Source organism: Microtus oregoni, unplaced genomic scaffold (assembly GCF_018167655.1).
Source record: "Microtus oregoni isolate MIOR12 unplaced genomic scaffold, Mior012 000036F_ref0000092, whole genome shotgun sequence".
NCBI lineage: Eukaryota > Metazoa > Chordata > Mammalia > Rodentia > Cricetidae > Microtus > Microtus oregoni.
In genome coordinates this window covers 4,245,745-4,389,923 of record NW_024543095.1, presented here as the reverse complement: position 1 = coordinate 4,389,923, position 144,179 = coordinate 4,245,745, and the positions used below count along the sequence as shown (strand labels likewise).

Sequence of the window (144,179 nt, the reverse complement as noted above, 5' to 3'; positions counted from 1 at the left end):
CTCTGGTTGTTACAAGAGATGCCCTCACAGATACACTCATCTCTCAACCCAGGGAAGTTGACCGTGAAGATGACCCCTCATACAGATCTTCTACATCCCAGGAGGCAAAATGGGGCAACCTCTCCTAACTCTGTGCTCAGATTCTAATTCTGACTCAGCAAATGAGACGTTATGCCAAGGCACTCAGTAGAACTCTCTATGGCGGTGGAACCTTTAACCCCACTGCCCATTATGGCAGCCATTGGTGGAACGGGCAGCTGGAATCTTGGGGTGAACTGGTGCAACCAATGAGCTGGATTTTCTGCCATATTACCCAGGACAAGTGTGATATATTTCTCCCTGAAACACAGCACCACAAGCTCTGCCCAGCATCAGTGGAGTGCCAGTTTGCAGTCAGCCATGATACCCGGAGACTCTTTCCTCTAACCCCTAGCAAAACACAACAGATCGCCAAACGTGCACTCACTCCTGAGGACCCGCACTTTCTGGGGATGAAAGGAAAATGGAAAGAGTTGAAGCAGAAGGACTATTGATTCTTAATCCTTTTTTATCATCTAAGGATTTCAAGGTGTATTCTTCATGTCATTTCATTCTTCCCCTGGGAACTGGGAGAAACTGACCTGCAAGGCCTGGATAGCACAGAGTGAAGGGAACGAAATACACTTTAAAGAAAACCTTTCTTTAAAGAAAACCTTTCTAGACAACATCATTCCCCTCCCCAGTGAAATGTTTGGATCTTTAATAACCATTATTTCCCTCTGAGTTCTTGCCAAGAGAAGATTTTTGAAAGTAGATTAAACCATTAATCCATTAAACAGTGATTTAATTTCTAGGCCTTCATTCTTTCAAACTTTCCTCCTCTCATGACAAAAGCAGGGCACAGAAGGGCTGGAAGGAAGTTTCCGTTATTGCTAGGCAAAACTGATGAAGATGAAATAGCTACCATTTATTCAAGCTGTGCACTTGTGTGTATCCCTTAGCTCAGTAAGTGCAGCCATCACCATTATCCTGACATTCGGATTCTCCCCCATTTTACAGATGGCAATAACATCTGCAGATAGGGTACCAAAGACAGACCAAATACAATTCCATTAAAAAACCCACTTGGTGAGCCAATGAACTTCTTGGGCATATGGGAATGCTTACAGAACCATGTGTGACAGTTACTTATAGGACGTGGGTGACCCCCAAGTGGCTGTATCACCACAAAGTTCCCCACCGTCATGGGTGATGCCCTCATCAAGGGCATATCACGGAGTCTCCCTCTCAGTTAACACCCTGTATCTGCTAGCATTTTCCCAAATCACTTGCAGTTTGGCGGAGGGTGGGAAGGAGGACCGTTGCCATAGACACAGCTACATCTGCACTATTTTGCCACTCAATGGCCACAGTTATGGTAACATATTAAAAAATACTATATCCAGAGGGTAAAGCTATACTACAACAGATAGATACGTGGCTGAACTGGAATTTGCACGCATGTCTCTCCAGGTCTGCTGGTGGAACTTTTTCTCTTTGTCCAGGCATTTCATAGACAAGAACAGAGGCCCAGAGAGAGCAATCAACCAGAGAACTAGATCCTGACCGTGCTGTGCCTCTTGTCTCTGGTCCACTCAAGGCTGCTCTTTGACCTCAGATTTATAGCCCCAATACCCAGCTTGCAGATATCACCTTCTTATCAACATTACCCCACTTCTTAAGAAAAGAGCAACGCCCCATTTCTCAAGAAAAAACATCTTAATTTATCTTTCAACAGTCATCCTTCCTTAATTTAGTTCTGACCTCCCCTGAACTTCTCTACTCCAAGAGAACTCCTAAGTCTGTACAAGTCTAGTGTTTACATTCTTCCTACATTTTCGGTATAGAATATGCCCCTTGTCTCAGTAATTTATGTAACAATTATATAAATATATATAATGTAATATAGAAATATAATATATAATGTAAATTATATTCATGTATACCATCAAAGATACCTTGGCATTAAACACAGAGATGTATATTACAGCAATATACTTTACAATGAATGTGCAAACAACTTACATGATCACCCAAAACAAAAACATTAAGAATAAAGCCACTTTCATTTTTATTGACGTTTTAGTATAACGTCAATAAAACAGAAGTAGGGGCCCTGTTGTAGGATCACTGGGGCCCCATGATGGGACTAGATGAAGGGGTAAGAGAACCTGACTGCCCTAGAGCTCTTAAGCAAAAGCAAGTTTTGCACTAATTTATAAAATAAAGTGTGTATCACTTGCCTGCTCCCTGTTTAAAGTATTCCTAATAAACGATAGTAGAAAAAAATTCACAGTAAATTTAAGGTCAGTGGATATTTGATAAAAGTCTGGCTGGGTCCCTAGGACTTCAGTATTCCTATCAATAAAATGGGAAGATTCTGCCTGTTGTGGGGTACCATGTACCATGTTAAACTGATTCCGCCTGTCATGGGGTACCATGTTAAGCTGATTCTGCCTGTCATGGGTCATCATGCTAAGTTGATTCACCTTTCATGAAATACCATGTTAAATGATTCTGCCTATCATGGAGTACCAGGAGTACCATGTTCAACTGCTGTCTGCCATCCTCTGTTTTGCCTCCCTGATACTCCATGGATATAGGAGCGACAGACATGAGGTTCTCTCGCAAGCACAGAGAGTAAGGGCAGCTTGATGGGGCATCCTGGCTGGAGGGGAGATGGAGTGATGCTCTCTTTAGGGTCACTTTTCTAGCAGACCAGTCCTGAACTTGCATCAGCTCAGTTTGCAGCGATCCATCCACACAGAGGCAGGGGTGGCGGGGCAGGGCTGCTGTGGGCTTTCTCTAGAACCTCCCTAAATGTGTGGCTTCTGTTAAATCAGAAATACTAGACAATATCAATGTCACTCTCAGCCACAGAAGCCTGTGGTGAGGGGCAGGGACTTCTGACCGTTAACCAACCATTCAGGGGCCGTTTCAAGACCTGGCTAATGGACAAGGCAGTTACTAATTACAAAATAGATGGTTGTCACCAAATGAACTACGGCAGACCACTAAGGAATGAGGAATAGCTTCCTCTCTGCATTTGTCCGCCAGGGCCATATGAGTTGGACCAGAGTCTATATATTGGCATTGCCTCTGTAAGCCCTTAATTCACAATCACGTGAATTAAAGCTAACAACATAGGTGGTAAGCAACAGAACATGTTTTCTCAGGTGAAACCTTACGTGGAAACCAGTACATATTAAAAAAAAAATCTTGATGGTAGTTGCCTCTTGTGTAACTTTAAAAATTAATTTTAATGAATAGAAAAATTCAATCAGTGGCAATAATTAAATTTTAATAAGTGAGATTAAATTGGGAAGGGTGTGTGGGAGGGAATGGTGGAAGGCTGGAAAATCATCACCAAGCCCCAATTAGATACGACCAACTCAAACATTCCTTATTGCAGCAGGTGACTGCAGCTCACAGCAACTTAGTTCATATTTGATGATGAACTAGAGGAGAGGAGCCCAAAGGGTCCAAAATAAAGAAATGCAAAGGAGGTGGACATACTAATTGCATGATGTGATCCATATTCTCCACATGTTTTGAAATATCATGATCACCCTATACAAATGTTAATAAAACGGCTGTCAGGAATCAGCTATGGATGGCAGTTATTTTTGTATCGATATCAGTATCTGATATATTGCACTTTATCTTGCTGCACTGTATTAATATTGACAGTAATATTTCATCACTGCTCTGAGTACTTAGAACATGAGAATTTATCTTAGCCTCAGAACTCTGATTTTCTATTCCCAGGTGAGGAACTAGAAGCCCAGAGTCCAGATAAGTAGTTCAAAGTCACACAGCGAGCTATCAAGTGGCAGAGACAGTTGTCTGTGACTGGAGAAGGTACTTTCTTTTGCTATTCCTGCTTAAAGCCTATGTATGTATGTACATATGTATGTATGTATACATGTATGTATTATATATAGACATAAATACATGCAAACACACACATGCATCTATATAGTTGCAAATGGCAACTTTGGAATTGCTTGCTTGACAAGCTAGGGCTATTTAATTAAGTTAGAAAAGTAGAAAAATGTATTTCAAGTTCTACATTTTAAAAAATATCATTAAAAATACCGTGACTCTAGAAGCGTCGTGCTAGGATTCAGGGAGCAGTTTGAATATCCTAACCTAGAGTCCCAGTGACATCTCGAAGAGCCAGTCAGACTGTCAAAACCCACGTGTAGGCAACCCACGGGAGTGCAGGAGACAAAAGACATTGGCTGGCATTTTACCAAATGGAAATCTCTAGTCTCTGGCACTACCAATATTCCCCATTACAAATCTTCCAGCTGGTAAACAGAATGATGCCACTGACATTTAATTGAAATGTCAGCACATTTAGAGAGAGCCCTGATGGAATTGCCAAGTGAAAGTTATCGCTGATGACTTGAGCTAAATGAAAACAGAAAATCACCACAAACACCCCCACATACACACACACACACACACACACACACACACACACACATTAGAATCTCAGACGGAAGGAAGGAAGACAGATTCAGCTGTCCAAGAAAAATTTATGGATAGTTTTGAAATGGATTTTTACTTTTGCTGTGGAAAAACTATGGGCTGATTGGAAAACCACTTGTGAAAGCAATCAGGTCTGAGACAGGCCAATGCCCATGTAAATCAATTCAACAAGTATGCATTGATTAAATTGCCTTTGGATAGTAATGTTAACTTACGTTTATTTGCATATCTTATAGTTTATAGAGGCTGTGGTGGACTGCAAAAATGGCCTGATTCTTTTGTCATTTCCCATGTCCCTGCCTTATGTCATTGCAACTTAGCCAGGCCATTCCTCTTTGACAAGAGTCAATGCGACCATGTGATTTGTTTCGGCCACTGGGTTGTTAAGAGACATGACATATGCAGAGGCCAGCAAAGGGTTTAGGATGTCTATTTTCATCCTTGTCCTGTGCCATCCATCGATGCTCATAGAAAGAGTTCATGGAAACCCGGGAATGTGCCCACGGAACTGAGCCAAAGCCATCTGTTGTTGCAACAAAGGTCATCCTATATCAGCAATAGAGAGCTCACCTTTGGGCATGTCAGCAGAACTGTTTGGGTGACCTGTAGCTGAGCTGTGACATGGACAAGCAAGAGTTCATTGCAAGCACCTGCATCGCTTCATGTCAGCTGGACCTAGAAGCTGGACCGATTCAATACAGGTTCCCACAGACCACTGTGCTTCTAGGGAGCACAGTGTGACAACAGCTATCTGAGGAGCTGTGCCCCTGTGGTGCAGGGGCTAATTCTCTGGCTTCACAGTGTTCCCCAGAGGTTAAGGGGGAGAGGGGGGTTGTATCCCCACCGCTGCATCTGTGTGCCTGTGATGTTCGTCCTTGCATCGTGCGGCCTCTCGGAAACACTCAGCAAATAGCATTAACCTGGAGGCTGAATCCATTTTTCTCTTTTAGATCAAAGAGGCAGCTTTTATAGGTTGAAAGCACAGAGGGAGGGAAGTCTCTGAAGTCCCAAGGGCCTAAAGGCAGGAGCTTCACAGCGCTTGCCTCTGCAGCCCCCCTCACAGTCTCCCACCCCGGGAGCCCTCCTCCCGTTCTGGGTTCTCTTCTGCTTTAAAGAGACTGGAGATCCAGGCTGGGTCAGGCGTGAGCATCTCTCACCATCTCTCTGTGGTTTATTGTGCCAACACACTCCAAATGCTTCGAGAAATTCAGCCAGGTGAGAAAATCTGAGGAAGCTGTGACAGCAATGATCAGAAATCAGGTTTTTAACCCCATAGCCTTCCACCCAGTTTCCTTCAGTGGTATCTACTCTTGTGGCCTGATGGCCATCTGGAGCAATTTAGTGCCCACTTTCTCACGGCTTCACAAGCAGAAGAGATTTCCCCTGGGCCACACCTGGAACATTCTAGTCCTACACCCCTCTGTCTCTTTGGAATTTTCTCTTTCCTCAGCCAGAATATCTTTTCTGTAAGATTTTCTGACAAAGCAGTTGGGATGGTGGAGTCAAGCAGAGTAGATGCATTTACTCTAAGTAGGTCTTAAACACCTGTTCCCCAAGCCTGGAAAGGCCCCATCACGTTGATTGCAATGGCCTCTCTAAACTGATCTCCTACTCCCTCTTGCTATGAGCTCATCTGGAGCTCATGCCCTGTTTGGCTCTATTTTTTTTTTTTTTTTTTTTTACATTTCTCCACCAACCTCCTCGTCCCCAGCTCCAGGTGCTCAGAAGAGAGCTTTGCGTATATCAGGAGCTTGGTGTTTGCAGGTAATCCAGGCCTGCAACGGCTAGGCAGAAGTAAAAAAGATCATAGGTTGGGTCGCTTTGCTGTCCATAAAGACCAAGAACAAACTCTAAGAAAAGAGATGATGAGTAACTTAATGGCCTTGTCTATTTCTTTGGGGTTCCCTGTTCCAATTTGTGAGACGCATTGGCTAGATGCAAAAGCATGTAACACGATGACGAGGGAACAGGTAAGAAAACACGTAGGTGCCCTTGTTCTCACAAACTTGTAGGAAGAGAGCATCCAAGATGTAGTGATGCGTGGTGGCAACAGAACAGGACACTGATGGACCTGTCACCCCTTCTTGTGGCAAAATAATCAGCTTAGCTCTCACACAGGGGAGAAAGCCCTGTAGAAGATATTCTAGTAGATTTTCATGGAAACAGCTTCAACTTCAGCATAGATTTAGCCAAGTTCTTCAGCATGTCTTTCTCTGGTGTGGATTTTCTTAGAGGACCAACACACACACACACACACACACACACACACACACACACACACACCTACTCAGCCCAGATAGGGAACCTAGGACAGATTAAGATAATGATTACACTAGAGTCCAACTTGGTGACCCAAGGTGTTTTTACTGGGGTCACTTACAGAGTGTGGATGAGGAGTTATTCACGTGAGCAGAGATGACTCAAAAGCAGCTACATTGCTTAAAAACTCACCCCGGGTACAAGTGACAACTCAGGAGAGCTGCACCCCCGGAAGTGTTTGTGTGACTTACTGGCTGCTGAAGAGTCTCTTCTGGGCAACCTGACTGATTAGAAGTGTGTCGTCATCCCCCCCATACCGTGCCCCACATCCCGCGCCCCACATCCCGCTCCACACTTGGTTATTGCTTCTATAACCTTGTGGGTGTGAAGCCTCCAAGTTTTTATCTTTGTTAGACATGGGCTGTTTGTTTACTTCCTGGGCCTCGTGAGCCTTCTGCGTCTTTCCCAAAGGGAATGTTTCAAAACAGAGAAACTTGTTACATTTTCCTGGTTACTTGTATAGCTCCCAACAGTGTCTAATGCTAAAATAGCAAAACCATTCCCTTTCTGTTCTTATGAGTATATCAAAAGTATAATCACAGACAGACTTTCATGTAGCTAAGTAGTATGTTAATATATAAGTAAACACATACATTGCTTTTATGTTATTAAAAGAATATTTTGTGTGTACATTTGTGTGTGTGTGTGTGTGTGTGTGTGTGTGTGTGTGTGTATACATGTATCTCTATGCATTCCTTTTCTGTCCCAATAAAAGCCATGGGATTCTCTTCAAATTTTCTGGTAGTTTCCTAATGCATCCTTGTTTTTATGCACACATACATGTAATGTATGTAAATGTACAACGATGTATTCAGGTTGGTGGCACTATAAACACCAATAACAAATTCAGCAACAATATGCATATTATGCTTCCTGCTCTATCTTTAGAAGCTGCTATCTAACTTCCCTGGGATGGAGTCACGGAAGGAGGGTTGCTAGATTACAGTTCCTCTGTACTTTGGATACTAATAGGTCTTGCTTGTTTACTACCAGAATTCTGTTCCATCCCTATCCCAGGCAGCAACGTGTGAGGCCCCACTTCTTCTTCATAGTCTCTGTTCACAGCAGATATGATAGTTCTTTTTGATGTTTGCCAGTCTGGTGAGTGCAAAAAAGATCCCTCATTGTTATTTTAATTTGGGTTTCTAAGGCTTTCAGTGAAGTGAACATATTTTGAGCCATTTGCATATGCCTTTCTATGAATCATATTCTGGTGTAATTTGCTCTATTGATTGTGATTTGGTCTATTTGTCAATTTCTAATTTCTCTGCGCAGTAGAGAAATTAACAATTTAAATGCTGTTTGAATCGCATTTTATAAGTATATTGTTATCTCTGTTATATCTTTTCTAAGATGCACAACCTGAGGTTCTTTATTTCTCAGATATGAAGTTTCCATACTACACACCATGCACACGTCACTCATTGATTTTAGTAGTCACAAGGCTCGGCAGCCTTCACCACTATCTCATTCTGGAATGCGTTAATCACCTGCACAAACATCTGTCTTCCCTGGAAACCATAAAGATGCTGTCTGTCTCTGTGTCTGTCTCTGTGGATTTACCTCGTCTTCCTGTCTCACAGAGACAAAGCCTATAACGCCTCTTCTGCTCCGCTCATTTAGCGTGTTTTTAAAGGTCGCCATGTTGGAACATGAACCAAAACTCTGTTCTTATTTCTGGACTAATGATTTCCCATTGATTTTGCATCTTCTCATCTTCCTCAATGGCTATTTGACTGTTTCCACCTTTGGCCTGGGTGGATTACGGCTATGAGCATTTGGATGAGTCTTCTTGCAAATAGGCTCTTAATTCCCTTGGACATACCACAAGAGATTGCGTAATGGCTGCATGCTTAGCTTCTCCAGAACTGTTTTATCAGGGCAGTCATTTGGTTTCACATTCCTCCAACAGGGTAGGAAGGCTACTCCAGTTTCCATTTGATTGTCTTTGTTAATTATAGTTCCCCATGAGAGCTGCCTTCCTTATTGGATGTGAAATTGTATCTTATTGCGGCATGGTTTGTATTTTATTTACTTGCCTAATGGTACTAAGTATAATTATTGGCGATTTGTGTATCTTCAATGGAGAAATAGTTGCTCAAGACTTTTCTCATTTTGACATTTTAGTGATTGGATTGAAGTAAGCACGTGCTCTACCACTGAGTTACAGCCCTAGCCACAATTCATTTTAAAATTAGATTGCCAAATGGAGCAGTGGTGGCACATGCCTTTAATCCCAGAACTTGGGAGGCAGAGGCAGGCAGATCTCTGTGAGTTCGAGGTCGGCCTGGTCTACAAGAACTAGTTCCAGGACAGGCTCCAAAGCTACAGAGAAACCCTGTCTCAAAAAAATAAAAATGAAAAAATAAAAGATAAAATAAAATAAAATTGGATTGCCTTTACCAGTGGATTGTAAAATAGTTCTTTATATATTATAGATATGACTGGATACTATATACTACTGCAAATATTTTTTCTCATTCTCTATGTTGGCTATAATGGCTTCATAATGCCTTTTAAGGAACCAAGGTTTAGAATTTTGGTAAAGTCTAATATAGCTATCCTTCTTTGGTTGATTGTACTTCTGATGTCATAGATATTTTTAAAAATCTATTTTTATTTTTTTTTCTTTTAAACACTGCCTGGCCCATTAGTTTCAGTTTCTTATTGGCTGGCTCTTACATATCGATCTAACCCATTTCTAATAATCTGTATAGCTCCACGAGCTAGCTTACCAGGAAAGATCTTAACCTGCATCTGTCTGGAGTGGGAGAATCATGGTGACTCCTTAACTCAGCTTCTTTCTCCCAGCATTTTGTTCTGTTTACCCTGCCTACCTAATTTTATGTCCTATTAAAGGGCCATTTAATCCAGGGCCTGAATACCTGTATTTTCTTTTATGTCATTTATGATTTTAGCTTTTGAATACAGGCCTTTGTGATTTAATTCTCATGTTTATGGAGTGAAATGGGCTACCACTTCATCTGCATGTGGATGTCCAGCTGTCCCAGTATCATGTGTTAAAAACATAATTCTTTCCATACCTTATCATCTTGGTGCCCTTGAGGGAAGCAGATGACCAAAGGCTTGTTTCTGGACTCTCCGTTCTGTGTTGGGACAGCATCTTCATCTTGTTGCTGATCCCACAGGAAGACTGGTAGATGTTATTCCTCAGAAAGTCTCCTTCCATTTTCAATTTGCTATTCACTTTTAATCACAGAGAGTGTTGGTTTTTTTTTCAAGTATTTTTTTCTGCATCTCCAGAGAAGGGCTTTTTCTTCTTATTCTATTAATATGAAATCTTACCATGCTGATTTTTATATGTAACCTTGTACCTGGGACAAATACAGCTTAGTCAGGTCCTACCATCCTTTTCCTGAGATGCCTGACCCAGTTCGCTACTATTTTGCTTGGAATTTTCATGGTGCTCTGGTATATTGGGCTGCAGTTTTATCTCATTTGAACTTGGCACTTGCAGGTTCAAATTCCTTCCTTACCAATAAAGGTCAAGTTTGAGGCAATCTGGTGGCTCTCGTTAGTCTGTTTCTCTACTACGACCTAATTAGAATCAAGGATGAGTTTCAGTTTGTCCCAGGAGTGCTCCAACAAGAAAAAAGGAGGAAGCTGGCTGGTAGCATCAACCGTGTATAGTTAGAGCTCAGATGGACTGGCTGGGAGGATCTCCATGCAGGGATCACTCTGTGTTTGGGAGATGTATCCCCTTTCTTATACAGTGTGCAGTTTGTACCAGTTACCAATTATTTCTCTCATGACAAGTATTTAAGCTATTCTTAAGAAAAAAAGGTTGGTTTCCAGGTTCCTGAGAATTGTGTTTATGCTGAAAACTCTTGTTCCCTGAACTCTGGGTTGGAAATCCCTGAAAGGTTATACTGGAGTGGTGAATGATATGTGACGTTGGGTCCACGAGACCTTGAGGGGACCATATGACTATAGTTTATATAAAGTTGTTGCGGGATATTAGTTTAAGATTGTTACATTTGCTTACGGCGTGAAATATTTGTTTAATGATGCAAAGATGTGTTGAATTCTTATGTGTTGCTTTTGTTTAACTCTGTAATACAAACTGTGGTACTTGGCCTGCCTAAAACACCTGATTGATCTCTTAAAGAGCTTAATGGCCAATAGCTAAGCAGGAGAAAGAAATAGGTGGGACAGGCAGGCTGAAATAATAAATCAGGAGAGAAATCTAAGAAGAAAAAGGGAGGATCGAGGAGCAAAGAGCAAGAAAAGGAGGAGAGGAGGACACGAGAGGCCAGTCACCCAGCTACACAGCTAGCCATCGAGTAAGAAGGAAAGATGCAAAGAGTAAAGAAAGGTAAAAAGCCCACAGGCAAAACATAAAGAGGGATATGATAATTTAAGTTAGTAAAGCTGACTGGGAACAAAGCAAGCTAAGGCCTGGCATTCATGAGTAAAAGTAAGTCTCCATGTAGTTATTTTGGAGCTTGAGGTAGGCCCCCTAAGAGGAAAAAAGAAACCAACAACATAAAGCAATGGTATATCTCTGTTAACATGCTACACCAGGTCATGCAGGCTTCAGAATGATTTGGTAGGCTTTCTGTCCTCTATTTTGGGGAAGACATTACAAAGGATGATAGATAGAATTCATTAGCAAAGTCAATTAAACTTGGGTTTTTCTGTGTGTGAGACTTTTGATTATTAATTTAATCTTTTAGCTTTTTAATCAGATTTAATTTTTTCCCATATCGATTTTCTCATTTCTGTGACCAAACACCTCACAAGAAACAAAGCATTTAAGTGAAGGTTGGATTCTGGCTCATAGCTCAAGAGATAAACTCCATCCTGGCAGAGATGTGGCAGGAAGAGGTGCCCTGCTCCTGTCTCAGTACATCATGGAGCAGAAAAAAGGGGGGGCGGGTATTCTACCCTTTACCCTTTCTGCTCAGTCTGAGATTCCGGGTCATGAGTTGATACATCTCATATTCAAAAAGGGTCTCTTCTCTGCAGCTAAACCTCTCTGAAGTTCTCTCACAGACACCCTCAAAAGTGTGTTCTAGGTGTTTCTTTATCCAGTCAAGTTGGTAGTCAAAATTAACTCTTGCACCCCCTGAATCAGTTCATTCACTGTCATTTTAGAAATATATCCTTTCATTTAGTTATCTTTCTGTTGATCCACAATTTTTCTTGATATATATTGATATTATAACCCTCTTTATTATCAGAGGTCAAAAGTAATGCCCCATATTTTTTTAAATTGCGTTTTATTGTGTGTATGTTCATGTGTGTGTGTTTGCGTGGGTATGTCTGTCTATGGGCACCGTGTGTGTGTGCATGAGTATATGTGTGTTTGTGACCATGCCCATACCACAGCTTGCCTATAGAGATCAGAGGACAATTTGTGGGGGTTCTCTCCTTCTGGGATGTGGGTTCCAGGCATCAAACTCAGGTCACTAAGCTTGGCAGCAACTGCCTTTTCCCAATAAGCCATCTCACCAGTCCCAATGTCCATTTTGAACTTGTCATTTTGATTACTTAAAGGGATTTTTGCCCATTGATCAGCCTAACTAAAGGTTAACAGATTTTGAGTCCCTTTTAAAAACATCACTTTTAATTTTATTGTTTCCATTGTTTTCCTAATCTCTGTATCCAATATGTCCACTCCATTTTTATTTACCTTCTTTTGTCTAATTTTTTGTTTTGTTTATATTTTGTTTTCTCATTTCTTAAGTAAGTATTTAGGCTATTGTTTTTAACATCTTCTTATAGTACATATACATTTTCTCTATTATTTTTGCTATATTCTGTAAGTTTTTAAAATGTACATTTTCTGGCTGGGCAGTAGTGGTGCACGCCTTTAATCCCAGCACTTGGGAGGCAGAGGCAGGTGGATCTCTGTGAGTTCGAGACCAGCCTGGTCTATAAGATCTAGTTCCGGGATGGCTCCAAAGCTACAGAGAAACCCTGTCTCGAAAAACAAAACAACAACAGCAACAACAAAACTGCTTAGTGACGGATGGTGGTGGCACAGGCCTTTAATCCCAGTGTTAGGGTCTGAAAAAAAAAGTCCCCAGAGAAGACCAACAATCACATATGCAATAACAAGAGCGTTTTTATTGATTCCAGCATTGGGGTAGCTAAAGAGCCACCCCTAAAGAAGGTCACAAACTTCTTTTAAGCAGAGTTAAGGGAATTCCAGAGAAGAAGGTTAATCCGTGGCTGATTGGTGGAGGAAACATTAGTATGGGGACTGCTTGGTGGAAAGTCCTAGTGGTTAGGGACCTTCCAGCAGCAGGGTAGGGAAAGCTATCTTTAGCCTGCAGAAGTCTGGGGGGCATCTGCTGAGCTAAGCAGAAGGGCTTTGAGGGCCTGCTGATAGAGCAGAAGGATTTGTTGGGGTGCTTGATGACAGTCAACCATAAATTGTGGTTTTCATGAGACCTGCTTGCTCAGCTCTGTCCCTTTCTAGTGAAACTAAGATCTGGTCTCTGTTAGGGCTCTGGTCTGCTGTCCCGTCTCCTTTCTACCTTTTCACCCAGCATTCAGGAGGCAGAGGCAGGTGGATCTCTGAGTTCGAGTCCAGCCTGCTCTACAAAAGCTAGTTCCCAGGACAGGTTCCAAAGTCACAGAGAAACCCTGTCTCAAAGAAACAAAAGAAAAGAAAAGATGTTCATTTTCTGGCTGGGTGGTGGTGGCGCAAGTCTTTAATCCCAGAACTTGGGAGGCAGGGGCAGGTGGATCTCTGTGAGTTTGAGGTCAGTCTGGTCTACAAGAGCTAGTTCCAGGACAGCTCAGATGGTAACACAGAGAAACCCTGTCTTGAAAACCCAATAATAATAATAATAATAATAGTAATAAATAAAATGTACATTTTCTTTTTCCTTTTGTGACTTCTTCTTTGATCTAAATGACTATTAAATATATGAATGATTTTTAAATTTCTATAATTTGTGAATTTCCCACATTTTTCCTGCTTATTTTTAAATTCCTTCAGTTGTAGATAGAGAACATGATGTCCATGGTGTCGGCCTTTTAAGTGAAGGTTAATTGAGGCTTGTCTTATGGTCTTACCTATCATCAACCCTGAGGAATGTTCCATACATATTCAAGAACAAAGTGTATTTTAGGCTTATTGGGCAAGATGTTCTGCGGGTATCTATTAGGGATGTCTAGCTGATTCTATTTCCTTGTGTTGCTATCCATGGCTGAAAGCAGGATATAAAAGACTCCAGGTTCTATTGTCAGCGGTCAGTTTCCCCTTTAATTCATTTTGTATTTTTCTTCATATACTTGGGGATTCAGTTGTAAAGTACAAGTGTATTTATTTTTATTTCCTTCTAAGTTCCAGTAATAATTTTTGAGTAATAATTTTTGTCTTAAAGTCCGTTTTTTTTGATACCTGTAATCCATTCAAATTCTGTTTGCATAACGCAGCTTCTCTATACATGAATTTAAGCTTACTTGTCTTCTGAATTTAAAATACATGTCTTATAGGCAGCATATGAGAAGACTATTTTTAAAAACCCACTCTGTCAATCTCCTCCTTTTGTTCAGAGTATAATAATTTACTTTTAATGTTTAATGTGTTTGCATTTAATATAGCTAATGAGGTGTGATTTATAGCCACCATTATGTGCTCTGCTCTGTATATATCGTATGTCTTCTCTGTTACTCTTCTCCTCCGTCACTGTCCTATTTTGTGCTAAATGGCTGTTTTCTAGTGGCTATTTTCTAGGATACTATCTTAATTTCCTTGGTGTGTCCTTATTTCTATTTTCAGTGATTTCAAAACAGTTGCCCTGCCGGCTGCTAGACAGCTGGCTTTCCGTGTGAATGCGGAATCTTTATTTCTGTGTCTACTGCAGGGCTGAGAGAGTAAACAGCCTGTAATGTCACTGTTCTTATATAACTTCACCCACTCTCTTGGCTAAGTGCACTCTGGATTTTTATAAAGATTTGGTTAAGTTTGAGAGTTCTATAAAAGTTTATTCTGGGGCTGGAGAGATGGGAAGGCTGAAGAGATGGCTCAGAGGCTAAAAGCACTGACTGTTGGTCTTCCAGAGGACCCGGGTTCAATTCCCAGCACCCACATGGCAGCTACAACCATCTGTGACTCTAGTTCCAGTGGACCTGACACCATCGCACAGACAGTCATGCATGCAAAACACCAATTCACAGAAAACAAAAATAGATAAGTCATTAAAAAGTTTATTCTGACCATTTTTATTAGTGTTACCATCATGTTTATGGAGAAGGAATTTTTTGGAGCCTTTTAGTGTGACATTTTCTCTGACATTTTTCTTGTATCCTTTTCTTTAATGGAAAACATTTAATTTGTATTTTCACTTTGTAATTTATTTTAATTTATATATGCATAGTCAAATATACATGTATTTTGTTTCTATTCTAGATATCTTTTATTAGTAAATCCTTTCCAACCTCAAACCATAGTCCCCTAGATTTGTATAGATATATTATTCGCATTAATATCATGTTGTAGAAATCATATATCAACATTCAATCTGTATTATAATATACTTAAAATATGTGTATACACATATGTATATTTATGTTACATTTATTGATCTAATTGGTGCATATTGATATAATGGTTTTTATGGCATAGTGATGATTTGGATAGATTTTCTTGTATTCAGCAGCACCCAGCATAAAATTTGCTTAAGCAGGCTGGTGAGATGGCTCAGTGTGTAAAGGCGCTTGCTGAACAAGCCTGGGCACTTGAGTTCAAACCCTGGAGCCCATACAGGTAGAAGGAGAGAAGCAACTCCACTGAGTTGTCCTATAGCCTCCATGTGCATACATATATGCGTTCCCAGGTGCAGTAATACATGTAATTTAGTTAAAAACTGGTTACTTATAATAAAGTGTTCTTCAGATCTTTGTCATGTTTTCTTTGCCAATTATTTCATTTTGTACCAACCCTAGTTGCTTTCTCATTGCTTTGATAAAACACCATAGTAAAATCAATGGAAGAGAGAAAGGGTTTATTTTAGCCAGTGGTTCCAGAGGCTACAGTTGATCACTGTAAGACGGTCATGCAGCAGGCAGGGAAAACATGGTGGCAGAACCAGGAGGCAGGCTTAGTCACCTTGCACCCACACCCAGGAAGCAGAGGGTGACAAGAAAATGAGGCCTGACTACAGAGTCCCAAAGCCCACACCTAGTGACCCACTTCCTCTAGGGAAGTTACTAAAAGCCCCACAAACCTCCCAAGCAGTGACATCAGCGAGGGACCCAGTGTTCAAAGCCCCGAGTCTACAGACGGGAGTGGTCACATTCATGAGTAATGTTGGCATATATAATTCTCCTTTGTAGTTCTTGTTGAACTCTGTTATTAATATTACTCAGGAGGTTTCTGTTTCCTCTTATTGTCTAGGATGATTAGATTGCATTGGATCCCCCTGTCGAGTTATCTAAAACTCAGCTTGGAAGACTGGTGATTTCCCAATAGCAGCCCACTAAATGAGTATCAGCTTCTCTAATAACTGATGGAGTTGGGGTATCCATTTCTTCATTCCTTCATAAGTAGATTTTAGTGGCTATTTCCTTAAGTGGAATTCATTCATTTCCTCTCTGGTTTCAGATTCAGCTATTATTGACTCAAGCATGTAAATATGATATGATTCCTTTTCCATTTTTAATATTGTGCACATTATACTCTCTTTCTTTTATATTTATTAGCCTTGCAAGAGGGTGTGTATATTTTATTATTCTTTCTCAAAAAATAAAATTTTGGATTTCTTTATGCTTTCTATTTTTTTTTAAATTTCCATTTCACTGATTTCAGAGGAAATTAAAAAGAGACAATTTGTCAGCTAGATGCCAATGGAAAAAAATAACAACTCATGCAAATACAAGAGCACTAGAAAGGCCATGTTTAATTATTAAAGAAAGATAATGAAAAGCAAAAGAACTTGGTGTTCATCTTAAGCTGGAAAAATAACAATGACATAAAACAATTGCGTGAAGGAATTAGCAAACAGGACGGTTGAAACCCAAGATTTATTTAAAGCGCCATGATGTGCCTCTTGTCTCTCCTGTGAGACCAAGGCCAAGTTCTCAGCCTAAGCATGATATCTGAAGCCATCTGTGCTTTCATCCCTGTCTTTCTGCCCTGCCAGGAGACACTCCGTACATGCTTCAAGACACATGGATGCCAGTCTGCTCATCATTCCCTAATACATCCTTTCTGACACCTTCACTGTATCACACCCTACTTTATTCTGTGCCAAATGATTCTCACCCACTTCCCCCCCAGCAATCTTTTAAATCCAAGACTGAGTGGTGATTTGTCAGAAGTTTCTGCCACTTCCCTACCAGGGAGAACAAATTTTCTTCCCCCGTGCTACACGTGAACCAAATATCCCCCCTATTGCCTGCGTCTCTGTGATGACTGCCTCAAAAACAAGACATCTCTATTACCAGCCTCTACAAGGACGCTCTAGCTAAGTGCCTAGAATATACAAGGAAGTTAGAAAAAGTATTTATTACATTAGTAAATAATAAATGGGTATAATGACCATAATATTGAGTGATCTCTAGGCTTTCTCTTTTTTAAATTTTTTATTGATTTTTATTGAGCTCTACATTTTTCTCTGCTTCCCTCCCTTCCTCTCCCCTTCCACCCTCTCCCACAAGGTCTCATTAGCTCAGGTCAGCTGTTTCTGTGAGTATCTCCATCATGGTCTTGAGCCCTTTTCTTATATTATCGCTCCTCCATGTCTTTGACTAGACTGCAGGAGTTCGGCTCAGTGTTTAGCTGTGGATCTCTGCATCTGCTTCCATCAGTTATAGATGAAGGTTCTATGCTCACAACTAAGGGGGTCCTCAATCTGATTACAGGAATTGTAACGATCATCTTAACTGCCAGTCACAGCTGGCTCAGATTATTGCCTTTTCTTTCAAGCCCACCCACTGGCTTCTTCATCTTTGAGAGTGGTATAGATGTTCCCCAAGTCACCAGTCGGAATTATCTGTGCCTCTGTATCGCTCAATGCTCATCTCACGAAGTCACCAGCTGAAAAGCCTGTGAGCCACAATGATGGCCAGTCACAGCAAGATAGCTCGAGGAGTGTAACCGTAGAATTTAAATCTTAGGGACCATCTAATTAGACTTACACCCCACTCAGTAGGAGGGAATTCATGCCTCTTGCTATAAACCTAACCAACTACTCACAGCAAGTGAGGTCACACCCTAGAAGAGACCCTGCTACTTCCTGCCCCTTTCCTAAACCGTTGTAATTTTGACTGTGTCCTGAATGCATGTCCTTTTACTCACAGGTAAGTGTGGCTCTCAGCCTTCATGGAGGAAGCTTCCTTTAGGGCTTGTATCTTTTCAAGTTCGTTTCCCATTTCTCCCCAGACTGTACTTTGTGCTTCAGGCTGTTATTTCCTAATCCCAGTAGGATAGCATCAGGGGCTCGGTCTGCTGTAGCCCTAATGCTCCTGTGCCTCTAGCATGCAGTGAGTGAGAGCACCTGTGTCCTTTTTTCTAAGCTGGACACTGCTCTGGGCTGCCCTAACCCCCATCTCTCAGGTGTGAATGTCAAATCATCATGCTTTAAAGTCAAACTCACATAGGAATTCTCCATGAAGGAAGATATAAATACATCCTAACCAACTCCAAAAATGGGTGACTTTCTTCAAAATGTCAATTGAGCATTTTCCTTCTGGTTATTTGAATATGTACCTTTGTGATAGATTTGAACTCTTTAAGGGGTTCCCTGTGACTTGCTTATGTCAAGTTTTGAACATTGAACTTCATAGAAAGTAAATTCTTATAAATATTTGAGCTGGAAGAAGGTGGAGTTGGCTTTTTACCTTTTGGTGATGTGGAGTCAGTCCTCCCATGGACTGGTGATGTGGAGAGGGTCGGTCCTCCAGTGCAAACCAGGGACTGGTGATGTGGGGATGATCTTCTATTTTAGACAGGGACCCTCTTCTACTAATCTACTTTCCCCCCGCCTTCATCTACATTCTGTTCCTCTTTGTTGAGTTTTAGAATGGTGCAAAGGGAAAACTGAGGCACAGCAGTTGAAATGACTTATCAGAGGCCACATATTAAGGATGAGGCAAGGCTGGGAAGAGAGCCACTGTCCTGTTCAGCCCAGAGCCTTTCCACTTCATTCTCCTCTCAGAAGCTATTCACGCTGGCAGCATTTTCAACCAATTGTCTCTCAGGAAGGCAAAGTGTCAGGGAGTGGAAGGAGCAATGTTCTAAGGAGCGATCACATTGAGAGAGGGAGAATAGGGGAGGGGGAGAGATGAAAGGTGAAGGAAGAGAGAAATGGAGAAAGGGAGGAGATAGCATTAGTGGAGAAGGTGCCTGAACTGGCCTTCCCCTGTAATCAGGCTAGTGACTACCTTAATTGTCGTCATAGAACCATTATCCAGTAACTGACAGAAGCAGATGCAGAGATCCACAGCCAAACCCTGGGCTGAGCTCCTGGAGTCCAGTCAAGAGAGGGAGGAGGGATTATATGAGGAAGGGTGGGAGGTTGAGGCCATGATAGGGAAATCCAACAGGCACAGCTGACCCAGACTAGTGGGAGCTCATGGGCTCTGGACTGACAGCTGGGGAGCCTACATGGGAGTGAACTAGGCCCTCTGAATGTGGATGACAGTTGTGTGGCTTGGTCTGTTTGTTGGGGTGCCTGGCAATGGGACCAGGATTTATCCCTGGTGCATGAACTGGCTTTTTGGAGCCCATTCCCTATGGTGGGATACCTTGGTCAGCCTTGATGCCGGTGGGAGGCGGTTGGTCCTGCCTCAACTTGATGTGTCAAGCTTTATTGACTCCCCTTGGGAGGTCTTACCCTCTCTGGGGAGTGGATGGGGACAAGAAAGTGGGATGAAGGGAGGGAGGTGAACCTGTAGTTGGTATGTAAAATGAATAAAAATTTTTAAAATAAAAAAGGGAGGAGAGAAAGGGGTTCACACATGATTTTCTACTTCTACTACTATCTGCAGTGGCATTGGACTCCTGACATCGAGCAAAGAAATTTATGACTTTGAAAGAAGCTGTAAAAACTCAACTGAACTGCTTCTTGGTTCTTCCCAAGTCATTCAATTTACTGTTTAGAACAAGGCCAGTGCAAGCCGAGCCATGGCTTCAACCTCACTGTACCCACTCAGAGTCTTGAGATACCACTGTCTCCAGACTCTTAAATCCCTAGACAGAATGGAAATAATAAGTTGTGTTCCCTTCATCTTCTGGACAGACAGCAACCAAAAGACAGCCTCTGGCCCCGGGGGCCTAGACAAGAAACAATCTTATATCAGATGGGGGGCACTTTACCCTCGATAGACACGATTTTATTATAATTGCTTAAAATTTGAATAGCATTGCCATAGCCATCCCCCTAGATTGGACTTCTTTAGATTTATTAAGCTATTTACTGAATGGTGGATAATAAACACCCAGAATAAACAGCTCTGCAACCGCTCTGCAATACTTTCACAGACAGTTGCTAAACTCCCATAAAATAGCTATGAATCAGTAACCATACTGATGAACCATAATTGTCAAAGTTCAATGCCGACTCCGGGCCTTGTTTAAATGTCTGTTTTTGTCTGCAGCTTTGATTCTTGTCGGGCTGGCTGCCTCCCATTTCTCTCTACTTTGTCCTCAGTCCCTGTGATGTCTTGTCCTCTCTTGCCTTGTCATTTATGATATATAAGGTTGACATCTTGTGAAAGAAAGTACGGTTATCTGGGGATCTGGGTCATCTAGGTCCTCCCTGGTACGCTGGGCAAGTCACTTCTCTTAGTTGCCATCTCCTTAGCCATTGTCTTATTATCTTTTCTGGGGGTAGATAAGATACTCTGACAAGATCGACTCACTGAAGAAGGGGTTCATTTGGCTCACGGTTCACAGGTTCAGTCCATCATGATGGTGAAGTCAACCAAGTAGACCAGAGCTTAAGCTGCTCTTGCATTTATTTCCTCACCAATCAGGAAGCAGAGAATGACGAATACATGCCATATCTCAGATCCCCTTCCCTGTGCAATCAGTGATGCCCAATAGGGAATGGTGCTACCCACAGTGGGTGGACCATCCCAACTCAGGATTGAGGTTAGCAGGATATCTGGCATGTTTAGATGTACATTTTCCATGTGAGACTAGAGGCTGCCTAGCTAACTACCCTGACCATCACGGCCATCCAAGTGGAAGCCTAGGGCACTGTTGTCAGCTTTGACTTTCTTCCCCTCGGTGGCTCCTGCATCCCCAGCTTCACTGCCCCATTGGCCCTGCAGCTCGGCTGTCCCCAGGGCTCCTCCTCAACATCCCATCCAACTGTCAAGCCTCTCACTGGCTGGCACACTCTCGCTAGCAACTCATCTGTACCCCCAGTGTTATCTGGACTTCAACTCCTATTAAGTGAAAGTATTTTGTTAATTGTGATAAAATATTCATGACCTTAAACTTGCAGTGTTAACCACAATCAAGTGCGCAGTTCAGTGGGCATTTTGAGAACACTCTCGCTGAGCCAACATCACCTTCACTCATCTCCAGAATTCATTTCATTTAGCAAAACTGTCCAGGAAGCGTTAACTCTTCCTTCCTCCCTCCCTACTCTTGTCAACCTCCATTCCATTTTCTGTCTTTGACTTCAACTGCAGTCAATGAAATTATCCAGGATTTTTCTTGGAACGGCTTGCTTAGTTTGGTTAATAGAATGTCTTCGGGGTTCCTCCAGGTGTCAGAACCTTATTCCTTCTTGAGGCTGAACAAGACAGCAAACAGTTTCTTTTCCATCTGCCCACAGGTAGACATTTGTGTCACGTGCTTCATTGGCTGTTGTGAGTGGCACTACTACAAACACGTGGAAAGACATCTGTTTGAGTCACTGCTTCTGGCATTTCCGGATATACGCTCAGAAGGGAAATCACATTATCTGATAATTCACTACTCAATTTTGTGAAATCACCTTCTATTTTCTATTGAAAAATTTAAAAACCTCAATTTGGTTAGAATTTAAGATTAAGGTAAATTTGTTTCATTTAAAAATTTAAGGATATTTTGAATTTTCAATTTTACGGATAATTTGAAAAACATAGAAAAATCTGTAGAATAAATAAAGTTCTCTTAACGACACCATGCAGAGTCTAGATTTTACTTTCTACAAGATCCTCAGCTCAACTTTCTTCTCTATATAAAACTGCATTCATGGATTTCCCTGGATTTATTTTTATTTTTCAAACAGAATTATTTCGCTTGCACTATCTGTACAGAGTTTTTCTTTTTCCCACATACACTATAAACATTTCCCATTGTTATCTGCTGTATAGGTATGTAGGGAAATGTGTGTGTGCACTGTGTGTGTGTGTGTGTGTATGCATGTGTGAGTGAATAGCTGTACAATGTTTCAATGAAGCACGATTAATAAAAACTCAGAGACAGATATTAGGGTTCAACCTGAAGACCAGAAAAGCAAAGCAGCCAGTCGCTGGCTCTTACCTCAGCCTCGGTTCGAAAATGGTGATCCTGCCTCCAGGAATCTCAGAAAGAGATTGAGACAAAGAGCTGTCTCCTCCCGTCTTCTCTAGTTCTGGAATTAAGGGCATGCATCACTGCCATCTGGTTTCAATGACAAGCTATGTGGCTCCTGGGATTAAAGGTGTGTGTCATTGTGGCTCCTGGGATTAAAGGTGTGTGTCATTGTGGCTCCTGGGATTAAAGGTGTGTGTCATTGTGGCTCCTGGGATTAAAGGTGTGGGTCATTGTCGCCTGGTCTGTAAGGCTGGCCAGTGTGGCTGTTTTACTTTTCTGATCTTCAGGCCAGCTTTGTTTATTAAAATACAAATGAAATGCCACTGCATTTCAATATTTAAATATACAATTATTTATAAGGTACAACTGAAGTAAGCTAATAAAAATGCCCATTGAAATTCATTCCTGGTGCTGGAGACTACTTGCTGCTTTTCTAGACGACTCGGGTTTGGTTCCCAGCACCCACCTTAGGTGCTTGTAATTTTGCCTTCTGAGACTCTTGACTCCCTCTTCCGGCCTCCCTGGATGCACACTTGTGGCAGACTCACAAATATAGAAATAAAATAATAAAAACAACCTTTAAAAAACTATTCTCATACAAAATTATCTTTCATGTATAGAATAGTTGAGCAATAGCGGCAAAATTATAAAAGCCATCAGCTCTCTCTTTGAATGTTTTCAAGTGTTCTGAAAGTCAAAATAACTTAACTGTTCAGTGCCCACATGGCTGGTCCCAGTGGTTGAAAAATGAAATAGTGACAGTGTCTTGAAGCAGTATACGATGAGGATTTACAAACAAAGAGAAAATGACCTACCATCCTGGCTCTAGCAGAAGCTGCGGACTTTGTTTTGGGAGCCCTGGGTGGCAGTGGCCTTTCTTTTTCTCTTTTCACTTGATTGTCTAAATACACACAGGCATTGTCTGATGGCATATGCCCTTGCCATAACTGACTCCTAATAAAATTAAATGTAATGGTTTTATACTATCCCCCTGAGGGCACATATTATAATTTACCTACCTCCTTGCCCTGAGAACTAATTTAGGAGAACTAATTTCCTACCCATTATCCATGGACTTCCCCATTTTCTCAAAGTCCTCCCCTCCCTGGGCAACCATGGCTTTTTTTTCCCCTGGCACCATTGCTCCCCTGCTCCTGAAAACTCACACATCTGAGGTGACTTGTTGCCACACTCTTTAACCCTGTTAGTGTGTAAATACACACGCCAAAGGAGAAAGGATGGGTAAGAAACAGGAACAAATTTCAGGTAAATCCCACAAACAGACTAGGACCCATTCCCAAAATGTGCCTCTTTAAATCAATTCCCTCCAAACCAAGTCCTCATGGGTCATTCACGCCACCTAATGGACCTTACCCATGGATGCCCCACCCCTGAGTGCCCAGCATCCTCACAAAAGAAGTTAATAGACCGTTTCAAAAGGAATATCCCTGCATGCTAACTAAGGCTAGATCTTATTATCTGCATATTATTCTCCTTAGACCCCCCCAACTAGATTCTTAAAACACATTTTTTGAAGAAGTTTCAGAAATGGAACACTGTCCACTGGGAAATCAGAACATTATGTCCCCATTGTTCCATAATGGACCCGTTTGCAAACTGCATCCAAATTCAGTCAGCCAAAATCCTACTGAATCTTTGTAAATAAAATTAAATTGTCTCTTAAAAAATATCACAGGTAACTTTGGGTCATCTATTTAGACTAATTCCTTCAAAAAAAAAACTTTTGTGACATGAAACTTCCTAGAATTCTCGTTTTCTCAAAGTTTGGATACTAATAGATGATGTCCTCCACCCAATAGTCCAGAGCCAATTTTATTTCAAGAACCATCAGGGAAAGGAGCTTTTGAGCACTGCCAGTCCCGAGGGAGAAGGATCAATCTGTGTGTAGGCCCTGCGGCAATCGACCTGGTGTTCCAAGCTGGGCACATTCGCCTCAATGCTGAGAGACTCAAGCAGAACCTGTCTCTATTGAAGCTGTGAGTGGTTTTCAGTAGGATGGTGCACTTGTATTTGAGATTTGGTTATTTCAATCCGAAGGTGAGTCTTCTGATACACTTTAGAGAATTAGTCCTCAACCTGTGTGTCTCGATCCCTTTGGGGGTCAAACAGCCCTTTCACCAAGGTCACCTAAGACCATTGGAAAATAGATACTTAAATTTTGATTCAGAACAGTAGCAAAATTGCAGTTATGAAGTTGCAACACAAATAATTTTATGGTTGGAGGTCAGCACAGCATAAAGAACTGTATTAAAGGGTCGCAGAGCTAGGAAGGTTGGGAACCACTACTCTAGACTCACGTTCAATAATTAATTCGTCTTTTGTTTAAGGATTATTTCTATTTCTGTGTGTGAGTGTTTTGCCACCTGAATGTCTGTGCACCACATATGTATCGTACCCACTTCAGATACCCTTGAACTAGAGTTATAAATCATTGTTAGCTGCTCTATAAGGCTTGGGGATCAAACCCACACCTTCTGAAAGAATAACAAATGTTCTTAATCACTGAGCCAACTCCTAGTTCCTACAGAGTGAATTCCTAAGAATGGGGTTTTGCTTCCTTATGGTTGTTTATATTGTTTTATAACTTGGAAAAGCAAAATATTGCCTAGGCAGTCTGGATGCTCACCTTACTAGACCTGGATGGAGGTGGGTGGTCCTTGGACTTCCCACAGGACAGGGAACCCTGATAGCTCTTTGGGCTGACGAGGGAGGGGGACTTGATTGGGGAAGGGGGAGGGAAATGGGAGGCAGTGGCGGGGAAGAGACAGAAATCTTCAATAAATAAATAAACGGAAAAAAAATAAAAAATAAAAAATTTTTTAAAAAATATTGCATTTAGTAACTGACAAAGGAGAGAGGACAGGGTAGGGACCAGGAACTCCTGACTTGGTTTAATGGCACCTCACAGACAGGTACTTGCCTCAGGCAAGAGAGCTCTGCTGGGGATCTTGGCTGTCTAAGGTTAGTGTAGGATGAATCCCAGGATCTTAAGGTCAGACATCTGTCATCCATAGTCCTGATTTCTTTCAGATTTCTCTGAGGTTCTTGAAAGACTGTGTCTAGGAGAGAGGTGTAGCAGGGAAAACCTTTTTGGAAGCCCCAGTGCAGAAAAACAGATTTTTGTAGAAATCCAAACAAAGGGTCCGGAGAAATGGTTCATTGAGCATTTGCTGAATTTGATCCTTGGGATTCACATAGTGGAAGGAGAAGACAGCTCCTTAAGTTGTCCTGCACATACAACCAATGGAACACACACACTCCTATCCACATGCATAAACACCACACACATGCATGTACACCACACACATGCATACACACCACACATGCATACACACCACACACATGCATACACACCACACACATGTATACACACCACACACATGCATACACACCACACATGCATGTACACCACACACATGCATACACACCACACATGCATACACACCACACACATGCATACACACCACACACATGCATACACACCACACACATGCATACAAAATAAGTAAACAAAAAATTCAGAGAAGCTCTTTATCATTATTACTATTGTTCTACGTGTATAATATACATGCATGTTATTGTATCCACATGACAGGAGTCTGGCCATCTTTGTAGAGTCCTACACTGTTTGTTCTTTTCATGACTGGCTTATCCACTTAGCATATGCCTCCAAGACTCATCCACGTGCTAACACACGTCAGCATAAGCATTCAAGTGTGTATATAGAGCACATTTTAGCCACCAATGGACACCACGATTGCTTTCATATTTGAGTGATGGAAATACTACTATTATCAGCAGTGGCTACTCAAATATCTGTTTGAGTTCCAGCTCTCACTTCTTCTGTGTATCTATCCAAAAGTGGAACTGCAAGGTTATATATACAATTATATATATGCACAAGGTGTTTCTGGTTTTGTTATACCGAGCCACTCGCGACATCCTTCATGCTGTCCAGCAGAGCACAACATTCTAATTTCCTGAAATCATTGTCTGAGTTATCACAGAGGGATATTTCATTACAGTTTGGGTTTCCATGTCTCTGATGCCTTTTGATGGTAATGATCTTTTCGTGTGCTGATTGGTCATTTCTACACTTTCTAGGGGAAAATGTTTGAGTTATTTGTGCATTTTGAAACTGGAGCAACTCATTTTTAAAAAAATATTTTAAATTTTTGCTTCCAATTAAGATGTGAAGAAACAACTCCACTGATTGAGAAAAGATGAAAAATCATATTTTAAAATGATTAATCTATGCCATCTGCCATTGTACATTCCAGAACCCTCCATCTGGGCTTAGGAGTAGGCTATGAGAATTCTCCCCTGCCTTTTCCACAGGTACCTCTCTGTGGGGGATAAACGTTTAAGTTCCACGTTGCTTTTCAATCTTCAGAACTAATTTTTTCCCACATTCATGTTACGGCGTTTTGCCAGCTAAATCACTATGTTTGGCATCATATCAACGGCTTAGAATTTCAGGATATTTTCCTGGAAAGAGAGACGTCTGGGGAAAGGCAATTTCTTTTCCAAGTTTCCCTCACTGCTTTGTGAACCACGGTCTGTACAGATGTACTATGCACACCGAAGAAGGAAGAGAATGCAAAATGAGGCCTGAAGACTCTTGTACAAGATTTGTCCTGGCCAGGAAGTAACTCTGACAGCAACTTGTCTCTGTCTTTCACTTCCTGCTAATAAGAAAAACTTAACAGGTTAAAGAGAAAAATTTATGAGACACGCGGTTGAAATGGAGATAGAAATTATATTGCTTCTGTTTGACAGTCTACCCTCCTTCCTTGCCCTCCTCTGCTCTTTCACAGTCTCTACCTGTCATTGAGCACAGCATGCCTGCTTTGATTCCTTGGTTAATGATACTTGAGGGCTTATTCTGGTCTCAGAATAACATGTGTCTTTGAAATTCAAGAAGCAATAGAAGAAAATGGCGAAAACTGTTTTGCGGTCATATCCTGGACTGAGTTGTTCTCTGTACCCGGAGGCAGCCATCTGGTCTTGTCTGCTGGTCCATGATGGTCTGCTCTTCTCTAGTTCTGTCAAACCACAGTCTTCTTGGTACTACCGATAGCTGTTTATATTGTTTTATGACTTGAGAAAATGAAACACTGTGTTTACTTACTGTCAAGTAAGAGAGAACAAGGTAGAGAAGAAAAGACCCTGACCTCTTTAAGGACACATCCTGGGCAGGCACTTGTCCTGGGCAGGGAAACTGTAGATTGTGATAATCAAGGCCAGGGTGTGGTGAACCCTGAGGTCTTGAAGATATCTCAGTTTCTGAATGGCCTAGTTCATCTGTGTCTTTTCCAGCCCCAGTTATTGATGATTATGTAGAACAACCTGGAAGGGATTACTGGAATCTAGAAACTTCCTTCCCAGGGGAACCAAAAGTAGACATTCCCTCCTCTGAAAACCTGTGTTAATCTCCCAACTGCCTGGAAGAAAGTTCCAGAGTGAGGGGGTTAAGCAACAAAAATTTATTGCCTCAAACTTTTGGAGGCCAGAAATCTGAGGTGAAATTTTGACAGCCCCTGCTCCCTCTGAAGTCTCTAGAATGGGGGTTCTGGGCTCCACGCCTAGCTTTTTAATAGGGATTTGCAACAGCACTACATTATCCATTACAGGACATTTTGTCAACTTGTCCCTGCATCTATGATAGCCATCTCCTGACATGCCAATCATGTTGGACTGTCTGGTGACCTCATTTTGATTTGGTTACCTCGGCAAGGTGTCCCCTGCTACCCTGTTGTGGTTAAGACTACAGTGGGTGGTTTTAGTTGTTTAAGTGGGGGAAGAGGTGGACTGTTGAATTCAACCCAAAACTTGCCTCAACAACCTGGAGCTTAGAATTTGGTCTGAATTCGGACAGCCAGATCCAGGCTTTCCATGAGTCTCTCTGGATTTTTTAAGTCTCTCGCTGTAAAGTGTAGGACAGGCAAAGCTCAGAATGCCCTTGACTCCTCAAGTTACCCAAGCTGAAAATGATTGCTATTATTATGAGAATGGCCCAACTTTCTACCAAGGGTTCCGCCAACAGTGGATTAAACACAGGAATGACACTTGAGAGCCGGCATGATAAAGCAGCCAGAGAAGTGCTTGCCGAAAAGGAATAAAGACAAGAGTTCGATACCCAGAATGCACGTAAGAAGTTGTGTGTGGTGGTAGTATGTGACTCTAGTTATAATCCTGGGAAGGCAGAAAGAGGTATATTCTTGGGGTTCACTCATCAGCTTCCCTACCTGACCTAATGAACCACAAAGTCAACAAGAACCCCTCCCCTCGAAAGGTGGACAATTCTTGAAGAATACCACCTGAGGTCACCCCCTGGTTTCTATACACATGTGCAAATACACCACATGAATGTGCACAAGAAAGATACATGGAATCAGGAACATAGATAGCACTCGCCCCCAAAGTCCCAAGACAAGGACCAAGAAACTTTTAGGAGTGGGACAGCTACCACAGCAGCCGTTGTAAAGACAGACAGCACCCATTAAACCTCCTTCTGTGACACCCTGTCTCTCCGTGCCTCCCTATGCTAAACACAGCTTCGACTCCCCCGTGACATCTTTGCCAGCCTTCTCAGCCCTTGTCCCCGAGCAGTTGCCTCCTCTCTTTATCACACCAGGAGAGCCACTCATGCAGAACTGCAAATGTTGTCCTTGGTGATAAAATTATCCTCCGCGGCTGGGAAATCCACCCCACGCAGCGGGCAGCCCTCGACTGACAGTGCGGCCCCCAGAAAACACCCAGCATCCTGGCTCAGAACGGTGATTAGCACAAGTGTGTATTTTGCTTCTGTCTCTGCACACAGACACTTTAACTCTGGTGAGCAGTAAGAATGCTCAGCTTTATATTCTTCACCACATGACAATGTCATCTAGGGAGAAGCTTGTGGGAAGGATGGCTCGAGAGTTCCCCCGCTGAGAACAGCCTTTCTTCTTTTGTACCCAACTCCCTGCTTATTGTGAGGAAATGCACAATGGTAGAGACGGGTATAGAAGGCAGGGAGGAAAAAAAAATCAGTCACAATCTTACTATAAAGAGGCAATTATGGTGACATATTGACACTTGGTGCTTCTAGAATTTTTCTAAGCCATTATATGGCAGAGTTGGAGTCGTCTTGAATGTGTTATATTGAGTCCCACTTTTACTTTGTACTCGATAAACTCTCAGCATCCCTCCAAGGCCAATTACTAATCACCCTTTTAAGGATCAGACTTGGGAGACTTATGCCCCTCCCTCTCAGAGTTAGTCCTCCACACTGACTTGGAAACCCCAACAGGCTTCCTCAGACCCAGGAGGATAAGGGTGGTTGGCATTCTCGTGCGACGCTGTAACCCTTCTCTCTTGTCACACGTCTCCCTGCTTTTTAAAGGAAAATGGGCCAAGGGACTTCTTTATGTCGCAGTAAGAAATGTGGACATCGGAGATTCCCGTTCAGGACTGAATGTGAACAATGCTCCCAGCAGAGGCATTGTTACCAATGCTCTGAGATGCTCAGCTACCAGGACATTGTGTGAACTGAAGAGAAATGGCTCAGTGCTGTCCAAGGGTCCTGTAGTCATATGGAAAACTAGAGACCAGGGCAGGAATGCCCACTCAGGGCAGAGACTGAGGGTATACACCCTGTGTCCCAGATATTGCCCGTACCAGAAACGTCAGACCTGAGCAACTTGGTGTGGAACTAACTCATTTATGGCCCCATATTAAAGATCAGGCAACTGAGACTAAGAGGTTTAACTGATTTGACTAAAACCTTAAATCTAGGAAGTGGCTATGCTAGCATTTCAATCCAGGCCCAAGGTATTTTACATTCCTAGGTTCCCTCTCAAGGGCACTCACTTCCCTAAGAAGCTAGTTAGTCTCATATTGCAAGCTCCTCTCTCTCTCTCTCTCTCTCTCTCTCTCTCTCTCTCTCTCTCTTTCACACACACACACACACACACACACACACATACACACCCCACCTGGAGGGCATGGCTGGTGTCATGGATGATGGGGTGGGTGGCAGGTAAATTGGGATTAAAGATTTAGGCACCTAGTCCTCCACCTGCTCAGCATGTTTACTTGAGTTTCCAGGGACTCTTTCTCTGGGCATTGCCTCAGTTTCCACTAACTGAAGAGAGCTGCCTCATCCATCAAAGGCCAAGGCCCCTCCCAAAGCCAGCCAGCACTAAATTACCAATCCCTGTAGGAGACTCAACAAAGCTGCTTTTGGCCTCTGAGTAGGCATGCTCCTAGGAGCTGCATGAATTGCCCGTGCAGAAGGCTTTGCTCCAAGAACTGGTGACTTCTGCTCTCATCTATCCATGCCACCCTATATTCCTGCCTGCAGTCTCTCACAGGCACCGATGCTGCCCAGCAGTGCTTCCCCATAAACCTGTGCATGAACTCCCTCATGGTTTGGTTCACAGGCCTTGATTAAGACCATTGCATCACCAAACACCAACCATCATTGGATGGATGGAAGGGCTGTAGACATGCGTAGCTTCCCTTGGGGACTCCTCCAACCAGCAACTTCCTTTAGGGGCTCAGTGTTGGAGAAGAACATTTTGTCTATGAAAGAGGAGAAGTGGAGGGCTTAGGAGCCCTGAGAAAGAACAATAGGGTTCAGGGGTATGGTTAGCAGGGTGGGCAGTCAGGCCGTGTGGTTCCAACGCTGAATTCTCAGAGAAATCTCTGCCAGTTCAGAACCAGGGAGAATGAACCTGGAAGGTTAAAGAAAGGAAAAAGCCTGCGGTTCTTAGTCCTCTCTGCATATCCCTTGTGGAGAGGGGTGTCCTCCTTCTGCTGCTGTGATCCTGTTGACTGCTCCAGGGCACAGCTCAGGCATAAACATCTTTCAAAATTCCCTCAGAGATCTAAGGTCCAGCCCCGACTGAGAAATTTGTCTCTGGAGAACAACAGACAATGAAAACCAACAATCCACTGGTATCTCCACAGATTTGCTCTGACCTCTGGGTGATCAGATGTTGAACTTACCAGCAAGATCACTTTCTGGGCAGTACTCACTGGGGCGGTCCTGTCTCATAGTCTATTGAAGGCCAGATGACCCTTCAGGGCAGTGGTTCTAAACCTTCCTAATGCTGCGAACCCTTTAATACAGTTCCTCATGTCATGGTGACCCCCAACCATAAAATTATTTTCATTGCTACTTCATAACCATACTTTTGCTAATATTATGAATTGTAGTATAAATATCTGTGTTTTCTGATGGTCTTAGGTGACCCCAGTGGAAGGATCATTTGACCCTCCAAAGGGGTCGCAACCCACAGGTTGAGAACCACTTCTCTAGAGGAACCTGTGTCCCTCTCAAAGGGTGTACATATGCATGTGGTAATCTAAGCAGCTAACTAGTCAGAAGTGAGGGGAGCACAGGGATTCTTAAGGCAAGAGCTTCTGAGACGCTAATTAAACCTGTCTTTTCTCTGACCTCAACCCAAACATAAACTAAATCTGTAGGGTAAGGTCTGGGGATCTACATTCCTTATCAAACTCCCCAAGTGAATCTTCCCCTCAGGATTTTGAGAATCAGAGTTCACTGCCAGGCACCCTTCCCCCATGTGCGGTTTACCAACATGCAAACATTTGCCTCCTGTGTCAATAATAATAATAATAATAATAATAATAATAATAACAATAATAACTTCCTGCTACTGCATTGCCTAGAGTACACTGCGTTTTCCAAAGCACACTCAAGAGCCAGGAGCTTCTCATTCCTAAGCAGATATATGAACCCGTCAGTGAACACCTAAGGCTGAGAATATTCTTCAGCAAACTCCTTTTAGCTCATTTTTTTCCTGCTAGCCGGTGTGGTAAACATATCTCATGAATTGTTCCAAATATTTTTCTGTCACTGTGCCATGGAATTGACAGTTTTGTATAATAAAGGCTAACATAATGAGCTGAGAAGGAGTTGAATGAAGCCTGATTGCTCTGTTCGGAGGCAGCGTCTGCAGCCGAGCTCTCTGTCCTTACCTTCAGGCTCGGCCCATTGTCTCATGATTGTCTTCTTGGGATCGAAGACGGCACTAACAAGGACAAAAACAGATATTAAGACACTTGTGTACACTTACCCAATTGTGTCCCCTTATCAAGGTGATGCAAATATTCATCCGACCCCTGTGTGGAAACAACAAGCCTATGCGAGCGTGGCTAAGGCTCTCTCGTGGGACATGTCTGTGTCTCCCTCACACCTAGCTACATGTGTTCCCTCGAACCTCTTTATTTACCTAGTGAGGACATGAGCACTCATATTAATGAAGGATTTTCTATATCTTTCCCAGCAAATGTCAGCAGGAAGCAGACCCAGAAAGAGTCCCAAGTGGATCCTGCACTAACCCTCAGGCATCAGCGCTTCCCCTCTTCTTCCTTTGAAATCCGTTTAACTTTTGGGGATTCGGTTACCTATTAGTAGGCCTTCTGCCATCCTTGACCTAGAGACTGAGATAGCTTCATTCCAACAGCCCTTTCTTCTGTCCCCCACCCCCAAATCAGCACAGGTATTCCTTTTGCTACTTTCCTTGTTTAACACCTTTGGAACACAGAGACAGGCCCAAGAGTCTACAAGAAGTTACACCAGCCCACTCTGACTGCCGTTTCCTTAAAGGGTCCTGTGATGGTTAATGCTAATTATCATTTCAACACAACCTAGGATCACCAGGGAAGGGCATCTCAATGAGAGATTGTCTAGATTAGGTTGGTTTGGGGACACGTATATGGAGGTTATCACGACTGTGTTCATACCTACCCGTTACGGGTGGCACCATTACCTAGGCCAAGGATTCTGTATAGAGCAGAAAATGTGAGCTTAGCACAGGTGCACTGATCGCTCTCCGTTCCTGGTTCTGACTGTGACGTGACCAGCTCTTCTCTAACATGATGGGTTGAACCCAGGAGCTAAGAGCTAACTCAACTCCCTTCTATTGTTTCTGTCGGATTGTTTTATCAGAGCAACGGGACCAGAAACTAAGACAAGTCCTGAAGGGCTTTCCCATGGGGAGTGGGGAATCTCTCTCCAGAGGACGAGCTAAAACGATGCAGCTGTCATACCGTAGCCCAATGTGTTCCATAAATTTCAAGTGGGAGGAGCAATTCTCGGTGTGGCAGTGTGGAGGTGGCAATCTAATAAGTGGAGTAGTGGTATCACGGCAGCTGTTGTAAGAGCAGATTAGTTACAAAAATGACTTCGCTTTACAGAAGCTTCTCAGTCTCAGGAGGTCCCATTTATTCAATGATGCCCTTAGTGTCTGTGCTGCTGGGGTTATACGTAGGAAGTGGTCTTCTGTGCCCATGTGTTGTAGAGTACTTCCCACTTTCTCTTCTATCAGGTTCAGTGTGTTCGGACTGATATTGAGGTCTTTAATCCATTTGGACTTGAGTTTTGTGCATGGTGATAGATACAGATCTATTTTCATTCCTGAGAGAGAGCATGAGCAAAAAACTGAGGACTGCGAGGAGTGCACCCACACACTGAAACAATGGAGATGTTCTATCGGGAACTCACCAAGGCCAGCTGGCCTGGGTCTGAAAAAGCATGAAATAAAACCGGACTCGCTGAATATAGCAGACAATGAGGACTACTGAGAACTCAAGAACAATGGCAATGGGTTTTTGATCCTACTGCATGTACTGGTTTTGTACAGCTACCAGGACAAAATATGGAGCTAACCTCTTTAGACCATGTTTTTGTGGATTTGGCTGGCAACTACAGGAACACAATCTGATGGGTGCTAAAACATGCCAAGCTCCCAGTCACCCTGCCCTGGTGGAGATCCACGCCTTCCAGGTACCCACTCCCGACTCCTTCAGCATAGACAGGACTTATGTGCCTCTGGGGCCCTTGCACCATGGCTGCTCTACCAAAAATAGAGATTTATTCCAGCTGATTCACTGCTAGAGCTTCTGTGTCAGCAACTGGGCTCATTTCTCTCTGACTAGATTCTTCTGTCTTTGTATGTATAGCAACACATGGTAACACCGGAGATAAATACATGACCAGTCTCTCAATTTCTTCAGAAAATCTTAGAACATCCTGACTAATTCTCATAACAGCTGATAATGTGCTCCCTCTTCCACTCAGGACCTTCCCGCTCTGGCCATTGCCATAGCCTACTTACCTGTCCTGGGCCATCACTTGTACCCTTCCCAGGTGTGATCTTGGTTTACACACCCGGGGTCATAACTTCTGGACTAACTTGGTTCTCCCAACTTCCACCCTCCCGATACTAAATCTCTACTAAAGAGTAGTTATCATCCATAGGATGAACTAGACTCCACTTTCCCCACCTTTGGCTTCGGTAGTCCCATCGGACCTGACGAGGACCCAGGCTGAGTTGAAAAACTTGCCCCGCCTCTCACAGATATGTCAAGACTTGAAAACTTGGATACTTATAACTTCCTATTAAATATAATATCAGATCTACCTTCTACGTCTCTCAGTCTAAGAACACGGCAACACCTCTACTCCATGGAGAATATGAGGATCCCCGGGACCCATCATTCTGGAGGTCAGCTAACCTCTCCCTCTGCCCTCGGGGAGTACTTCCGGGGCGTCCTTGTCACTTCCAGACTCTACTCTGAGAAGTGCAACTTGCACTACGTTTGCCTGGGTGAAATAATTGTTACAGCCCAAGATAAATGGATGGTCTACCTCACCAACCCTCGAATGAGCCCCTTGATTTAGTGACTGCACTTCATGCTGCGCAGATTTACTATGTGCCTACTGTAGACCATGGATCTGCTAGGAATTTGAGATATGGAAGTTATATTATCCATGCCTTGTAAGAATCTCATAGACTCATTGCAAAATGAGCAAGTGCCTAATAGCCTACGTGAAAGAGAAAATGGTGGCGTGGTACAGAGAGGTGAGAGGAGCCTGGGGAAAATTCCACAGAGCGTAGGTTCCCGCAGGCTTTGAAGTAAGAGTGGGAAGAGCTTAAATCATGATTGACTATTTACAGCTGGGATCTTGAGGAAGTGATTTTACCTTTAAAATATACACTGGTGCATGTGTGTGTGTGTATGTGTGCGTGTGTGTGTGTAAAATGAGGGCAACAGTACCTCTCTCTAGAGTCAGGAGGATTAAATAAAATGATATATGCCATAGGAAATATGTTTAACCAGGACTCCGACACAGAATGCCATAAAGAAATAATAACAGTAGTGGAGATTGCTAAGATGCACTGAAGATTTGCTCCTGTTCGAGGGTAAGAAGAGACAGAATGCTTGAACAATGTTTTGGAAGGTGGTTTAGGCTAGACTGGGCAGGGGAGGTGTGGTGACGAATTTTCTACAGAGGAGCAACATAATAAAAGCCATGTGGCGTGGAAACACAAGAACCTCCCAGGGATAGCCAGGGCAGCCCGTAGCCAGGAACTGGCCGTGGAGCATGGAGGAGACTGCGGAAGTGGTACTGGCTGTGTGAGCACTTGCAGCTTCCCTCACATCTCCACTGTCCAGTTTACAGTGACACACATACAACATGAACATATTCACATGAACACACTCCCAAATGGGGGTGGAGGAATGTTTCAGTGGGTAGAGCAGGTACCCTACAAACATGAGGACAGGAGTTAAGACTCTCCAGTTAAGATTACCTACATAAATGTAAATAGCAGATGAGTATCTACAGGGATTCCTGGAGCAAGCTAGGGGGTTACAATAGCCATATTGGCAAAGTCTGGGTTCAACTTAGAGGCCCTGCCTCAATGGACAAGGTGGAGATTACTGATGAAGAGCCCTGCTATTAACTTCAGGATGATACTCACAAACGTGAACACACACGTGCACACATGTATGTGGACCTGCACACTGACCACACACATACAACATGAACATATACATGTGCATACATCACCCATACAGAGCTATATCAGAAAAATCCTAAAGACAAAAGAATGTCCCTTGTGCAGTGCTAGGAGGGTATAGTCTTTCAGAAGACTATAGAAACCAAAATCTTGGGACAGTGAGATGGCTCAGTGGGTTAAAGGACTTGCTGCCTTGGACTATTGTGGTGAAAAGGGAGAAAAAACCTCCTAAAGGATTACTCTGACCTCCACACGTGCATGATACTATACATGCACACGCACGTGCTCACACACATACATGTTAATTTTACAAAGAAATCAAAATCATTCATTGTGTTCATAACTCTTAAGCCAGAGCCTTCACTCTGAGGAGCGAAATAAGAAATCCATCAACACCATTTAGGAAGAGTTACGCCATCGGGATTTGTAGTGGATAAAATTCAGAGGTGATTTAAATGCTCAGAAATGCAAGATGAGTTAGTGTCACCAAACGTGAGGCAGGAAGCTTGAAGCGTGGAAAAATCAATGCCCAAAGATGAGTTTTGGGGAGAGAGGAGATAGGTTTTATGGAGGATGCTATCAGGGAGGCAGATATTTTAATACCTTAAGTGTCACCTTGCCCATCAGTAGGGGCATTTATTTATATGAGGACTGATGAAGGGTCACGTGCAGAAATCAACATTTTCCAGGAATAGAGTCAGTGTGGCAAGAACCAGAATTGAGGCCAGGACATTCCTATTTTTTAATTAATGTTTTAAAATTAAGTGTGATCAGAGTATAATAAAATATAATTATATAACATAATTATAATACAGTGTAATTTATAATGTAATTGTAATAAATTAAAATATATCATCTTCTCCCTTCCCTTTGCCTCCTTTTTATGTGACTCTCTCTTGTTTTCTCAAATTCACATCCTCGGGGCTGGAGAAATGGCTCAGTGGTTAAGAGCATTGCCTGCTCTTCCAAAGGTTCTGAGTTCAATTCCTGGCAACCACATGGTGGCTCACAACCATCTGTAATGAGGTCTGGTGCCCTCTTCTGGCCTGCAGACATACACACAAGACAGAGTGTTGTATACATAATAAATAAATAAATATTTAAAAATTTCACATCCTCATATATGTATATATATACACATAAATATGTATATATTATGTATACATACACACTCTCCCTTGCACTTTCTCTCAAATTAACATCCTATTTTTGTGGTATTTTGCTGAACACTGCGTGAATATATATCACTGTGAATGATTTAATAAAGAAGCCGACAGGCCAATAGCTGAACAAAATGAGGTTTAGGTGGAAGAACCAAACTGAGAATGCTGGGAAAGAGAAGGGCAGAGTCTGGAGCTGCCCGCAAAAGCAGAGAGAAGCAAGGTGGCATGCCATATTGAGAAAAGACGCCAAGCCATGTGGCTAAGCACAGATAAGAAATACAGGTTAATTTAAATGTAAGAGTTAGGTAGTAATAAGCCTGCACTATTAGCCAAGCGTTTGTGATTAATATTAAGCCTCTGTGTGGTTACTTGGGAGCAGCTTGCAGGACAGAAACTTACACCTACATCTTTTAGTTTCTAACTTTTAAAGCCATCTGAAAGTAGATGGAGCTTGACTGTTTATCTATATTGTCCTTTCTATCACAAAACAATATTCAAACATTGAAGTACTACTTGGTTGTTAGGAGTTGTTAGGACTATGGTGGGTCCCCAGCTATAGGATATATTGTCATCTCCCCTTGCTTGTGGGGAAAGAGTATATATATATATATATATATATATATATATATATATATATACACACACATAGCAAAGGAGGAGATGTAGGTGGAAGTTTCTGTCCTGCAAGCCACCCCCAAGTAACCACACAGAGGCTTAATATTAATTACAAATGCTCGGCTAAAAGATTAGACTGTGGTATAGAAGTATGCTTGCATTTGGGTTTTATGTGACAAGGGTGAGACATAGAACCTTATTATAATCTGAAGTTGGTTTAAAAATATCAAGGGAAGGATGTATGTGAGAGATGCATAAAAAGAGTGGTAATACTGAGAGCAAGCTTCAATTGGAAGCTTTAGGGTCTTAATAGGGTCCCCCATCCCACCCCTCAGAGGCGTATCCGTGCAGGAGTGTTTGTGGGGAAGAAGGTTCCAGAAGCCATTTGAAAGAGGAAGAACTAGCATGAGAGACAATAAGTGAGTCACAGACCTTCACCTGGGCAAGCTAGGCCTTTTCTAGCACCCCAGAGGTCAGAGAACATGTTCTGTGGATACCTAGAAGATAACCAGGGACTCACCAGAATCATGGAGACGGTCTTTCCAGAGAGAAGGCTCTGAGGCAGAGCAATCCACTGTGAATCCTGAGTTGGCATGTCCCAAGTGTAGCTACAGACTGCAATGCTGAGAAATCCTGAAGTCTCTGCGGATTGTGAGTAGGAAGACACAAGGGAAGTAAGAGCTGCCACACTATCTGAAAACCCTCTCTGGGCCCTTCTATGCCTGACGCTTCCACTCTCCACACGTTGGTACACGCTATCACTCCTGCTCCACGGGGCATGCAAATGGGACTCGGGTGGCAGGGGTCATGCCCTGCAGGGCACAGTAAGAAATCAGAGTGGAACAGACCCGGGCGTGGGTTGGGTCTTCTGTAAGTCTAGCGGGCTGATCTCTGTCTCTTCATACATTTCTGCACTAACAATAATCAGCTCACTGGTTTTGACTTGGTTGTTTCCTCCCACGTGAAATTTGTTAGATGATCCTGTTAGCTGTGTGGCAAGTGTTCTGTAGAGCTGTTTACCCTGTCGAATGGTGCCCTTTGTCATGGTTTTACATAGACATTTTTAATTCTCTAAATCAACATTGTTGTTTTCTTATAAAGGAAAACAGAATAGGGTTTATCAGAACCAACCAGTCGAAGGGCATTTTCCCTTGGGGCTTGGGGTGCCCTGAAGAAACAGTTTGCCCAGCAGACTTCTGGGTATTCTATCTCTCTTTCCTTTTCCTTTTGTTCTTTATTTCTCTTTTCTTTCTTTCTTTCTTCCTTCCTTCCTTCTTTCCATTTTTTTAAAACAGGGTTTCTCTATTATATAGCTTGGCTGTCCAGGTATGTAGACCAGGCTGGTCTTGAACTCACAAAGATCCACCCACCTCTGCACGTGCACATACTGGGATTAAAGGAGTCCATCAACATGCCCATCCCCCATATTACTGTTTCTTAACCTGAGAGTGGGTATCCTGGGTTTCATATGGAGAAAAGTCGCCAAGTGGGCACAGGATTTTTGCTTTCTTACCTCCCTGCTTTGTTGGCACAAACCTCACTATGCCCATCCCTCCACCAGCTCTCCTGCATCCTCAACACAGGACAGAGAGGCCTCCCATGACTCCTAGCTCAAGGAATCTTCCCTGTTTGGGAACCTCACTGAAGGTGTTAGTGTCTACACAACACTCATATCAAGTCACACTATGCGGCTGCCCCACAACTGTCAGTTACGTATATCTCTCTTATTAAAGCACTCAATAGTACCAAAGTCCACAGCTGTGTCTTAAGTCTGAGCCTGACAAAGAGAATGAAGAAGAGGCAGAAAGAGAAAGCCCAGCACAGGGCTCAAGGAAAAAGATAAGAAGCCAGGAGAGGAAGCTAGGAAAGGCTTTGCCTCATAAACTCAAGAGTAGGCATGTTGAGACCTGGGTAAGCTAAGAATCTTTCGGGAAAGCAGTCTTTCCTTGGGAAGGAAGGCTAACCCAAGGTTCGTAGCCTGGGCAAAGTACAGAGTATAGCTCCTACTCCCAGTCTATGTCTGGTTTTCTTCTGGTTCCAAACACTAGAAGAAAATAACCCTGCCCTCTATGGCTTCTACAGGACATCGAGCAAGAGATGTCGCAAGCATGACCGTGGGAGCAGCCATGGCAGAGACAGCCAAGCCACTGTAGAGAGAAAGTAGGAGTTGTCACAGGCTCTGGAAAACACAGCTTCTTCGTCCAGGATCAGCACTGGGGAAGGAACTCCAGAAGTGCAGGCTTAGGCCACCACAGGATCTGTGCGGCCATTACACACAAACTGTGATGGGGTGGAAGGTACTTTAGGAGGCCTCCGTGACACAGTGCCACCACACATGGGAAATGGGTGGCTATTGTGCCTCCCATTTGGGGGACCAATGGACTCCATTTTGCACAGCGAAAAGTCTGCCGCATTCTTCCGGAGCAGGAAGTCCTGTTAAGATTTTATAGTGAAGTGTCATGCACTTTATAGTTTCAGGGTAGAATTCTCTAGAAACACAGATCCCTGGGAGCTGGCTGCTAGGGAGCATACAGGAAAGGAAAGGAGAAGACTAAGAAACCAGCAATCAGCCCTTCCCTCGCTATCACTGTCTATTCCTACAGCCCAAACCATCAGCAAAAGGGACTTTCCTCCTGATATCAAACACTCCGTTGGGAGACAGTTCCCTTTGAACTCAGTCGTCCGGGGAATACCATAAGGACAAGGACTCTTGCTTTAGAAGGAAAAATATTTCATGAGATGAGAGAAGACAAAACCATCATCAGTAAGCCAGCAAAAAACGCTCAATTATTTTCATAGAGGCATGATCTTAATATAGGATCGTGTGGGTGGGGCTTTGTGAAATGTTTTCTCACTATTTTTTTCTGCTGTGATGGCTTTCAAATGTTTTTGACCACATATTTAATTAGTAAAATCATTTGGGGAATGTACCACAGACATGCATGTTTATGCACATTTATTCATAGTTATAGAAAGTGTTCTGTTTGTTGTATTTGTAGTGAAAGTTCTAATAGTTCATCCCAAGAAACAAGCAAGACTCATTTCACAGATAGGTAAGCGAAGACTTAAAAAGAAAGGGTCTTCCCCAGGTCTGGTAGAACTTGTAGGGATGGATTAAAACCCACTTTAAGTCAAGCCAGTGACCTCCCCTTCCCGCTCACCCACTCACTACCCTGTCCCCATGGGTGGTCTAAGCCACATCTCCCAAGTGGTCAGATTCTTCCTTCCGTGTCCTAAATCTCTTTCTTCCCACCCCTCTCAGTTTGGGTACAGACTGTTCATGTTAGCTTCTAGTGGTTTCCCCATTTGTCCTGCTCTGCCCGTTTTTCCAGGCTGAACCGCAGTATCAGGAATCTGCCACCCGGAGGCATGGGCTTCACGGGCCCCATCCATTTCCCCACACTCCATTAGGCAGAGATGATGCGGAGTCCAATTTGTGGGTCTCGCCAGGCCCAGGGGTTAATGTATTCTGAAATTTATTTGTGAAAAGAAAATGTGCCCTTCAGCGGAAGGAACATACGATGTGACTCGCTCCGAGGGACCACACCTGGCAGGGAAGACAAGGTACTTGAGCTTCCTGGATGAGGATGAGGCCCGATGCTTTCCTAACTTGGTAAAAATCACCCAGGCCCAGAAACCATGTAAAGATGAAGCCACGGAAGCACCTGAAAACAAGGAAAATCCAAATAAGGCAGATAAGAAATTAGGAGCTAGTGTGTTAGAAGTGAAGTAGAGTCCGGTAGGGATGGAGAGGATCAGGAGATCTCACTGTTGAAAGCATAGTCACCTCTGTGTGTGTGTCTGTCTCTGTCTCTCCCATGCCAAGGTTGGAATTACTGTTTAACTAAGGTGGGGCTGCGGTGCCTGCTGTACTCATATAAGGAAGCACCCGAGGGGAAGAAGTAAGCCTAACCTGCCGGCACTGCCGGTTCCCTTGTATTTCCTCCAAAGCGACAACGCTCTCCTCCATCATCCCCTCTGCCACTCTCCAACCCTCAAGACTGCTGCTGCCCAGCCTGTGCGACTGACCCATCCCTGAGGGCTTTTTGCGGGAATACTGCCCACAGTACCACTCTACTGAATGCCCACGCAGAGGACACAGGTGAGGTGCAAGCAGTAGCCTCTCTGACTACACCTAGATAACCCTCCTGCAATCAGTGAGCCTGTGTGTTTCCCCGGAAACCTTCCTACTGATGCCAGTTCTGGGTCCTGTACAGGGCTGTGATGCGGGATGCAGGGGCTCTGAAAACCGTGCCTTTCCTATGCACCTGGTCCAAGGACATAGATGCTTTCAGAGGGAAGAGGTGAAGAGAGGGGAAATCGTGACAAGAATATACTGTATTTAAAAACACCTATTTGTAATTTTAAAAAACTTATCAGAGACTAACACAAATTGAGTTTTGTAGAAAAGCTTATCACAGTTTTGCCCCAGTTCACAACAAGTGAGGGTCTCTGTCATTTAGTCACCTTTGCTTTCTATTCATTCAAGGCCACAACTTTGACGTCACTGTTGACCATAGAAACACTTTGATGACTGGAATCATGATTTCCTTTTTCTCTATCTTTGTGTGTGTGTGTGTGTGTGTGTGTGTGTGTGTGTGTGCGCGCACGCGCATGCATGTGCTTAGGTGTGTGAAGTTAAAAGGTTAACTTTGGTGTCATTTCTCCGATGTTGTTCACCTTATTTATTTACTTATTTATTATGTATATAAATGTGTGTGTGTGCGTACACACACCCACATACAGAAGCCAGAGACGAACCTTGGGTGCTGCTCCAGAAGTTGCCTACTTTGTTTTGTGAATCAGGGTCACTGGGACCCAAGGCCCAGTACTCCTGCTAGAATGACTGGCCAGTGAGCTCTGAAGACCTGCCCATCTCTAATCTCTGCTGGGTTAAGTGTGTGCCACCATACCCAACTTTCTACATAGGTACTGAGAATAAAAGTTGGGTCCTCCAGCTTGTATGGCAAGCACTTTACCAACTGAGCCACATACTTAGCCCAGTAATAATGACTTCTGTGTCTACTGACCCATTGCTCTGGTAGAGCAGGTATTTAATATATATTCACAAAAGGCAGCATGGAGCCCGGACACTGTTTTCTGACAATCTGGTATAATAGCTACAAGAATGAAGTTGGAAAAAAAAATCTGAGCTCAACACAGAAGACGGGTCACTGCCACTGTAGAGGTTAAGTGGCTTCCATGACCTCCTACAATGGCGTAGGCACATGAGTGCCTCTGTGGTTGCTAAGTTATCCTGTCTGTGAGAGGTGATGCTGTGGTCAGGCTGACATTTCCAGTTAGGTAGGTCAACCCAACACTTCCCAGATTAGAACAAAGGCTTATTTCCCTTTGGGCTTACAGTGGGGTCACAAATGACAGGCAAGACCTCTGTCTACCGCCAGAGGCACTGAGTGGTTCTTCAGTCCGAATACTTGCTTGAACTTCCCTACCGTGTACTCGGCTCGACTCCACTGTTTTCTACAGGGAGGGAGGCCTGGTAACGATACGAGAGCTTGTTTATTACTCTGCCAAGTGATGGGATACAGTAATGAGCTGCTTATGTAACAGGCAGATGTGATGGTAGCATAAGTTCATTATCCCCAATGTACAGATGGAGAAGGTGACTGTGAAGCTCTGCTAAATGCAACGACAGAGCTAGAGGTCTGTCAGGTCTTGTTTTGCTCCCTGAATCCTTGGCTGTGTTTAGTGACCCTCTTAGGCAAATGCCTTAGAAGAGACGGTGCAGGGAGGCAATGCACAGTGGAATGACCACCTCACTGGCACTGAGGGAAAACTTTGCGTCCTTAACTACCTCATCTGTTGGAAGCGTCCCAGTTTCCTCCTCGCTGAGATGGGGTAGCCACAGTACGTTCCTCCTAAGACTGAAGAGTTCACTGAGATGGGAAGTACAAGGGCTTAGCGGTATATGGAATATGGTTATTGCTCAAGAAAGTTGTGTCCTTATTGGTGATGATACTTTATCATGGGCTCCCTGTTAGATGGCTACCAGCAAAGACAAAACGCTTCTGTACTAACATATTAGGAGCTTCCAGGGAAGCAAGAGTGAAGGAAATGGGAAGTCATCAGAGAATGATGGGAAACAATAGAGAGTCACCCATCTGGCCTCTCTTTACTCAGAGATATGGCTTAGCTCCGAACTGGCTGTACATCTTGCCGCGGCATAGAGACAAGAGGAATAGTGACGCACATTCTGGCTCCCTGGCTTTCCTTGTTCGAATGATCTTACTCTCCTGCACTCCCGGCTGTGCTCTCTGGTTTATTGCCCCCACACTGAGAAACCTTATTTAGCCTTTGAGGGTCGGTACCTCATCCAAGTCCTGGAGCGGTTAGCAAAGGTGCTTCCTTGTCCGGGGTAGAAAAGGACACTGAGAGGCTGAGTAATATCTTTTGTTTTGTTTTTTTGGTTTTTGCCGTTGTGAGAAAATACTCTGGGAAGAGCAACTACAGTGGCAAAGGATCTATTTCAGATCGCAGTTCAAGGTTCCAGGCCGTCGCCATAGAAGAAGCCACAACAGAAGAACTTGAGGCAGTGACTCATATTATATGTACAGCCAAAAGACAGCAGCAATGAATACAGGCATGTTAATATCTAGCTTGCTTTCTCGACTCTTGTGCAGTCTAGATCCTCTGCCTGGGGAAGAGTTTCACCCACAGCGGGTGGGTCTTCTTACCTCAATTAAGGTAGTCTGCTGGGTGGCTAAACCCTCTGCCAACATTGTAGTTGATGCCAACTACTCACAGTAGGCATAGAGGTGCAGACTGGAGATGTGCCATCTCCATTGAGATAGTGACTGTGAGACCAGCCTGGGCTACACGAGAGGGTCTCCAAAACCAAACCAAACAAAAAAGTAAGTAGGAAAGAAAGAGGAAGGTGGGGGAGACTAGGAGCCCCAAAAGATAGGGGAGGCTAAAAGAACCTGAGACCAAATAAACATTTTAGCATTTACTAATTAATATTTTACTAATTAGCAATTTTCTTGGCCCAATGTAATTTTCTAGGGGTCACCTCTTTCACCCCTGAGAGAACCATGAGGGTTTCAGATGGGCTGGCCCAACCTGTGTCTTGAGTGTTTGTAAGAAGGCAGCTGGTGTGCATACCAAAGTTCTGAAACTTCACATGGTAGAACAGGCCGAAGACAGCCTGGGGTCATAAGAAGCCCAGAGTAGAGTGTGGTTTCTCTGCCATGCTCAGGACTCTGCCTCCCACCTTGAGAAAGTTTTTTTGGGCAGCTCAGAGTCTTGTTATGTACTTGAAGGTGGCCTTGAATTTCTGATCCTTCTACACGTCCTGAGTGCTGGAATTACAGGAAACACCGCCACACTAAGTTCACCTAGGACATTGCGCGTGGTGAGTAAGCACGCTGTCAGCTGAGCAAATGCTCAACTCCATCTCCTTCTTGAACAGTCTTGCCTAAAACACAGAATGTAGAGTAAAAAACAGCAAGTAAATAACAACAAAGAAGAAAGAAAGAAAATGGAAGGGAAGAAAAAAGACAGGGAGCAATGAAGGAAGGGAGGAAAAGAGAGAGGAAGGTAGGGAGGAAGGAAGGAAGGAAGGAAGGAAGGAAGGAAGGAAGGAAGGAAAAAGAAAGAAAAGGAGACTAAGACACCTAAAAGACAGATGAAGCTGAAAGAGCTGGAGACAAAACAGTATAGGACTTCTGAGAGCTGTAGTGGGGGTTCCCTGGTATCTGCCTTTCCTTTACTCCGAGGGTCATGATTAAAATCTGCATATAAAGGCTATGAAAGGCCAGAAGAAAGGCATTGAACCCACCACCCCCTCCTCTACTGAATGCCCAATGGGAAACACTGCTTTTGACCATGGCAGTTGTGAGCGGGCCTTGATCTCCTTCTGCCTTGATCCCTGGATTCTCAAGAGACTTTACTATGTTCTGTGTTTTTCTTTTCTGTAGATTTTTTTTTTGCAGAAAATTTCTTTGATATAATGAGACGTCAAGGAGTATGTAGAAAGTTTATCAGCCTGCAAAATTGAATCTCCCAATAAATAGCTGAGAAAATTCAGTGGGGTCTGGTTTCTCATCTTAATGCTGAAGACAGTTGCATGTGAGGTGTGTGAGAGCCTTCTAGCCTATTCTGATCATGATATGTTCAAAAGCAGCTGTGAACCAATTCTTCCAGCTCATGCATTGCCTCAGAGACAATCTCATTGTCTTCTTTTGTTTAAACCTATATTTATTGCTTATATCCATCAATGTAGCCAACTTTTTAAAGAGCTGGAGTAGGGTACAAAGTCAGTTTGTCCCACTAGCTGCCCATCTGGTGGATTCATACATGAGAAAAATACTGTATAATATCCCAGATGTCCGGGCTATCTGTTGTGCTGTTGGGCACATGGATAATTTCAGGGATCACCCTGTTCTAGTAGCAGTGTCTCTCTCGGGCCTGTGCATGAACCCTATCTGCCCACTCAGTGTGGTTGCTTTCCCCACATGGGCACAGGGCCCCCATCTGTCAACCTCAGGTACTCTGAAAGTTGGTTCAAGCAAGAGGAGAAGTCTTAACAGCATCCCCACCTCTTCTCAGAGAAAGGCTTCCATGCCTGTCTGTATCCGTGGGACTTGGTCTGTCCCTTACCAGCCCTCCAGCTTTTTACCTGCAGCCTTTTAAGCGGTTCCTTTCTTTCTGTTATTGGCTTTCCTTTGTAGACACAGTTCTCTCACAAGCTATCTGGCCCCACTTGGAAATCTAAAGTCTGGGGAATGTGAGTGAATGAAGAAAGGCATACAGGAGGCCTTACAGACTTAGCCACCCCTTCCGTGCTTGCTTGTCTCTGCCCCCCTCACTTACTAATACATTCACACTCGTATGTATATACACAGACCTGTGTTTCAAGTCCTTTCTCTTTCGTACTGCTCTTTGACACATTTAATATAGAGGTTTTGTTTTCTGAAGACTTTAGTCCTCCTACTGGTCCACACCCTGTCCCTGACCGCAGAGATGTGACCTTACCTACTTGGACACTTGGCTTTAGAACCTGAGGCCATCATCAGATGTCCCAGACTGCTTCTCAGGAAAAGGGAATGGTCCCCTTAATCTAAGTGTTCCTTGGCTGTTGATACTGCTTCCTACTCCTCTTCATCCCCACCACTCCCAAACAATGCTGATAGAGTCAGAGTTGGGTGGGGCTTCCAGTCCAGGGCTCCGCCGTACATTTGTGAGGCTAATATTGACCTCAGATACCCAAGATAGCCAGGCCAAAAGTTAGTAGGTCAAGTCAATTGGAAGGGATCCATACTGGCTAACTCCGCTGACCTTTCTCCTCTACCATGTTGAAGCCAGAAGCAGAGATAGAGGAGTGGGGATGATCTTCAAGAGCTCCATCTAGAGATGGGTCACAGCAATTGCATGTTTTCTGGCTGTCCTTGAATGCTCATTGTGGAGAGGCAGGAATTCTGGCATTGCCCAGCTCCAGTACCATGAGCTACAGATTCTGTCCCTCCCTGCATCTTGTCACTGCACACCGTAGATCTCCTTTCCATAGTCCCTTTCCCATGGAGTGGCTATCTCTGGCTTCCTCGCTATCCAGGTCTCTATGCCATTCTTTTTCTCTGTGTGTTCTCCCTGCCTTTGTCTGTTTCTCTCATCGATTTTTCTTGGTTTCATGTCAATGAGAGACTAAGAAGAAAGGCTGAAAGGTGATCCTTTAAGAATAAAAGGGTCATCCAAATGTGACTTTAATCTCTATAATTTTTAGAAAAAAACAGGATGAAAGACTCTGAACCTGGTGGTGTCTGATTTAGCCTTTGGGAAGTGAAGACAAGTACGGAGGGTCCTTCTGAGCAAACTTGGTTCTAACACAGAGACTCACTCATCATGACCCAGTATTCTAGCTTGGCACATGCCCAACACCAACTTCCTAAGTCTTCATGATGTGCTTAAGAGAAAATCAGAATTAGCTAAGGTTGGGTGTGAAGCACACACTTTCTTCATGGGTGAAAACAAAATCTATGCCCAGACATCTAGGAACATGACAGATACTGTACAGTGTCTCTGGGATACATCTAGCCATAGAATCCAGAAAGAATATTCTACCTGGTTGGTCGAACACAGCTAATAGTCTATCAAAGAGCTTTTTAGGTACATTTTACAATACAGCGATATTCATCAGAGACCTTTGGAGAGAGGAGAGATGTCAAGACAAATGGTCTTTCTTGGTGGGACACAAACTTAAACACAGTAAAAAGGATCTCAACCTTACTGCCTAGTAATATTTGGGGTACACAAGAGCCTACACATTTTTTTTTAGTGCCAGAAATACGGAGCATACATTTAAAAGAGGGAAAAAAAGAAATTTGGACAAGAAAGTCCAATTTCCTTAGTCTTCCAAAGGGAGGAACCGAGGCTAGAGGAGCCAGTGCTATAGCTGAGATCAGAGAAGCTACACAGATCCTCTCTGATCTGCGATTTCCTTAGATGTTCCCATCGGTTAAGACCTCTAAGCTCCCTGAGGCTGGGAGGCCTGGAGGCAGGGAGGCTCTATTCATGTGCCGGGGCTGTGGGGAAGAGGATGGTGTGGTTTCCATGTCCGCTGACCCACACAAGCATCTTCCGCACTCTCTGCTCTCATGCCAAGCTGTCCATCTCCTTGGCAGCTGGCATCGAGGCTCAGCCCAGTCACTGGCAGGCAATGGATAGTTCTGTTCTGAGCACTCACTCCTCTGGCACCGGCTACAGAGCTGAGAGGCTTCGCTGCTTCTAAATCTGAGCATGGAGAGAGGCTTCTTTCACGTCTCCCCCTCCCATGGCCAGTTGGTGGGTTAGAGATTACGTCGGAGGATGGCAGACACTCGCTACTCCCATCCCTTTCAGCCCTGATTAAGCAGAAGGGGGAATGGACTGGCACCATGTGTTACTTCAGGCCAGATCACCAGCCCTGAAGCCAGGCATAGTCCAGAAGCCCACAAGTGTTGCCCAGTTTCTCCCAGTTTCCTCCTCTGCAAAGGGAACACACTACAATCTTTGTGATGATGCACCGTGTCTGTTAGCGTGACTGGACCTTCAATAAACTAAGAGATAAGATCCTGGGCAGACCTTTATGACATTAATTGATAAGGGAAGGCCCATTTAACTGTGGGTGGCACCATTCCCCAACAGGAGAGTCGTACACTGTAGAAGTGGGAAGAGCAAACTGAGTACATGCATGTGTCCTCCAATCCATTCTCCTGCTATCTTGGCTCCCGTGTTGTGACAGACTGACTGTAACTTGAGCTATGGGCTGAAACAGCCTCCTTCTCTCCTGAGTTGCTTTTGTCAAATTATTTACACAGCAGCAGGAAAAGAGACTACGAGAGTCTTCCTCTGAGATCTGCCTTTCTGGGAAACATAAACCTACCACCACACACACACACACACACACACACACACACACACACACACACACACAGAGCTTTAGACCGTAAAGGGCTGGGGAACTCCTTGAGGTGTCTGAAGCATGAAGATAACTCAGGATCAACACTGACCTAGGAGTTCAGTTCCATCTCTGAGACTGCCATCAGTGTAAAGTCTCACACTGGCTCCGTCTCCCTCAAGCGCTCTTTGAAAACAACAGCTCGGTGCCTTCCACTATGGTAGATAAGCCTGCGTTCAAGGGCCTCTTTCTCTGTTCCTGTCTCGCTTCCCTTTGCTTCTCTCTCCACTTGCCTTTGCTTTCCATTCCTCTTTCCCTCCCTTCCTCCCCTCCTTACTGTCCCCCATCTTTCTCTGTCCCCAGTTCTCCCTCTCTCTAGCTCTGTCTGATAGGCCTCTCTCTCTTCTTCCCTCCATCCCTCCCTCTTTCTCTCTCCCTAAAGCTCTGAGGTGTGTCAAGGTGGCATATAGCTAAAAGTGGTTTGCACCGGGTGTTTTTCCGCCAGAGAGCAGTTAAGTGCCTTATTTTCTCCACTCCGGTAACTAAATTATTCTCCACGTGTTAAATAGTGTGATTAAACACATACACATGAGAGTGAGCAGGCCCCTTCCCCCACCCTTCCTTGTTCCTTGTCAGCAGAGAGAGTGTCAGCCCCAGCCTTCAAGCTCTGTTAGTTTTAATTTGAGTTGTGGAATTAGTAATGGGTTTTGCTGTAACACTGTTGTGGGAAATAGATCGCTCCTTGCGCGGGGTTTGGGCACCATTTCAAATGAGTATTTGTTAAGGGGAAAGCCGTCCCTTGTCGCGTTCTGCTACATTACATCAGATTTATTTCCATTGTTCTGAGAAACACCAGCCAGGAGAGGGCTGTGTGCATCACTCCTGGGCAAGCGACAATTCAACAGTCCTTCCTGTTTCTTAGCTGACTTGGGGGAAAAAATGCAAACGTACCCACCCTTTGTGGCTAAATAGTCCAAGGACTTCCTGGAGGCAGGAACACCCAGACTGCTCAGGCACCTGTCACCCTAAGGCCTGGGGGAACTGCTTCCCTGGGCCTGTCACTGGAGAAAGTGACTGAGTGAGCCCGTGATAGGAAAATTGGATGCTGGAGAAAAGTAATTGAGTGGAGAGCGCCCAGCAGGCCAAAGTTGAAAGAGATCTGCAGGCTGCAAAGATTCTTCTGCGTCCTTTGGCCGCCATCCTCCTCTGCTTGATGAGTCCAAGTGAAATTCCGTCATGTTCGTCCTTGTTCCATGGCATTTCGTGTCATTAGTAGCTCTTTTCCTCGGCGCTGCCCGATAAGGCAGCTACTAGTTGCACGTAGATGGGTACAGTTAAATGCAATTTAAATGTAAATGAAATAAAATGGAATCAAATTAAAAGTCAGTCACTTGCCTTACACCGAGAGCTCAAGGGCCACATGTGCCTAGCGATTCCCGTGTTGTATGTGCCGTGGTGTGTTAGTCAGAGTTCTCTAGGGTGGCAGAACCAAGAGAAAGAATATACATTAAAGTCAGGCTTATCAGACTGGCTTGCCTGATGTGGCCAGCTTAGTACAACAATGGCTGTTGCACATCAGAGAGACCAAGAAGTCAGCAGCTGTTCAGGGTCCAGAGAGTGTCAGACTTCTGCCTTCCCAGATCAGCAATGTTCTGAACAGCTTGGGAACCCGGAGGCAGTGGCTGGAAACATGACATCTCTGTGCCCTCCCTCCCAGCAAACTTATTTAGATACTGATCATGGTGTCTAGGCTCCCTGGCTACTTGACTGGACTTCCTCCAGCCTGTATATCTTGCTTGGATAAATTCAAAAAAGTCACCCACTGCTTCAGCATGGGTATAACAAGTCAAAAAGCCTGCCTACAAGTGGAGTGCTTGCTTCCCTAGCCAAATCCCACCCCTGTTTGGACAAAACCGAGAAAGAGCAGCTATGGGCCACTTGGAATGCAGCCCCTAGTACTGAGGCTACACGTTCAACACCCTAGTAGGCCAAGAGCTGATTAATATACAAGGCTAGAGCCACCCCATCTAGAGCAACACATTACCTTTGAAGCTGCCCAGAACCTAAATGCAGTTTTGCTCCATTTAAAGCAAGAAGTTAGATATTTAGAGTGTTTTCTTTTTTTCCCCCAACATAACATTTTTATTGATTATTTAGGAATTTCATCCAATACATCCCAATCACACTTGCTTCCCAGTACTCTCAGGTCCATCCCCTACACTCATATTCTCACACACACACAAGAAGAAGAAGAAGAAGAAGAAGAAGAAGAAGAAGAAGAAGAAGAAGAAGAAGAAGAAGAAGAAGAAGAAGAAGAAGAAGAAAATACAAGTCCAATTTGTGTTGCCCATGTATTTATTGGAACATGGTCAAGTGCCCAGAGTATTTCCAAAATGAAGTGCTAACTTCGACCCTGCTCTCCTTGAATGTGGACAGTTAGCATTCATATGCAAAGACAGCCTTGGGGCAGTCTGGGTCACACTTCATCCTCTCAGTTCTGAGGTCACTTAGAACTTTGATTCTGTCAGCTCTTGGGTGGTGGCTGGCCTTCATTTCCATTATTAAACATGATCAGAAAGTCGCAAAGGATCTTTATTTAAATCTCAACCCTCGTCTTTGGTGATTGAGGCGGAAACGCCAAGCAGAGCAGGGCAAGGAACATGATTCGATGCCCATTACAGTTCAGTGATGACCAGATAATCCAGACTTGCTTATCTGTATCTCTGGGTCAAAGTGTACACTATGAATTTTGTTTACTGTGCTACATTCTGCCTCTCTATGCCTCATTGCACAGTGCTCCTGTCTGGCAGGATGCACAGACTGCCCAAGCTAACTTTACATGTGCAAAATAAGATAATATCTTTAGTGGAAAAAAAATGGTTTTAAAGATAGGAACACCCCCCCACACACACACACACACACTCACACACTTCCTCCAGCATTATTTACTAAATATTCAAAATGTTTCTTGCAAGACTATTTCAATTTTTTTTCTGTCAGACTTGTTAAAGTTGCCATAGAGCTACAAAAATCCTTAAATCATAAAAATTGTAGTGTTAATTAAAAATCAACTTTAAACAAAGGAAAAAAGAAGGAGATAAGCTCACACAGTCTCTTTTATTAAATACCCACAGCTGTTAGCATTTGGCTTAGTTTATAAAGTTTAAACTGATATTTTAATATGTTTATGTAAATTAGAAGACAGTCATGTTCTTCAAATGACACTGTGAAAGAAGATAAAGCCACAAGCTGGGGGACAATACTTGCAACATATATACCCAGCCAAAGATGAATATCTCAAGCAGATAAAGAAGTCCTACAAATCAATAAGAGAAGGACAAGCCAGTAGATAAATGTGCATAAGATATGAATATTCATTTCTCAAGGGAGGGAGAAGGAATGGAGAAGAAACATATTGAAAAATGCTCAATCTTACTACTAATCAGGGAAACAAATTGAGGCCACGAGTTGCTATTTGCTCACACTGGACGGATACTAATGAGAAACTTGCCAATACCAGACTCACTCGGGAGATACAGCAGTGGAGACTTCCTTGCAGAATAAGATAGCCGACTTTGACTGTGTGGTCCATACTCTGCACTCAGAACTTCCACTCCAGGAGACCCAACCTGGAGATATTAGGGCAAGGTCTGCCCGAGTATATTTATGGCATCACTTCTCACTAAAGCGAAGAGAACTTTTAATATCAATGGAAAGATGGCCCTGTAAGTTGTAGGGTAACATGTGATATGGGAAGGAAAGGGAATGATAAATACTATATGTAAGCTATGTACAGCACCCAATTTTAGCAACCTTGGGTACAACTAGCACATAACTGTACCTATTTGAAGTACAAATGTTATGGAATTGGAAGGTGTCCATGCGTGTGATGTCCTCACCACACTCAAGATGAGCACCAGTGTCACCCTGAAAGGTTGTAGTGCATCCATTCTTCTCCCTCGATTTATGGATGGCCACTCCCCATTTTCTGCCACAATTCCGTTAGTTAAATGTACTTGTGCGGTGTGTGCTCCTTTTGCCTCGATGCCTTCACCTGGCACAATGGCTTTTGTGATTTATCCATGTTGTTGCGTGTGTCAACAAGTATCAGTGCTCTTAGGCTAAAAAGGCCTTCCCATTTTTCCACCCTTTCAAAGAACTGTGTTCTCAGTACTGCTCGGTGCTGCCTAGCCAATCTTCCTCATGTCCACTGACACCCATTCCCCTATACTCCAAAACTCTAATTAATATTCCCCATTTCCTTGGATCGGCAAACTTCTTGGAATATGTAATCAGTACCAGGAGAGCTGTGGGGTCAAACTGGAGTGAGTGAGCCTCCAGATTGAACTGAGTTCCCTCCGCCCCTACCCAGAACGGTATGAAGGAAATTTAGTCTCTGGTATGACAGCATCTAGAGATGTAATCATAAAAAAACTCGTTTATGTTAAGAATATAGACAACATACGAAACACTGTAGCCTTGTATAAACAGGAAGTGAGAACACAAAATCAGGACTTGCTTATAGCCTCCAGATGGAATCTATAAAATCAGTTGCTAGTAGGCCCAGTTGGGGGGAGGGGTGCTTTGTTAGGCAGCAGAAGCTGACTAAGACAGTTTTTCCCTCAGCAGAGGAGTGTAGAGGAGACTGGATTCAGTCTGTTTCATAGATGCATAAGTCAGCAGAAGGGGCAGTTTCATAGCCCCCACCACTACTTTTCCTAAAGCCTGACCCATTAACTCATCCAATTTCTCAGTCTCTTCATGTTCTGCCATTATCATACCTTCCGATGGCATTTTTCTTGGTGTACCCCAAGAGAGACCTGGCAGCCAGCCAGACTTTAACCTGAGCATAAGGTAGGGCTTCCCTCTCTTCTGTTTTCTCTTTCTTACGTCAGTGAGAACGTGAGGCAAGTAGGAAAGGAAAGAAACCTCAAAGCCCCCTCCAAAGAGACAAGTGGTCCTTCCCGGGATGCATAATAGCGACATATCATCAAATTCTGCAGATGAGCAACTCGGGAAGGAGAAGACATGGTAGGTGTAAGGCACCTGTGCTGCTGCTGTGTGTGTGTGTGTGTGTGTGTGTGTGTGCGTGCGTGCGTGCGCGTGTGTGTGTGTGTGTACACGGTATGTCTGTGTTAGCTGAACAAACCTCCCTGTCTGCCTTTCTGTTATCCATCAAGATTCTCCCCAAGAGGTGGACATGAAGTCCCCCCCTACTGAGGTACCACGTGTAATTAATAGCCTCTGAGAAAGGGAGAGGCAGTTTTCATTATGGGTAGAGCCTCTGGTTGGTCAACCATGCTTCAGGAGACGGCCCTACACCCAAGTGGACTTGGGTAGCACAAATCGGACTCAGTGGGTTTAAAAAGAAAAGAAAATGAGGGCAGAAAATTGAGTGAGTAGGGAGATAGAGGGGAGCCTATGAGAAGACGGGTCGTGAATATGTATGTAACTCTCAAATAATAAATAAAAAATATTGTTTGAAAGAAGCAGGATTGAAAATTGAAAAGAAAAAAGATACTTCCCTGGAGTATCCTACCTCCTCCAGCAGCAGACATCACCTGCCACTGCTCTTGGAGTTTTGCACTTCCCTCCTGGGCCTAGACAGCCCAGTGAACGAGCAAACAGTGGAGAACAAATAGCAAGAGAGGTATAATCACCCTCTTACCCTCATCCTTCAGGCCTCTGTGGTCCTAGCCTACCCTTGAACACACAGAAGTTCTTGTCTTAGAAGATGCCAGGCCACCACAGAACCCATTTATACTCAAATGAGAGTGGGCATTGGACTAAAAACGATTACCTACCGACCACTTTCTATTTACTAGTTAAGGTGTTATGCATTCTACAGGCATAGTTCCTTCTGAATCTCAGAATGACCCTATTATGTATGTAAAGTTATCTCCATCTTACGAATAAGATGGTAACTCTTCAATGGGCATGCCTAAAGTCTGGCCAACCCAGTAGCCCATAGTGGGCAATGGGAGTGCCCTAGAATGGGCCAGGGACTCATTCCCCACTTTTAAGACCTCCAAATGATTCTGACAAATAAATGAAACAAAATCCTTTAAACTTTAATTTTTACATGCAATTATGGGCTCCTTACTAGCAATCCCATAATTGTGTTATTAAGGGTAACTGTAGTGTGGTTTTCATAAGCTAAAATTAGGTCATTGCTAGAGTTTTTCACACACTCCAATTCGATCTTTGATGGAAAGGCAGGAGGCTAGGTAATGCTGTGTTGGTTCCCTGGGCCCTGAGCATGCAGAGCTGGCAAACCCACAATTTCCTAACTCTTCATTACCAGGTGTCGTTGCCATTGTCTGGAATTGACAAGCAATTTCTATCACTGTTTTCCTGCTCTTGAATGATAGCTTGCTGTTACTCCAGCTCTGTCACTACTGTTTAATTTGTTGTGGGCTCTCTGAATAATCCCCTTGCAGGCGGAAAGCTGTACAGAATATCTTGGTTTTTGTTTCCCAAGGAATACAATTGAAGAAATAAATATATCTTCATAGGTGAAGACAAACAAGTGGCCTGTATTTAACCACTATTTTACCTCAGGTTATACTATATGGATCTGATTATATTTAATTATTTTTGATCCATAACAATGCCAGTTTTATAGAGCTCGAATAATACCCATGTAAATTATTCCTAACTTCTCTGGAAGAAAGTGTAAATACAATTTCCCTCTGGATGTGCTCGTACGGCGGCACATAGCTGGCGATATTCTGCCTGTGAATTTGCGCTATCTCAGTAATTTGCCACATACCACTACCAAGTAACTGCAAGATAATTGCAAAGTTATTTTAAGTTTGCATATGTTTTTCTGGGATTCACAAGTCTTTGCTGCCAGTTTGCGTTGATCCCTTATGAATTATTTCCCCCACATCCCCTTACTCTTTCCCACTTGGTTTCTTCAGTGTGAAGCAGTAGTGGGTGGAAAATAATGGGCATTCAGACTTTACGTGCTGCCTACACAGACCTTTGCCAAAGAAGCTCCAATAACAGGACTTTAACACCTGCATGGGGTTTTCATGCCCCGCTAATAGGGTAAATTTTGAACCGCGATCCAGGCTAGCTTCACAGATGGTGGACGGGGTGTATATGTTGTTGAAATCCATCAGTTACACTTGTATGGCTTCCTGGACAAGAATCCTAATCCTTTATTGACAACGTATTAAGGAAGTTGGACACTGGCATTTAATGAATGACACTATATACCAGCTTCTTGGTTGGGTCAAATCTTATTTAATATCATCACAAACCCTCTAAATCTGGTACAACTGACCCATGTAGGTAGAGAGATTGGTTCATAGACATGGGAGTTATTTCAGTATTGTAGACCCAAAAGGTAGTTAGGAAAAGTACAAAGCAAACTTTAAAACCCATGGCCATTCACCGCGCTATGTCCCCTCTCTCCCTTGTTCAATTCATCATCTCATTTGACAGGCTCCACCTATAAAACGGCCCTGAGGTTTGTCTACTTTTTTCCATCCTCGGCACTGATGCTCTGCCGCTCTTTCCTGAGGGCAGATGTGTGGGGCTCCTCCAGTCTGCATGCATTCTCACATCACCTCTTATCTACAGACATGATCAGGACCCATCGTGCACACACACACACACAAAACACACACACACAACACACAAACACACACAACACACACACATACACCACACACCAAACACACACACACACAACACACACACATACACCACACACCAAACACAGACACACACACGAATGCTTGCAGGTGCCTGTCAAACCCCCAAACAGACAAAACAAAAACAAATGAAAAAAGCTTAATTGGACTTTCCAATCTGCCTTTGTAGCCATTTTTCCCTAATACTTAACTATTCCAATCCCAACCCCACTAAACCCTTCAAATCATTTCCTATTCTCCCAGACTCTATGACTTCACAAGCCCAGCTGCCCTGAGTAGCAGAGGCTAGAGACACTTAAAACATTACCCACCATTTCTCTATCTGGTAGGTTCCTCTTCCTTCAAGGATTGATTGAAACGTCACCAGCTATGGACATGTCCTCCTGGGCTGTCCGACAGTCAGAGTGTTCCCTCTTTATGGCCACGGACTTTGTACACATTTTCAATTGAGTAGTGTCTGTTGAATGCTAGCTGCTGTTGAAACGTCTAATCCGTCTTTCTTACTTGGTAATGAGCCCCCGGGGATAAAGATCATGATGTATTTATCTTCGGATTGCCGACGTTCGGAAGAGTGCCTGGCACAAGGTCACTGCTCAATAAACATTCATTAAAGGGACAAATTCCCTCATAGTCTCTGGTGCACACAAGAACACACGGAGATGCTAATTCAGTACACCAGGTTGAATGTAACCAGGAAGTAGGAATGTTGAAGTTCAGTTGAGGCTTACCCACCCAGGGGCTGTACGCCCAGGGACAGCAGAGATCTGAGTCTCAGGTCTTATGAAAGTGAAGGCATCAAAATCTTCTGGCACTAATCGTTTTTCTTTTTCTCACCAGGAAGAACGGACTTCAGACATCTCTCTAGAGATAGTCATGGCTCATAACCCAGAGCCTCTAACAGAGACCTCGGTGGTCAAGTTCAAGAATCAGGACTTCAGGTCCTTACGGGATCGATGCCTGAGCAGGGGTCAGCTGTTTATAGATGATACATTCCCTGCGGAGGCATCTTCCATAGGCCAGAAGCTGCTCAAGGGGAAACACCTTTCAAAACTGGAGTGGAAGCGGCCACAGGTGAGTGAGCCCCACCTGGGAATCAAGCTCTGCGCATTGGGAGCTGTGGGCCATGGCGTCTCCTAGAGAAGAGAGGGCCGTCCAGCCGCAACCAAACAGGAAGAAAGTAAGACTATCTGGTTTCTCTGCTAGAGTCTTATGTTCAGCCCAAGGAATGGGAAGGCTCTGTGCTCAGAGCCGGAGCCTGGACCACTGCTTCTAACTCAGTTCTAATAATGACCTCATCAGGAGATTAAAACATCTCGGTCCTGTGACTAGAAAAATGGCATGTCATGGATCGGGAGGCTGTGCTAGTTGGTCCCCGGAGTCTCTCCACCTCTTTAATTGAGCCCATCTATCAGTCTGTCACCTTTTAGTCTCTTCAAGTGTCAGTGTCTTTATGTTCCTTTCTTCTTCCCTACTAGAATTTACTCAAAAGGAATATATCATGTCAGTCATTTGTACTATAAAATGAATTTAAATAATTGCTTTGCCTCTCTCTCATAATCACATTCTCAGTCTTGAGAAAGGACTCCAGACATCCCCTGTGACATCAGAGCAAGGGTGCAGGGCAGCGTTCCCATCGCTCTGACTCCCCCACCTCAGCGATGGCCACTAACTCTACCTCGCAGTAGGGTGAGCCCTGCTGGATTTGAGAACCATCTCAACCTTTGAGCGTGAAGCTCTGTGGGAAACATCTCAGTGGGCTGAAGTCTCTCATGATCTCATCAGGACTCGTATGAGTGCAAAGGAGCTAAACAGGAAATGCTTTGGGATGCCTGATGCGCCCTCCTCACACCGCCAAACCTGCCAGTGTAGTCTGAAACAAGAAAATAGTACAAAGTCTGTTAGCGGATTGTGAGAACAGTTTTCAAGCACAGCTTCTATGCCAAGCGCCGTACCTGGCACAATGGGTAACACCAGACCAGCTTGTACAGAACCGTGTTTTCTGGTGATGCTGGGAAGACCTTGGGAGATGCCACAGTGTCTTCCTTATCCGAGACTATGTAATTCAGTTCTGCACACCAGAAAGAGAACTCTAAATACCAAGCTCAGAAGAGAAAACTTCTTGCCTGGGCCTGGACAGTTCTATCTCTGGGGAAGGAAAAGGCCATGAGAACCAGGTGGAGTTTCAATGCTAGTTCAGGAAAGCTGGGTGCTCTGATGTATGTAGTCTTGTGTGGTTGATCCAATCAGCCCTCGGCAGCAGGGCCTTAGTCATAGCTCTCTCCTTTCCTCTTTACCGCCTAAGGAGGTAGACAACTCTAAAGAAATTCTGAGGAGTCATTTTTCATCCTCTGTTGTTTTTAAAAGATGAGATTCATTTAGAAAAGTAATTTTGCTTTACTCCCAAGGTGCTGAGCAGTCTGTGTGAGACCTTATAGTATTGAGAATTTAATAATATTCCTATTTAGAAAGGGTGAAGGGAACCTAATTATCTAATCCCACCAACATCGCAGCTTGTGATGTCTTTGGGGAGCAAGGAGAAACTGAGGCAAGTAGAATGACCCATACAGAATTAAACCAGAAATCCAAAGTTAAGGAAGCTAGAAGCCAGATCCATTTTTCCCATCATGCTTCACACCTAGGGACTCACCCATATTCTATTAGCAGCCATTGTTCATTTCATCATTTCATATACTTTCAAGTATCGCATTTCTTAAAATATTCCTTTCCAAATTTAGCAATACTTTTATTTATAGAATACCTTCTAAAGCTTCCCATGTAGCTTATATTCCTTTTAGCCTTTATATATTTGTTTAATGTTACAGGAAAGAAAACAGGTTTAGCCCAATGATACGCTTGACTGAGATGACATGGTCAGGGAGAGAAGGGCCCAGGAGTTATATCAAGATTCCCAAGGCCACATGCTATGCTTTTACCCACAAGAACTTGCATGACTAGTGAGGGGTTGTTAGGATTTGGGGAGAATAATAAATGAATGAGTGGCTGGTGGGTGACTGTCTTCAAATCACTTCCTCAGGTTTCAAGCTCATACGTACAAAAGAGAAACCCTTTTGTTGACCAGTTTCTCACACAGGCTAGCAAAGAGAAAACCACTTATTACTGTGACATCTCTGCCTAACTGCAGCTTGATATGCAGAATCTTGACAGAAGACAACCAGTCTGGCCCGGGCCCCATAATGAAGCCAAGATGGACATAGTGTTATGGTTTTCAGCTCTTTGAATAATTTTTAAACTATTGTGAGGAATGACCATTAACCCCATTCTGCAGATAAGATTAGAAACAGAGTAGAACACTCAGTCTGAGGTCACACAACTAGACAGCTTAAGACCTAAATGCCTGACTTCACAATATATTGTCCCCTATAAGGTGTCGTCATGAACTCATGTTACGTATTATATTCTTGACTGTTGGTCATCCCAGAGATTTTATGCACCATTAGACTCTCCAACCTCATATGGTCAACCAGGAATCAACCATTCCATAAAGTCAATTTCTGTTCTTAGACAATCTCTTTATTCCATTTCATAGATGAAAAATAACAGGGATGAAATCTGGACCTGTAACATACTACATAGGATTATTTTTAAGGAGGAACGGGTTGCGATGCTTAGCTTAGTATCTAGCACATTGTAAGTACTTACTAAGCGCTGCCTATTATTTCTCAAGTCCCTCAATGCTCTTAGACTTTCAAAGTCCAAGAATTTCAGTTTCAACCCTCAGACAAAATCAGCAAATGTTTCCAAGGAGGAATGTAGGACAGAGAAAACTATGAGGGGCTAAGTGACTGCTGAGAAGGGATGTGCAAGTGGCTAAGTGACTGCTGGGAAGGGATGTGCAAGGGGCTAAGGGGCTGCTGGGAAAGGATGTGCAAGGGGCTAAGGGGCTGCTGGGAAGGGATGTGCAAGGGGCTAAGGGGCTGCTGGCAAGCGATGTGCAAGGGGTAAGGGGCTGCTGGGAAGGGATGTGCAAGGGGCTAAGTGGCTGCTGGGAAGGGATGTGCAAGGGGTAAGGGGCTGCTGGGAAGGGATGTGCAAGGGGCTAAGGGGCTGCTGGGAAGGGATGTACACATCTTCTCATGGTCTGTATCCCATCTCTGCATTCACAGTCAAGCTTCCCCCACCTACAACCTGCTTGATGCTTCTCCATGGGTCTTTTTGGCTCACCTGCCGCTCCAAGGCTCCACAGCCCATCTCCATATTCTAGCCTGTTCTAGACAATGGAGAAATTCCATATTCTGGGCAACTGCTAACCCGCCATGGATATTATTCTTCCTGGAGTACCCATCCCAGCTCAGCAGATTCACCAATAATCTACAAGTCAGGGGCCTGAGACCCAGGCTCAGTTCTCTGGGCGTAGCACAGAAAAGTTGTTTCATGTCCCATGACTCTTCTTCTCTCTCCCTCCTTCCCTTCACCTGCTGCCTTAGTTATTTTTCTGGTTAATGGTCCAAAATACCTGGCATGAGCAGCTTAGGGAAGAAAGAGCTTCTTCCAACTGGCAGTTTAAGGGTAGTGCCCTTCATGGTTAGGAAGGTGTGGCAGCAGGAATGGAAGGTGGCTGATTGCGCTGTGTCCACAGTCAGGAAGAAGAGACAGTGTTCATGCTCAGACCCTTTCCTCTTGATATTGAGTCCAGAACCCTTGCCTATGTAATGGTTCCAACCACATTGTTAATTCCTGCTAGAATTAACATGAGCTAGAAAATTCCTCACAGGTATGCCCACAGGTTTGTTTCTCAGGTGGCCCCAAATCCCACCAGATTGAGAGTCAGGATTAGCCGTCGCCCTTGCATGTCCTCTTCTCTTTTCTCCTTCCTTCTAACAATGGATCCAGTGTGGTTTTTCCTGCTGGAATGTTGTTGAAGGGAGATGTTTCTCACAGCCTGACTCTTTCTGCTTCTCTTTAAGCAATGTCCAAGCCCACTCCTCACTTCGACTTGGGCTCTGCAGTAGCCTGTGACCTTGTAGGGAATGTTCTAGAGGATTCATCATTCTTGATGCTTCCTGTAACCTCTGCTCTCAGTAAGAGCTAATACCAAGAGTTAAACATGGGGGTACGTGTGTGTAATGTATTCTCTAATTAAACTTGGTACTTAGATGGCCCCCTTTTAGGAGAACTTTTATCCTGTGGATAATAGTAATAAATCCCACTTACTGAGTATGTACATAGTTGAGGTATTATACTAAGTGCTTACATGCAATTTGTCACTTAATTGCCCTCGCCATCCTGTAAGGTGGATGCTATCATTATGCTCACTAAATAGATCAGCAGTGTCCTGCAGCCCTTCCAGCAATGACAGAGGTGTGTTCACTCTGCTCCATTCGCTGCCATGGCCACCAATCAAATGTGTCTGCTGAGTACTTGAAACGTGATCATTGTGTCAGGGAGATGGAACTTTTAATGTTAGTCTAAATCAGTGGTTCTCAACCTTCCTAAGGCTGCCAGCCTTTAATGCAGTTCCTCATGTTGTGCTGACCTACAACCGTAAGGTGATTTCATTGCCACTTCATAATCTGTGATTTTGCTACTGTTATGAATCATAATGTAAATATCTGATATGCAAGGTATCTGATATGCAACCCCAAAGAGGTTTAGACCCACAGGTTGATAACCGCTGGGTCTAAATCAACAGGTATAATTGCAGCTGCCGTAAGGGACAGCAGAGAGCTGAGGGCGGTGGATCCTCACATCATCACCAATGTGGAGAGACCAAGGAGCTGGAGCGTCATCTTTGACCCCATTCAGGGAAAAAAATAATCTACTTCCCAAAGCATGGGACAGGATGTCTAAAGCATGTTCTCTAATAGGTACCTGAGCCCAGTTCACAGCTTTATTGTGGACCCGTCTGTGGTCACTCCACAGCAATGAGTTTGCCTACCCAGGAAATATCTCCGCGTAGTCAGAATAGTTTCTGATGGGAACATTCACTCACCAGAAGTGACTCACCATAATGTCTTGTTCGTAAAAAGAAGAGGGAAAAGATAGAGATCTGAACGTGGGGTAGATTGTAAAGATGTTCTCTCATGTAGCTGTTCCCAGAAGGAACTGAAAGTAGTTGTGCCAACAGCCAGTTGCCATTGAGCGGGAAACTCTTTGATGACAACACATCAGAATTTTCTCAGAAAAAGAGGGGAGGAATTCTGTTGCCCCCCCCCCCCCAGCCAAAGCCTGGTCACCATCTGGAAGGGCTGAGCGACAAAATGACAAGTATAATTGTTACCAACTGAACATGAAACGTTCCCACAGACTTGAGTGCTGACGCTTAGTCTCCAGTTGGTGGCAGCATTTTGGGTGGCTCTAGAAACATTAGGAGGCAGGGCTTAGTAGGAGGAAGTAGGCCATTGACAGGCAAGCCTTTGAAACTTATACCTGGTCTCCAGTCCTTTGGCTGTTGTCTACTTCCTGCCTACTATGCTGTGAACAGCCTCCTCCAACACAGCATCTTACCACACGATGTTACAACTAAGGGCGCCAATGAGCCAACCCTCACCCCAGATGGTTCTGAAATAAACCCTTCCCCTTCTACATGTTCCCCAGGTGTTTTAGTCATGGCTGTGCAAAGGTAACTAGTAGACATGTTTTCTTACCCGAGACCAGCACTTTGTGTGGGAAATTCATAAGCCGTCGTCAGAGAAAACACGGTGATGCAAATGTCCACAGACAGGGTGACATCTCCAGAGGTGATCAAAAGGAGTGGCTTCTGTGTTGCCCCTGCAGGTGATGTTTGCCAAGATTTGAATTACATGGGTTTCTGATATTCCTAATAAAATAGTAAGGCAGACTCGGCCTGGAGAAAAGGACCTATAGCCTAGACTTAAGTGACTATAATTACTTAATGTGGCAATTACTTAGTTTGAGGAATAGTGATGGCTTGTGTATTATTCAGATTTTCCAAATACCTGACAAAATCTAGAATATATGTATGTATGTATGTATGTATGTATGTATAGTCATATCTACATAGCACTAATGTATAATTACATATTATTAATGGATTTCTCAACATCCATATTGATAACAGGTGCTCATATATTAATCCAATATACCTATCTATGACCCACTGATGTATTTATTAAAAGAAATTTGTTCCAAGATTTTGGGTTCTTTTAGCTGTAAGTAACATCATGACTTGCAGTCTGCCACCTAGAGACATAAGAAAGTCTTAAGTCAGTGGCCTGAGAGCCAAGGAAACCACAGGTTCCTAGTCTGAGACCAGGAGACCATTTTATCAGATCAAGCTGAGGGCAGGCGAGTTCTTTTTCCCCTTTGTTATAGTCAGGTACCTGATGAGCTAGATAGGATCGGATATTCCCACCCACACTGGGGAGGGCAGGCTGCTTTACTGAGTCCACAGTTTCAGATACCAATCCACCCACCCCTTCCCTGACAGACACACCCAGATAAAATATTTACCAAATAAATGATCCAGTTAAACTGACGTCTCAATTTAACTACCCCAGCTTCCTTGGGCATACCTAACATTTCTAAGCCCTCAGAGCTCTGTCTGTCTCACAGAGTCAAATGCTTCAAGCTGGGAGAGACTCTCACTACTGGGGAGTTGAAAGGAGAAGAGAGACCCTTGGAGGCAATCTGACCTGGGACATAGCACTAAACCTCTCAAAGCCTGGTTCCTTGCCCCAATGGGTCTCAGAGTCACCTCTGAATTGTTGTCATTCTTAAATGCTACCTCTGGCTGACCTCCTGAGTCACAGGTGTGCGAGGTAGGGCTCCACAGCCTTTGTATCTACAAGGCTGCCAGCTGATTCTGAGTCACCCTCTGCTGGGAGTTCAGCACAGGTCTCTTCTAGGATCTTATTGTGATAACGTCCCCACTGCCCGGGTTTGCCAAATCCACCTGCTATTCCGGGACTTTCCAAGGCCTAGAGCCTGCTCCTCCTCAGCCACAGTGACACACGTTCTGTGTGGGCTTTTTCTCCAGGAAGCCAGATGAGCCACCCGAAAGGCTTCTAAGTGCCATCACACTATTCTGTTTTGCTTATAACTTCCATTATTTTGATAAAAGTTTGTGTGTTCATCAAATGCCTTCATAGCATTTAGCAAAAGAGTATAAATTTTCCTCCTCTGGGCCCATGTAAGTGCTTTTTTTTTTCGGCTATTAGGGATCCTGAAATGAAAATATTCTTACATTTTTCCTGTAGAACTTTCTTCTCGGTGCTAGTAAGTTGGTCTACGTCAGTCTGGTTTGTGATGTCAACATGTGTGTACTTGTATGCTTGTGTGCATATGTGTATGCATTTGTGTATGTGTGTTTACTCTCTGGTTGTACATAGAACTCACTGGCTTCTTAATTGGCTGTTGGGTTCTTTTTTTTTTTAAACACTGAAACTGTAAATGAAACAAGACTTGTTTACCCCCTGAAAGTCTGAGAGAATTCACAGGAAAATTACATACATAGGTATACTAGGGTAATAATAGTCATTGAAATCTTAAAAAGCAATGGCCAAGATTATTGATTTGGGGTGTTACTAATTTAAGTCATTTTATCATTATTAGTATTTTAACTGATCAGCATAAAATTTTGAGCTATGCATTTTTACCTCTAAAGCCTATTTTTATTTCTAATTGTATTTGGGTTTCTCTACCATGTTGATCAAAGGTTGGTTCTATATAAAGCCGCTATCCGGGGCAGAACAATTTATTTACCTTATTATTCTTGCTGTGTTTCTGGCTTATTTTATAACTTGCAGGTTGTTTTCTTTATCTCTTCCTTCCTCCCATTTTTTTTGTCCCTTCCTTTCTATTATCTATGAATTGACTGCTTAATTTATGTTTGATTCTGTCTTGTTTAATAATGAATGCATCCGAGGCTATGGGTTTGTCTATGAGCATAGCCATTTTAATTTTGCAGCTGTCACACCAGAGAAAGGAATCAATAATTATCGAACACACACCCTGTCAGAGGCTGTATTAAAGTGTTCCACATCCTTCCTCATTTGCAAATGGAAGGACTCATCCTGCTTTGTGAGTCTGTGTTGAGCGTGCAGGGAATAGCCTAGAAGGGCAGCATCTACGGCTTGGTGGGAGGTTTGTAAGTGGCGGCCATCACTGAGCTTCAGGGTTTGATTCTCTTAGCTGTCTTTACACTTTTGTCCCCATGTGACACATGAGGACACTGAGCTACAGTAAAGAAAAAGAAAGTGTTCAAGGTCTCCAGGTCACCTGGGAAGACACATCAGGACAAGATTCCTTCTGCAGGCTGTCTTCAGGGACCCTCCCGACACAACACCCTCCTGCACAAGTCACAGGAGCGAAGCCAACAGGGCAACTGCCAAGGAGCTCAACAGTGGATGACGTTAACTGCAGGATTGGCCATGTTCCTGGTCCAATCCTCTATGGTCTCCACCTTCTCCTGTTTTATGTGCATGCATGTGTGCATGTATGTGTATGAGTCACAGGTATAAATGTGCACACAGAAGCCAAAGGGCAGTTTCAGCTGTCAACTTTCTTAAGGTACCATGCATCTTGATTTTCGAAATGAGGTCTCTCACTTTTCCCTGCAATTTGCAAAGCAGACTAGGTTAGTTGGTGGGCAAGCCCCGGGTATCTGCCTGTCTCTGCCTCCCTACTGCTGGGATTATAAGTGTACTTACACCACTCCTGACATTATATATACACTTTTATTTATTTTTTATATATATTTTTTTAGTTTTTGAAAGTATTACATCATTCCCTCCTTCCCTTTGCCCCCTCTAACCTCTCCTATGTACCTCCTCCCCTTGCTCCCTCTCAAACTCATGACCTCTTTCTTTCATTGTTGTTGCATACATAAAATATAAACACAACCTACTCAGTCCATATAATGTTACTTACATGCACGTGATTTCAGTGCTGATCATTCAGTGCTGAATAACCAATTTGGGTGCTGTTCCCTGAGGAAGACTATTTCCCCTGTTCTTAATATCCCTTGACTGCCTGTAGTTTTCTGTCTAGTGTGGAGACCTCTAGGTGTCAAGCCATGTTGAAAAGACTTCACGGGTGTAGCTTCTCTGGCATTCTAGCAGACACAATCTCACAGCAAACTTCCGGTTCCTCTGGCTCTTGCAATCTTCCCACCCCCTCTTCCTCAATGATCCCTGAGCCTTAGGTGCAGGAATTATGTTGTAGAAGATGTATCCATTGAGACTGGGCACCACGGGATCTCTTGTTTTCTGCATTTTGACCAGTTGTGGTTTTCTGTAATGGTCTCCATTTGTTGCAAAGAGAAGTTTCTTTGATTAGGGGTGAGAACTGTACTTATCCATGAGTAGAAAGATATTTAGACTGTACTTAGAGATTATGCTGGTTTACTAAAGTGGTGTTTGTAGATTCTCCTCCGAGATCCATGATGCCACTAGCCCCACGTAGATGGCTGAGTTTCAGGTACCAAGCATGGTTTCCCTCTCGTTGAGCAGGCCTTTAATATGGGGTCTGGGGACCAAACTAAGGCCATCATACTTGTTTGAAAGATAAGGACTTTACCACTGAACTATCTTCCCTAGTTCCTTTGAGTAAAGCATCAGAACTGAATGTCTTCATTCAGAGACCAGACCTCCCTTGAGACTTCTAGTTCCTTTTCCCAGTAGAAAGAGGGACAAACCATGGACAATGAAGTGTGCCCACATTGTTTTAAAACCAGCTGCACAGCCAGTGCCCAGGACCATGGCCCCTCAGAGCAGTTTTTCCTACTTACGTGAACTAGAAAGATTTCCAATTGCACCCTGGCTATGGTTCTAACAGAGAGTCCCACTGGAGAGCCAAACTGTGCCTCTCCTGCATCTGATGGGGTCAATTCACAGCCAAGAAGGCGAGTGAAGGCTGCTAGGGAGACAGCTGTGCTTTAGATCACACACCTTTACTTGTCCCCAGTTCATGTTCTCGCCAGGAAACTCAGGCAGCACGTGAGAGGCTGGCAGGGTTGTCTGTGGTGTAGATCTCTGTCCTTCTGTGGCTGCTAGGGCCCGTCTCTCTGGGAAACAACAGTGGAGCAGTTAGCAGATTATGCAAACATAAACAACAGAAGAGCCACACAGAGGTTACAGGGGGAAAACACCATGGTCTCCATAAAGGAAACAATTGTAGAGGGCTGTCCCAAAAGTGTCCGGAGACCCCCTTAGGGGTTCTTATAACATTCACATCTTCCGAGAGTCCTCCAACGTCACCCTGATGTCGTCACGTCTTGGCATGGCTGCATTTCTCTTCTGTGGCAGCTTAAGTGTGTGTGGGCTAGATGCTGGGGTAGATAGAGGTTTCCAGACTTGGGCTGTGAGTAGGTGAGGGCTGGGCAATGAGCTGAGGAATCCGAAGCTTGTGTCCTGTGTAGCAGGCGAATGAGCTAGAATCCAGAACTGGGAGTAGCTGAGCTGAATTCTGAGGGATGATGTTGTACTGGCTGGTTTTGTGTCAACTTGACCCAAGCTGGAGTCATCAGAGCACAAGGAGCCTCAGTTGAAGAAATGCCTCCATGAGATCCAACTACAGGCATTTTCTTTCTTTTTTTTTAAATTTTTTATTGAAAAAAAACTTTCTGCCTCCTCCCAGCCTCCCATTTCCCTCCCATTTTCCTCCCACTCCTCTCTCCCTCCCCCCACTCCTCTCCCACTCCTCTCTCCCTCCCCCCACTCCTCTCCCCCTCCCTCTCCAGTCCAAAGAGCAGTCAGGGTTCCCTGCCCTGTGGAAAGTCCAAGGTCCTCCCCGCTCCATCTAGGTCTAGGAAGGTGAGGATCCAAACTGGCTAGGCTCCCACAAATCCAGAACATGAAGTAGAATCAAAACCCAGTGCCATTGTCCTTGGCTTCTCATCAGCCCTCATTATCCGCCATGTTCAGAGAGTCCGGTTTTATCCCATGCTTTTTCAGTCCCAGTCCAGCTGGCCTTGGTGAGCTCCCAATAGATCAGCCCCACTGTCTCGGTAGGTGGGTGCACCCCTCACCGTCCTGACTTCCTTACTCATGTTCTCCCTCCTTCTGCTCCTCATTGGGACCTTGGGAGCTCATTCCGGTGCTCCAATGTGGGTCTCTGTCTCTATCTCCATTCATCGCCAGATGAAGGTTCTATGGTGATATGCAAGATATTCATCAGTATGGCTATAGGATAGGGTCATTTCAGGTTCCCTATCCTCAGCTGCCCAAGGAACTAACTGGGGACATCGCCCTGGGCACCTGGGAGCCCCTCTATGTTCAAGTCTCTTGCCAACCCTAAGATGGCTCCCTTAATTAAGATATATTCCCTGCTCCCATATCCATCCTTCCTTTATCCCAACCATCCCATTTCCCCAAGTTCCCCCCCATCCTCCCCTTCTCACTTTTCTCTCCCCATCTCCACTTACCCCCATCCCACCCTACCCCCAAGATCCCAATTTTTTGCCCAGCAATCTTGTCTACTTCCCATAACCAGGAGGATAACTGTATGTTTTTCTTTGGGTTCACCTTCTTATTTAGCTTCTTTAGGATCACAAATTATAGGCTCAATGTCCTTTATTTATGGCTAGAAAGCAATTATGAGTGAGTACATCCCATGTTCGTCTTTTTGGGTCTGGGTCACCTCACTCAGGATAGTATTTTCTATTTCCATCCACTTGCATGCAAAATTCAAGATGTCATTGTTTTTTGTTTTGTTTTTTTTTTTTTACCGCTGAGTAGTACTCTAATGTGTATATATTCCACACTTTCTTCATCCATTCTTCCATTGAAGGACATCTAGGTTATTTCCAGGTTCTGGCTATTACAAATAATGCTGCTATGAACATAGTTGAACAAATGCTTTTGTCATATGATAGGGCATCTCTTGAGTATATTCCCAAGAGTAGTATTGCTGGGTCCTGGGGTAGGTTGATCCCGAATTTCCTGAGAAACCGCCACACTGATTTCCAAAGTGGTTGGACAAGCTTGCATTCCCACCAGCAATGGATGAGTGTACCCCTTCCTCCACAACCTCTCCAGCAAAGGCTATCATTGGTGTTTTTGATTTTAGCCATTACAGGCATTTTCTTAATTAGTGATCAATGAAAGGAGGGCCCAGCCCATGGTGGGTAGGGCCATCTTTGGGCTGCTGGTCCTGGGTTCTATAAGAAGGTGGGCTGAGCAAGCCAGGGGTAGCAAGTCAGTAAGCAGCACCTCTTCATAGCCTCTGCATCAGCTCCTGCCTCCAGGTTTTTGCCCTATTTGAGTTCCTGTCCTGACTTCCTTCAGTGATGAACAGCATTGTGGAAGTGTAAGCCAAATAAAGCCTTTCCTCCCCAACTTGCTTTTTGGTCATGGTGTTTCATTGCAGCAACAGAAACCCTAACCAAGACAGCCATTTCCCAGCAAAAGCTTCACTCAGAGAAAGTGTAGTCCTGATATTTCTCAAAGTCTCCTCTGATGAATGGATACTATTCACTTTTATTTGTTTATAACTGTCTAATAAAACACAGACTTGTTGGGAACAAACAGGCTGCCTATTTGATATAAAGATCTTCAGGCCTTATTTATGACGTTTCCTTGTGTAGTTTCTTTGTGCATTTATTGCCTGTCTTGTCAGCTACATATACACCCCTTTGACACCTGCTTCCCCGAGAGCCATAAAACCCAAAGAACAAAAGAAAGTTTCCTAATTCATATTTTGGGCACCTATTTAAGAATTAACTTCTGTCCCCATCAAAGGCAAAGTGAATGATGCTGTGGGTAGCACACCGAGGCAAAGAGGAATGAGACAAGCTCATAACCTTTCTTTGTCTTTTGTAAGGATTTATCAGAGGATCCCCCTCACTTCATCCTGGAAGGGGCAAGCAGATTTGACATCCAGCAAGGAAGAGCGGGTAAGAACGCCACAGCTTCCATGACAGCCTTTCAACGTGGTCTTCACATGGGAAATTATAGTCTTAAGCCAAGTTCATAGACACCTAGCCAACCAGCAGCCTGTAATCTGCCCACTAGGGTTTCCACTAACTGGAGAAAGGCCCCTCCGAGGGTCTCTTTGTGATTGCTGCTCTGAGCACAGCGCCTGGAGAAGGTCAAGGCTACTCATCCATCAAGGGAAAGCATAGAAAACACCTGCATGGATCAGAGAGACCCCTGCATAGAAAGGGGCAGGGCAAACATTAGCAAAGAAAAATACAGGTGCATTTTCTGCGATTATATAAAGTACCATTGCTGACTCTGTTTAGTGGTTAAAAAGATTGCTGGATATCAGCCCTGGGCAACTATAAGAAAAGGATTCATGGAGCAAGCAGAATTGTCAAAGCTTAGCAGGGGCTTCCCTGGCCTTCCTTACCAGACCTACCCACTCTGTCCCCCAATACCTACATCACCAACACTGGATCCTCTCCTCCATCTTGCTTGGAACTGGCTCGGTAAATCCTTTTCCCAATTTTCCTCCCTCAGGGGGCAAAACTTCAGCATAGGTTGGATCTCCTTAGAGCCAACCCCCAAAATCTTAACTGCTCCAAACTTTGAACTGTTTTGAGTACTACCCAGAATCTCAAGAAGAAAATTACATACCTGATCTCCCTCGACAGGTCACAGTCTAAACGCAGGTGTGAAAACTAGGCCTTAAGCTTAAGTCTGAGTATATGAGAGAGACGTGAAGCATAAAGGAATTCATATTTAAATTTCGGTCTCATTCTGACAATAATTGATTATGTAGGTGAAAATAGTCTGATTTTAAAATAATTTGAAAATGTTCTGGTCTCAAAGATTTCCAATGGATACTCACTCTATTTGTTGGAAGATTTGCTAACTCTGGTATCCGCAACCTGTAGAATTCAGGGGGTGGGATTTCCCAGCACAACCAGTTTCCGTTATAACTTTATCCCCTACCAGGAGACTGCTGGTTCCTGGCAGCACTGGGCTCCCTGACCCAGAACCCGCAATGTCTGCAGAAGATCCTGATGGACCAAAGCTACTCACATCAGTATGCTGGGATCTTCCGGTTCCGGGTATGTGCACAAATCTGTTCCTTCATTGATGGGGGACTCTTGTGAGTCATGGCCTGGAAGCCTGAGCTGGAAGTGACATCTATATGTCAGTTAACCCTTTTTCCTCCTAAACAGGGTTCTGCCTTTCATTTATGGCCCAGTCACACATAGAGAAGATGTGTGTGTGTGTGGGGGGGGATGTTTGCGTGGAAACAGAAACGGATGGACTATGATGTTAAGGAGTCCTTTGGCATATTTTGAGGGGTACATGACAAGTAGTGAGAGAACCACTGACCTAGAACCCTAAAGGTAACGACCACTAAGTTCTCGCCTCTTATCCCTGCACCATGGGGTGATATTAGTGGCAGGAGCATTATAGGGGTTGCAGCATCTGGGAGGATGTGTTCTGCCTCGTTATTCATTTTTCTTCTCTCAAATACCTTGGTAATCCTTGCACGTTTCTCTTCCATGGGAATTTTAAAATAATTTTGTCTAATTAAACAGAAAAGCCACTGTGATGTAGAATGGAACAGCATGCAATTTATGTATTAATTTGGAAAAATTACATTTTTATTGTTTTAATTATTCCTTTCCAGAAACATGGTATATCTTTCTATTTATTCAGAACTGATTTTATGACTGCCTATAAAATGTTACAGTTGCGTTTTCACATTGGTGCTGTACTCTTCTTGGTAAATTTATTCTCAAATATTTTACAACTGTATAGCCACTGCAAAGTTCTTTTGGCTCTCCTTCCCCACTTTCTAAGAAGATGTTGAGGAAAAAAGAGAAAAACAGCCACCTATTCCATAGTAAACTCTCTGGCGACCTTACTGAATTCCCTCTCTATTTCTCCTTTATTTTTCTATGGTTAAATCTGGATTATTTTGGTTACTTGATGATATGATCTTCAAGCTGCTGGAGCTGGGTCTCCTCTTTTAATGCCCTTAGTTGTTACTTTGTCCTTTTGTTTTATCACACCCTTTGACTCAGAGTGACAAGAGTCCGCTCTGTCCTCCTCTGGAGTTTAGTAAGGGACTTTCCTGATGCCACCAACTTCAGTTTGCTAAGAGTTTCATTAGAACGTCCGTGCCTACCTTATATCTGAAGGCATTTTCTGCGCAGTGTTATTTGCTAGTCATGGTTGAGGTATACTAGCTTTGTAAAGAGAACTGCTACACCCTTGGGTGTTTGAAATAATTTGAGTAATGTTTGCTAATCAAACATTCAGCAAAGCAGACAAAAAGGAAAGTAAAACAGACAGGAGTTATATTACCTCACTCCACCTCTTTTTAAAATTTGACTTCTTTAAAATAACATATTGCTTGTATAAAGGCAGTAATGAACAACCTAACCACAGAAGCCCAGTAGATGAGCCTTCTACATCATCACTCCCAAAATAGCCACAGGGTTAATCAAAATTATAATGCAGAATAAACAAAAAAAAGGAAAATTTTATAATGTCTAAGAAGAAACTACTGATGTGTCCCAGAAATGGATCCAGGTCTAAGCGACCATCTCGGCACATGCCAGCTGTTACACAAAGCAGAGCTATTCCCATCCGGAGTCAGCACCGTCTTCTTCCTGTGTTGAACTGTTTGAGGTCATCACCTCAGCAACCCTGGGAATTATCCCCTAACGATCACATTACCACTAAGTGACATAATGAAAAATAAAATGGCAAAAAAATAATATGACTTCTTTAACTCTTCTAGTGTAGCCAGTAACTATTAGTTGGTTTGCATCGCTTGTTTCTCTTGGAGCTATTTCTTTTTTTGTTTTATTTTTTTTGTTTTTGAGATAATATACTTACAACATTTCTCCCCTTTTCTTTTCTCCCTCCAACCCTTCCATATATCCCTCCTTTCTTTCTGTCAAATACATGGCATCTTTTTTACTAATTGTTATTATATGCCTATATGTATGTGTATATGCATACATAGGTACCTAACCATAACCTGCTCCATCCGATTAACGTTACTCGCATGTATGAGAACCAGCTTTCAAGATACTAGAAGGCCCCATGCAAGCTTCGAAAGGAGGGAGGCCACCAACAATCCGACCTAGCTATGTTGCCTAGGAACCATAACAAGGACCATAGCACAACAACCCTGAGGGTGCAGTAGTGGTACACAAATCTTGGTGGTAACCAACGGTTCTCTAATTGTACTGAAACCCTCGCAACAAGAGGGAAAACATTTCTGGTACTGGGAATCTTGTAAACGATCTGTGCTAAAGAAGTCATTTCTCATGAAAGAGAATCTACAACCACTACTTTACTAAATCAGCACAATCCCTGACAACACTCTAGAAGTTTGTTCTTATACCTACAGATAACTGGAGTTACTTACTAATATTTATGCTTTACCAGAAAGAGTGTTTCCCGATATAATGTCTTACAGCTGCTCCTGAGATTCTCTGATAGCTCATTTAATATCTTATTATCTGTGAGCCAGTAAGATCAACAGGTTTGGGCCAACCAAGCCCGATGATCTATGTTCAAGACCCAGGATCTATGTGGTAGAAGGAGAAAAACCAGTTCCATCAAGTAGTCCTCTGACCTCCACATAGGCCACATCAGGCACACAGACACAACCTCTTAAGTCTTTGTTTTTGACTTAATTATTGGTCTCACTTTCATTGTTATGGGTGATTTTTTTTGTAAGAAAGATTCAACAATCATTTTTCGACAGTCTCTTCCACCCTCATATCTTCTTACCTTGAGATTTTGTTCTATTTAACTTTATCAGATAGAAGTAATTTCTTGCATAATTTTCTGAAACTACTTGAGAATTTACCTGCTCTCACTGAAGACCATCTTGGTTTGTTCTGGGATATCCTGTCATGTTCCTTTACCTCAAAATTCCCATTGTCCCACTGTCTTAGTATCTTCATTGATGTAAAAAAGTCCAGTGTCAGCCAACATTAGATGTAGCATGTGCTGTCAAACTTCAAGTCTCTACGTAGCTATCTCTCCTTGGAGTTTAGAAATTTCTCTAGAGTACATTCAGATGTGCACCATGTAAAAATTACTCTTGGAGGCTGGAGCAATGACTCAGCTGTTGACAGCACATACTGCTCTTACAGAGGACTTGAGTTCAGGTCCTAGCATCCACACTGCTTCAACTGCCCACAACTCTAGTTCCTGAGGAACTGATACCATTTTCTGGCCTCTGTGAACACCTACACACACACACACACACACAAACACACACACACACACTCATATGCACGCATACACACATATACATGTAAGTAATTTTTTAAATATAAATTAAAAGAAATATTCTTGGGCTAGGAAGATGGCTCAGTCACGGCAGCAATACACACACATTGACATACATACACACATGCACATATACACCAATGCATACAATAAAATGCATACATATTCTTTCCAGAAGGTGAATGAGACATTCAGCCTAAAGACTAACCTCCTTCTGTTGCGAGTTTTCATTACCTCATTGCTGGTCCTCTTTTTTAAATCCTGTTCTTCACTTCCCAAAGTCCAACTAGGCAAATACTTATGACAGACTCCCTGGTGATGTTGATACTTTGATAAGTGATCCAAAGACCACACCAAAGGGCACCAGGGAACATCTGAAACTGAGCATAGGCTCACCATAGGATTGCTAGCATTGCTGGACCATGCCTTAGGTAGTTAGGATAACCAGAGACTCAGCAGAACACATGCTGTCCTTCTACATAACAAAGAAAGCCAACCAATTACCCCAGTACCTTTGGTTGATGGGATCGATGGCTCTGCACTTAGCCTGAGTCTGATGTTGTGAGTTCAAGAAAAGAAAAAGCTGACTCCTACGAGTTGTCCTTTGACCTCCATACACATGCTGTGGTACGCACATGCACACACACATTCACACACTCAGGCACACACACATGCACACACTCACACACATGCACACACTCCCCCCCACACACTCACACATTCATGCACACACACATGCACGCATGCACACACACACTCACACACATGCTCACATGCACACATGCACGTGCACACACATATACATATGCACACACAAACAAAGGAATGTAGTAAAAACTCCCCAGTATCAGCTATAGTGCTGATTTCTGTAGGTCTCTTTTTACCACTCTGAACTTGGACTCTACTTCTAGAAAACACACAGTGCCCAGGCACATCAGATGCTTTGCCCAGAAAAATTCTTATTTCCCTGTCAGGCACATAACATTGGCAAAATGGCACCTATGTGGTTTTTGAAGGGTTTAAACACTCTCCATATGCCTGTCCTCTTCCCCCAAGAAATAGGACATGGCCATATTTCTGACTATTAGTCAGCTTCCTTTATATTTTGTCTTTATATATTTATCTATATGTACAAAGCTTATTTAAATACATATAATAATAACAAAGACTCATCATGTTTTACATAGTTATATACACATATGCTCTAAGTGTGTGTGTGTGTGTGTGTGTGTGTGTGTGTGTGTGTATTCTTGATCTCTAGCAACAGCAGTCTTATCTGGTATTCTCCTTGCATAGAGAAAGCATGTTTGGTCAGTCTTACTAGTGAGAGAAGAGTGAGATGAAGTGATTTCTAAGACAAAGCTGGTTATAATAATCCCCTTGTCCCAGGGCCCTCTCGTTTGTCATGACACCATCCTGGTTGCTGAATAGAGAAGTCATACGATTCCATAAATCACAGCGGCTCAAAACCACTCTATCCCTCTCGCTGTCTCATCTGCTCTCAGTTTTATCTTCCTAAGTAGCTCTTTCATCTTACCATCGCTTGACAGACTGGAGATGGAGTCAGGGTTAAGTAAGTGTCTTGCCTAATAACTGTTATTACACAGTAAGAGATAAAGCCAAAATTCAGTTCTACCAACTGGACGTTATCCTCTCTCTGTTTACCCAACTGAGGCCAAAGTTTGAATGGCCTTCTTGCCTACCCTCTGGGGACTGTGACTAGCGTTCCTGGATGGCTCTCAGTAGCATCCCTGTTTGCTGAACTTCCCTGCCTACATTTATCCAGCTGTGTCCAAGCCGGCTCGAGGGCCCTGGCTCATAAATGACCATGAAAGCATCTTTACCCTGCTTGCACTGACATCCCGGTCTCGACTCCACCTCTGCTCTGATAGTGTGTCCTCAGGTGGGTGTGACAGCCCTGGGATATCCAGCTGTGGAGACGGTGGCGTGGATGAGAGCTCACATCCACCCCACGTTAGCAAGCCCAGCTGGAGGAGACTCACCTCCATCCAGTTCAGCCCTAAACCCGAGGTCCTGCTGCTCCATCCAGCCCAGTGGAAACCAACAAAGGAACTTAAAAGGCTACCTTTGGGATGAATGTGCCTCATTTTCCAATGTCCCCGAGTGAACCATTCGGAGTTGAATACTAAAGATGAAAGCAGTCTGCTTTGGAGAGGAACATCTGGCTCATTTGTACTCTTAGCAGTAAGAGTGCCAGCCAGTTTCATTTCTCTATTATAACAGCAAGGCCAGTGTGACATGAGGACAGAAGGGCCAGAGTCAGGCTGTCACTGCTCAGTCCTCCTGAGCCAGCCGCATCATTCTGCCTCGAGGCGTTTGCCCGTTCCGTCTTCATCACTTGAGGTGCATTTTTCAATATGCCTGCCATGCTTTCCTCCCGGAGCCCTGGGCTCCAGGTCAGCTGTCCTGCCCTGCCACAGCCCTGCACCTGCCGTTCTTTTCGTTAACATATGCTTCCCCTGCTGCCCTGTGTGCGCAAGAAAGATCGGGACACTCCTGTGTCTGTTTGAAGCTCACAAAAGATTTGTCAAAATAAGGCTATAGTTAATTGCAAAGCCGAAGTAGATCCCCACACATTCTTCTTCCCTGCCTGGATTTCTCTGAACTAACTGCCTTGTTTTCATGATTGGTACCTCCTTTATTCCTCTTGCCATTGAAGAGGACATGCATGTGCTCCTTGGGTTGTGTGCTATCGCTCTGGTTTGAGTTTGTTATTGGGTCATGGAAATCAAGTTCCAAAAAATGTTTTGGCTTAGGTCAGCAAGTTACAGAAACTCCCCACTGCCCTGGCTATACTAAGACATAGCCTCCTCTTTCTTCCAGTTCTGGCAGTGTGGCCAGTGGATGGAAGTAGTGGTTGATGACCGATTGCCTGTCATAGACAAGAACTTCCTCTTTGTGCGTCCTCGCAGAGGCAACCAGGAATTTTGGCCCTGCCTGATGGAGAAAGCCTATGCCAAGTGAGTATGAGTGAGCCTCTCTGCCTGGTTTCTGTGCAGGCTCTGCTGGCCCAGTGTCTTGCCCTCACAGATGCCTCCTGCCAGACGGCCCTGCAGTTCACAGTATCTGTTCTGAAAGCAAGCAATGTCCTGGGTGAGGTGAAATCACACTTTTGATCCAGCGATGGGAAACTGAGGCAGGTGGATCTTTGTAACCAGCTTAATCGACCTACTGAGGACCAAGGATGCCAAGGCTACATAATAAGACTTTGTCTCAAAACAAATCAATACTGTCCATTTGAGCATCAGGGCCCTTGTCACCCAGGGAAACAATCTCTGTAAACAATCTCTAAATTCAAGGTTTTGTTACTGGGGCCATCAGAAGGGACCCACAGACATGTAGTGAGGTGTGGACTAGACCTCTGGACTCATGTAAGGTTAATAATTAGACTCTAGATGAAATATAGTTGTCTTTCATATCTGAAGGAGAGTGGCTCAAGGATCCTCCCGTAGATATTAGAAACCATGAATTTGAAGATCCTTATATGAAATGAAATAGTATTTACATATAAACTACACACATCCTGTATGCTCTAAATCATCTACATATATATATATATATTACAATATAATTCCTATCATGATAGAAATCCTATGCAAATAGTCGTTAGAGTATATTATTTAGGAAACAAAGACAAGGGATATTTGCACATGCTCATTACTGACTACATTTGTTTCCAACAACTTTCATTCCACGGCTGGTTTCATAGTGGGTGCAAAGGTTACAGACTCAAAGGGCTGGGCTGGCTATCATCCTGAGCACACTCTGATGTGGTAAAGATGAAGAAATGGTCCTAACTCCCTGACCTATAGAGAGTCAGACTGAGGTTGCTGGAAGACATGACATTTGAGCAAGGAAGGATGGAAGGATGGGAGGATGGAAGGATGGGAAGATGGGTAGGATGGAAGGACGGAAGGATGGAAGGACAGAAGGATGGGTAGGATGGAAGGATGGAAGGACGGAAGGATGGAAGGATGGGAGGATGGGAAGATGGAAGGATGGAAGGACAGAAGGATGGGTAGGATGGAAGGATGGAAGGACAGAAGGATGGAAGGATGGGAGGATGGGAGGATGGAAGGATGGAAGGACGGAAGGATGGGAGGATGGGAGGATGGAAGGAGGGGAGGATGGGAGGACGGAAGGATGGAAGGATGGAAGGATGGGAGGATGGAAGGATGGAAGGACGGAAGGATGGAAGGACAGAAGGATGGGTAGGATGGAAGGATGGGAGGATGGAAGGATGGAAGGATGGAAGGATGGAAGGACGGAAGGATGGAAGGACAGAAGGATGGGTAGGATGGAAGGATGGGAGGATGGAAGGATGGAAGGATGGGAGGATGGGAGGATGGAAGGATGGAAGGACGGAAGGATGGAAGGACGGAAGGACGGAAGGATGGGAGGATGGGAGGATGGAAGGATGGAAGGACGGAAGGATGGAAGGATGGAAGGATGGGAGGATGGGAGGATGGAAGGATGGGAGGATGGGAGGATGGAAGGATGGAAGGACGGAAGGATGGAAGGATGGAAGGATGGGAGGATGGGAGGATGGAAGGATGGAAGGACGGAAGGATGGAAGGACAGAAGGATGGAAGGATGGGAGGATGGGAGGATGGGAGGATGGAAGGATGGAAGGACGGAAGGATGGGTAGGACGGAAGGATGGAAGGATGGGAGGATGGGAGGATGGAAGGATGGGAGGATGGGAGGATGGAAGGATGGGAGGATGGAAGGATGGAAGGACGGAAGGATGGAAGGACGGGAGGATGGAAGGATGGGAGGATGGGAGGATGGAAGGATGGGAGGATGGAAGGATGGAAGGACGGAAGGATGGAAGGATGGAAGGACGGAAGGATGGAAGGACGGTAGGATGGAAGGACGGAAGGATGGAAGGATGGGAGGATGGGAGGATGGAAGGATGGAAGGATGGAAGGATGGGAGGATGGGAGGATGGAAGGATGGGAGGATGGGAGGACGGAAGGATGGAAGGACGGAAGGATGGAAGGACAGAAGGATGGGTAGGATGGAAGGATGGGAGGATGGAAGGACGGAAGGATGGAAGGACGGAAGGATGGAAGGATGGGAGGATGGAAGGATGGGAGGATGGGAGGATGGAAGGATGGAAGGACGGAAGGATGGGTAGGATGGAAGGACAGAAGGATGGGTAGGATGGAAGGATGGGAGGATGGAAGGATGGAAGGATGGAAGGATGGAAGGATGGGAGAATGGGAGGATGGAAGGATGGAAGGATGGAAGGACGGAAGGATGGGTAGGATGGAAGGACGGAAGGATGGAAGAATGGGATGATGGGAGGATGGAAGGATGGAAGGATGGAAGGATGGAAGGACGGAAGGATGGAAGGACGGAAGGATGGAAGGACGGAAGGATGGAAGGACGGGAGGATGGAAGGATGGAAGGACGGAAGGATGGACAGACGGAAGGATGGAAGGATGGGAGGATGGGAGGATGGAAGGATGGAAGGACGGAAGGATGGGTAGGATGGAAGGACGGAAGGATGGGTAGGATGGAAGGACGGAAGGATGGAAGGATAGAAGGACGGAAGGATGGGTAGGATGGAAGGACGGAAGGATGGAAGGATGGAAGGACGGAAGGATGGGTAGGATGGAAGGACGGAAGGATGGAAGGATGGAAGGATGGGAGGATGGAAGGATGGGAGGATGGGAGGATGGGAAGGATGGAAGGATGGAAGGACAGAAGGACGGAAGGATGGAAGGATGGGAGGATGGGAGGATGGGAAGGATGGAAGGATGGGAGGATGGGAGGACGGAAGGATGGAAGGACAGAAGGACGAAGGATGGAAGGACAGAAGGACGGGTATGACTCTACAGAGGGGAGAGGCAGTGAGAGGCAGACAGATGAAAGCGTGGGTGAAACACTTCAAACTGTGGTCCAGGAACTGAGAGGGTCCTCTGTGGCTCCTATGAGATCTCATTTGTATGTTGGAATGGTAGTCGAGCCAGACTTTCTCCTTCTCTTGTGGTCCACACAGGATGTTCAGGGACCAGCTTGTGGTCCTGACAAATTCAGAACTTGTATGCACCCCACCTTACTTGTTTTCCTTGGGCTTTAAGGATTACTTCTTCAACAGATGCCCACTGAACATTTTACCATATGCCAGGCACCGTGTTTGGCACTGCCTCAGGCCCTTGAGCAGTCTGGCTCAAGTGAATATGTATAATGACATGCACATACACACACACACATCTCTATAGAACAAGGCACTGTTCTAAAGACTCTTAGAATGCCTGAGAGAGGTCCAGGCTTTCTACAACCAAAAAAGAAAGAAAACGCAAATTTTTAAAAGTCAGACAGCACCCCTCTGTGCTCTCAGACTACAAAAATCAAAGCTAGGTAAGGTCAAGTGACTGCCGGGAATGTAGGAAACAGCCTTAATGGACACACCCTGAAACAGCCTTCCAAGGGCCACTTGAACGCTTAGATTTCTCATAAGTATGTGTCACACCTCATGAGGACACTCCTAGAGGGGCTCTAAGAGGACCGGTCTGGGCTATTCCCAATGGCACTGTGGATGGGGTGTGAGATACCCATGCCAGGATGCACAGGAACCATGGGGTAGGTGTACTCTTGGACAGCCACACAGTGGTCAGAAGCCACAAATGCAATCTAGGCCCAGGCTGATCCTTGGAGGGTGGGCTCTGAACAAATGGGGCAGGAAACATGGAGCAGTAAAATATGGAGCCGCTTGTGGGCATGGACGTTACAGTCACTGTAGCATGCATTTTACAGAACACAGAAGGAAGAAACGTTGCATGCATCCTGAAATGGTTGGCAGGAGGAAGAAACTCAGTGGCCTATCTGACTCCCTGTCTCATCTCCCCTGACATCCCCTCAGGATAGTCTGCCTTCTTGCTCCTCATAGCAGACCTGGCCTTGTGACCTTGCTCTTTTCCTCTCCTTTGGGCTTGAGTCTGCTCCTCTGACCTTATCTCCTGCTCCGAATAAGGTTCCCATTGCAGAGAGAATGACAGTCTAACTGGCCAGGCTTACACTAGGTCCCCGTTGACCTTCTCAACCATGGCCAGGGCTCAGCGGCCATAGAGCCCTGTGATTAAGAGCTGTCGGTGAGACAGTTTCCCCTAGAAGGATGCATGGGCAAAGACATAGAGAACAACACTTCAGAGGGGGAGGAGGAAGCCAGAGCTCATAGGAAAAAGGACATGATATGGTCCACATCCCTGGGGAGAAAGGGAACAGGAGAAAGGGACATAGGGCTGGAAGACTCCTTCCTCACACACGAATAAGGTGAGCATCCAAGCTACCACAAGACAACAGATGCAAGCAATTGAATCCCTTGGCCACCTGCCTGGGAGGGGCTCCATGTAGCAGGGTGCCAGCCTGGCTGGACTCACAATCTAGATTAAGAGGTTCCTCCAGGCAAGTCTGTGCGAATTCTTTGTTTCTTTTTCTCTTTGAAAGGCAATATGTGGAAAAACTGAAGTTGTTTCTCGCTTCTTTTGTTGGGAAAAACTGTGCACTCACACTGGAGAAAGAAGTCGAGATAACAGGCAGAGCTGTTGAACCAGAGTGGGCATTCTGGGAGGTTAATTCACTCCTAAGCTACTTACACAAACATTGCCATTATCTTTCCTGGCTAGATCCCACCCTTATCACTTCTGGGCCTCATTTTTTCCCCTTATGTAAAAAGAGGGAGCCCGGGAGAATTAAAAAGCCTGAGGACGGAAATGATGACTTTGACCCCATTTTGTTAACAGCTGACCTAAAGAAATCATTCAGCATGAGAAGAAAAGGGAGACTAGGCCCAAATACGACATACTCCCGCCTAAAGAAATCTAGCTGGGGATAAAACGTTTTGCACGATTAAAACTCGTTAAAAGCTTTGCCCCCACCCACCCACCCACCTGGAGAGGAGAGTTGCAGGATGCAGAAGTGAATGCCGAGCTAGGGTGCTCAGATAGGCCTCTGTGGACATGGAGCATTCCCTCCTGGGAGGGAGGAGAAGACTAAGGGTAAGAGGGGGCACATCACTTGCCCAAGATCACAGAGTGGTCAAGAACAAGCTGGGACCAAGAGCTGTCCCCCCAGCTTCTTTCTGCCAGTTTTTGATGCTGTTGGTTCTACAGAAGGAAATGTTGTGTTAGAACCACCCACACAAACATGGAGAGCATAGCTGTCCATGGCGGGGGCCACTCTCCCTCTGAGGGCATAGACACAGACCACCACCCACACAAACATGGAGAGCATAGCTGTCCATGGCGGGGGCCACTCTCCCTCTGAGGGCATAGACATAGCCCAGTGGACAGGTGGACTCCCAATTCCCACGTATCTCTGTGCTGGGGAGTCCTGAAGTAAATTAATCAGATCGGTCAAGTGTCAGGCAGAGCAATCTGTATTTGGAGATTGAAGGGATGGGGACAAGATCTGGCAGGCCGCGCGTCAGCCGTGGCTGTGTCTCTGTGGGTCCGAACTGCAGCATCCCAGCTCCTGCTGTCAGGCTCAGTTTAGACATCTGGATTCTTCTGTTCTGTCACAGAATGGAGATAGTCATTTTCTCAAGATGAGGCTCAAACAGAGGGATAAGGACAGGCTCACCCCAGAATTCCTGGGTTCAGGTAACAAGGCATAATGACAGATGTGATGGGCACTGTTCTCTCTCTCTCCCTCTCTCTCTCTCTCTCTCTCTCTCTCTCTCTCTCTCTCTCTCTCTCTCCAAAACCATTTCCTGTCAGCAGCTAGGGCTAAGAATAGTTACCATGTTCCTGAAGTCTCAGCAGGATCTGTAAGCCTGCATCTATAAAGAAGAGACCCAACTCAACTCCTTGTCAAAACATCCAACTGCTACTGGGACAGTAGCACCAAGGACAGACACTAAGTTGAGAGAAGGTTCCGGAAGACATGACGGGGAGTGCTGACAGTGGCAGCTTGGACAGGGAGCTCTGTGGTGACAGACCTGAGATGAAGGCCAGAGCCATTGAGATGAGGAACATCAGTGAAGAGGGCTCAAAACCCCCAGCTTGCTTTCCTGGAGCAGCCACATTCATGGGTCCTGCTGAGAGCCGGGAGGGAGCCTTGGTACAGGCATGAGGACTGGGGCAGAGAAGCACTAATAGACTTTGCAATGCTCCTTCTTAACTTTGCCGTCCTTGGTAAATAGCAAGAGTCAAGTCGTCAGACCTGAGTGGGCATAACCGTGATCAAAGGGAACCTGTGTCACTGACTGAGCAAACACCATGGAGATAAAGAATTTAAAGTCAATCAGAACCTGGGGTCACAGGGAGGCCAGGGTGGGGATAAGATCAGCACTCATTTTAAACCATGTGGGTAAATGTCACATGAGTGTCCCTGTCGACTCGCCCTTTTGGTCTGTGGATCCTTAGGTTTATGTAACAAGAGGTTTTTCTAAGCAACCCACGGCGTGTGTGCCTGGGACACAGTGGCTGTTTAACACGTTTGCTGGAATTCTATGTGGGTCTAGGAGGAGAGCTACCAAGGCAGAAATAGGATGAGAGAGGAGTGTTTGGGGACCCCACTCTGATCCAGTCCATCCTGCTGTGTCTAATGGAAATCCCAAGAACAAAACGGAGAAGGGTCATCTCCAAGACCAAATGCCTTGTTACAAGCAGCGGTGAGAGAGGACCCACGCCCAGACTCCTGTTTGATTTTATAGAAGCAGAAGAAACAAAGAGTCATGGCAGGAGCTCTGGCCATCGCCCGTGGAAGGCTCTGCATCAGCTTGCCCATAGGGTACAGATGCACAGGGATCTGGCAAGGATGGAGGGGAGGGCAGCTCCTGCATTCAGGAGACAGTCCACAGGCCTCTATCTTCTATCTTTCGTGTCTTGCCATGGCTATAGTTTAACAACCCACAGTTCACCCCACTGAGAGGCCTGACTTTATGGCTCCAGTTTTAGCAAGCCCATTGTGATTGGTGCAGTACCCCCTTTCCCAGAGATCACAGGCTTACCCCAACACTCTTGTCCACCCTTTCTAGGTCTACCATGCTCCAATGCAGGGGTTCTCACACATGGGTTGTAACCCGTTGGGGGGATATCAAACAGTCCTTTCATGAGGAGTCACATATCAGATATTCTGCATATCATATATTTACATAACAATTCATAACAGTAGCAAAGTTACAGTTATGAAGTAGCAATGAAAATACTTTTATGGTTGGAGGTCAGCACAATGTAAGGAACTATATTTTAAGGGGTCATAGAATTAGGAAGGTGGAGAGCCACTGCTCTACTGGCTCTGGGAGCCTCTCCAATTTGATTTCCTCTCCCTGAAATACCCTTGGCACTTCCTTTACCCACATGAACCTTAACCCAGAGTCAGTCAGTCAGGCCCGGGGTCAGTCTGTCTTCCATCTCCCGTGGTTACTTACTTTTTTTCCTGTAGGAAATAGAGACCCAACTAGGTCAAAGAGTTTGATTTGTGATCATTGGCAATCCTTTCTAAAGCGATTATGTCTTGATGCCAAACACTGGTGTGGAGGACAGACTGATCTGGAGCACGGAGGAGACTCACAGATCACCGTGCCTCACAATGCTGGCCATGGCCAGAGAGGCTCTCTCTCTGCTGCCCACATTCACTTAACTCAGTGAGACATTTGTAAATGTCCTCTCCTCGAACAGGCAAAGGCAGCCTGAGAAAGCTCAGTCTCCTTCCAGGCACTGAAAGCTTGCGAGGGGAGCCAAAGATGGTACCTCGATAATGTGTGATGGGGTCCTGAAGTGGGCTCGGAGAGGCTAAGTCAAATCCTGCCAGCACACAGCTAAGGGGTGATAAACAGGGTTCAAACACTGGAGTCTGAAGCAAAATCAGGAAGGAAGCAAAGCTGAGACAATGAGACCAGGAATTTCTGAGGTGCAGGAGCGTAAGGAGCAGGCAAAAGGCTGCAGGGTGGGAGAGATCTGAGGGTATGTATGCCTACCTCTTCCTATGCCACCTCACCTTCACTAAAGTCTCTCTCCCTCCTAATTTCCAGGGGCATGAGTGGCATTAGAAACAAGAGCTCTGGGTCAGGAAGAACAAAGGCTGCTCCTTGCCAGTCTGTACTTGGGGGTGTCCTTTGAGGGTGGGGGTGAAGTCTTGTTCTTCTTCAAGCGTGCACCTAGGATGGCCCTGCACATGTTGGTGCTGTGCTTACTGTGTCTTCTGACTGAGGAGGCAGCAACACAGATTGTCATCAAAATAACATTCCATGTTTTCTAGGGTCTGGCTCACCCCAGTCTTCCCTCCTCCTGGGGCCACAGCATGTGTGGCCCACAATGGATAGAGAAGCCCCTCATCTAGGGGCCATGCTCAGGGTTGAGGGACCATCTCCTGCTTCAGGGCTAACCTGACCTCCCCCTCCCAGGCTGCTTGGCTCCTATTCCCAGATCCACTACGGTTACCTTCCTGATGCCCTGGTGGATCTCACAGGAGGCGTGGTCACCATCGTCAACCTGCACTCCTCCCCTTCCAACCTCCTGATGGCAGTGAAGACTGCAGTCAAGGCAGGCTCAATGGTGGCCTGCGCCACCCCAAAGGGGGTGAGTAGATGGTGGCTTCCTTGGTACCCAAGAAGTTTTTCTTCAGCTGGGAGTGTCCATCCAGAGTCCTTAAGTAGGGAGGAGACAGGGATTCCAAAATCCTATCAGAGGAGAGGAAATGAGCTCAGAGAGATTAAGTGAGGTTTCAGAGTCACATGATGAGGGGGCGCTGTGCATAATTGTAATGGAGTTGACCCCCAAATCCTAACATACTGCTTCCTTATGGCCAAGAGCAGCATGTGGGCCAGGGTGACCAGAAGTCTTTTGAGGTGTCGGAAAAAGTAACTATAGCTATGTGTATCTCCCTTGTGTGTTCTTTATATTTACAAAAAAGCCCAAGTTCTCACCAGCCAGAAGGGTAGCAGGTCTCGTAGCTTGCATGACCTCCAACTTATTTGAGTCTATGCTAAGATGCCTGACTCCCTGTCTACATGACACTTCCTGTACTCTCAAACACTAGCTAAGTCACACTGTTCCTTCTGGGTGTGGGGGTGTTGTTGGAGGGTGGGAGACCCTGTTGACATGTGTTATGCTATGTCTTGCTCATGACAAATGGTAAGAGGAGCAAGCAGCCCATGTCCCCAGAACCCCATGAGTTTCATAGTTAGTAGGGTAGGTAGTTTCTGGGCATGAAACATTGGGAACTCCCAACCAGTAGTCTCCACACTCATACTCCTATGAAGGGTTTACACACACACACACACACACACACACACACACACACACTTCCTGCTGAGGGTGGGTAGCTCACTAGCTAAGTTGCTGCCTGAATGTATTTTTCTGTTTCCCCAAAGCACTCTGTCTATTCTTGTGCAGTTGACGGATGAGTCTGAGGTGTTGGAGAATGGACTGGTGAGCCAGCATGCCTACACAGTGACAGGAGCTGAGCAGGTGAGGCTAAACTACCAACCTGGCATCTGTCCTCTGAGGTCCTCGAAGCAAGAGTCAGGGTCAGATGATTGCAGAAAGCCCAAGAGCTGACGGGAGTATTTCTTTCTCTCAGCTTACCCTAACTTTCTCCTCCGGCAATCTCAATCCCTTCTCCAAAGTTATGGTGCTTCTGGTCCTTCTCCACCAAGACCCTTTTCCCCTAAGTCTTTGCTCTCTGTGAAGTGATCACAGAGATGGGTGTCTAGTTAGATAGGGGATTTACTCCAAAAGGAGGTACGATGAATCACCCAGTTGACTCTGTGGAACACTTTACCCTGAAACACAGGTCATTTGTGATGTACTAACCAAACAAAGGCCCTCTAAACTACATGCATTCAAACAAGATAGCATTCACTTCTCTCTCGGGTAAACAGGCGATCCTAGGTCAATGGGTTGTCTTAATCATTGTTCTATTGCTGTGAAGAGACATCATGACCAAGGCAACTCTTAAGAAACATTTAACTGGGGATGGCTTCCAGTTTTAGAGGGTTAGACCATAATCGCCATGGTGGGAAGCAGACAGGCAGGGTGCTAGAGCAGTAGCTGAGAGCTCTACATCCTGATCCACAGGTAGGAGTGTGTGTGTGTGAGAGAGAGAGACAGAGACAAAGAGAGAGACAGAGAGACACACAGAGATACACACACACACACACAGAGAAAGAGAGAGAGAGAACACCTGGGCCTGGGGTAGGCTTTTGTAATTTCAAAGCCCACCCCCAGTTGCAGACTTCCCCCAACAAGGCCATATCTCCTAATCCTTCCCAAATGAATTCACTAACTGGGGACCAGTCGTTCAAATGCATGAGCCTGTGGGGGCTATTCTCCTTGAAACCACCACAGTGGGTAACTCTGACATCCAGAGCATGGGATCCTATCTCTAAGTTCAAGATACATGGTGCCCTTGTCTTCTAGCTTGGAGAAAGGGAGAGGTCAGGGACCACCCTTTGCTCCTCATAGTGGACAAGAAAGAGAAAAGAGATCCACCCACGGGTTCCCACAGTCCATTAGCCTGCATTTAATCCCCCAGCCATACAGTGACCCAAAGGAGGCTGGGAAGTGCACTTTGTGGCCGTACCTATCTATTCAAGTGCAACTTGACTCCACGAGAAAGAGGGCGGTCTATAGAACTGACTGCAAATGAACAAAAATATGTGTGGCTTCTGGATAAAGTATGATCCATCTAGAAAATGCTCTGGAAGTCCAGCTTCCTCCATTCTGAAATGAAGAAGCTGAGAGCGGACGGGAGAGGGCTCTGTCTGAGAGTCACAGAGACGGCTAGCTTTGGCCTAGCTGCCTGGCGCCTGGCCTCCCCAGTTCGCATTGGCAGTCACCAACCAGCTGTACAAGGACTTCTCAAGGGTTTCCCCCAGCACTCTCTGTCACTGTATGTCCCACTCCTCTAGAAGTCAAACACGGCTTCTGTCACCGAAGAGACAGACTTCCAAACTCCAGGGCAGATCTCTCACGGGTGCCAGTAAACTAAGGAATGCAGAGTGCCAAGTACCCTCGGGAGCCTTCTCAAACTCTTCTGTGCCAATCTGTCTCTCCCATCCACCAGCTTCAAGCCAGTTACCCCACTGTTTCGAGTCCTAGTTCACAGCATGTGGGACCTCATGCTGTCCCTTGCCTGCCTCCAAAATGGTAAATCAGCATCAATATACTTGAAGACAGTAGGCATCTAATAAATGCTTGTCGCGTGGATGAATGCAATTGCATGCACGAATGAACACACTTGTCCTTGGCCTGGAGAAGATGACATCACTATTCCCCCATTACAGAATAGAGTGAGCAGCCTAGAAGGCATTTTCATGAGCAAGGTCATGGTGGCTGCAGACTCCAGTTGTCAGGACTGTTCGCCAGACCCTCTGTTCGACTCTCCCAACCTCTTCCACGATTTGTCGGTGTGGACAGTCAATACCCTCATCACACTGGCCATGTGTAGAGACTCCATTTCCCACAGCCCTGCTCTCCCAGCTGTGGACAAGTCTCAGGGTTGCAAGTAGATTTTATCTCATGTGGCCGTGGTAACTAAGCTGTCTGGGTTTCTATGTTGGCAAGATTCTGATATGGCTTACAGAATTGGAGAAAGAGAGCTGTCATGAGTCAGTGGTTATCTGTGGTGAGCATGGAATGAGCATGGTCTGAACCGAGCGCCTGACCTGGGATGGCAGGCGAGAAAGTTAGATGGCGTGGATAACTCTGCCCTGCTTTTCTGAGCAGATGCCACATCACAGAATATACCTTCAGGAGATGTTCTGATGGATACGTCTGGAGAATGCTTCTCCCCATCTCTGCCTCTCTCGGATGCAGTGTGTATTCACAGTTTAAAGGCTTCTTGCTTTTCATCAACCAAACCACTTTTTCTGGAGTCGAGCTATTAATAGTCAATGGAACTAGCATTCATTCAAGGAAATACATCTAAGAAGCTGCTGTTTAGGACAGATATCCTGGGTTACCACTTGTCCAGTGACACCTTTGCTGAAAAGCCCGGCCAAGGTCAAAAGGACGGTTGGGAGCAGTAAAGCCATGAGCCACTCCGTTCTCATCCATATCCATGGTCTTAGCTTTGACTGTGACCTCTGCGCCCCTGGCCACAACCCACGTAGCTACCAACTGGGCAGGGTAATAAAGAACACAGGGGCTCAGGGATATGACTTTGCTAGAGACTCCCTCCCCCTCCAGAGGGTTGAGGCTATAACTCTGAGCCATGAGCGCTAAGATTAAACCAGCCTGTAAATGTAGTATGCTTTTTAATCTGCTCATCCTCCCTCCAGGCAGGACATAGACAGGAAGATAAATGAAATTGGCATTTTTTTATTATGCACCTAGCTCTGCTGGCAACTCCCCTGGGCCAAGGGGTGAGTGTTTATCTGCATGCCTCATTTAGTCCTGCTCTCAGCCCTTCTGAATCACTGGCTACTTCTCCTCCCTAGGCCCAACTGAGCCCCTGACTCCACCGGGCACCAAAAGGAGCGCTCGTTAGGTTCTGTGGCAAACAAGGTGACCCTGCCTTGTGGGTACCAGCGGATGCTGGCAGCTGAGGGGAGGCTCAGGGTAGGTCAGAGAGGATGAGAGCCTGGGCTTGTGCCAGAAGCCTCTGCCCTCTAGAGGAACTGCAAACTTCATAGTGCATGCTGGTAAGAGACAGGGCAGACCTAAAAAGAGACAAAAAAAAAAATAAAAAAAGACCTTTCACAAGCCACGATCCAGGCTCTGCAACATGCTGTTCTTCAGAGCCTGCCTGTGAGTGATCATGATGGCCTGAGCAAGGCAACTCAAGGGTTATATCTGAGGCCAAGCTCACAGCCACATAAAGGAGTCTTTATTCATCTTTAATTCCAAAATTTAGAGCCAGACTTCAGAGACCCACAGCAGCTACGATTGGAATTCTCCCCTCTGCCTGCCGTTTGCTTGTTCAGTAGTCTTGGGAAAGTTTACTTACCTCTTTGATTCTGTTATTTCCTCTGCAAGACCTCACTGGGGTCTCGGCACAGTTTCTCCTTGTCCAATGATAGGCTGTTGAGTTTCTCTGCCGCCTCTGCCGTAAAGTCGGTGGGCAGCTCCCTCCTTCCCTGGGCCTTCCATCTCTGTAGACAGCATTAGCAAGGATCAATAGCCCAGCTACAGCTCAGTCATGCTTCAGTCCCCGTCTCCAGGCTGAGGGCTCTGGGTTCCCGGAAGTGTGGGCTAGATTGTTTGTTGCTATCATTCCCACAGCCCCTACCCTCTAACACAACAGCACAAGGGAAACCCTGCATGTTGGATGTAGGGGTGAAGATGAAGGAAGATTCAGGCTATAAGAGACCACCTTCTCATAGAGTGGGGTGTCTGGTCAGGGTCAAGATGGGGAATGAGGAAGGCTAGCCTTGGCTATCCCAGCTCCAAGGATATCCTTGTCTTGTTCACATCTCCTCACTCACAACAAGACTGTACCGTAGCCGTGGTAAGCTGCTGGCATAGATACAGGGTGAAAGGTAGGATGGATTTGAGTTCTGGGAGGGGGATTTGAAGCAGCAGGGGACCACAAAGCTCTCTCCCCTACAGCTGAATGAATCAGCCTCTGCTAGGTGTCTGCAGTTAAACCTAACTTCACCCAGCTCCGAGAGACAGCACCCAACATGATGGAGCTACCTGTGCACCTGCTAGGGGCTGAGTGCAAAACAAGGATCATTTTCATCCCCATCCCCACCTCCCCTGCTTCTCTCTCCCTCTCTCATTCCAGCTCCATGCAGGCAGCAAGAGAGACATTGATTTTTTTTTCTTCTTTTCATTTTTCTCCTGGCTGCAGCCAAATGAGGTCAGAAGTTAAATTAGTCCTGGGAGGTAAAAAAAAAGAAAAAAGAAGAAAAGGAGCTGCATTCATACTTCAGCTCTCTGCTGACTTTTGCCAGAGATCCCTAACTGTTGTTTTTCTGTTCTTCCTTACAGATTCGGTACCAGAAGGGCTGGGAAGAAATCATCCGCCTTTGGAATCCCTGGGGCAACACAGAATGGAAGGGGCGCTGGAGAGATGGGTATGAGTGATGGAAACACGGGCAGGGGCGGATTCTTCACTGAACATCTGGGCAGGGGCCGGTCAGCCCTCTGCAGTCTTCACTGCGGGCCTGGCCAGTTCATCACTGGTTATGACTGTGGGTGTTCTTACACTCTCAGGAATCATTTTCCAGGCGTCTATTAGACACCTGTCATGTGCACATGACAAGCTGTGCACTGGGTTAGACAGGTGCCGTGATACATGCACAAATAGGAAGGCCCAATGGCTGTCTCTCAAAAGATCTCACAATTACCTAAGAGAAATAAGCAACTTCAAAAGATCTCACATACCCAAGGTTAGCAAAGAGGGTAAAGAGGCAGGATGGGCGCCATGTTTCCTCCTCGGGAAAAGATGAGTAAAGAATAAAAGCATCCTTCCTGGAGGGCTTCTTTGGATTCAGATGCCAATGATGCCACAAGATCAGAGTGGAGGAGGCCCCATGCCAGGTAGAGCTGAGGAACTGAGACTATCCTCTGAGTGATCTCTTTACTGAGCAGACTCAGATGCTCGCCCCTGATGCTTGACTCATGATGGGGATTGCTGAGTAGCTACGTCTCCAACACCCTGATGAGCATCTGGGTACTCAGAAACTTCATCCAGGTGCTGGAATGGTTATTCTCAGCTGCCATAGCCTGACCTCTGGCACCCTGCTGTCTGTTATGAACAAGTCAATATCCAGTCTCCACATATGAGAGAGAACATTCAATATTTGTCTTTCTTTTGGCCCTCTCACTGTTTTCTCTTCCTCCCACCTCAGTCCCCAGTGCCTTGGTGACTGAAAGGGAGGCGAAAGGACCGAGGAGCAGCAATACTTTATTTGCTTCTCTTGGTGGCCAGTGGGGATGAGTCTGCCGCATTCCGCTCAGGATCTGTGCAGACCTGTAACAGGCATCACAGCCGGGTGGCTGCAGCTTCATTGCCAGTCAGGGATGGAAGCGCGATCAGAAAGGAAATGCAGTGTGTCAGGGAAACAGAACAGGACCCAACAAGTAGTGAAAATCAATAGGGCAGATTTTCACAACAGTTCCGGAAGCCCCATGCAAACAGCCAGTGTTGCTGGACAAGCTGCCCACACCCGAGTTGGCAAGACTCCTTGATTCACTGTGAATCAAGGGCTGGTGTGTCCCTGGCCTCGTGGGTGGGCACTTAGCAAATAGTGTGAGATAAATGTGTGATATAGGGAAGGAAGAGGAGGAAAAAGAAAAGAAAGGGAAGGAAGGAAGGGACGAAGGGAGGGAAGGAGGGAAAGAAGGAGGGAGGGAAGGGGAAGTACAGAAGGAAAGGAGGGGAAGAGAAGGGAGGAGAAGAAAAAGCAAAGGGGAAGGATAAAAGGAAGAAGAGAAACATCAGGACATGTCTGTAGAGTAAGTGTGGCTGGAACCTCTGATGCTCCCTGGAGCATGGGAGAAGTGAAAGGAACCTAGGAAAGCCTGCATCTAAGCACCAACACAGCCTTACAATGCCTTCCTTACGACCCCTTTCTTTTTGTCTCTTACCTCTCTCTATCCTTAAAACTATATTTCTCTCCTTCCTTCCATTCTGGAGATTAAACATGGGGCTCATGCATGCCAGGCAAGATCTCAATCACTTCACTATGCTCTCAGCCTTCTTGATTTTCTGTTCGAGGCAGGGCCCTGCTTTATTGCTTGGTCTAGGTCTGAATCACTCAAGCTGGCCTTGAACTTGCCACCTTTCACCTCAGCTTCTCAGGTGGCTAAGACTGTGTGCAAGCTGACCTGGATTGTCTCTTACTTTTTCCAAAGTAAATCCAAGTAACATCTAGTTGTCCCCAGCTCTCCATGCCCAGCACCCCAAACTGTTGAATGTGACCCAAAGGATATTTTGGACCATTGACATCAGGTTCCCTGGGGTGAGGGCAGAGAATAAACTCGAAATGGTGAATATTTCCCTTGTGTTTTCCATGGCCAGGGAAGGCCACAAGGGACATCAGAGCTCAGAGAAGAAAAGAGGCCCTCGGAGAAAGCGTGACAGATGGCCATGCACGGAGGTGTCCTTGTGGCAAAGGAATAGGGTGTGCTTCAGAAGAGGAACTAGATAGGGCCCCTCTTCCTAGGCAGGAAACTGCTGGGCTACAGCAGAGGAAGCAAGGGAGGACATATTGGGCCTGAATCCTGGATTCAAGCCCTACAGGAAATGAACACGGAAGGAGCGCCTATACAGGAGTGAGTGGTGCGCAGCGCAATAGCCCCCCCCCCCCCCGAGAGTCAAGTCCCCTGGCTGAGTGTCAGCCCCCTCTCGCCAGAGCCAGGCTGGAAGGAAGTGGTGGGGACCGCATAATCACTGTCTCTATGCAGGTGGTCGATTTCTCCCAGACTCCTTAGGAATGGAGACGGATGGTGAGAGCCGGATGGTCTAATCTCAGCCATAATTGAAATTTCAGTCGCACACACTTAAAGGCAAACTTACATGAATCAATAGCGTATTGATTTACACTACATTTATTTTCCCTTACACACTGCAGAAAAATGTAATTATCGCTTAATTATAAAATTGCCATTTTACAATAACACATCTGACTGCTCTAGCCAGCATCAGGAAGCCGGGGGTGGTGGTCTCTGCCTTGCTGTCCTGACACAGAGGTGACCCTGGCTCTCCATTCAGCCTCCTTTGTGGGAAAGATCTCATTAAATTGTTGTGCCTCTGGGGCCTGTAGCCTGTGGAGCTTGCCTCGGCTTTGAAGCACACGCTGAAGGAGGAACAGCTGTTGCCTTGTGCCTAGAAGGGTCTCTTTCCCTTTACAGCCCAGAACTGGCTTCCTGAACACATCATCTCTGTAGTTTAGTTAACTAAGCAAAAAATGAGAGAAGTCATTGCATGGAGTATGTGTCATGGCATCTGTTAGATCCCTGGGATGGTATCATGGAAAGTAAAGTCACTGCTCTCTGGCTGGGCACCTGGAGTCTAAAAATGAGAAAGAAAGAAAAAGCAACAGAACAATAGCTGTGCAGAGGTCTAGCTCTATGGGAGTCCAAAGAAAGTGCCATGTGTCACTATGAAGCAAGAGAGCTTTAGCCAGGCTTCTCGTGCAGAGTACCCAGTAGGTGAACAGATACTGAGAGGTTCAGCATTGATAGGAGTGGTCCTGATGCGGGAGCATCATGATGAAAGCCAAGGGATGTGGGGGAGGGGGGGTGGGGGTAATCCTCTTTAAGAAAATGAAGTCATTTGTGATTGCTGGAACAGGATGTTCAAAAATGGGGGTGGGGCAGGAGCAGCGGCCACAGTTTTCTTGAGGGGTTTGAACTTTGCCCTGGCAGTAACTGGAGGTGACCGGAGGTGACCAGCATGTTTTAAGCAGGGAAGTGACATGATCAAGCTCCTGCTTTGGGGAGCTCACTTTGGTCACAGCGTGGAGAGTAGGAAAAGTGGGCAGGAGCTTGTTCAGGGAGAACAATTGTATGTCCACGAGGGAGGAAATGGTAGGCTGAATTGGGGTAACCAAAGGAGGAGTGGGACCAGGCCGTCTGTGAGATGGGTCTAGGAGACAGAGTCTGTAAATGAATACTATTTGATGTCTGTCTAGTAGAGACAGCAAAGGCTCTTGTGTTCCAGTTTGGTAATAGGAGTAAGGGGAAGAAGAAGAACATGGTTGAAGATAGGAGGTAGTGTTCATTTGTGTACGTTAATTATACAAATTATGGCATCTTTACACATAAATAAGATGTATTTTGATCAGTTCCCCACTTTATGACCATCTCATGACCTCCCTCCCCTCTCCATTGTTAGTTGATGGAATCGGCCTAGGCAGCTACCAAAAGACACGCTGGTAAACAAAGTGTGGTATACACACAGTGGAGTTTTGTTCCGCCATAAAGAAGACCGAAAACATGCTATCTTCAAGAAAATGAACAGAACTAGAGAATACACTGAGAGGGAAAAGCCAGATCCCAAAGGATAGATGTCGGGTATTCTCTCTCATAGGTGACATCGAGAGTTTAACGTAAGGGGACAGGTGAGGTGAGGTCACTGTGGGCCTAACGTAAGGGGACAGGTGAGGTGAGGTCACTGTGGGCCTCTTGCAGTGATGTGGGAGAGGTCTTACTATGTGGTCTTTCTCTCCACACCAGGTCCCAGGAGTGGGAGGAAACCCTAGACCCGCGGAAAAACCAGCTGTATGAGAACAAGGACAACGGCGAGTTTTGGTACTTACCCTCTTTTAAAGACATTTGAAGGATTCATTGCCCAAGCCCCTTCCTCCCAACTGCTTGCCTTAAACTTTTGTGAGCATGGAAATCAGTGTTGTAGCCATTCTGAATGACAGGTAGCTGTGTCCCCTCTCTTTGGTGTGAAGGTTATCTTGGAGATGAGACACTGAGATCTCCTGCACATTTTGATAGTAAAAAGGTAGTTTCTCAAAGGTTTGAACTTGGAAACGTCATTGTCACCTCTGTCTTCCATCATATAGGGGATCAGCAGCTTCAGTTTGTTTTGGCAAGACTCTTCCAAAAGAGTAACTGGAGGTGAATCTTCCAGCCTGGCCTTGGGAGGGCTAGCACTGTCCTTGTCTAGAAACTATTCAAGACTCCATGTCTTGAAAACACATGCTATGCCTCATGTGCACATCTTAGAGAGGATAGCCATTCCTTGGAGGGGGTCTCTGGTTTACTCAGTGACATATTTTGGTGAGATGTAGCATGTGTAATGAAAACAAAGAGAAACAGCAGGACAGCTCTTTAGAGTAAGCCTGCTGGGGCTTCCGGTGCTCCCCAGAGAACAGGACAAAGGAAATAGAAAACCTGACTATGACAGCATAGACAAGCTCAACACTGGTTCAAACCAGATGAAATCCCAATGCTGAGAAAAGGAAGTGGACAAAGTCCCACCCCTAACCAAGAAACTCTTGGCAATTAATACCTGCCAGGAAAGGGAATGTTTGTTTTCACAGTGGAGTGTCACTGGGCATGTCAACCACACTCCAGGGCACGTCCCAGGCTGAGAAGGAGTAAACCAACAGACTTGTTTGGGGCATGTTTGTTTTGGGTTTTATTGGGGTTTTTTGTTTGTCTTTTTTGATTTTCATTTTTTGTTTTGTTCTTTTCTTTGAGTACGAGAAAGGACGTGATGTTGGGTGGGTAGGGCAGTGCGGAGGATCTGGAGAAGAGGTAGGAACATGGCCAAAATATATCATATGAAAACAAATTTAAATAATTAAAGCCGAAGGAATTTAGCACATGTGAAATAACAAAAGAAAGTTAGTAACACTTGGTCTGTGTTACTAAGAATCAGAGAGACAAGCGTCAATAGAAGGGCAAAGCTTTCCCAGTGTCTCTGTCTTGGGAGGAGAGTCTCAGGGCAGAAGCTCATGGCACTGGATGTACCAGAGACAAACCTTGGTCTTTGGAGAGGCCTCTGGTAAGTCAACAGCTGGACACTTCTGCTGACTGGAGAGACACAGTGAAGTGGGAGAAAGCCAAGCCCAGGGACATAGCCAGAGGTGACTTGGACTGTGTGTCTGTTTCCCACAGGATGTCATGTCAAGATTTCCAGGAGAACTTCTCATGCCTGTTCATCTGTAACCAGATCCCCATCACCCTGGATCACGGAGTCACACCCAATGAAAGATGGCGCCAGATGATGTTCAAGAACCAAGTGATCTCAGGAAACATGGCAGGTGGTCATTCTGCTAGACCTGCAGCTGTCTACCCTAGCTCTGCCCAGACTTTTCTCTGACTCTTTCATCTGGTTAAATCACTAGCCTGATGAAGAAAGCAAAGGCGTTAGCTTCAAGGAACAACCAGGGCTTCTCCAGGCACAGGGGCAGCTAGTAGGGGTGGGCAGGGTGGTCACCTCTCCAGGCTTCCACACCCTACAGGTCCTGCTACTCAGTTCTGTCCATGTCTCCATGTCCAGGGTAGAAATCTGGCTCTCTGCTCTCCAATAAACACCCAAGACCAGGAGGAAAGGCTGCAGAAAGAGCATGGGAAAGGAATTCGGAGCCTAGTTAAATGATCATTTCCACACACTAGTTTTGGGCCTGGGAATATCACTGTTTTCTCCGTCCTCGGCCTCCATAACTGTAAAAAGTATCAATAGTAACCCCCGCTGGTTCCCTTGAACCCACAGACCACCATCCAGACACAGGGTGAATAGTCCTGCCCTGCTGAGGAGTTAGCTGGTGGCAGGCGCCTCTGACATGACCCTTCACTGTCCATCATGTTCCCTGTTTGTGACACGGATGGCTGAAACTTCTTCCTGGGGTGTAGAGTCTGTGCGAGACAGTACATCCTCGTTAAAGAGGCTGTACACGGATCTGTGCAAAGAGCGCGTGTGTACACTTGCCTGTCCAGAAAGGTTTCCTTGAATGACCCCAGACCTTAAGGTGGACTTCATTTCCGACCTCCAGGCTCTTCTAGTCGCTCCACTCAGAGAACCTTGTCTTCAAGGAGGCCACGGGCAGACTGCGTGCAACTGCTGAGGCATTCTTACTTATTCACCTCCCAAAGCAGTGCCACAAAAGCCCTTTCCCCTGGATACAACGCGCATTAGTGAACTAACCAGATATACGCAGCAAGGCCAATTATAGTGCTACCTTACAAGGAAGCAAAGGAAGGAAGTCGGCGATTGAGTGCCTGCTATACGCTGCTGAGAGCATTTTAATCAGCATCTTATTCAGTCCTCATAGGAAGGCCATGACCATGGTCGTCTTCTGTGTCTCCCTACCCATCGTACAAAGCTCACGAGTGGCGACCCATGCCTTCTGAAGAATATCTGCTCATCTGTATCCTGACTGTCCTGCCCTGCTTCATGCACTTGAGTCTAATAGTTTCCATGGGAGCCTTCCTTTTGCTTTGTCTTGGATAAGTGTGCTTGGGTTATATATACAGAGCACTATAACAACTACCCGACCACCCGTTTTCTACTTTCTTCACGGGTGCTTGGTGATTTGATGCAATTCAAGGCTCTCATGGTTATTGCCAGTGTAATAAGTGCAGGCATACTTAGAGATTCTGTAATTTTACATATAAATAGCCCTTAGAGCTGGCCATGCTGTAGGGTTCTTATAATCCCAATAGTAGGGGAAGAGAAGACAGGAACATCCCTGGGGCTAACTGACTAACTAGGCCTAGCCTGCTGGAAAGTTCTGGGTCACTGAGAGACCCTGTCTCACAGAACAAAATAAAACAGTGATCAGAATGTGAGAAATAAAACTTGAGGTTGGCCTCTGGCCTCCACAAACATGTGTGTGTGTGTGTGTGCGCGTGCGCGCGCACACACACACAAACACACACACACACACACACACACACAGGACTGAATTTATTGTTTAGGAGACATTTTTGCTCAAGTAGGGATAATAACAGAAAGAGACTGAGGTTCAGAATATTAAGAACTTAGTTTCACAACTACTGACTGTGGCTGTGGCGGACCGAGGTCTTAGCTTTCCAAACAGAGCTTAAAATCCAACTCCATAAAACACCGCACTGGGACCCTTAGGGGTGTTTCTGAACACTAATAATGGCTCATTCTCTTCCAGGAGGACATGGGAGGGATACTCAGTATCTCTTTGGTGTTCAAGAGCCCACAGACGGCAACAATGTTGTTGTGGCCTTCACAATCACGTCCCAAAGCTTGAAGACAGAAGAGGATATATTTCCACTACAGTTCCAGGTGTTCAAGGTATGCAGTCTGTGTGGGGACTTGCTCTTTATGGATACTGTGTACACTTGGAGCTAAATAGAGCCATTGGCCGAGCTGGAAGATTTAGTAACAAAAGCCCAGAGGCTCTGTAGCATGCATGTTTCCAGCTCTAAATTTTTAAGAAAAAAAATTTAAACCACAGGAGAATTAGACTTGACTATTTTTAAATAGTTTTCTGTTATGTATGTGTGTGGGGGTATGTACGCATGTGAGTTCAGATAGCCATGGAGTCTAGAAGAGGGCCGGATCCCTCTGGAGCTCGGGTTCCAAGCAGTTGGGAGCTGCACTATGCAGATGCTGGGAAGAGAACTCTGCAAAAGCAGCATTTGCTCTCAACCCTGAGCTACCCCTCCAGCCTCGTGACCATGTGCCACTCGTGTGGTACAGCTTTCCCAGGTGTGCTTCAGAGATATGCCTTCCTGGACCACAAGAAGTGTTCAAGTCCAAGACCAGAGTCTCTAATTACGCAGATTCTTGAGACAGTCCCTGACCCCCTGAATCAGAATCTTAGGTGCAAAGTCTAATGGTCTGCATTTTAACAAGTTCCTTAGAGGAACTTCCTTATGTTATTTTTGAAAATCATTGATTAAAATTAAACACACATACACACCTAAATCCAATAGGTGAATTCTTTGTCCTCTTGTGTCTAGACCAAAGCCCAGCTACAGCTCGGTGGTCGACAATCAAGCCCTGTTTGGCTGCTCATTCAAAGTCAGGTTTTCCCTTCATCCCAGAGTCCTCTCCTCCTCTGCATTACAACCAGCTTCATCACCTGCCCCATGCCAGCACACATGCTTATGCGCACACACACAAACACACACACACACAATAGATAAATAGAAACTTAATTAAAAGAAAAAAAGCTACAAAGAAAAAAGAAAACCTAATGGCTTGGCTATCTCTTCTCCCAAGAAATTCAAAGCATCCCCAAGGAAGAGTGAGGGATTCTCAAGTCCTCCATCCTGCAGCCTCATGGTACAAGTAAGACACTGAATCCCTGTGATGCCAGTGGTCCCTCCCCCACTAGAGTTGAAGAAACAATGGCACAGGGGTGTGAAATGACATGCCAGAGTTAAGGGTGAAGCTGGGCACCAAATGCCCTTCAAGCCTGCAGTTAGACACACCTGTCACCTTGAATGAGTACCACAGAGCTCAGAAGTCTATTGACACACTGAGCAAGAGATGGGAGTAGTCTCCCAAACAACTCCAGTTGCTCCTTGAGACAAAGCAAATTTCAAAAACATGAGTCTCAGTCCATTTGTGGCCAGACATATCTCCTGCCTCCTCTGCTCATGGGGAACTGTCCCGCTAACAGCTGTGGCTCTTGCTGGTGAGAAGGCCTCATGGATGTGGCATTGCAGAGTCACAAATGGCTTCTCATTTCGTGTCTCAAAACCATGGATATTCCCACTTTCATAGATATGAAATCTGGGCTCAGAGAAGAACCATCATCTTTCCAGCAGCTGGAAGTGATGGGTCATGTTTGATCACAGCACCTATAGGCTCAGGCCCAGGGTTCTCAGCAGAGCTTCCTTGCTTTTCTCACGGTACCCAGAACAACAAGAGAAACAAGGATTCTGGCCTTGGAAGAGAGCCTGTTGGGCTCTACTCTCTGACCACAGTTCAGAACTCTTGCTTATCCCTACCCCTTTTACTTAAGTCTTCAAGAGTCGAAGCCCCTACAGAAGAGGTTGCTGGGATTCAGCACAGTACTTGAGTTGCCTCAGGCCTGCCGAGACTAGCAAAGGGCATCTTCTAAGGATGCAATAATACACAGGCATCCTTTGAATCGCCATCCAGCACTTGCCTCCACTCTGGTGGGAGGAAACATGTGTGTTTTTGCTGTAGTACCTAAAAAGAGCCAAATATCCCTGGCTCCAGGCTTTGGGTGCAGAAGGAGATTTGTGACCTGGGTGTTTCCACTTGGGTGTCCCTCTTATCTCCATTCCAATCACCTCACCATACACATACACCGGCTCATGCCGATTCTTGACTATTGAAGAATTAAACAGAAGAGGTAGGAAGAAGCAGGTGTAATTTACAATCAGTCTCTTGGAAGTAGCCATATAGGCCAGTCTGTAGGATCCTGTCTAGCTGTGGCGCTATCTTGTTCAGCTCTCGCCTACGTTTTGAGCTTTTTCTCAATGATTCCACCCACAACCAATGGGCAAGCATGCTTATGGTTCAGGAGCTATCGTGAGGTTGTAATCAACTCCACCTTTCTCTCCTTTGTACAGAGATGCATCATCTCTCAGCTGACACTTAACAAAGGTGCATGCAGATCAGAGGCTTCCAAGGGCGTCCTGAGGTCTCAATGGTCCTCCCAGGATCCTGTTGAGTTAAAGGCCAAAAGCCAGTCTAGCTCTCATCATAAGAATTTTTGGGGACTGGAGAGATTGCTTGGTGGTTAAGAGTGCTTGCTTCTCTTGTAGAGGAACTAGGTTGGGTTCCTAGTACCCACATGGTAACTCACAACTGTCTGTAACTCCAGTGCCAGGCCTTTTAATGCTTTCTTCCTTCTTGGGCACTGGGCATACACATGGCACTTAGCCATATATGCTGGCAAACACTCATTCATATACATTTTTTTCATCTTAAGAAAAAAACTTTGTTTTTTGCATTTCAGCCAGAAACAATGAGTTTGCCAGCATCCAGGCTTATGGGAGTCCCTAGGGCTGATAATAATGCTGACGCAGCTGAAACGGGGTTCCAGGCTTAGTGTGAGCCTGTAGCTCACCCCCTCCCTGGCAGCTGTCTTACATCGACTGGATACCAGTGGTGTGTGAACAAGCAGGAAAAAGTCAAGACAAAGAAAAGTGATAAGAGGGGCTGGAGAGATGGCTCAGAGGTTAAGAGCACTGACTGCTCTTCCAAAGGTCCTGGGTTCAATTCCCAGCAACCACATGGTGGCTCACAGTCATCTATAATGAGATCTGGTATTTTTTTTTTCTGGCCTATAGGCATACACGCAGAATGTTGTATACATAGTAAATAAATCGAAAAAAAGATAGAAAAATGATAAGAGTAATTGCTATTTCATCCTCATTCCCCAAAGGCTCTCCCACAGGCCAGGGTTTGACACCTCCCTCTCAGTATCTATGGCTAAACTAGCTCTAATCACACCCACAAAGTGTTAGTCTGCATGTATAGAACCCCAGCTCCCACTAGAAAGGAATACCAACCCAGACGAACTGGGAAGGACGGTGCTTAATGGGAAGTGGGTGGGGCTGCTCTGCAAAGGAAAGCATGCAGCTCGCCCTGTTCCCAGCTCGCTGTCTCACCTTCCTTTTCTCACATGTGGAACAGGACCCAGGCATCTGCTCAAAGAACTGCGCTGAACAGCTAGCTTGTCACACAAAAAGACTTTGAAAATTGCAGCGGGTCATAAAAACAGAACGCTGTCCTTGGTGTTTCCTTCTACCAGATGGAAAGAGCAGAACATAACCGCCCCGCATCCCACATGCACACACACACACACACACACTCCCTACGGGGGAGGGGAGCATCCACAGAACAAACACCTATCATCTTTACAGTTGGGGAGGTCAAAGTTGACTTCTCTTTGGTGGGCTCTATATTGAGGGATTTGTACCTGACTTTGGGATATCTGCACTTCACTGAGATTATGTCTTATCTCTGGTCCTGCCAGTGGTGTCCTCCCCCTTCCTCCTATATTACCATCATAACTATGAATAATAACCATGTCTTCCCATAATACATAAAGGGCATGCTGCATCCTCTTGGGTATATTCTTTCTTCTTTAGTTTCCTACCCTTTGCTGCTCCCTACAACAGGGTAGGTTTCCTTTTCCACAACCCTGGGCACCCATCTATCCCCATGCCTGACACATATTCTGTATGTCAGACAGACTGGCCATACAAGAGTAGCATTTGCCCTGAGCCAGGATGAAAGACCCAGTTGTCTTTCCGTTGTGTCTTCCTGAAGCCTTTTTCCCTCTCTTCCACAGGTAGACTCCCAGGTATGGCTCCCTGCTGTCCTCACTGACTTCTGACGCTGTCCCTTGGTAAACTATTTTGCCTCTCCCCACACTGGGGTCTCCACATGTGTCTCCCAAGTCCACAAATCCGCTCTTGTTGTATGTTGAATCAGTTGTCTGCTTAGTGTTTCCAAACAGCTCAACAAACTAGGGTAGGATTTGTCATCTTGGTATATAGACTAGACCCCACTAGGATTCTCTCTTTAACATCCATGAGGGGCTGCAACTGTGCAAATATCCTGAAGCATTTGGTCCTCATAGAGAAGCTTGGTGCAGCAGGTTCCTGTCCATTTAAATGAGGGCAGTAGTAAGGGGTACCCAGGGAGGACCTTAGACTCCTAAACTAGTCCCCAAATCTACCACAAGCTGATGCTTGCTGACTACATAGAGCTTCAAGGCATACCCTCTACCTCTCCTCATGAGAAAAAGGATGTCTTCTTTATCCAATAACCTGACCTGGTCATGTATTGATAAAAGATCTGAAGGCTATAGGGACAATGGACTTTAGAGGGCCTGACCTCACAGACACAAACCGTGCCAACTTTTTGTATTTTGGAGCTGTGGGAGATAGTACTTTAGACACTGTCTACTTCTTGGGACCTTGTAACAGCCTTGGGGTGGGGCACTGTTATGATTTGCAGGCTATGACCACATCTTGGCCCTGGCCCATGCATCATCCCCTCTTCTTGGCAGCAGAGAAAGATGTGTCCCTTAGCCACAGCCCAGCCACAAAGCTAAGGCTGAGAATCTAACTCTGGTTCCTGGTACCCCAGCCATAGAAGGACACCTCAAAGGGTTCTGTGGGCATGTCTTCAGTGGATAGAATGGATCAGAGTTCCAGTTCCATGAGCTGGGGGACACAGAACACAGTGGGAACTTCGGTGAGAAAAGGGTACAAGCCCCACCAGAAGAATAACAGGGCTAGTTCTGTACCTTCCCGGCCAAGAATTCGCATGAAGCAGGCTCCTCTGCACACTACACCAAGGTCTCCTATTACTCCCTAGTCAAACTTCTCACTGCCACAGAGCAAGTCCACTCTCTGAACGGGGATGCAGAGCTGCCCTTTTGGTAGACTGGCCCTATCATCCATTACTTCCATCAAAGGACCTAGGAAGACCAGGTCCCCAAACCTGCAAGGGCTGCTGTGAAGAACAGCAAAACTGCCTTGGAGGGTCCCCCTGCCCTCTTCTATAACCTGGAACAGTGGCCTACCTCTTGCCTAGCCTAGTCTTATCTCTATCCCCGGACAGAAACTTCTGCATTCCCTCTGCTCGTCCCCCAGGGCAGAGTCCATCAATAACCATTTCATGGTGTATAACCATTCTAAATGGAATCACCATGCTCACATGTTGTAGGAAAATTTGTTTAGTAAGGGGTTTTTTATTATATAATATGTATGTGACATCTGGTAATAGGAATTGCGCTATATTTATTGTTATATCTGTAAGAAAATTTGAAATAAAAGGAAAATGATTGAGACCCATTATTTTTCAATGAGAAGGAATCCCGAGGCTCTGCTGAAGAGATGAAAGAGAGGGAGAGAAGAAAATTCAACCCTGCAGTCCTATGGCAGCCCAGAGCATGTGATAAAGGCTTAGAGGAGACCAACTCTGGGGACCCCAGAAGGAACTCAACACTGGAATACTGTCACTCATTTCCATATCTTCTTTGCACATAAATAAGAAAGAAAACCAGAACCCCAGGATGCCATTAGATTAGTGAGATAAAATTACCTGCCAGATTTTTGTGCATCCACTGTAGCGTCTGGAATCTGTCAAGTCCAACCTTCTGACATCACGGCTTGATTTTTATCATCTACGAAAGTGTTGAGCCACATCGCTGGCTCTCTTGGGATGTCCTGGGGATCCATGTGCCCCACAGACTACAGGTGGGATTCACCTGGTCTATAAGCTACTATTGGCGTTTTTGTTTGTTTGTTTGTTGTTTAGTTTTGGATCGGAGTCATCGCTGACTCCTTCCCCAGAACTCGTAAATGCTGGTCAGGTGAGCAGAGAAGGGTCTAGAAGGCAGCGGTCTGCCCCTGGAGCCAGGTTTCATGCACGGGAAGAGCTTCCTCACAATAATCTTGTTTCTTCTAGTTCCAGAAGTTCCAGGAAAGACTGCCACCTGCATTTTTCTCCCCATTTAGAAACGCTGCCCAGGGCATAGACTATGTCTCCAAGTGCAACTTCACCAAGTCATTTCATCTGAGCCCCGGGACCTATGTAGTGGTTCCCACGGCACACCACAAAGAAGTCGAGTTCCTGCTCCGAATATTCCTCAAAATGCCAGACAAGGACAGGTATAGAGCCCGGGGGTCCTGAGTGTTAGTGTCACATGCAGAACGTGGTGTGCCAAGGACACTGTATGAGCCTTGCTCTTGAGACACTCCCTACAGTGGGAAATGAGAATGTTCATGAACCTAAAACTTGACCCCAACGGCAATGTAAAACTGCATGAAAGGAGAGAGTGGAGGAACTGCTTCTGTCCCTAGGGACTGGAAAGGGCTTCTCAGAGACAATGGCACTTGAGTTGGTCCTTGGAGGTAAACAGACATTAGTAACTTCAAGAGAAGAGCATGCGTGTAGAAAGATCCTGAGAAGAAGCAGACATAGCAGAGTCCAGAGCTTAGTGAGTAAGTTCGGTTAGTCATATGCATGGGAAGATCGTACCATGAGTTAGATTCACTTGTCTGAAATGCGGCCAGAACGTGGGGCAGACCAGAAAGTCAGAGTGACCTGAAAAGCAAATTCTGATTCTACAGCGTCTTAAATGTTAAATCATGGGTCAAGACTGGGAGTCCTGTCCCTTTGAGCCTGAGGCAGGAGTTAGAGAGGTCTTGACAGTGGACATGTAAAGGTAGCCATCATTGCCAATTCAAGATGGAGGATGAGTTAAGGGTCTTCTGCATCCTGGCAATAGAAATCACTGTCCGTGAGCATCTGAGGATGAACAAGTCAGTGGCTAGAAAACCAGACCATGCCCACCTCAAATGAACATGTGATCATCGTGACTCCTTCCATGACTGCCTTCTGCTCACCCTCACTGGAGATGTTAGGTGCCTTTGGGTGCCCTCCCAGTAGACTCCTGGGAATACAGTATGGGTCATTTTTTGTCTCACTCTTCCCCTGATTTTCTAGGAATCTGAACGGCAGTTTCAACTTAAGAGCCCTTAAGGTAGGTGTGCAAGCCCTTTTTGCTGTCCTTATTAGCATCTCGCCAAGAGCTTCTTTCTCCTTTCCGCCCTTGCTATTGACCAGTGAAAATGGTAGGCTTCTGGTAGCTCTAAGGAACAGGGCAGAAGAGAAGACCAGCCCCCGCAAGACCAGACTGGATTCAAATATCTTCCTTCTAGCAAACTTTACTTTTCAAACCCCCTTCAAGTCTGATTTCCCCGACCCCTACAACCATCAGGTGAAGAATCTATCTTAGATTCGGGTGAGGCTAATTATACCCTTCAACCAGGCCCGCTCTTACTGAAACAAAGCTACAACACCACATGAGTGGCCTCTTCCCCGGAAATTTGACGTAACAATTTTCCTTTTGCTCCAGGGAAGTCTTTTAGAAGAAAATGAATCCCAAAACAGCATTTTCTACAGATACGTGGATCAGGTATGTTGTCTAACACCCATGGACCTTACTCACCAGGAGAGTGGGTGGGGGAGGGACTCCAGGGACAGAGCCATCTCCAATTGCTTGTCAGAATGCACGGAGTGAAAAGGACTTGACCATGTCAGCCGCTTTCTATCCTTGGACCAGCCCCAGAGGCTCTGACGGCCAAGCTGTAGGACAAGTGATGTCCCCAGGAGGGTGGAATCCCATTGAAACAGAGAGCTTAGGAAGGGAGAGGACAATTAGGGACTGTGTGTGAGGGATATAGTGTGGCTTAAGCCTTTAGACAAGCAGTTGGCAGCAGCCCTTGAAATCTTTCTCTGGCTCAGCCATCACCCCCCCACCACCACCACCAAACCTGGCATTGTTCCTCCCGGGAGCTGGCCAGCTTCAGAAAGCCCTTAAAGCTCTCTTCCTGCCAAGCCACCTATGTGCACATGGGGCTTTCCTAATGGTTTAATAAACTGTTATAAAGAACTCCTTGACTCCTCAGGATAAAAGAGCTGCCAGTGGCTCCGTGGGATGGGCCTTTTACCATTAATAACTGTTTCGGTGTGGGAAGCAGAAAATGATATAGATGATTTTGTGTATCGTGAGCCTAGCAGAGGCTGGGGAAGGAAGGAAGGATGCCATCCCGTGCTTCTGTAATTGGAGGGCTAACGGCATGGCGGTATCTCGGGCACAGGTTGGACCCACGGGCAAAGGAGGGGGGTTTACAGATAAGAGTGTGGCTGGAATGAGGGGTGAGTCCCACAAAGAGCCGTCCCTCAGTGCTTACCCAGCATGCAGGCCAGCTCTCACTGAGGCAAGACTGACCCAGAAGACCACTGCGCCCTGTCTGTGAATTCCCAAAGGCAGAGGCGACTTCATATGCGTTCCTCGTCCCCAAGCGCCGATCACCGTCCTTGGCCCAGAGGAGGTGCTCAATCATTTCTGTCAGGTTGAATTAAGACAGATTAGTTCCTCTGGAGCAGACACCCAAGCTTGGATTAGCTGCTCTGAAGTGGTCAGCGGGACCTGATTAGGATACCTGAGACCAAGCTTTTCCAGGGCAGGTGGTACATTTCCACGCAGGCCCATGTACCTGTACCTCTAAAATAAAAATATAAATTTGTCGTATGACAGGATGGTACTGACTCCCTAATCAGGACTTTCCCAAGAGATGGCCAAACGTTTGGCTCCCCCTAGAGTGGCTGCAGCTGGTATTGGGCATTGGTTGGAATTAGAATAAGACACCAATACAGTATCCTCATAGGTAGGCAAGGCACCCTGGCAGCATCCTGTACAACAAGCAAGCTATGCTCGGAGGTTGTGGCCGCCCAAGACATCTTTAAGCGAAGCATTTCTCGTGCACATGTTGTCGCTTACCCCGTGACATCTCCCTCTGGCGTAACCAGCTCTATTAGCACAGTCATTTACCAGCCTCCGTTGCTGCGAGTTGCTTTCGTTAACCACGGCAGTGGGGATGGTATAACTAGGCCTGCCTGTCGGAAAGGGATCATGCATTTGAGCTCTAGATTCGACAGAGCAAACCTAACCACCATCCTCTGTGAACTCAATTGGCAAGCATTTTCCAAACTCCCAGGACCTTCCCCAAGCATCTAGTTCACTACGCTTTGTCAGTTCCCCAGCCCCAACCTTTGAGGGTCCCATAGCTCATACATGCGATTCTCGGGGAGCTTGTCTGAGCAACCACCATCGCCATCCCTGCCATCGGTTTTTCCAATGCTCCCAGTGGAGTGACAGAATGTAGAGTCCTGGTCCGAGCGGGCCCTAGGTGGGTAACATGGAGGAGGAAGCAGATGGGGTCCATGCTCTGTTCAGTTTGTCAGTTAGTGGGCAATCCCATGAAGGCAAGTCCCTCCTTAGCATACCAACTTCTGTGCAAGATTCTTGGGGGAAAAAAAAACAAAACTCGATTGATGTTGGGCGCATAAACCCAGTTTCCCTGATATTCCCAAACTATGAGGTTAGAAGAAGGCCTGAGGACCAGCATGAGGCACTGGCATCTTAGAGGCTTGTGCTTCTTGCTGTGAGGCCTTACAAGGACAGGGTATGGGACTTCTGCTTTCAGGGCAGGCAAAACCGCCAACCCTAAGAGGAGAAAGGGACAGTGTGTGGGGGCTGTGAGGGCAGTTATCTGTGAGGGGCTGGTCTCAGGAGACCCCTTGGAGGCACATTCTGAGCCATGGAACGCAGCTCTCCAGGTCTAACCATGGAGAAACCTTACTTTAGCGCTGCCTCCCCCAAGTACAGCAGCCATGCTTCTCTGTAAAATAGTTGTCAAGGACACTGCCCACCAGACTACCCAGTGCCTGTCTTCAGGGAAGGGCTAGTGTCACGACCTCCTCCTGAGATCAGGCCTAGAAAACACCCTGCTTACCCACCACTTCAGCTGCTTTCTGCTGTTAATCTAGCAAAAGCCTCAGTACCCGGAAGACCAAGGAAGGTGCCATGGTAGCAGTTTCTAGTGCCTAGGCTTTTGGGCATGTTTAGTTCCTATTATCACACGCATGCACACTGGAAGGCATCACATCTTCTCACAGTCCCTCTGGAAGTGGAGAACACACCTCAATGCTTGCCATAGGCCTCCTGGGGGCGGGGGGGGGATCTGCTAGCGCCAGCCGCAGTGAGAAGGGGAGGAAGAAGCATGCTTTCTGTCTAATAATAGATGGAGGGGAGCAGCGTGACAGAGCCCACACCAGGAGTCCAGTGCCAAGACGGATGTCAGGGAGTTCGTTATCAGCAGGGCCAGAACCCAGGGCAGGCCTGGGACAAAGAACAGGTAGACATGCTGTGGAAAGGAGGGGCTTAGAACTCAGAGAACAGCTCCTGAGTCAGGTGGATTTATCCCTTGGCTCCTGATTCCCATCTCACGCCCATTTTTCTCCTGTTTTGGACCAGGGGCTGGACATTGATGCCACCCAACTGCAGAAACTTCTTAACCAAGAGTTCCTGACAGGTATGTCAGCTCAGAGTCCTGCTGGCTCCAGCCCTGTCTCCCAGGTTGCCACGCTCAATGGCACTTCCTCTCTTTCCTCAGGGTCTCCAGGGGACACTTTCTCCTTGGACCAGTGCCAAAGCATCGTGGCTCTGATGGATGTATCCTTTGCAGTCACCCCCTCCTGCAACCCTAGGAACCCGCCTGGCCTGAGGGCTTCCCTGGGCTTCTAGTCATAGGTATCACATAGATCCTGTGCCTGTTCTCCCGACTTACTCTAGAATCTAGCTCATCGTGGCAGCCATGGTCACTACTGAGCAGACTGCTGGGACTCCTAAGGAAGTGCGTTTATAACGCTTGCAGCAGCCCTTAGGGTTCAACAGCTGTTATTCCATTCAACAATGAAGGACACGGAGGCCGCAGAGGTCAAGTACTTTTGCCCTGCTTCCACAGCTAGTTGAAACTACACAGGGATTTGAAATAGAAGTTTTAGCTTCCAAGCTTTCTGTTCTAACCTCCTCCTGTACTTCATACTCCAGTTGGAACTATTTTCCCTTTGCCCTTTCCTTCAACACTGGAGAAATCTTTGCTGTTTGGGTTCCTTACTCAGAAGGCCCCCAATTTAAAAAGATAACCACTGAAAACTCTCAGACCTCCTTAGTCTGCAGTGCACGACAGTGGCGCCCCCTTGTGGCCCACATGGCATTTTTGCACGTGTAGACAATAGCCTTGAGCCAATTCAGTGGCTAGCCCAGTTCCACGGCCACAAGGAACAGGGCCAGGAATCAAAGTATAATTGCTTAACTCTCACCTTAACACCCTCCCCAAGGGGACTTTCTCCCCTACCCAACCGCTGTCTCTACCCAGGCCCGAGAGACACTGGCCATGTAGGATGGATCCCAAGCCTGGCAGCTTCTGCCCAGGCTGTGGCTGTCTCTAGAGACAGACAGATCACCCCCCTCACACTGTTAACAAGGCTCGAGTGTGAATGCGAAGCCAGCTATTGTAGAACAAGAAGGCTTCTTGATGGAATCATAAATCAGTCCTGTCTTAGCTGACTGTGGTCTGGAGTCACCCGGAGACACAGAGGAATCCAAATGGCCCTTGCAGCCCTGTGGCTAGGGCACCTAGCCGGGGGAAGAAAAGAAAGGGCTAGAAATGACCTATGTTTTGTACTGGGACAGTGCACATGGGGCCTCCCCTGGGTTTGAGTGCTAGGGCAGGGTGCTAGCTCTCATAATTCAATTAGTTCTCCTGCATTCGTTGCTTACTATAAGGGGAAGCAGTTCATAGGAATACATAGGAAGCATCCCGGTTACACACACCGCCCAGCGACAGCACATTTACCCATCCACACTACATCTGACTTGCAAGCCCCCTGCATGCTCCTCCCCAGCCTCTCCTGCCAGAGAACCCAGCCCAACTGGTGAAGGTTATGCTGTGGTGGGGGTGGGGGCCCCTCGCACCTGCTGGTTACAACTGAAACTGATGCCTCTTTCTCAGGGTGCCTTCCTTTTTAACAATGCATTTTATTTAGTAAAAACAAATCTAAACCAGGTCACCTTGAGACAGAGCGGGAGCCAGCTGGCCTGGGGCCAACATGGCACAGGGTTACTAGCTGAAAGATGACGCGGCTCTGGCTTTGCTGCTGGAGCAAACAGCTCCCCTTCTCCACCACCCTCTGGACTGTTTGGCGCTTAACTACTCCTCCAGCTGAAGGTGAACGGGCGACTGGATCAGTATGAGTTTGCAAGACTGTGGAGTCGCCTCATCCACTGCCAAGTACGGTCACACTCTCTATGACATGACTAACGCTCTTATCTAACCCAGCTGAGCAAATACGTATTGGGTGTCCCACCCTGGGGTATGAAATGATGGGGAGCATCAGCCCATCCCCCAAAGTCACCTCACGTTTTACTTAGAGAGACGTACACGCAAACAAAGGCTGCAATGCTGCCAGAGGGGCAGGGTGAGGAATGTTCTAGAAGGCCGGAGAAAAGAGGATAGCATGGGCAGTGTCTAGAATTGCCATGGTGCATGGTGTGTGTGTGTGTGTGTGTGTGTGTGTGTGTGTGTGTGTGTGTTCAAACACTCATTAGTCAGAACCCATCTGTGGGAGGACCTACCAAAAGAGATGTGGTTGGCCTATGGCCTCCCATTGTCCTCAGGACAAAATCAAAGCAGCACACAGACCTCTTGAGTTGAGCTTCTAATTTTAAGTCCAGAAGACGTCATTTTTACTCATCCTACTTCCTCTAAAATCCAACTCTAAGAGGCCTTGCTGTCCCTGATAAACCCAATGCCTCTGTTCCTCCGCCCTGCCCTTCCTCTCTCCCATCTCCATACTCCAAGCCTCGCCATTTCTCACCCACCCTAAAAATACAGGAAGCTTTGGACATGGCTTCCCTGCCAAATCTTCCTTGCCAGTCCCTATGACCCAATTACTGTCTGCTCTGGCCCCTCGTCTTCTGTGCCATACCTGTAGAGCAGATCACATTGTCTGCCTTGATATTTTGAACTTTGCCCTTATTTTAAAAGTTGTGCCTGTTGCTGATAGAAAACATAGATGAGGGGCTGGAGAGATGGCTCAGAGGTTAAGAGCATTGCCTGCTCTTCCAAAGGTCCTGAATTCAATTCCTGGCAACCACATGGTGGCTCATAACCATCTGTAATGAGGTCTGATGCCCTCTTCTGGCCTGCAGGCATACACACAGACAGAATATTGTATACATAATAAATAAATAAATATTTTTTAAAAAAAAGAAAAGAAAAGATAGATGAGAAAAAGCAAACTCAAAAAAGAAACCATGCTCTTGCCTCTTGCCAAAGGGAAAGCATTAAGACCCAGTTAATATGTTCCAGCTCGTGTCCTATAATAGGCACATCTATACACATGAAACAAAAGTATAACCTGGTCAGGCGTGATGGGCACATCTGTAATCCCAGCACTTAGGAAGCTGCAGCAGGAAGAGTATGAGTTTGAAACCAGCTTTGGCTACATAGAGAAGCCCTATGTCAAATAAATAAATGAGTGCACAAATAAATATAAACATAAACCTGCATACAAGCTGCTTTTACACAACAAAGAGCACCAATATTTATGTGTCTAATCATGTCTCGAGCTGAGCTCTGAACACTTTGAAAGACTGGATTAAGTACACCTGTACGACTATGACAAGATGCATCCACTGACCCCTGACAGCTGACCACTGGGCTTCTCATCAGACACTAGAATGGTGGACAAGTTGTTGTCGTTGTTTGTTTTTTAGTCTTTTCTCTTTTGCTCTTTGGGGGCTCACCACTCAGCCTCCCAATAAATACATGGAGATTTATTACATATAAATGCCCGGCCTTAGCGTGGCTTGTTTCTAGCCAGCTTTTCTTAACTTAAATTATCCCATCTATCTTTTGCCTCTGGGCTTTTACCTTTCTCTAGGTCTGTAGATCTTTTCTTTCCTTCTTATTCTGTGCCTGGCCCCCAGCATCCTTCTCCCTTTCTTCTATTTATTCTCCCTGCCAGTCATCCCTGCCTATTTCTCTCTCCTGTCCAGCTATCGGTCATTCAGCTCTTTATTAGTTAAATCAGGTGTTTTAGAGAGGCAAAGTAACACAGTTATAGAGTTTAAACAAATGTAACACAAAAGGATGCAAGACATCTTTGCATCATTAAACAAATGTTCCATGGCATAAACAAATGTAACACATCTTCAGCTAACACTCCACAGCAACAGGCTCCTCCTATCCTTACATGGCTGGGTCCTCCAGGGCAGGGTCTTCCTCATGTTCATCTTTCCTCCAGAGGCCTCCACGGTGTGTATAACACAGCCGTGTTCAGAATTGCTCAATAAATGGCCTAGCTAATCAGCGACTAAATGAATGAGCTAATGTAATGGAAATCACCCAAAGTCTGTCTTCAAACCTATCAATAACCAAATAAGCCCGGGGGGGAGGGGGTTTCTCAAGCTGTGGTCCTATATTTATTTTCCCTACCCCAGTTGGCCATGTCTTGCATACCTCGGATTTGCTATTTGAACGTGAAAAAGCTCCCAGGAGGCAGCAGTGTGTACCGACCTCAGTCAGGCACTCTGTGCTCAGCCCTGGGCAGCTGCCCACTTAATCCAAGACCTCATCTAGGAGGTGCGCCATGGACCAGGATTCCAGTGAACACTTGACAGAGAGAAAAAGTCTCCAGCATAAGCAAGAGTGGCTAGCAGTGGCTGCTGCAGCCATGCTGGGGCCAGGACCCAGCCCCAGCCCGCTGTTGGTCTTTTCTACACAGCTCTCTCTAAGGGACAAGTGAGAGGATTCACAGATGAGCCTGCACACTTAGGTATTAGTGAACGACAAGCATTTCATGGATTTGTACTTTATCGGTGTTTGCTCCTCGGCTTCTTGTAACAAGCCTAGAAGGCAGGCACTGTAATTAGCCCTGCACTGCAGATGAGGAAACCAAGGCCTAGAAATTGACGTAACTTGATGAAGATTAGTTCCGCAGTTGGTCAAGAGCTGAACTGGAACTTCCGCTCGGAGAGATGATCGATCACCTGTAACGTCTGTGCACTTAACTGCTGGACACAAACTCTTTAGAGCGGTTGTTCTCAGCCTGTGCATCATGACCCTTTTGGCAAACTTCTGTCTCCAAAAACATTTACATTACGATCATAGCAGCAGGAAATGTACAGTTATGAAGTAGCAATGAAAATAATTTTATGGTTGGGGGCATCACAACGTAAAAACCTGTATTAAAGAGTTGCAGCGTTAGGAAGGGTGAGAGCCACTGGTCTGGAGAGAAGCCTTGTGCTTTCCCAAAGACAGCCAAACTTCCCGTGGGTCTGGAGTGAGACGAGAAAGCTTCAGGTCCAGATGTGACCAGAACAACTGACTTAAAGGGTGTGGCCATTCCCATTCGCCCCATTCCTTCCCCTATCTCTCTGTAAGCTGGTTCCTTGTACACTTTAGTAAGGTGTCTTCTGGGGATGGAGAAGAGACTTACAAAACCTCTCCCAGTCACCTTCTGGGTCCTCACAGACTTTTTGCTTCTTTCCCTCCCCCACCCACATCAGCATGTCTTCCAGAACATCCAAAGGAGCCCTGGAGTTCTCCTGAGCTCAGACCTGTGGAAGGTCATAGAGAGTACAGGTAACAGGAGATTGTGATACCTGGATGACCAGGGGGGGCGGGGGGGGGGGCGTGAAGTCCTACATTCCCAGCATGACCGGGGGCCGTGGGGCATGCATGAAGTCCTATATTCCCAGCATTCCCAGCAAGGCTGACACAGTGAGGGTGGGCAGCTGGGAGAAAAGAGAGCTCTAGCTGTGTGTCCTCCCCTACCTACACTGACCTTCACAGGTTCCCAGCACCCTAAACTCAGATGCGAGCCCTGCCTCCCGCCCTGCTGTAGCCTGAGCAGTCCTGTACCAATTTCCCTCCAACTCGGATCTTATTGAGTGGGGGAGGACCACATGACTGATGACCTACGAGGGATGGAGCTCATCTTCCAGGAGCTTCCAGCTCACTGTCTGGGCTGTCAGGGTTAAATACCCACAGCAGGCTGGAGCTCTCACTTCTCTCTCTTCACATAAAGTTCATGGCTAAATTAAACCGAGCGCGAGCTTTCCGGCCTGGGGCAATGATAACAACATTTTAGGGTGCAGGGCGCTTCATAGGTCACCGCAAACTGTTCGCATGGTCTCATTCCATTGTCTCCGCTCGGCCGCGAACTGGGAAGGACAGGAAACATTGCTTCTTCCATGCAGGTGGGGAAGACAGATCACACAAAGGTTATGTAAGAAAACGGCCACCTTCCTTAATAAACCGTAGACTCGTGTTCCCCCAGGTTAACTCTGGGGGAAAAAAAGCGCCTCCATAATTCTTCTTCTCACATTCCTGGTACAGAAAGGGGTAGAAACGCAAGACACTGCCCTCCGTTTGAGCAGAGCTCCTCCCTGAGCTATGACAGTCACTGTGCACCCCAGTGTCACGGCTCTGCAGCATAGTAGAAGGCTGAGAGACTCAGCTGAGCTGCCCCACAGTGCCCTGCCAGGCTTGGGAGAGCTAGGAAGGCTCAGATCTCCCTACATTTCCAGGAAGCTCCAGGGATTAATTTCTGGCTAACATGGGGCCACACTTAGAGCACCATTGAAGAACCAAATAAAGACAGAATCACCAGAGCAGCCTAACTGACCCAGAATAGAACAAGGGGGTGAAGTGGGGACCACTTCCACTTCAACTCAGCAGCTCAGAGGTTAGGTAGGTTGCTGTCAGGAAAACTCAAGCCCCAACTGAAGGCTATGTTAGAAGCTTCACTGCAGAAATCAAGTGTGACTCTAACTACATGTGGCCCGTGAGCCCCCAAGCTCGTCCTTGCATAGATTTCAGGTGTCTGCCTGCTCACCAGAGCAATAACTGTTGGCCACCTGTGTGGCTGGCCACTCCCTGGAGCTTATAACTAGAGATGCAAGATGACAAGGTCAAAGGTGACAAGGGCAAGAGGCTTATCTTCTGCCCAGTCGAGGCAGCCTTCTGACTTGTGTCTCCCTTCTGTGCCCTAGCCTTTCCTTGGATGGGCACCGTAGAACTGAACCTCCATCTTTCAGGGAGACCACACCCGCCTACATTAGCAGCACCCATATATGGGGCTTACAAGGAGTCATGACATCTAGCTGGAAGACAGTTTAATTGATCACCAGAAGAGAGAAACCTGGCAGAGGCAGGGTTGGACTTCAGCCCTTAGGTGTCCTGGCAGCTCCGTGCTGCATGGGGATTATCTAATTATTGGAAAAGACAATGTGTCAGTGTCTTGGGTCCCTTGAACTGGCCTCTGGCTAAGCTGCAGGCTTGTGACACTAGGACACAACAGCCAGCGACCAGGAGAAAAAGGCCAGGCCCTGAGTGAGGCGGCACTGGCTGACCTACTGGACTGAGCAGGGGATGTGGTGGGAGGCTGCTAGACCCTCGTGAAGCAGAGGACCACCCCATCTCCAGTGTCCACTTAGCTCACCAACTCACCTTCCCGTCCCAGACTTCCTTTCAGGAATCTTGGTCGGCAACGAGCTGCTGAGTCTCATGACACTCCGGTACAGCGACAGCGCTGGCCAAGTCAGCTTCCCCAGCCTCGTCTGCTTCCTGATACGACTAGAAACCATGGCAAGTAAGTGACCCTGGGGGCATTCTGTAGAGCTTCCCAGTGACCCATAGCCAGGAAAGCACTGACGCCCCCGGACCTGGGTGAAGACTCAAGAGTAGGCAGGCTGGTGTCCTGCCTGAGACTCCCCAGATCTAAGAGTAAGACTGTCCGTAGTGCTGTGGTGAGGAATAGGGTAGAGACTGAGGTCTACAAACCCCCCACACGGCTGCTGTGAGGTTAACACATCTGAGAAACCATCTGGTCAAGAGAAAGACTGGGACCCTCCCCAACCAAAGCCAACAGAACGGACAGTACATTCTCAAAGGGAAAAGAAAACAAAAGTCCCATAGCATGGAAATTTGTGTGGTGCCTGGTTCTGTGTAAATGACACAGAAAGCCTTACCACCCTCCTAACACCATGCCATTGAGATTCTAGCCTTCCTCCAAGTTCTGGCCTGCTTCCTCTCTTGGAAGTTGTCTTACTTTCCTTCACCGTTGCTATGATAAAATACTCTGACCAAAGCAACCTGAGGGAAATGAGGTTTTGTTTTGTTTTACTTGTTTTGTTTTGTTTTCTGGCTCATAGTCGCAGGTTAGAGTCAGGGAAGACAGGTTAGCCAGAATTTGAAGCCACTGGTTATATTACAGCCATAACCGGGATGAAGGCAGCGAATGCATGCCCTTTCTCTACTTACACAGTCCAGGATCCCAGCCAGGGGATGGTGCCACCCATGGTGGTCTTCCCATCTCAGTGAATACAGTCAAGGGGGCGAGGTACATGGACTCTGGAAGGGAAGAGGTGAGGATAATCACAACTGTCCTGACAGGAGACCCTTAAGCCACCCCACGGCATAGAGCTAGATGAAACGGGAGAACAGAGTAAAGCACCCGCTGGGGACAGTGACGACTTAGGACCTCCTCTCAGCCCCTCAAAACCTTTCTACCTCTATCCTAGAGGCATTCCGCAACCTCTCCAAGGATGGCAAAGGAGTCTACCTGACAGAGATGGAGGTGAGGCATCTTCCCCTCCCAGAACCAGGCACAGTCCCAGGCTACAATCTCCTGATCCAGTTCCAAGGGACATTTTTCTCCCCCAGGGTATTGAATAGTCCATCAAAGGCCAGCCAGGCTGGGGCAGAGGGGGGCGGGGGGACCTGCCTCCAATTACTGCCTTTATATATTGCAGGCTGCCAGGCTGCTTTAGGATCTTGGCAGAGAGATTTTATTTTTTTCCAATAGCTTAATAAAGCAGAGGATTATGTGGGAGTCATAAATCCAAGAGAGAAGTAAAGAACAGTCCACCAAGCTCACTGTACATTAAGCCTGAATTTTAGAGCCATCTAACCAGTCAGCTGGTCAACCCCCATACACCTCTCTCTGCTGGGCTATTTAGAAAATAATATATGCCCTTCAATTGCTCAGTTGGTGGAGTGGAGGATTGTAGAGGAGTTACCTAGAAAGAAGAGGGAAGACGTGTTGTGTCAGAACACTGAGTGTAGAGTGAGCTGGGGAAAGGCGTTGGTGCTGAACTGAGACCTTCTAAGGGAGGGGTATATATTTGCCCTGATCTGCGTGAAATGAACCAGCTTTAAGAACTGGTTACTCAGGGTTGGGGCTCAGTCAGTGAGTACTTATCACACAAGCATGAGGACCTGAGTTTAGAACCCTAGCACCCACATAAGAAGCCAGGCATAGTGGTGAATGCCTACAATCCCATAGCCCTGGAGAGGTGGAGACAGGGGGATCTGAGGAGTTTGCTGGCCGGCTAGCCTCACCCAATTGGTAAACTCTGGGTTCAATGAGAGACTCCATTTCAAAAAGTAAGGAAGACACCTGGCAGCAACATCTGCCCCCAAACACACAATTTACATATACATGAATTTCCATATATAAAGACTTACACACCAGAGAGAAGGGAGGGGAGAGAAAGAGAGATAGCCATTCTAATGACGATGCTTATTTCTCAGTGGATGAACCTGGTCATGTATGGCTGAGGTGAGGAGTCCAGCCGAGCCCTCTGGACCAGGTAAGACATGGCAGCACGCAAGTCCTTTCTTCTTCCTCTGAACAGTATCCCTCTTTCTCTAAAAATGACACATAAGACTCCCTGGAGACAGCCTCTCAGAGACACCGGAAAGCTTATTTTATAAGCTAAGGCCCTGCTGCTCACGGCTTCTGGGTTTCAAGGCCAAATGCTCAGATTTTATCCAGACCCATTCATGAAGAGCACAGCCTGAAAGTCGTGAATGAGAGATTTACAACATTTAATTAATGTTCCAGAGAGAAAGGGTGGTGACTCATTCCAGACAGGGACCAGAAATGGTGGAAACAGAACACTGCAGAGCTACGCAAACACTTGACCTTGGGGGAAAGGAGAGCTGGCCACCCCACTGGCTTTACCATTGTCTAGCTGGCTTGGGACAGAAGTGGATATGTGTAGTCATCAGCATGGATACTTCTAGTCTGTGCTCATCAACAAACACATTGCCATTTCTTCTTGACTTCTATAGAACAAACTAGAGTTACAGAAAATCTGTTATCACATTGCCCAGTTCTGCCACAGCCGAATTCTGACTGAGTGAGTGTTCTAAAATTCTGATGAGCTTGAGGATTTATCTTCCCATTTTCTGGGAATCTTCAAGTCTATATATTCCTTATTTCGAGACAAGCATCCAAGTCTCTGGAAATTTCTAACACCCTTCCTTAGAAACTCTACCCACTAGAACACTGTAGAAATAAAGACTGGACATTCTAGACCTAGAGGTCCTTCAACACACTTTGTTGCCTGACCCAAAGCCTCTCTTATTTGGTTATCACTGTTGGTTCTTCATGGAACAATACTGTGGTCAAAGCCCTCTCTACAATATACTTGTGGCTGTGACAAAATGCTTGACAACAGCAATTAACAGAAGAAAAGGTTCATTGATGTGGGATATCCTTTTGTATATGTGTTGCTTTCATTGGTTGATGAATCAAGCTGTTTCGGTCCATAGACAGGCAAAATATAGCTAGGCAGAAAATCCAAACAAAGATACAGAGAGAGAGAAGGTAGAGTCAAGGAGATACCATGTAGCTAGCCACTGCATCAGCAAGATGTGAGGTAACAAGCCATGAGCCCTCAAGCCTCATAGTGAAATATAAATAAATAGAAATGGGTTAGTCTATAGTTATAGCTAGCCAGTAAACTCCCTAAGCCATTGATCAAACAATAATTATGTTTAATATTTAGCCTCTGAGTGATTATTTCAAAAGCGACTGCAGGGACCCAATGGGCGGAGAGAACTCATCAAGTGGGATCCAGCTAGGAAAAACAAAAAACAAACAAAAAGAACAAAAAACAAAAAAACAACCTTCCATCTACAGTTTGTTTCTGTTTGAAAGGACATGGTATATCATGGTAGGGAAAGCATGGCAATGGGAACTCAGGGTGGCTGGTGCTTTGCATCCACGGGCAGGATACTCAACTGGTTCTAAACACAGATCTCTTTTTGTTTCCCAACCTCCCAGACCCAAATAATTGCACAGAAACTACATAAATTACAATACTGTTTGGCCAGTGGCTTAGGTATATTCCTACCTAGCTCTTACATCTTAAATTAACCCATTTCTATTAATCTATATATCGCCATGAGGCTGTGGCTTACTGCTAATGTGGCACCTTTCTCCTTCGGCAGCTACATGGCATCTCGTTGACTCTGCCTACTCTTTCCATATATCTCTGTTCGTATTTCCCACCTGGCTTTACTCTGCTAAGCCATTGGTCAGAAGAGCTTTATTCATCAACCAATAAAAGCAACACACATAGAGAAGGACATCCCAGGCAAACTGGTTTTCTTCTTTTTCCCCTGTTTTTTGTTCAGTGTGGGACTGTTCATGGGATGGTACCTCCCCAACACATTAGGAACATGTCCTACCCCCTTAGTCAGTTCTCTCTGAAATACCCTCTCTGGAAATACCAAAAGTGCACTCCACTAATCCCATAGATGTTTCTTACTCCAATCAAGTTGATAATCAAAATTCACCCCCACACCCTCTGAAATATTGTTGCTTCTGGACATGGTCTTTGTATAACCTACGAATCGTGTGTGTGCCTTGAAACCATGAGAAAGGTGTCTGCATGAAGATATAATATTTGTGCATCAATGCTTCCTGATGAACATTTGATGGTTACTAGTGATTACAGATTGACAAGAGTCAATTTTACTCAGCTGTATTGAATTCCCCTTTTGCTCCTTTTAAAAACAGATCATTTCCAATTTTATTGTGCCTGTCACTGCCTACATGGATTTTAATGCAAAGAATGACTGTTTAATTGTATCTTGAAGCTAATTTGGCACACGGGGTCTACATCCTTGAACTTTTGAAGTCACAGAATTCTCTCTATCTTGTCTCTTTTGGGCGTTCCAATTCTCTTTTCACTAATTTTTCCAGTTTCCTGTTCTGAAGAATGTACAGAGAGGGGGTATACATATGTATTTATCCCTTGCATTAATGCCCGTCATGACCCTGAGAGTGGACCCTCTCCCTTGTCCATAGCCACTCTCTGACATCACAATATGGCACATATGCTTTTACATGTGGCCCATAAGCTGCAATGAGGAACTGGAGGGGACAAGGTGAAGAAGCTCTGCCTGAAAATGTACAAATCCACCTGCTTTGGAAACACCCCCTCCTCCTTCCTTGTTTTCTGTTACACAGCATCTCCCTTTGGATCTCCCTCTGGGCGTGTTCCATAACTCATTACCATCACCTTTGCAAGGACCTGATTGAATGGATTTTCTCCTCTATCTTCTGAACGCTAAACTGCGCTCTCTCTCTCTCTCTCTCTCTCTCTCTCTCTCCTTTCTCAGGTGTTCTAAGCCTCATTCAAGCACATGCATCCTTTGAATTTCTCCCACCTCACAATCCCTTCCGGTTGTTTCCACCCCTCTCCTCCCAACACAGCCAAACTTCGTAAAGGAACTCTGTCTCCACATCCTGCTTCCTACTCTCTCCTCAGACTACTCCTGTCTGGATTTCTTAGAAATCATCTGTCTCCCTGGATTTTGCATTGGTTTTTGAGCTTATTTTTTTATATCCATTCATATCCCTCAAATCAATTTTCTGAAGCCAGAGCTATGCTTTTAAAGTTCAAATTAATTTGCTGCATTCCCCAAGTTAAAAACCCTTCTTGCCATACAAGGTAATTCTAGAGTCCTTAACATTGATCCCTGGATTGATGTACCATGTGCCCCTGCCCATCCCTCTGACCACACCTTGGTCCTCCATCTACATACACCACGCATGGTTAATACCATTGCCTTCTACGGTCTGTTATTCCCAGCCTTGGCTCTCAGGCCTTACTGTCTGCTCTGTCCTGGCTATTAGTAGTGCAACACCTACCCTTTCTTGCTGTAGCCCGACTGGCAACTCCCATAAAATTTCTCACATACCATTCCCCCAGTTACAAAACTCAACACGTAGTTTTCTTGATGCCAATTTTCTCCATTTTAGAGAAATGCAATCCACAGCATACTTAAAGTATGGAGTTCAAGCTGGGCATGGCGGTACACCCCTAGAAACCTAAGGTTCAGGAAGCAGAAGTGGAAGGACCATACATTCCAATACAGCCTGGGCTACGTCGTGAGTTCCAGACCTGCCAGAGCTACATGAGAAGACACCGTCAAACGAAAGTGTTGCATTTGTGGCTTTAGCATAATCGCAGGCCTGCAGGAACATTCCAGTAATATCATTTTAGAGCACCTTCATCTCCACATGAGGAAATGTGATGCTCGCCCAGCAGTCACTCCCCAGGCGCATCCAACCTTTAGTCTTAGGAAAGCACTAACCTACATCATGACTCTGTGGGTTGGCCTATTCTGGGTGTTTCGTACAAGTGCAATCATGAAATGAGCGGCCCTTAGTAACTGTGTCTTTCACTTTGCACAATGTTTTCAGGGTTCATCTACAATGAAGCATGCCTCAGTGTTCATCCCACTTTAGTTCTAAGTAGGCGTTCATTGGTGCTATGCCATATTTGATTCATTATTCAACAACTGGTAGATGTTGAAGTTATTCCTACTTCGTGACGACTATCATTAGTTAACATATTGGGAGTGTTTGCAGGCCAGCCTCAAGGTGGACGTGTTTCGCTGCACTTGGCTATATAGCTAGGGATTGGGCCTTGGGATCACATGGTAACTCTGTGTGACATCCTGAGCAGCGGCTTGCCTTATCATCTTCCCGACAGCAATGGATGATGTTTAAGAAGCATTCAGTGTTGTCTGTCTCTCTGGGTGTGAACTGGTACCTCACTGTGGGTTTGACTGGCACTCCCTTGATATCAAATGATGCTGAGTCTCTTTCCCATTGATTATAGGTTAATCATATGTTTTCTTTAGAGAATTCTATTCAAATCCTTTCTGCATTTTGAAGTTGATTATATTATTATGATATATTAATATCTTCTTGACACTGAGTTGTAAGAGCTATTTTCATACTTTAGCCCCTAATCCCTTATCACATATGCTGTCGACTTTTATCCTGTTCTTTAAAGTTATCTTTTCAATTTTTTAATTTTAATTTTTGTTTAGTTGTCAATTAAAAATTGTTTTCACTTAATATATTTTATCCTATTTACCCTTTCCCAGTTCCTCCCAGATCCTCCCCACTTTGTATTTTGGTGGGGTTTTGCTTGGTTTTTGTTTTTTTCAATTTGGGGTGGTATCGTTTGAAGTTCACAAGATTCTAGGTTTGATGAGGTATACTTTGGGTGGTAGCTCTCAAGATCTCCAGTCTTGAGTCACAAATGTTTACTCCTGAGTCTCTTGTAACATTTTGTCATTTAGGATTTTAAACTATTTTGAGGTATTTTTTGCCTGTATATAACGGAAGTCTAGCTTTAGTCTTCCGCATGTGGTCATCTGGTCTTCCCTGCACCCGTTGCTGAAAAGACTCGCACCCTGCTGTCTTTGAACATCAGCTCATCCTACTGTGAGGATTTAGTTTATATTTGCAGTCTTATCCTGGGGTTACGGGGGTGATAGAGATCACAGCAAGTATTCAATTAATTGGGAAATATCATATTCACAACATCAAGTTTTTGAATTTGTAGATACAGAACACGCTTCAATTTTAAAACTTTAGCTTCTCCTAGAGACGCTTTCCTGTTTTCAGTATGGAAGGTCTGTATGCCTGTGTTAACTGACTTCTGAGTTTTGTATTCCTTTGGATGCTATTGTGAGCAAAACAGATTTCCTATCCCTTCTCAGCTAATCATTGCTAGTTTTTAGCAATACGTTGAGTTGTGTATACTGATCTTACATCTTACACCCTTTCTAAACTCATTCATTAGCTCTGGTTTTAAAGGGGTCCCTTTGGATTTTAAAGATATAAAATCATATCTGAAAGTAGTTTCATTTTTTTTTTTACTTTCCAAATTGTATCAGTTTATCATTTTGGGTTTTTGTTTCGATTTCATTTTCTTTTTTTTAAGCCCTTGATTTATTATCCAGGATAGGACTTCTATTACAATTTTGAACAGAAATTTAAAAACAAACAAACAAAAAATGAACAAAACCCCAGACATCCTTATGTTCCTGATCTTGGAAAAGAAGCCCAGGCTTTTACTATTCCATATGATGTTAAATTTTAAAGTACTGTTTTAGGGGAGTGGGAATGTAGTACTTTTTAATGTTACAACAAATACTGTATAATGGTATTCCCATTTTATAATTGAGAAAGTTGCTCAGGGTTGCAAGGCTAGTTAACAGTGAGGTGGGGGGTTTAATAGTTAGGTCTGTAATTTTCCTACTTTCCTATGGTACTTTTCCCACGTTGTGTGCAGTGGTTGAACTGTATTGTGTTCATGTCTAGATGACAGTCTGTTTAGTATTCAGAAAACATCGCATCTAAATTTCATTCAGAAATGAGTATTCCAGAGCCATGCACAATTGTGTGCATGATGGATTTTTCCTTTTTTATTATTTGAAAAATGTATACATACATATAATGTGTTTTAGTCAGATCTATCCCCCATCGCCCCCCCCCGTAATTCCTCCTATGCCTCCCCAAGACACTTTCCCCTTCAAAGTTAACGTGCTCTTCTTTAAAAAAAAAAAAAACCTACTGAGTCTACTTAGTGCTGTCTTATAGGCACTTGGATGTAAGGACCAACTGCCAGAAACGGACTATCCTCTTAGGGGCCACATCTCTGAAGAAAACAGACCCTCCCTCTCTCAGCAGACTGGGAGAGTCCCTCTCTCACCAATTGCCAATAGCTCCTCAGCTAGGGGCAGGATTTTGTGACCACCTCCCATTTCATGCTGAGGTCTTGTCTACCTTGACCTTGCATGGTAGCTTCTGTGAGTTCGTATGAACAACATCCCTGTTGAGTCTAGAAAACAGTGTTTCATAATAGTGTTCCACCACTTCCAACTTTTGTATTCTTTCTGCTCTCTCTTCCACGATGCCCCCTGAGCCTTGGGAGAAAGGGTGTGATAGTCCCATTTAACTTTGAGTTTTTAATAGATACCACCCATCAGGTTAAGGATCTGTTTGTAGTTGGCTAATACACTTACAGCTATTTGCTCGATGGCCCCATCCCCTGACATATGCTAAGCCTGCCTGTGTCTTAATTGTGGCGACCTCAGTACAAAGTAAACTGTGGGCAAAGAGAATCACTCAGTAACCATTCCCCAGGTTTCCAAAGACATTGTGCTTTCATTAGATTTTATGCTAATTTAAATATAATTATATCTCTTCCCCACTTTTCTCTCCTCCCTCTAATCCCTCCCATGCCCCCCTCTTCGTTCCTTCTCAAATTGATGGCTTCTTATTTTATTACAATTATATATATTTATGCACATATAAATGCACAAATATATGACTATAACCTGCTGAGTCTGTTGAGCGTTGCTTGTGAGTGGATGATTTCAGGGATAAACGACTAGGGAGCTCATTACTAGGAGAAAAGAGCTGCTCCTTTCTTATCAGTCACTAGTTGCCTGTAGTCCTTCGTGTGGGTGTGGGACCCTGTGAAGTCTCCCACTTCCATTTCCGTGCTAGCGCATCTACTGGTATTGTCACTGTTCAGGTCTTGTTTATCCAGCCATATTGTTGCTGGAATAAGCAAAGGATTTATTATGTTTACTAAATGAGCTTCTTCCCCAGAGGAGGAAGAAATGAAATCCTGTTGCCAGGCCATTCTGTTTCTGGGTCACATTCTATAAACTATACAAGAAGCCTTTCATGTACCCTAGACTTGCTGAATAGGGTGGCTTGTACTACTTGTTAGAATCATGTTTTTCTCTCTTCCTCCCTCATCTCCAGGGCCCCCCGCTCATTTCTGACTTAGTTTAGGGTGTGAGTAAGCACAGCCAGGCTGAACGACTCCTCTGCTCTCCCCCCAAACCCGTTTGTTTTTGAAGAAGGCATGTGCCTCCACTGCCACATTGCAGGTGACATTTAGGCTAAATTATCAAGCTCGGAAATGCCAGTGGTGCCCTGAGACAAGGGAGGCCATGTTGATCTCAACCGATTTCAGAGTCTAGGGGTTTAACGCATTGCGAATCGCATCTTGCTGAGAACTTATCTGGCTAATGCTACCTGTATCCATGCTGATGTACTGATGATATGGCAGGAGAGCGCCTTCTAACGAAGTTAGCATTCGTACAAGCTTCCACTGTACAGTGATCTTGAATCTCTGGGAAAGTGAAAAACGGGCGGCAATGACCTTGATCTTGCTGACTGCTGTCAACTATTCCTCAGAGTGGGTCTGCTTCTACCCCCAATAAATCCATCTCTCCCAACCTTCAGACCAAGAGATCCCTCTGAGATGACTGGCTGGACTTTGGGTTGACGACTAGCAACCCAACAGATGAGATCATCCGAAGTTTGGATCAAACTCTCCCATGGAGGTCATATTAAGATTGGGAGTCTGGATTTGCCACTGGTAGTACAAGACCTCCAGATCCCACTAAGAAAACAGCATCTGGCTTTCTGAGCTGGCTTTGCAAGAGAAATGAACTCAGAGGAGAAACGAACATGCACCCTCTGAGCAGAGTCTGGTGGGTGGGTAGGGGTGGGAATCCGGACTCTGGAGCTCCACCAAGAGACAAGTACAGTCAGTGGAATTAGACACCGTGCAGGGGTCCAGCGGTCCCTGGAGGTGCAGAGGGGTGAACTGAGGGAAGAGCGAACCACAATAGTACCTTGGATGGCTTCGCCATGCAAAACGCTTTGAAATTCTACTGGAGACTTTAAAAAGAATTATTAAGATAATGACAAACTATCCAGACACCCCCCCCCCAAAAAAAATGAGGCAATTAGTAACTCCTGGAAGAACAAAAAGTTACAGAAGAAAGGAAATGCCATCCAAGAGAATTTCTTCACTCAGCGGTGAACAGTGCATATATAACTGTAATAAAGTAGAAATTAAATATTGATTTAACAAAAAGCAGAATATAAATATATTAGGAGAATGAAAGAGAAGATAGAAATATCAAAGTGGGCGAGGAACACCCAGCCCCGTCTTCCATCACAGAAATCGATGGGCATTTGAACATTGACACGCAAGGGAGCTGCTGTCTGAGCTGAGTATTTAGAAATGGAGAGAGGCGCTTCCAAAGCAAGTCGGAGGTGAACTGAGGACAGGAAAAGACACAGTCGTCTGCCCCTCTTCCTTCATGGCTTGTGGTGATGATTGAGTTTTCAAATTATATGTGTTAAATTGAATTCTTAGTAGAAGATAAATCTAAGAAGCCTGAAAGTCAAATGTTTAGGTCTTGAAAGAGGAGACCAAATGGGAAGGAAAACTGGGGCTCCTAGATGCCGAGGGCGGAGACAAATTCTAGCTGCGGGAGAAATAGCTGTGCAGGGTTGTCACTCACTGTGAGCCACAGACACTTGAGAAAAGCCGTTCATCTGCGGAAGTCCACAGCCAGCGGACTGGGGCCCGCGGAGGGCGGAGGGCAGAGGGCAGAGGGGAGAGCAGAGGGCAGAGCTGCCTTTCTGGTCTGCCCTGGGGAGGACAAAACAGCCGCTGACTCCAAGATTCTGTCATGGTGCCGCAAGCAGGCACGCACGGAGCCAGGTGAACTGTGGCTTGGATTCCAGCTGTGGGCAGAGCGGGCAGATGAAAAGTGGCTTCTGGGGTTTTAAAGAGAAGAGCGTCCCGTCTGTTGGGGGGACCATGTGAGGGGCCAGTCACGCTCTCAGGAAACGCCCAGGCTTGCTTTGCTTTGCTGGTCCACACAGCGGGAATGGGGCTGGGCCTCCAAGGTTACTTGGCGAAAGGAACAGTTTCTTTGTTCCCCTTGGACCTTTAGCCTATAAGTGTCCATGTCTTTCTCTAGGATAAGCTCCTGGTGGCCACTCAAGGAACTGACTTCCTCCTCCTCGGAGCGGTGCCACCCCCTGTGGTGGGTCTACAGTTAAACATGGCATTTGAAATGGAGTCAAAGATGCCTTGCAAGAGACTGGGCCGAGTTCCTAGCTGAGTCAGGCTCTGATAAACCCAAGGCCACTAGATCGTCCGGGCGCTTTCAGACGTCAGTAGCCACTTCCGGGAAAACGGAGCAGGATGTGTCCGCTGTGATAAAGGAAGAAGCCTATAATCCACTCCGTCCCTTCCCACCATCTCTGTGGATCCATTTCTTGGGGAAAAAAACAGACTGGTGGCGCTGGTGACCCAGGAATGGTCTGTTCAGTGTCGTTTGCCAGTAATCACATTTTTTTTGTACCTATATGCTACTTATTTCACAGCTAAATGGAGAAATAAAATGTATTCCCACAAGGGATTCTTGGTGTGAAAGTAGAATCTTACATCTGGTTTTAAAAGTACAGCAGGGGAAAGGCAGTCTAGCCAGTGAAGGAGGCGCCTTCCTCCTTGTTCATTGTGTGGTCCTTGGGTTTCTCAGAAGGAATAACCAGGCCAGACCGTACTCCGGAGTATATGCCGGCTAAGAGCTCAACTCTGGAAGCATCCCCCAGTGCGGGGTGGTATTGGTTATTTTCCTCATCTATATGGCGGAATACCTGATACAACAACCTCAGGGAAGAAAGGTTTATTTTGGCGTAGTGTATCATGAGATTTTAGTCTACTGTGGTGGAAAAGGAATAACAATGTTCATAGTGATTGGAGCATGTGAGACAGGTTCCTCACACCATAGTGGACTAGGAAGCAGAACTAGTAAGACCGGAACCTAGAGCCAGGCTATATAAACTTTGAAACCCAGCTATCGGCTACATCCCCACCACCTGAGCGTCCCACAACCTCCAAGAACAGCGCCACCTGCTGGAGAACAAATATTCATTCCCCACATGAGCTTCAGGGAGACCTTTTGGGTTTAAACGGCAATAGAAACAGCAAGTGTGTGTGGAAAGGGCAGGGAGATGGAAACCCTCCCGAGTGTGACTTTGTGAGAAGACCCCATTAAAAAAACAGATGGCGTGGGCAGGACTGATCCATCACACACACACACACACACACACACACACACACACACACACACACACTCATGCCAAGAACAAGGTCACCTTTTGGAAGTGACCTCATCCAGGACATAAATAACACAGGCAACCAATGTGCGCATTGCACGGTGTTCTTGGTCATTTCGTGCCTCCTGCATGAAATGTAGAATAAAATAGCGAATGGCTGAATTTCCCTGTCCCATAGATCTTTAACATGAAAACATATCAGGCCTGGGGGTCAACTTAAGCTCTGGGAAAACCCCAGGAGACTGAAGGATGGGACCTTCTTCTGAACATCTGTATAGTCCAGCACTCCTGCCCTCTTGGCTGCCTCGGCCACATGTTGCCCCGTGCCCCTTCTGAGTCTGTTAGGGTTTGAGGAACCAAGAAAGAGCGGTTCACTTTACAGCCATTGGGTCAACAGTGACAGCCTAGGGGGTTGGCCGAGCCTCTTTTGCAGTGACTAGACGGGTGTCCACAACCGTTCAGGCCAGCTTACTCCCCTCAAGGCTCTGTCTGGGAGCCAGGCCTTAATTTTCTCGTTAAAGTAGCAAGATATAAGGGGAGAGGTTATTTGGTCAGTTGATTGAAATGCTGACACACAGAGCCACCTAGAGCTCCAGAGGACTCAGGGAGGCTACAGTGGCCATGACAGGACTTATAGACCCTTCCTGCCTGGAGTTGGGTGATCCTTTACCCCAGGCCCCAGCAGGGGACAGGCCAGCTCGAGTGTATCGCTGCTGTACCTTCTCAGGGTTCTTTGTGTCCCTCAGCAAAGGTCAAGAAAGGCCCCGATGCAAGGACGGTGTGATGCACTAGAAACTTCAGGTGCTCGCAGTCCCGTGTGTCCCATCTAATCACAGCCAGATTGTCACAGTGCCCTGGTGACAAAGCCTCTGCAATTGCCTTCTGCCTTTATCGTCCATGGACCTGGAGGCAATGAGAGCAAAGTTCGGCTTCATTTCTGCTTGAGGGAGAAGCAAAGCTTAAGGAGTCCCTCTCCTCACCCCACCCCAAAATAAACAAAGTCACTGAGTATACAGTTTCAGCTGCTTTCTGGAGCTCAGCTTCCCTGGGTAATGTGACTCCCTCTTCTGCCTTCCAAACACCACATAAGTGCATCTCGACAGCAGGACTGCAAATGTATCTGGAACTCTCTCTCTCTCTGCAAAGTCAGTTTTAGGCTTCCAGCCCTTTCTATCTGGCAAAGACTACAGAGAGGGGTATAAAGTGTGCCTGATGCCAAGAGATAGTCACCTGCACAGGTGGAAGGGAAGATGGAGAGAAAAAAGGTGAAACAGAGGGTGGAAAGACCTGGAAAGGGGACTTGAGAAAAAAATGATAGTCAAGCCAAGGAAGCAAGGCAGGAGCAATATAAGCAATGCTGGAAGAGATAGGGCAGAGTGGAAAGCAAAGAGGAGTGTGGGGGAGGGAGACAGGCATGCATGAAAGCTGTAGGCATGCTGCAGGTGAAGCCCACCCCCACCCATGTGAAAAAGAATGTGGACCTGCTCGTCACTCACTCACCAGACTTACTTAACTCTACAACCATCAAGGCCAAGGCTTCTGCACCGTGTTGTGAACTAAACCCATCTGGAATAACTCGTCTTCAACACAAAACTAAAGTCTTCAAAGATTCTGATTGAGAAAATTCTAACCCGGGCCTGGGAATCTGAATTTTAAAGGCTCCCGGGGAATGGATGTAGCCCTTGAACAACACATCGGGAACCCTTGCTCTTCAGTGCCATTGAATGGGGTGTCTGCCCCGACTGTGGCAGCCAGATGGGGCAGAAATGTCTGGTGAATTCAAGCATAAGGTTCGCTCTGATCAGAGACCCCACCCCCACCCGGCTCATGACACAGGCTGCTACCCCAGAGAGCACAAGGGTCCCTAACACCGCGACTCACTTTCCCCTTTCCTTCTGGCTTGCAGAAGGAACTAATATCCTGGTTGATTTTCTTGCCCTAAACAAGCTAATTAAGCAATAATTCTAACAGAATCCATCACTCTGACAAGGTTGTTGATCAATGGTCGCCCAGCCAGACCCAAAGTGCTTAATATCCCAGCAGAATGGTCAATAATGAGAGCAAGGGCGGCTGGCGGCTGCGGCAGAGCAGGTCTGGCCGCTTCAGAGAGGACGGGTGCAGAATGGGCAGTGGGGCCCAGTTTCGCAGACCGGGTAGAAGGCAGAGGAGGAAAAGGAAGATTGGCTTGGGGGTACACGGACGGGAGTTACTCTAACCTCGGGCAGCTGTGTCCAACATTTTGACACCGTGACATGTGGTTGTCATCTACAAATGTGTTTGGACACATTGGGTTGCTCTCCTGAGACCTGGGTAGCCCACATACATGATACTTTATATCCTTCCATCTGAGACCACAAAACGTTCTCGGCATATAAGCCTGAATAACGCTGGATCCTCGAATGACTCCAGGCAAGTCAGATGAACACACGGTCGCTTCTTTGGTTTTGCAGCCGTACCAACTCCATTAAGGTGAGACAGGCGGGATGATACCTTTGAGAGGCAGATTTCAAGTCCAGACTGATAGACCTTTTCATTTTCTTCACCCAGAACATTATCGCAAACACTCTGGTCCCTTAGGGTCTTCAGTGTTGGGAAACCTGTCCTTGATCAAGCAGAACATGATGAAATATTGCTCCCTGGTGGTCACAGTTGCAGCTTCCACTCTTCTACCTTCCTAAAGTTCTGCCCACTGTGAAGATTTCCCTTTAATGGCGTCTTTTAGGGTTGTCCCAGCTGGGGTGGAAATGCTGCAGCTGTCCACTTCTGGGCGGGGCCTGCACAGTGTGCAGAACCATCAGTAAGCCAGGCTCCCGTCTTCTCTTTCTCAGTCAACTGAGCATAGGACACACCCCATGAGGCTACAGCTGCATGGTTTAGAGCAGAAGGCATTGTAACAGGAGTGGAAAACACAGACATTTGGGCAACGTCTTCATGTGACTTGTTTGTGTTCTCAGGACCTGCTAGGGCCTGAACATGTATATACCACTTCCATTTGGTGCGGGATTGTCTGTGAAACTGCCGCGTCATCTTTGAACTCTCTGTCGTTTTTTTTTTTTTTTTTTTTTCAGAAAGAGTGGGTGGTCTTAGCAAAGCACCCTTGACCAAACTGAGGGGCAATGACCTGCTGCCTAGCTATGGTGCCCCCTCATACGTGCACTGTATGTCGATCACATGCCAGGGCATCGGTACACGTGCCCAGTTCTGTTCCGTTACAAAGAGCACAGCCTACAGCAACTGCTCATTGGATGGTAAGAGCACAGTTGTTGGAGCGGAGTGTAAAACAGGGGACACAGTGGAGTAGACAGAGCCTTGAACCTCCTGGCCAAAGGCTCAGGTTTACTCTTTCCCTACTCAACTGTATGTCTTAGAGGAACAGCTTTCTATTTCTGGGCCTCTTCAAAAATTACAACTCTGACTTCAAGATCTCTAAGGTCTCTTCCATACGACAGTGTTAAAGGAGCCAGTTCCTAGTAGTCTAATCCACATTGAGGGCAGCCGATAAACCATAAAAAAGACCCCTGGCACCGCAAGAGTCAGAGACTAACACTGTCCGGGGAAGTAAGACAGACAGTGTTCTTTCCCCACAGGGTGGGGGCAGATGTGTCTCTGCCTTGGATGTTCATGAACATAAAAATGACAAACCCCTTCCAGCTATCTGGAGCTGGCCATCAGCCAGCTTTGCTTCCTGGACAGATGCTGGTGCATCAGTGACACCTAGTGGTTATCTCTGGTAATTACTCTCCAGCCCCACTGCTCTGTCCAGCAAGTAAGGAGGCTGCCAGAAGTCCAGTCCCAGCCATGGCTGAACCCAACAGCATTACCTCACAGTGTGAGCACTGAGGGGCTAATGTAAGCTACGTCTTGAAACTGTGCCTCAGTCTGGGTTTAATCCGTTTCTTCGATTAGTTTGGCCTGGCCCCTACATCCTCCCCTTGTTCCCCAAGATTCTCCAATGTGTATAAAACAGAGTTCTTACCAGTTAGGAGTAACCCAAAATCCAGTAGGGGAACCCTGGATTTCACCTATATTATCATATATCTGTCCATACCCATCTCCACATGACTGTGTAACAGAACCGCAGAGCTGGTAATTAAGGGAAGATATTGCATGGGAAGGCTTCCCTCCATCCCAGATGCCAGATGCTGCAGTGAGGAAGCAACAGATACAACTGGGGAAAGTCTATCCCTAGACCACCGCGGAGGTCCTGGGGAAAGTCTATCCCTAGACCACCGCAGAGGTCCTGGGGAAAGTCTATCCCTAGACCACCGCGGAGGTCCTGGGGAAAGTCTATCCCTAGACCAACACAGAGGTCCTGGGGAAAGTCTATCCCTAGACCACCGCGGAGGTCCTCGGGAAAGTCTATCCCTAGACCACCACAGAGGTCCTGGGGAAAGTCTATCCCTAGACCACCGCGGAGGTCCTTGGGAAAGTCTATCCCTAGACCAACACAGAGGTCCTGGGGAAAGTCTATCCCTAGACCACCGCAGAGGTCCTCGGGAAAGTCTATCCCTAGACCACCGTGGAGGTCCTGGGGAAAGTCTATCCCTAGACCACCGTGGAGGTCCTCGGGAAAGTCTATTCCTAGACCACCGCAGAGGTCCTGGGGAAAGTCTATCCCTAGACCAACACAGAGGTCCTGGGGAAAGTCTATCCCTAGACCACCGTGGAGGTCCTCGGGAAAGTCTATCCCTAGACCAACACAGAGGTCCTGGGGAAAGTCGTCTATCCCTAGACCACCACGGAGGTCCTGGGGAAAGTCTATCCCTAGACCACCACGGAGGTCCTGGGGAAAAGTCTATCCCTAGACCACCGCAGAGGTCCTGCATAGAAGGAACCCATAAGAGCCCTCCCAGAAAGAAGTGAATTGAGGCTCTTGTTAAGGATACAAATTCTAGAGTCTCCATAGCTTCTGGCAGTGTGTGACCACTTTCTGTCATGAAATCACCTTCTAAAGGTGAGAGCCAGTACTGCCATTTCAAAACGCCTGCTGTGTATTTGTCAGAGTCCCTATTGGGAACAAAAGTCACACCGGCAACTTGAATGAGGGGAATCTAATTCATGCCACATGCAATTACCAAAATAAAATGCTGTTGACTTCTTCAAAGGAATGAAGTTGGAGCCGGGGAGGCTCTCTGATGTGTACTGGAGACACTCACTGGAGCAGGGACCTGATACTCCCATGAGCTGATGGTTATCATGCTAAGCCTTGCAATGTCTCGCTGGCTCCCTCTAGTAATGAAGATGAGTGTTGCATGAGTAGGGAAAGGAGATATGTACACAGGTGTGTCAAAGTCTGGCATCATAGGACAGATTTTTGGGTTACAAGGCAACGCTAGGCCCTGTGCTTTGTATGTCTCTCGTGAATTTATCATGATGTTGTTTGTAAATTTTTGAACTAGTTATTTCAAGCCATTCTAACATTGGAAAAACACGAAAAACTAAGAGAAATAACGTGACCATACAGCTGCTGAACTGATGTTTAAACTGATATATGTGCAGATATCGGGAGTGTGCATTGCCGCACTCTGCCTATAAAGAATTTGGGGCGGTAACATTTTTAAAGTTGGAGCAACCAATGAGAAAGAGTTTATTCCTCCCTTCCCAATTCTCCTAGCCCTAACTTGACTCTCCTTGGAGAGAAAGACCATGAGGCAGCCATCCTGAGGGTGCACTTGACACTCAAACCAGAGTCACTGGGGAGCTTTGTGAAGAGTGTTCTAGGCCTGCTCTAGATAGACCTGGGGTGCTGATGGAAGCCTGGAATCTGCATTTAGCCCCACCCCCAAGTCACTGCTGCACCCCAGGGAACGATCATCACTCCCCACTGGACTAGAAGAGGCAAGTAAAGCATTACCCGCTGGGTTCTAGGAGAGGAAGACGGCAGGCACCTCGCGGGGAGACTGGCAGCAATAGCTGGTATCTGCAGTGGGAATCCAGTAGGGACTGTGGTTGCTTTATGAATGATGAAGTTGTAACAACTCTAATGGAAGCAAAACGGATTGTTCTTTGTCGGACTGGTAAACCAGAGAACTGGGCCTTGAGACGCCCTGGCTTTTGTCTGGCAGCCCCATCTGGCGTACTTTCTAGATGGGAGGTACCTCCAAGGGAGAGCATCTTGCTCAGGGATGAGGGCTGCCAGTTGCTGAACACACCTGCGGAGTAATAAGAATCATGCTGTATTTTCTGATCCCTAAGCACTCTTGGTGGACTTATACCACAGTTATCAACTAAGGACACATGCTTGCGAGCTGAAATGGCGGAGCATGGGTGACGGCTGCAAAGCCATACTTTCTACTGCTCTGCACAAATGTTGAGAAAAGGCGAGTCTAGGCTGGCTGCCCTCAGACCAGTCCACATGGGGTGAGCACTTGCAGGTGTGAATGGCTGGACCACCCACCAGGAGGCAGAGCACCCAGAAATGTCCTAGAGGAGCAAGAAAGAATATTTACCCTATACCCCGAATCTTCCAGGTATTTGGAGATGAGGGCCAGACAGCCTTCTTATGGGACAAGGATGCAACTCAACAGAAAAAGACACCCACCAATATTATGTGTTGTGTAATATTGTTTTCAGGTGTGTGACTTTTGTTTCTGCTGCATTTGTTTAACTCTGAGAAGCTGTGTTGTGTGCCTGTCTCAAACACCTGATGGTCCTAATAAAGAGATGAATGGTCAATAGCAAGGCAGGAGCAAGGATAGGTGGGGCTAGCGGGGAGACAGTATAAAAGGAGAAAGAGAATGAGCAGGAAGAGAAAAAGAGGAGGACATCAGGGGTCAGCCACCCAGCTACACAGCCTGTCATGGAGAAAGAAGTAAAGAAAGGTAGGCAGAAATAGAGAAAGAGAAAAACCAAGAGGTAAAGGCATTTGGGATAATTTAAGTTAAGGAAAGCTGATAAGAAATTAGTGAAGCTAAGGCTGGGCATTCATAACTAAGAATAAGCCTCCATGTGTGATTTATTTGGGAGCTGGGTGGTGTGCCCCCTAAAATGTCAAAAGAGTAAAATATCCCACAACAGTTATGATATCGGATCAGGAGTCCTGAATCACTGCAGGAATGCTTCCAGCTCCAACCTTCCAATGATTCTGTCTGCTTGCCAGCCCATGCTCCATTTGAGAAACCCCAGTGGTGGTGGGCTCACAAACAGAAGACCACTTACTACAAAGGACAGCCAAATTAGGTGCATCTGTGGCCCCACAAGACTGTGGCCCTCCAAGGTGGCAGCTCTGTCCAGCAGCCAGCCTAGGCTTGTCACATGGTGACCCTCATCAGGAAGCCACAAAGTTGAGTATAACATTCTGAAGATCCAGCCTGGGATCCCTGCCATCTCCTGCTGTGTGACCTACATCATAACTTCTGGTCCCAGCTGCCCTCCTCTGTAAATAGACATTAAAACATACAACTGCTTATCACATGACTTGAATCCCCAAGGTGATTCACAACAGAATCTATGAAGTTTGGGGGATAATGAGGTGTCAATGTCAGTCCATCTGTTGCCTCAAAAGGACCATTCTGGTGGGAGCTGCTGATGTTGAGGGAGGCTGTGGGGACACGGGAAGGAAGTCTACACTTTCTGCTTGGTTTTGCAATAAACCTAAAACCTTACAGGGAAAATGTATTCTTTACAGTGTACATCTGGGGAGATATTACCTCTGAAGGTTAATATGAGAATTATATAAGACAATGTTGTCAAACAACCTTGCCTGGTCTTTGTAACACTGTGAGATCCACAGAAGCTAAATGGTGTCTTATCATCCTCTTACAAGTCAAGATGCCCCATAGCAAGGGGGACACCTGGTTCCATCACATCTCCCACAAGAAGCCTTTGGGGTGAGGACAGGTATAAGAATCAAGGAGTAGACACCACCAGAGAATACCAAGTCCTTGTCTACCCCCTGAGTAGCCATCTGGCACACAGGCCTTCCCTTCACTTGTTCGACCCTTTTGTACTTCCAGGTGCCACTCAGAAAAGCAAAGAGAGAACAGGCTGGCATTTGGAGACTTGAATTTCAGGACTGACTTCATAGTTAAATGTGTGGCTTTGTGATAATCTCTTCTCTGGGCCTCAGTTTCCTTGGAATGGATTTCTTACTTCTGACACTGAATATGTTTTCAATCGCCAGCTATGAGCCAGGCAACATCTAAAGGTCCTTCCTCTGGTGATAGTGTGTGTGTGTGTTTTAAGTGATATGTCAGTGCACTGAAAGTCACAGAAAAACGCACGGAGCTACAGAAGCAAACATCTGCAACACCACCTGTAACATGAGGGGCCTGCTTGTTGGGGTTTCTGTCCTGCCCGATACCCAACAGCCAGCAAGCCCCAAAGAAAATAACACAGAGATCTCCATAAGTTATAAAACTGATTGGCCCATTAGCTCAGGCTATTTATTAGCTCTTGTAGCTTATGTTAACCCATTATTCTTATCTATGTCAGCCACATGGCTTGGTACCTTTCTCAGCTGGGTAGATTACATCTTGCTTCTTTCGTGGTCTGGACACCCAGTCTCTACTTCCTGTCTGGTTGACCCGCCTATACTTCCTGCCTAGCCAATCATCATTTATTTAAAACGTGATTGACAGAATACAGACAATTCTCCTGTACCAACCACCTGCCCCGGAGGTGGTGGGCTTCTTCCCTCACTTGCTCTCTGAATCTGCACCGCTGTGGGGCTGTGAATGCCAGTGCGTGTTTGCATCACACTTGAATAGCATTGAGAACAGCATGGCTATGATCTACCATCAGTTTCTGTTCACTACGGGTCAGTCTCCAGTCTCTGCAATGAGGGCGGCATGAGGCCAGGACCGGCACGGATGCATCCTGGACCACACATCTGATTTCACATGTGTCTCTCTTTTTGACCACACCTGTCTTTCCTGCCAGATGCCTACGTTAGCCCAGAGCCTGAAGAGCTGTGGTTCTCAACCTTCCTAACGCTACCACCCTTTAATACAGTTCCTCGTGTTGTGGGGAACCCCCCCCAACTGTAAAACTAATTTTGTTGCTACTTCATAACTGTAATTTTGCTGCTGTTATGAATTGTAATGTAAATATCTGTGTTTTCTGATGATCTTAGGCGACCCCCGTGAAAGGGTCACTCAACCTCCCAAGGGGTCATGACCCACAGGTTGAGAATCACTGCTGTGGCGGGATCCAAAGCTTTTCTTGGGGGAGGTACAATGTAGAGGAACACGTATGAATTTTGGTTCTAATCCTAGATCTGTCTTTTACTTGCTGTGTGGTCCTGGGAAGGTATTTAGCATCTCTGGCTTCTTGGGGCTATATCTCCGTCGTGGAGAGGACCGATCTGCACCTGAGACAGTCATAACGACTGACTGACGGCTGTGATGCCTCTGCCCACATACGCAGAGTGACAGAGCAGTGTCACTTCATTTAGTGACGGGCTTACTTGAATCATTAAATGGAGCAAATCATGTCAAGCGTCAGGCCTGTGCCTAGATAATTATGCTGGGTCTGTTAGCGTGATCAACATCTTTAATTTTCTTATCTTCGGTTGATTTTATTTCTTTCCCCCATGACCTCCAGATGGCAGCATGGGCCACAGAACCAGAGCTTTGCTGTATAGGCAATACTGCTTCACAAATACAAATACAAATACAAATGCTGGCGGGACCAGAGTAAAAATTACAAGACTGTTTGTTGGGTTCTTAACTATGCTCGAGATGTAGGGAGCATTTTGCTCAAACAATGTTCAAGTGTTTTGGCTTACTGAGGAATGAAAGGGATTTCTGATAGGAGGTACCCCTGACAAGGAGAACCAGGAACCAAACAAGTCCCGTCTCCAAGACTGCTGGCCAGGTTACTTGTTCACCATACTGGTCTTCTCTGTGAGTGTAGCATCCTCCTTCACTACTGAGGAGAGTGAGGCAGAAGGACCAGCTCCTGGAAATGTCCCATCATGCAGGGCATGGACCAGTAAGAGGCTTGGCACGGCCATGGAAAAGCTGGACCCCTGAATAACCCAAGAAAATCACTTTCATTCTCAAAATTATCTTTGCCAAAAGCCAAAATGGATTGTGGAAAACCCCTTCAGCGCTCTGCTGAGCATCCTTGCCCACTGAGCCCTTTGGCCACTGCATTGGAAACTCAGCCTCTAATCCCTTCACCCTGAATGTTCCTGGGGAATGTCTCAGCTGGCCACATGTACAAACATGGGTCCACGCTGGGGCTTCTGGGGACAGCTGGTCAGGCTGAAGCCCACTTGTGATCATAGCCGCTCTCCCTCTTGCCTTCCTTTCTCTTCCCATGAAAGCGGCCTAGGGCAGCACCTCAGACCTGGGTGTGGTGTTTCTAAATTGGGCTTACTGCCTGTTGGAGAAGAAGGCACAGCTCTCTCCCCACTGTGCTCTGATTGGCTCTCAGGATACTCATATGTGAAATTAGGACCTCAACTGAGAAGAGCTATAGTGTTATTTTGAAACAAAGCTATGAAGACCAAGGTCATTTATGAGGTCCCAGGAAACTGATGGAGTCAGCTGTGTGTAGTAGTTTGAATAAGAATGGCCCCCACAGGCTCATGATTTGAATGCTTGGTCTCACCAGGGACTGGTATCATTTGAAAGGATTAGGAGGGATGACCTTGTTGGAGTGGGTGTGACTTTATTGGACAAATGTCGCTGGGGTGGGCTTTGGGTTTCAAGGGTTCAAGCCAGGCCCAGTGTTCCTCTCTTCCTGCTTCCTGTAGATCTGGAAGTAGAACTCAGGTACTTCTCTAGCACCATGTCTACCTGCATGCTGCCATGCTCCTTTCCGTGATGACAATGGACTAAACCTCTGAAACTGCAAGCCAGCCCCAACTAGATGCTTTCCTTCATAAGAGCTGCCATGGTCACGGTGTCTCTTTGCAGCCATAGAACTACTAAGACACTATGTCTAATCTATAGCATCCATAGCTGCTGTTTTCACCCCTCGAGGACCTCCAGCATCCTCCTCCCTCCCCGCCTCTGGAAGTATGGAACCCTGAAGGACCACAGCTCCTCAGAAGACACACTGAAAGACATGCTGGTATGGGCCATTGCTAGGCAGTTTCTAGATATTCTGAGCCCATCAATGATTTGGATGCACAGAGGCAGAGAGAGTTGGACAGAACCAACAGTTACAATGTGGCCTTTGAAGAGAAGAGATATGCAAGGCACAAGCACCATTGGACTTGGAGCTCAATGCCTTGAGAGAGGTGAGGGTAGAGGAATAGGGAGGTAGACACTGACCTGGGGCCACCCTGTATTCACACCAACTCCCACTGCACTAAGGAGAGATTTTCAGATGAGGGAGAAGGGGGAGGCTGCTCAGATGGCTCCGCAAACAGGGCAGTTAGTGTTTATTTTGTAACCCACAGAAGAATAAAATTCAATTGGTTCAAGCCCTGTGTAGCAAGGAGCTCGACTCTCCCCCTCAGATTTATGCAAATGCCCTGACTTCCTGTCCAGGCACTTAATCTCTGCTCTGGGACCCAGTGCTGGTCCCTCATCTCCTCCACTGCCGTCTTACTCACAGACTCCTCCTTTCCTTTACGGGACAAATAAAATGAAAGTGAAACTCCCACTCCTCAGAGCAAAAGTCCTCTGCATTGTCTGGAGCCATCCTCTGCCTAGCCCACAGCACAGAAGTGTGCCCTGGAAAACACTAACTCAGCTTCCACTGTACCCTAGAGATGTACCCTAAGCTGGCCTGTCCAGGAAGCTCAGACTGGACCATGTGGAAGTCCATGCTTCAAATCCCCCAGAAAAGTATCTTAACTCAGTTCCTAAAACCTCACCCATCTCCACCAAAAATGCTCACCCCTCTAGTCACTAAGGGACTGACCCCTACAGGAGGAAGGAATACAGCAGGGGACTTCATCCCTGATCAGCCTTCAAAGTAATTCAAAGACATTATGTCTATCAGTAATTTTCTTGGTTTTCAACGTAACAGAGATGCTCTCTCTCTCTTGCTCTCTCTCTCTCTCTCTCTCTCTCTCTCTCTCTCCCTCCATACTCTTATCTTAGATATGCAATCTCCCTTTTCCAACTATCTGTCTCCCCCTTAATGCCTGTGCTTAAATTTTATATTCAAATTTTCAAAATTGCGTGATAAAATTCAATTCTGCAAATAAATACAAAATGTAACGGAAATACTTTGCACACACTAAAGCGTCGCACAGTAGCCCCAGTCTTCTTGTCTGAATCTAGAGAAGGTAGAGGGCTGGAGAAAGCTTGATCCCAGGGAGGGTCTCTCCCGAGCTCTGTAAAGCCATCCCAGGCCCCTCTAACTTCTGAATAACCAAAGGGTGAATGCCAGTGTTTCTTTCGCCTGCATCAGGAAGGCCGGTTTAACTCTTAGTAAGATGGATGCAAATGAAAGCCACACTGAGATACTATTTCGGCTCTGTCAAATCGGTGGAGGAGGACATGCATCTCTGTTGAAAGCGCAAGAACAGGCAAATGCTCCTGCGCTGTGGAGGGGAACTGAACTGGGCGCAGCCCCTGCTGAGGCGAGTTTGGCAATGACTGGTAATACAGATGCACTTGTGTGTAGGTCCAGGAATAGCGTGAGTAGATATATATGCCACACATTGTCTCTGTAATAAGGTAAATGACTTTTAGTAACTAATCTAAATGGCCACCAAGAAGGGGGCAACTCCAGTGTTTCCAAATAAATAGCCCGTTCATATAATGGAATATTCTGTAGCCATTAAAAAAGCCCTTCACTTATTTATAGATGTATTTTATATGTATGAGTGTTTTCCATGTTTGCATGTATGTGTGGGCACCATATGCAGGCTAGTTATCAGAAGAGGGCATCAGACGCCCGGGAACTAGAGTTACAAAGGGTTGTGAGCCACCGTGGAGGTGTTGGCAACTGAACAAGGGCTCTTAACTGCTGAGCTATCTCTCCAGCTCGCAGACTCCTGATTTTAATTGGAAAGAGAGGCTGGAGAGATGGCTCAGAGGTCAAGAGTGCTCGCTGCTCTTCTAGAGGACCCAGGCTTGAATCCCAGCTGTCTCTCTTCTGTGAACCCACTTTAAGTACTCACAAGAGCCAATGGGAAGGGTAAGACCCACACTAGCCTCTCTCCTGGTTCAGATCTGGGAGAGAGGGGCAGTGCTGAAACAATTCTAACAGGACACTTTTCTAACCCTTCGAGGAAAAATAGGTCACTGGGGAAAGGCAACACATTTTAAATCTTTAAAACATGGTGGACACCTGTTGCAGCTGGGGGAGCGGGCAGAAGGAAAATCCTCCATCCCTGGTTGAGAATTGAAAGCACACACAGACAAGAGATCTGCACATGAAGGAGAGAAATATCTCCACGGAGTGCCAGAGTTCTGTTCAAGCCAGAATACAGCAACCAGACTGTCTCTCTTTTCCCAAGAACTAACTCCCACCTAAAATCCATTGAGTAATTGAGTAATGAGCAGCATCAAACTATTGTAGAGGATTTTTTCAAAGACCTAAAGCAACAATAACCACAAGACACAAACATTTTCTTGGTCTGTAAGTCAAAGGAAGGCCCTAAAGCTGAGATAGAACTGACATTAAGAAAAGTCTTTTGACCAATAAGACAATGTGAGAAAAATTAAATCTGTGGTGCACTGGGGGTAACCATAGAAACAACAAAGTTTGAATGCATCTTGACTCCTGATTTGAGTGTTCAACTCTCCATAAAGAAAGTCCAGTAAAATGTAAGGAGGCCTGGCCACTCCCGGTATTTACTTCAGTCCATAGTTTTCTACAGAAGATGCTCTGCCTTCAACAGCGGCAACACAGTTACAAAGCACACCATGAAGAAAAAATAAACTTGATAGATAAATAGATGGATGGATGACAGATAGGTGGATAGATAGATGGTAGATCAATCAATCCATAGATAGATAGATAGATAGATAGATAGATAGATAGATAGATAGATGACAGGTAGATAAATGATAGATAACTAGATGATAGATAGATAGATAGATAGATAGATAGATAGATAGATAGATGATAAATAGATAGATAAAAAGAATGATGATAGAAAGGCAGACAGACAGATAGATCCATCAACAGAACTAAACTTAAAAATCATGTAGATATTGAAACTTTCAGAGAAGAAATTTAAAATAACTATTGGTAATGTGTTAAAACTTTTAGCAAAAAAAAAGTAGGCAATATGTGTGTTCCAGATGGTACAAAAGAAAAGAGATACAAACTGTAGGCAGCAGGCAGTGGGTGGTGGG

General features: G+C 45.6%; 1 protein-coding gene across 1 annotated transcript; it reads left to right on the top strand.

Annotated features, from left to right (window-relative positions):
* The first annotated feature begins 42,036 nt into the window (after positions 1 to 42,036).
* LOC121433066 (calpain-13-like) lies at positions 42,037 to 128,922 on the top strand. The gene is made up of 23 exons (XM_041631304.1): positions 42,037 to 42,048; positions 57,844 to 58,073; positions 70,743 to 70,815; positions 71,819 to 71,934; positions 77,984 to 78,120; positions 86,516 to 86,690; positions 87,507 to 87,581; positions 92,049 to 92,134; positions 96,243 to 96,317; positions 97,641 to 97,786; positions 99,650 to 99,792; positions 103,781 to 103,792; positions 105,910 to 106,112; positions 106,951 to 106,987; positions 107,363 to 107,422; positions 110,327 to 110,384; positions 110,466 to 110,524; positions 112,077 to 112,145; positions 115,427 to 115,502; positions 117,385 to 117,513; positions 118,445 to 118,500; positions 119,457 to 119,515; positions 128,823 to 128,922. Exons 2-22 carry the CDS (start codon positions 57,876 to 57,878, stop codon positions 119,481 to 119,483), a joined length of 2,010 nt encoding a protein of 669 aa, XP_041487238.1. The 5' UTR covers positions 42,037 to 42,048; positions 57,844 to 57,875; the 3' UTR covers positions 119,484 to 119,515; positions 128,823 to 128,922.
* Positions 128,923 to 144,179: the final 15,257 nt, after the last annotated feature.

Coding starts and splice junctions, on each gene's coding strand:
- LOC121433066 (XM_041631304.1), top strand. CDS start 57,876: ATGGCTCATAACCCAGAGCCTCTAACAGAGACCTCGGTGGTCAAGTTC. Junction 70,816..71,818: donor CATCCAGCAAGGAAGAGCGG/GTAAGAACGCCA, acceptor ATCCCCTACCAG/GAGACTGCTGGTTCCTGGCA. Junction 78,121..86,515: donor ATGGAGAAAGCCTATGCCAA/GTGAGTATGAGT, acceptor TCCCCCTCCCAG/GCTGCTTGGCTCCTATTCCC.